The sequence below is a fragment of the Myotis daubentonii genome, chromosome 3 (genome assembly GCF_963259705.1).
Source record: "Myotis daubentonii chromosome 3, mMyoDau2.1, whole genome shotgun sequence".
Lineage (NCBI taxonomy): Eukaryota > Metazoa > Chordata > Mammalia > Chiroptera > Vespertilionidae > Myotis > Myotis daubentonii.
The window spans coordinates 157,829,724-157,973,902 of NC_081842.1; the positions used below are offsets into that span (position 1 = coordinate 157,829,724).

The 144,179-nt window shown below is 39.3% G+C and overlaps 1 pseudogene; it reads left to right on the forward strand.

Moving 5' to 3' along the window:
* Positions 1–49,588: 49,588 nt before the first annotated feature.
* LOC132229737 (probable G-protein coupled receptor 27) lies at positions 49,589–105,605 on the forward strand (annotated as a pseudogene).
* Positions 105,606–144,179: the final 38,574 nt, after the last annotated feature.

A 144,179-nucleotide genomic window follows, 5' to 3' on the forward strand; every position in this document is an offset into this window, starting at 1 on the left:
GGGGTACTGGCCTTCCTTCTCTTTTGAGTCTCTGTACCCACATCTCAGTGGGCTCTGTTTAAAATTTAGACTTAAATGTGAAATGAAGGACAGTATACTTTGGATCCCATGTATCCAGGATTACTACTCACTGACAAACAGTAGCCCTAGAAAATATTCCCTTCCCATTTATATTTTTAATGGAAATTAAGGAGTTATACTTTGAAAATTATTTTAACTATGTGATTTGAAAATGTCTAGAGACTATGCTACTAAATTTCAAAGATTAATAACAGTTACAGGCTGAATGTTTGTGTCTCCTGCCCAAAATTTATATGTTAAAACCTGATCCAAGGTATTTGGAAGTGAAAATTTGGGGAGGTGTTTAGGTCATGAAGCCCTCATTAGTGGATAAAGCTCTTATAAAAGAGACCCCCAAGGGCTCCCTCACACCTTTCCACCATGTGAGGATACAGCAAGAAGATGGCTGTCTATAAACTAGGAAGTCCATCCTCACCAGACACCAAAGCTGCTGGCACCTTACCTTGGCCTTCCTAGCCGACAGAGTTGTGAGAAATAAATCTGTTGTTTAATCCACCAAATCATGTAATTTCTGTTATAGCAGCCAGAAGGGGCTAAGACTATATTTAATGACATTTGCCATACATTGCAACATGGTTCTCAGAAAAGCAAAAGGTTTGTCTGGTTATTCAGATAACAAACCTCAAGGGAAGGTCTATCTTTGGTCTTGATATCCCAAAGAGTGATTATTGAGTTCAAGCACCTCAATTAACCTTTGGTCTACTCCAATAATATTCTCTTTTGTCACTATTATTTATTTTTATTGTCTTGCTACTTTAGTTCTAAAAACTTGACTAATGTGGCTATGTGGGTGTGGGGATGTGCATATGTATATAGGGGGTGATTTGTTTCATTATCATATTTTCCAAGTATTTTTCTATGCTTTCCTCTTTAACCATTCATTTTGAAAGTCACACATATTATTTTGCTTTCCCATTCCCCTATAAATGTAAATACATCTGAATTTTGCTCCAGAAATTTCTAAGTTAATCAGCATCTTCCTAATTAAGTTTAACATTTTTATGAATATTTACTTTCAATAACTACATTGTCCTTCAATTTTAATTCCAAACGCACAAATATTAAAAAATTACTTTTTTTCTTTTTTATTAAATTAATAATATTTCTTTAACTGAACAAATTTGGCCACTCATCAGAAGAAATTCTCTTCCACACTTTTTATTCCATAACAATAAGTAAAATTTGTTTGAATGTATTTATACTACTTGCAAAGCATTTTTCCCTTTCTTATATGTCCCTTAACAATAACACAATGTTGTCTTCTGTTACATACTTTAATCTTATAGCAAAATGAAAAATTAAATATGCTAAGCTCTAAAGACATTGAGAAGAAAATTATATATATATATATATATATATATATATATATATATATATATAGCCATTAACATGGGAGAACATATTTGTCAATCTTATCTCTGATAAGGGTTTAATCTCCAAATACAGGGAACTCATACAACTTAACAAAAGGAAGATAAACAATCCAATCAAAAAACGGGCAAAGGACTTAAATAGACCCTTCTCGAAAGAGGTGATACAGAAGGCCAAGAGACATATGAAAACATGCTCAAAGTCACTAATCATCAGAGAGATGCAAATCAAAATGACAATGCGGTACTATCTCACACCTGTCAGAATGCCTATCATCAACAGATCAACAAAGGACAAGTGCTGGTGAGGATGCAGAGAAAAAGAAACCCTTGTGCACTGCTGGTGGGAATGCAGACTGATGCAGCCACTGTGGAGAATAGTATGGAGTTTCCTCAAAAAACTAAAAATGGAACTCCCATTTGACCCAGTGATCCCACTTCTAGGAATATATCCCAAGAAACTAGAAACACCAATCAGAAAGGATATATGCACCCCTATGTTGATAGAAGCACAATTTACCATAGCTAAGATTTGGAAACAGCCTAAGTGCTCATCAGCAGATGAGTGGATTAAAAAACAGCGGTACATCTACACAATGGAATCCTATGCTGCTGTAAAAAGGAAGGAACTTCTACCATTTGCAACAGTGTGGATGGACCTGGAGAGCATTATGCTAAGTGAAATAAGTCAGTCAGAGAAAGATAAATATCACATGATCTCTCTCATTTGTGGAATATAATGAACAATGTAAACTGATAGACAAAAACAGATCCAGAGACAGAGAAGCATCGATCAAACTTTCAAACTTCAGAGGGAAGGAGGGTGGGGGGAAGGGGGAGAGATCAACCAAAGAACTTGGATGCATGCATATAAGCATAACCAATGGATATAGACACTAGGGGATGAGGGCACAAGCTGGGGGGTGGGGTGAAATGGAGGATAAGGACACATATGTAATACCTTAATCAATAAAGAATAAAATAAAATAAAAAGGAAGGAAAAAAACACATTAAATAAATAAATAAGAAAAGGCTGGTGTTGCTCAATTGGTTGAGCATCTTTCCATGCACTGAAAGGTTGGTGGTAGGATTTCCAGTCAGGGCACATAGGCAGGTTGACGGTTTGATCCCCATTGGAGTGCCTACAGGAGGCAACAGATCAATGTTTCTCTCTCACATCAATGTTTCTCTCTCCTCCCTTCCTAACTCTCTAAAATCAATGTAAAAATTTGATTTGGGACAGCCGGTCCAGGTTTCCAAGGTATTGTTAACACTCCATAAGCCAAATACAGCAATTTTTATCCCACTTCTAAGAAACAGGAAATTTTTTCCTGTGGTTCTGAATCATGCATGCCCTCTCTCAAAGAGGTCTAATGTTTTATCAAGAGCTTTTTGAACTGCAAGCCAGATGAGGGGCTTGCTTTTTTTTAGTTACTGGAAGTAAAATGTTGTTGATATAAACAACATAGAAGCACCTCAGACTATTGGATTAAAAACAAAACTGAATCCCTAAGTTTACACTAACAATGATGTGTCATAAATGTAGTAAAACATTTTAATGTTTATACTTTTGATTGCTTAAAATTAACATCATAAACACAAGTGTGTTTTTCCCCCTTAGTACTTAGAGCAGTGTGTGTGTGTGTGTGTGTGTGTGTGTGTGTGTGTGTGTGTGTGTATCTGAAGCTTTTATTTCCTTTCGATGATACATTGGTAGAGTATCTACTTTTTAAATACCAATATTTCTGAGAACTTTTTATGTAAGTCAGCATTGTATGTAAGTCCATGACTGAAGCTGTACTTGAATACACAATGCCACTGATTTCATGCAAAGTTAAATATGTTCATTTTTAAATCATAGAGAGTCTGGTAGTTCAGAATCATTAGCAATGGACTTCCTAATTCCCTTAAAATAGTTGAGATTGTGGAGGAAACAAAAATTGGTTGGACTTTAGTGAACTAAATAAATAAATCCCATCTGTATAGACTGACTTCCTGATGTCACAAGTCAATTTAGAAATTATGCACAAGAAAAATCGCTTTCTCGCACTGCACCAATGTATTTAGCTTAATCATGAGCATCAGTGGAGACAGAGATTGAAAAATAAATTGTTCACTGTCTCCAAGACAAACCCCAAATAGGAAACTTGATACTCTGCATAAACTCTATCCTGAAATATGCTTTTGAAAGGCCTGGTATAATTATATGTAGCATTATAAAGACTCTTGTGTTTATAAATATTTTCAAAAGCCTTTGAAATTGTTTGTAAATCCAAAGTTTACAAATGACTTATGAAATCCACAAATTTGCTAAATATGTTTCTGCATTTTTGTATTATGCTCTGTGATTTTTCTTTCTATGTGGTGTAAGTCAAAGAAAATGATATACAATATGGCTAGATGGAATTAAAATTTCCAAACAAAGAAGCATCTGTTTTTCTAATTTAGTTTTTGAATTATGTTGGTTTCACAATTGGTTATACTGAAAACAATGTGGTTCAAATGACAATGACATTGATTACAATTCTACTTTGCACTACGAGCAATTTTTATTCATGATTGTCAACTCTCTTAACTAGCAATAACTGAGCCTTTCACCATCTCTGTACCTTGGGTATTGTTTTACCCAATCTGAAGCATATTGAACTGTAACTTTGCAGTTGGCTGACACAGTTTTTATGAAGCCAAAGATGGGTAGAATTTTAAAGACTGGGTTGAAATAACTTATCTTTGGATGTGCATTTTAAAATTTTGAAATAAGCTAGTTCATCTTCCCAGTACTTTGAAATGATTCCTAGCTCAGGGACCATTGTCCAAGTGAAGTTTGCCTCACCATTAATTCCTGCTTTCTTTATGTTTCTATGCAGTGTGTTCCTACTTACTCTCTTATCCAGTGGAACAGGCTATATTATAAGTAGATAACAAGCCTTCTGAGTATTATCCTGCCACACTGGTCTTTGATTCATGGGATAGTTTCCATCAGTTGCTTTAGTCCAAAATTTCATTGTGCAGATCACCTAAACATTTATATCTACACATTAATTTCTTACAAATCTTTTTATGTTGATGCTGTGTCTAAATAGACTATGAGTCCTTCAGAGTAGGGAGAAATTTGCATTCCCTGTATCTTTACCCATTTGTTCATTCAGCAAATACTTATGAGTAATGACTATGTTTCAAAGCATATATAGTCAGGGCTGGCTCATAAGAACAACTGAACACAGCCTCCTGGTTAAAAATGCTTTTTGTTTCAACTGGTGGCCCAGTGCATGGATTCGTGCACATTGAAAGGAAATTAATTAGAAGAAATATTTTAATATCGCTATTCGCCCTTTTCTATAATAGAAGTATCAGAGATGAAAGAAAATTAGTAAGTAAAATGTATATGAAAATAATATATAAATTGATTAATAAATAATAACAACATGATATAACAACAAATACATGATACAAAAACATGATATAAAAACAACATTGATAAAAACAATGACTGATAAATTGATTAAACTTATTCTAATATCTCTCTGGATACCACATTAAGAGTAAAAACCCTCTCAGAGTGCTTGACTAATTTCCCTTGTGATGAAGTATTTACAACATTAGCTTTAATGCCACATGTTCTTCGAACTTGAAAGAAAGCAACATATAACTGACCATGTTCAAAAATGGGTTCAGGTAGGAATATTTCTACTCTGTCTAGAGTTTGTCCTTGTGATTTATTAATAGTCATTGCAAATAGTCATCATAAAACTGTCTTTGAATTAATTTAAATGGGAGGCCGGTATCAGACAGGGACAAATATCGTGCATGTGCTAGTCAATATTTATTTTTAAATCGCCAGTGCACATTATATGTACTGGCCGATAGGTTGGTTGGATGGTCGGATGGACTTATGGTTGGTCACTTAGCCTTTTATATATATAGATAAGGTGAAAAATATAAGAAAAACACTATTAGAGATTGAGTTGACCAGTGTGCTCTACTGAAATACTTTCATATTGTAAAAGGTGACTGTACTATCAGAGCATTTACACTGTATAATTACTGTAGTTACAACATATTTATTCCTGATGACTACTATTTTGTACTTTCTCTGTTAAGTGGCAATCTTCTTACTCTATGAACTAGACATGGGAAACTATGAATCATCTCCCAAAGGTTTTGCTTTTACTATGATGACTCCAGTGATTTTATTAGTTTTTAGTTGTATATTAACATACCACTTTTGCCTTATCCTATATAATAATAGCCTAACATGCTAAGTATCAGGTTGTCCAGTTGGCCTTTCAACCAATCAAAGTGTAATATGGTAATGATATGCTAAGGCCACTCAACCACTAGCTCTGATGTGCACTGACCACCAGGGGGCAGTTGACTGGCCGAACATTTGCTATGACCAGTATGTTAGCTTGCTGCTGAGATCCAACTGATCAGGACTGAATGGATTGAGCAAGATAGGCCGGGCATGCCCTGGGGCCCTCCCTCAGTCCATCTCTGGCTGGCCAACCTCCTGTGTCCCTCCCAGGCCCCAATCGTGCACCAGTGGGGTCCCTCGGCCTGGCCTGCACTCTCTTGCAATCCAGGACCCCTTGGGGGATGTTGGAAAGCCTATTTTGGCCCAACATGGAATGACCAGTCACTATGACACTCATTGACCACCATGGGGCAGACGCTCAATGTAGGAGCTTCCTCCTGGTGGTCAGTGCATTCCCACAGGGGGAGTGCTGCTCAGCCAGAAGCCGGGCTCGCGGCAGGCGAGTGCAGCAGCGGTGGCGAGAGCCTCTCCCACTTCCATGGAAGTACTAAGGACATCTGACTGACAGCTTAAGCCCGCTCCCTGTGGGCTCCCAGACTGCTAGAGGGTGCAGGTTGGGCTGAGGGGACTTCCCCCCACTCCCCAGAGTGCATGATTTTTGTGCACCGAGCCCCTAGTAAGTAACATAAATGTAATGCCCGTTTCTTAAAATGACAAGAACAAGATGTTATAATAAGGTTTTAAATGGAGATCATTTCTTGACAATGAAACCATGCTGGTTTTAATGTATGCTTTAACAAATTGTATTATGTAACTACAGCAAAAATAAGGTGTCAGCTAAACTGCTTAATTACTACCTGAGAAAGCAACAAATGGCCTATTACCTGGTTCCTTTTCATGCCATTTTGACATTACCCAGGCATGTAAGCCTTAGTAGAATGGCCTTATAATACAATGGATAAGCAATTCAATTCTGGAATCAGGCAAACTTGGGTATAAAACCTGCTCTTGCCTCTCATGAACTGTACAATGAGATAATTTTGTCCTATGTAAAACTCAGTTTTTCCATATTGGAAATGGAATAACAAAAAATAATATTTTCATGAGTTAATGCCTGGGATACTTAGGAGTCTAGTACAAAAGCAATTACTCAAAAAATGTTAGCTGGTGATAATATAATGAGTTTCAAATAAATCAAATTTGTGCAAAATGTATTGGAACAGATGAATCAAGTTATACAAGATCACAGATAAATTAATAAAATATTAACTGATTAGCAAACAACAGATACTTTTGGTGATTCTCAACCTAGTATTATTACTATACAGAGCTTCAGTCCATAGTGTTATTGAAGAGACCATGGAATCACTTAGTAACTATAAGAGATAGTCATCATATCATCATGACATCACTATGGCATAGGTTGTGTGGTATCCATTTTATAAGGGAGGAAACTGAGGGTAGGGATCAGAAAGTGATTTTTCAGGGTAAAACAAATGTGATAGGAGCAGGCTTTGACTCTATGAGCATTAACTTCCATATGTTGTATGCTTTCCAATAGCCTGCCATTCTAATTAGCATTTCTTAAATATAATTAGCAGTTACTTTTGTCAAAAGAGTCAAATCATCACTCCTGATCTAATAATTAAATGTGTATTGCTTGCTAAATACTATGCAACATGCTTTATTACATATTTTATAATATAACTAGAGGCCCAGTTCACGAATTTGTGCACAGGTGGGGTTGGCTGGCTCCATCCCTGATTGGGGCCTGATCGGGTCGGGCTGGTGGGGAAGGTGAGGGGGGCGGGGCTCCAGCAGTTGGCTGGCCAGCCCTACCCCCGATCAGGTCAGAGTGGGTGGGCCTATCAGGGGTGGGGCCGGCCAGGCGGAGGAGCCATGGATGGTTGGCCAGCTGGTTCTGCCCCTGATCAGGGTGGAGGTGGTCAATCGAGGCCACAGTGCTTGTCAAAGCAATCGGTTGTTCCAGTTGTTCTGGTGTTTGGTTGCTTGGCTTTTATAAACTAGTATATATATGCTTTAGTTATTAGCTATACTTGTTGGGCATCAATTCTGCTGCTAAACAACTTACCAGGGCCATTCCAAAGAAGATATATATATATATATATATATATATATATATATATATATATATATATATATATATATATATTCCTCACTCTAATGAGCTTACAATTTTGTAAAGGTAAGGAACAAATAATCAGAAATTTATACAGCGATGTAATGCATCACTAAAATGGATTTTTATCCTAGCACGCGATCTTAAAGGTAAAAAGACAAAGGTTTAGCAAATGTAAGAAACTGTCAGAGAATGATTAATATGTGGAATAGCCTGCTTTTAAACTCAAATTTTTCTACTGATCATTCTTTAAAAATGTTCATTATAGGATGCCGATAATCCTTAGCAGCAACAGGTTTTTGATGCTTGGATACCCAACCCCTTTGGGTAGCTGCATCTTGATTGGTGTGGTTATAGACTTGTCTGGCTCTGACCTTAGAAACTGTTTTATAACATACTAGAGGCCTGGTGCATGAAATTCGCGAACAGAGGGAGGGGTTCCCTCAGCCCAGCCTGCACCCTCTCCAATTGGGGTCCCCTTGGTGGATGTCCGACTGTCAGTTTAGGCCTGATCCTGCCTGCCTGCCTGATCGATCCTAACTGCCTCTGCCTGCCAGCCTGATCACCCCTAACTGCCCTTCCCTGCCAGCCTGGTTGCTCCCAACTGCCCTCCCCTGCAGGCCTGATCTTGCCCCCAACTGCCCTCCTCTGCTGGCCAATTTGGTTCTGATTGTTCGGTTTCTATGCTAGCATCAAAAGTTCTGCCTCCTAGGCAGCCACTGGTTCCCCACAGCACCCACATTTGGTTTTGATTGGCCGGTTCCTATGCCAGTCAGCATCTTCGGGTCTATCTCTGGTCCTGATCAGAGAGGTGGGGCTGAACAGCAGCCTCCCCGCTTCCCCGCCCCGCCCCTCCCCTCCAGGCAGGAGAGAAAGAAATGCCAGGCTGCTGGCGAAGCTCAGAAAGAAAGAGGAAGAGAAAGAAAGAGGCAAGTACTGATCAACAGCTGGCACTGAGGCTGTGGATCAGACCCTGCCTCTCTCTGGGTCTCAGCCCCCTGGGCAGTCAGTGCTGGGTCACCACGGCAACCAAGCACTGACTGAAGGACTTCCAGGTCAGTCAGTCTTGGGTAGTGATCCCTCGTTACAACCCTGGCCTTTTATATATTAGGATAATGATTGTAAAATATGGAAGATACTGTTGTTTGGATACTAACCACAATTTCCCACCTTTTCCTTTATTATAAATACCAAATTTGGATTTTTGGATTCTCCCTAACTCCAAAAAGTAAATCATAATTAGTTAAAAGAACCAGGGCAAACCCATTCTCCTTGACAGTATAAGCTTAGTCCTATCATACAGTTTTGGCAAGTGGATTGAGAAGAGACATCTGCTGGGAGCCATCTGGATAAAGTCCATTAAAGAGTTATACAGAAGGAAAGACTCCATTTTTATTTTATTTTTGGGAAAGACTCCATTTTATGCTCCTCTGCACTTTGCAGCTTTCTTGGGCCCATAAAATGCAAACCAACTTACTGAGAATGACAAATCATAGAGAGAAAGTTAGGTCATTGATTATGTCAATATATTACAGAATTATTGAATTCTTAAACTACTTGACCTCCAGACATCTCATTATGTGAAATAATGAATTTTTGTTTATCGTTTAAGTATGTTTGTGTTGGATTTATGAATTTTGTAGAAAAGAAATGTAAAAATATATATTTGTAGCATTCCTCACATAAGGTCTTTAAAATTTTTTTCCTTTTTATCTTGTTTGAATTTTTCTCATGTTCCTCCTCCCTTCTTTTTCTTTTTTAATCTTCACCTGAGTATATTTTTCCATTGATTTTAGAGAGAGTGGAAGAGAGAGGGAAAGACAGAGAGAAACATCAGTGTGAGAGAAACACATTGATTGGTTGCCTCCTGCACACACCCTGACCAAGGCCTGGGCCTGGAAGGAGCCTGCAACCAAAGAATACGCTCTTGACCAGAATCAAACCCTGTGCCCTTCATTCTGCAGACCAATGCTCTAGCCACTGAGCAAAACTGGCTAGGGCTCTCCTCCCTTCTAATATGCATTTTAATCACATGTACATATTACAGTCATATTGAAGGGCCTAAGATAAAGTTTAAATTTTCTGATTGGGCCCAACTTCGGATATCTGATGTTGATTTGTGAAAAAGGCTATGGTTATGAGGCACTTAAGAGACACTTGAAGATACTTATGGATTATGTGGCTTCAAAAACAGTATGTCTGATAATTGGCTCAAAGATGGTGCTGAAGAAAGAGCTATGGCTGAAGAGAAAAGGGAAGTAGCCAGCTTGAGATACAAATTATTGAAATTAAATCAAAAGATTGCAATGCTGCAAGAACCTGTATTGTAAAACTCATGCCAGGAAGACCCAACACACAAATGCCTGGATGGCACCTTTGGACCATTATCTGTGAGTGGTGGAGAGTGCTGCCCTTCATTGAAAGACCCACCTATGAGACCTCTTTCTGCTAAGCAGCTCAATCAAAGAGATGTGTCCAGAAGTGTGTTTGGTCCAGAATCTGGTGCAGTTCCCATAATAAACAGCAGCCCAAGAAGCTCTTCCCTTTCTAAAATGATGGGTGAGGGCAAGGTGAATAGGCTTCAGAAGGGCCCTCTCTTTCTCCCACGTGCACTCCCCCTTGGGAGACCCTATACCACTACCCATTTGATGTGAACCACCTGCTCAATTCTGCAGACTATGGCCATTTCCTCCACCATTTAGTCCTGGTTTATGGCCACCTCTCTCTTGAGCCAAGAGGATATGCCCCAGGCATTCCACCTGGAAAATGGGATGTGCCTTTAAATCCTCGAGAATTTGTACCAGGACACATATTTTAGAAGGTTAATATCTCTTGATCCTCAAAAACCATGTTTTTAAATGTCTAACCCAATTTTTGAATTAAAATAAACCTGGAATGCTTGACAAACTATATTTTACACTAAAATCATGTTTATTCATAATGCAATGGCATTTAATCTCTTTCATTGATTAAATTTGAAAATTTTAAGCAACAAAAAATAAATTCATAATGTGTCTGAATTTCTAAAAGTAGATTAGAAACAGGGCAATAAAACTATTTGCAATATATAGTTTTAGATTGCAAATAAATAGAAAAATGATTCTTGTTTACTAATTTTGTTGCAGGAATAAAAGGCATATGTAATAGTGTAAAAAAAAATCCAAGAGAAATGAGTATTTTGCTATGCAAATGTGCTAAGCTGTATTATTCTACTTTCAATCAAGGCATAGCAGTACTGCAGGGAAGCTTACAGAAAATAGATGTATTTGTTATCTTTTTTTTTTTTTTTTTGCTTGACTGTATAGTAGATATTTATATACAAAAAAGAGGGAGACAACATTAGCTTTGCCTACAGAGTGGCTACCACATGGAGATGGCAATTGGTGGACAGGTAACTGAACAGTTACAATTTACTGCCACAAGTGCTAAATGCAGAAGTGCCAAGCAGTACTTCCAGGGATGCCTAACTGTCTGAGAATTGATGGTGGAGGATTTCCAGTGGGTTAGAGAAAAGACATTCCACAGAGAAGGAAGCACTTCATCTGAATTTTAAAGAATATACCCAAGAGGCTATAAATAGTAGAGAGTAGTTAGAATGCATCCTTCATGTGGAAGGGTGGCAGGAAATTAAGCTGGAAAGGTAGGGAGAAACCAGATTGTAAACAGGGAAAAAATTGTGAGGAACTACATTAAGGTAGTGAGAAGTAACCTCGTCAGCTGATGAGGCTCAATGGTTGAGCATCAACTTACAAATCAGAAGGTCACTGATTTGATTCTGGTCAGGGCACATGCTCAGGTTGCAGGCTCTATCCTCAGTGTGAGACTGGTAGGAGGCAGCCAATCAATGATCCTCTCTCATTAATGATGTTTCTATCTCTATCTCTTCCTTCTTCTCTGAAATCAATAAAAGTATATTTAAAAAAAACATAGTGAGAAGTGAACAGTTGAATGAGTTAATTGGTAAGATGGCTATTTAACTTATTAAATGCGTCCTCTAAACTAGAATGATTTTTGAGTGAAAAGGAGCACAATTCATAATCATGATAGATAACAGGTATAAATGGGGACTGTTTGGGGTGAACTAGGTTACATGGGCAGCCTTGTCAAATTGGAATATATTCAAGAGCTCTTCGACAGAATTAATGTACATAATGGCCAATTTCTTCCGAAGGTGGTGAGTGAAGACAAAGAGCATGGGATCACCTTCAGGCTTTTGATGAAGGCAAGACTGATGGTAATTACTTTCAGTGTGGTAAGAAATATGGAAAAAGGATCAGGATTTCAGGGAAGGAAATACGTTGAGTTTGAGATACTTGTAGGAAATTTGCATAGTCATGTCTATAGGAACCTGAAATCAAGATTAGAAAATCAACAGAGAAATCTTCAGTTCTAAGATAAAAATTTGAAGAATTATTAAAATGAGATGGGATTTGAAGCTGTATGAGAGTTACTTTTGTCTTCTTATCTCACTATATAGACTGAGGAAAGATAACCAAAGAATTCTCATTAAAAAAAAAAGTGTCATAAAAAAACAGAGAAACCAATGGAGGAAACTGAAAAAAGTAACTAAAGGGACTGGAAGAAAATAAAGATAGTGTAATGGAAGAAAAGATGAGAGTTATTTCAGGAAGAATGCTTATGTGCTGATTATTTTATCTGAAAACAGATCTCCCTTATCTGTGAAAACCCCATCTCCTGTAGTCCCTGTCTCCTAACACATACCTCCCCACCTGCCCCACCTCCACGCTCTCCCCCCCCCCCCAACACACACACACTTTAGCACCAAGGTTGATTATTTGATGCCTGTTATTATGGCATATCTTTCTCGGGTAATGATGACTGATTCAAGGATAGTCACATTACTTAAATCTATTTCTCCCAGGTATTTTTATCTTGATTGAATTGGCATTTGGAGACATGCTGATATGAAGTGAAGCATTCCAATACCAGAGTTCAGAAGATACTGTCCATGAGATCCTGACTGAAATCTATGACTTAGCCCTAATTCCTGTACTTCATAAACCCTGGTTAGTATGTCTTTCCTTAGATTCTGTGAATCAAAATAAACTTTCCAAATGTTGTCTAGAATTAGTTTCTGTGGCTTGAAATGAAAGAACTCCAAATGATGCTCAAATTAGTAACCGGAGTATAGTGTTACATGTAATGTTATCTAACAAGTTGTTGGTTGAGTAGATGTGGGTGGAGGACAATTAAGTTCCTCTCCCAAAGACATTGGCAGACTCCTTAAAATACAGCAAAGCCTCCAATTAATCTACTATCTGTTGTTTTTTATGAACCAAACCATGTGTTAATGAAGTTGGGGTGTTACACACGATATAAAACATGTTGTCTTCAACATGGTTCTATGAAAAGACAATACTTTACCTGAGCTGTTTCATGGGGAAGTAAAGAAGTAAGGCTATTCAGCCTGCCAGAGGTCATTTCTGATTTTTGCTAGCAGTTAAATGCATGAGTTAGATTCTCTTCTCTTACTAAAATTAATGTGAAATTAAGCAGGAGCAATGAGGTGTGGTGGTAGATTAATTTGAAACAAATCAGACCCACAGAAGGTGAGGAGACAAATTGACACCCAGTCTTCTACCACACACCTCCTGATCTACATCTTCTGCTTGATAAATAAAAATTATTATTACTAATGTAAAATAAGAAATTAACTCCTGTATGGTAGTGGCAAGTGGGGATACTAGGTTAATAGTGCTATATAATTGCTGCCTTTTGCTTAGTATTTCCCCCCACCCCCTGAGGCAAATACAAGACATGACTTAGGTTCATAGATCTTGACTTATCAAAAATTCTGTTTGGTTACTAACTCAAACTAGTCACAGGTACAAACAACCCAGCAGTTATCTAAAATCATAAGGAAGTTGTATAACCAAGAGATCCCCAAACCTCAAAAGGGGGGCTCATTGTTTGCTTAAGGCCTATATGGTCTCCTGGTTTCCAAACCCCAGCCACCAGAAATTGATCTGCAAAAACAGAAAAGTCTCCCCCCAAAACATAGAACTTCTACATTTTGCCTCTTTTACATAGCAATAGAGGGTGATGGATTTGCCTCTTTTACATGGCAATCAATAGAGGTCTCCTGCCCTAACTGGTTTGGCTCAGTGGATGGAGCGTCGGCCTGCGGACTGAAGGGTCCCAGGTTCGATTCCGGTCAAGGGCATGTGCCTTGGTTGCGGGCACATCCCTAGTGGGAGGTGTGCAGGAGGCAGCTGATGGATGTTTCTCTCTCATTGATGTTTCTAACTCTCTGTCCCTCTCCCTTCCTCTCTGTAAAAAATCAATAAAATATATTAAAAAAAAATAGAGGTCTCCTGTGGAGCCAAACCACAGCTCCTTGGTCAATTGACCAAGGAGCTCATTCCTCTGCCATGCAGAGAGGCCTTGCTATCCTTGACTTTCATGGTATGCTCTATGTCCTCACCCACTTTCTCTAATACCATACATCACAATCTCTTTTGCATCTATGCCTTTGTGTATTACATTCTTTTCCTTCTTCACATCTCGTGTTCACTTTATTTCCCAAGACAATCCTATGCATTCTTCAAATCCCAGCATATGAATGAACCTAAAACCCAACTCGCCCTAATCCCCATCCCCTATCCGAATCTGATGTCCAACTCCATGCTCCTACTACAGCTAGTGCTTTTCTGTATTTCCATTAATTTTTTTTGCTACATGGTTTTTCTCTTCATTATGAAACTATGCATTGCTTTAAGTCAGAGTCGGTTTCATTGCCCTTTGTTTTTACAATGCTTAGCTTAGTCCAACATCTGCTTTCAAAATTACAAATATTATTAAGTGCCCAACAAATTCTCTTTGAATGCATAAAGAAATCAATCAGTATAGACTATTCACTCAAGAAGATCTGCTATGAAAGAATTTGCTGTGTAGATTAAGAACTCAATAATTAATGTGAGCATTAATTGAGTTCTTACCATGTCCCAGTTTCTATTTTATGGGCTTTCTATTTTATAACTTATTGAATCTTCAAAATAATCTTTTTTAAAGTAGCTACAAATTATTATCCCAGTTTACTGATGAAGAAATAAAAAATAGAGAAGGTAAATAATTTACCCTAAATTATACAATTAATGGTGTCAGAGAAGAATTTAGTCACAGATATTTTGCCTTGTTACTGACCTCTATTAACTATTACTTTATACCAGGGGTCCTCAAACTTTTTAAACAGGGGGCCAGTTCACTGTCCCTCAGACCGTTGGAGGGCCAGACTATAGTTTAAAAAAAACTATGAGCAAATTCCTATGCACACTGCACATATCTTATTTTTAAGTAAAAAAACAAAATGGGAACAAATACAATATTTGTATTTGCATGTGGCCTGCAGGCCGCAGTTTGAGGACCCCTGCTTTATACTATCCTTCTTGAACATGAAGAAACTAGGTGGAAAGGCCATTTGTTTGATTTCTTTTTTTTATTTAATGTTTACATGCTGCATCTACAAAAATCAAATGATCAGGATAAGTGAGTTTATCTGTTTATTTGTTTCTGTTTTTTTGGTGTTATCGAGACAGTGTATTTGTAATACCCCAGTGATTATCTGTATATATAAAGAGCCAGGGGCCATCACATCCGCAAAAACTGAATGGACGACTGAACAGGCTGAGTGGGGCGACCAGGCTGGCAGGGGGGTTAGTTAGGGACGACCAAATGCCTGAGCAGCAGGCTGTGTGGGGTGATCTGGCTGGCAGGGGGGTTAGTAAAGGATGACCAAACGACTGAGCAGCAGGCTGTGTGGGGCGACCAGGTGGCAGGGGGAGGGCAGTGAAGGGCGACCAAATGACCAAACAGCAGGCTGCGTGGGGCGACTAGGCCAGCAGGGGGGTTAGTGAGGGACGACCAAACCACTGAACAGCAGGCTGTGTGGGGCGAACAGGCCGGCAGAGGGGGGCAATGAGGGGTGACCAGGCCAGCAGGGGGAGCAGTTGGTGGTAACCAGGCCAGCAGGGGGGACACAGTAAGGGGCAATCAGGTTGGCAGAGGGGGGCAGTGAGGGGCTACCAGGCTAGCAGGGGAGCCAGTGAGTGGTGACCAGGCTGTCAGGGAGGGCAGTTGGGGGCAACCAGGCCTGCAGAGGGAGGCTGTTGTGGGCAACCAGGCTGGAGGGGAGAGGCAGTAAGGGGCAATCATGCTGGTGGCGGGGGGGGGCAGTTAGGGTGACCAGGCCAGCAGGTTGGCAGGCAGAGGTGGTTAGGGGAGATCAGGCAGGCTGGCAGGCAGGTGAGCAGTTAGGAGCCAGCGGTCCTGGATTGTGAGAGGGAAGTCCAACTGCCGGCCTATACCAGCAGTCGGACATCCCCTGAGGGGTCCCAGATTGGAGAGGGTGCAGGCTGGGCTGAGGGGACCCCTACCCCCATGCATGAATTTCGTGCACCGGGCCTCTAGTAGTCTATAAGACTAAACATGTCTTTTGTATTCTTTCTGACATATAAGAAAATGTCAAAATAAATCAGATTATAGGTCAGGCAAGTATTGTCATAACACTTGTAAAAAGTTAACTTATTTTGAACATGTCATAGAAATATTTCAAGTGGTCACATAGACACTTTTTCATGATTGTGCCACCAGTTGTTCTTTAGAATTAAGTAAACTTGGCTGTGTTAACTGGTTATCGGTTCTTTTGACTAAATTTTTTATTAATAATAGAAAACCCTGAGTTTATATATTTTAAAAGTAAACCAAATTAATTACTTCTTCATTAATTTGAATTTACTGACTGGATTAAACTGGCTAGTAAATTACTACCATTTACTTTCTGACTTTATAATCCTCCAAAACTTATTTTCTATACTTTATTTTTTGTTCATTTATGGTGTGTTTTTCTTATTGATTTATGTATTTTTCTCATTGATATATGTAGTATTCATTAATTTTGTGATCACTATTTTTATGAATTATTATTTAATATAATGTACATATTTAGGATTTCTTTTAATTACTATATGCTAAATGTTTTGACTATTATGATATTTAATGAGAAAGAGCCCCAGAGTTATGTTACTGAAGTTGCACCAATAATACGCCCAATAGTTTAAACATTGGCAAATAAATGAACAGCTGACTGAATTTTTCATTTTTATTATTAGTAATATCAGTTTCTAAGCCTCCATTTTAATATTTAGAATATAGGTGTTTAGAATGATTAAACATTTAAAATGAAAGATACTGAGCAATAGTGCACTTTTCTGATTTTTGTATTGCAAACATTCTGCTGAGTACAGAGATGAAATAAGTCTGGCCTCCAGTTTTCTGCTCTAATCATTGGCTTTATTCAAGTAAAATTCTATGCAATTAAAAAGCTGTCAGTTGTGAGATCCCATATAGCCAAGTCCTGTGGCTCTGATTTATTTGCTGTTCACTAAAGGGTGTGATTTTGCTCTCAAAAAGCTTTACACTTGGCAGAACATTTGAAAATCTCTAATTTTCAATCTATAGAAATGAGACTTTGAAATATACAAGACATAGGTGTTCTTGAATATTAAAGAGAATTAAGTTTGGTTACATAGCTATTAAAATTATATTCTAAATTTGGCAATAATTTAATTAGTCCCTTATAGAGAGAATTTAATAAAGTAAATGACAAAACTAAATACAGTATAATCTAACTAAAATATTACTTAACTTACCCCAAATTCATATTTGTTGTTCTTACATGTTATTTATCTTTATATGTTATATATATCCTGTCATTTCACAATTGAAATTTAAGACTTTAACCTGGTCTAATTTGAGGGCCAGGTATTTTTTACTAATTGCTCATTTTCAGTGTATACAGAGATATTTGAATCCAAATATTATATTGTCCTTATCATCTCATCTTTCAGTTAGATTCATGTTACAACAATCCAGTATGGCTGTTTGGAGGGGAATATTGGAAGAAACTGTTAATAAGGCTTATGAATACTCTCAAATGTTTTTCACTGGAATATTAATTTAATGTAACCTAACATAACAGTAATACACTGTGGAATATGAGTTTAGGCCACACAAAATAATACTTTATGTCCTAACAATACAAATAATTTTCACACAGAATTTATAAGCACATAGTATTTATGAACTTATCATAACAAAATATTTTCCTGCAATTATATTTAGAACCAAATAAATATAATCTCTAAAGCAAGAGAAATGCTCAAAGCATGTGCATTGCTGTGCCCAATATGCAGTTGGTGAACCGATAAATTACACAGTAATATTATAAATGTTTCTGGAAAGTTTGGGCTACATTTGTTAGTAACGAACATTTCAGAGATGATGACAATAAGCTTAATCACTTCAAATATATTTTTCTTAGCTAATCTGGCTGGCTGGGCAGGTACCTCCCTTGTCCTCACACCTTCATGAGCATTCCCAAAGGGGCACACTTGAAGGAAGCCAATGACCTTTTCTTATTCAGTAGAGTTGGTCTTCCTCTGAGCTTCATCCTCCCCATGCCAGAGACCACCACTAGTATAGTCCAAGGTCTTAGTAGCTCTCACCGAGATTATTGCAGTAGCTTTCTGAATGGTCACTTATTTCCAGTCTCATTTTTAATAGCCACTAGATTCATTTATTTAAAGCACTAACTAACCCAGCCCCCAAAACCCCATAATTTAAACTCTCCAGGAAGAGTTTGAACCTCATACATTGGTGGGAATTTAAAATAGAGTAGATATTTTGGAAAATGGTTTGGGAGTTTCTTCAAAAGCTAAATATAAATCTACCATTTGACCCAGGAAGTTTACCCTCAAGTATCTACCCAAGAGAAATGAAAACATATGTGTGATCAAAGACTTGGATGTGAATGTTTATAGTAACATTATTCAAAATAAACAAAAAATGGTAACAATCCAAATGTTTATCAATGATGAATAGATAAACAAATTATGGTATATCCATACCATGGAATACTATTTGACAATACAAAGGAATAAACTACCAACACATGTTACAACAAGGGTAAACCTAAAAAAACCTTATGTAAAATGAAAGAAGCCAAATGCAAATGACTACATATTGTTTGATTCCATTTATGTGAAGGATTCATAAATGGAAACTCTATAAATACAGCGAGAAGATTAGTGTTTTCCTGGGCCTGGGTGCAGGACTGGAGAGTGACTGCAAATGGGTATGAGGGGTATATTGGAATAATGAAAACATTCTAAAAGTAAAATTGTGTTGATAATTTTACAACTCTATAAATTTAATAAAAATCATTAAATAGTACAAGTGCATTTTAAACTATGTGAGTTATACCTTAATAAAACTATAAAAAAACAAAGGGAAAGCTTGTGTGGGGATAGAGGACATATGAAAATTTTCTGTATCTTCCCTTCAATTTTGTTCTAAACCTAAACTGCTCTTTAAAATAGTCTTAATTTAAATTACAAAAATAAAATAAAAAGGAATATGGTGAATTTTTTTAAAAATACAGTAAAATCAGAGATTCTTAGAGATAAATTAAAAATTGGAAAACTGCCTAAAAGAAACAAAATTCAGCAACAATAAGAGCAAACTCTTCAGAAGCTCCTGAACCCAAGATCCAGCTGGGTTCCTATATGTTGTTCACAGGATGCTCCCCACTTTTGTCTCTTGCCTACCTCACCATTCACATCTCATTGTCTGGTATCACTAAGTAAACTCTTGTAGTATTACTGGTAGTTCCTTGCACATTCTGGGCTGTTTCTTGAGTCTATGAATTTTCTCTTTAACCTGTACATGAAATGTTACTCCTATTATCCATCTATCCCAATTCCTTTACCAAGCATGCTTCTTACTTACCCTTTAAACTTCAGCTCATGCCATATCTCCAAAGAAACTTACCTTGCTCTTCATGTTATTCTGCCAACCATCAAACCACAGAATGAAGTTCTCTCACAAGTGCTTCCATAATACCTCCAAATATCCAACAATATGTTTGTCTAGCTGTTTATTTCTGCACTAGAGGCCCGGTGCACAAAATTCGTGCAATGGGGGGTGGGGTTCCCTCAGCCCAGCCTGCCCCTCTCACAGTCCGGGAGCCCTCAGTGGATGTCCTACTGACAGCCACAGTCTGGCAGCAGAGGCTCGGAGCAGGCGTCGTGTGTGTGTGTGTGTGTGTGTGTGTGTGTGTGTATCTGCTAGAGATTCAGAATCAGTATTTATGGAGCAGTCTCACCCAGCCTGATATGAATTATTTCTTCAACCTTTTTTTTTGGCAGCTGAATTCTAGAGAGATGACATAACGACATCTACATGAGAACACAGGTTAAAATCTTTCATTATGAACTCACATCCATTTCTGTTTTCGAAAATGTGAAATGGCAGTCTTTTGACCAAATCCATCACTTGCATACAGGATGGATCAAGTGTTTGTGTGTGTATTGTGACTGGTGACTCACAATGATGACAGATCACACTGCCTCACAGGCTGTCATTTCCGGACATGATTTACAGTTCACAGTAGAGACCACAAGGAGAGGTGGAGGGCCACTTGGGGACCACCTGGTATAGGTGAGGGATGGAGTATCATTTCAGCTGTTATGAGATCACCTCATCAGGAGGGTTTGAGAGCTAGTCGATAGGCAGTAGGTAAACAGATAAGCCAGGCAAACTAAATACCACCAAATGATGGATTTCAGTCCTGGGAGCACTGATACATCTAGGGGTCTCACAATGCTTCACTTAGTAATTCTGTAACTACGTAGGGGATTGTGGCATTACTAAATTCAGCTGTACAGTGAAACGAAGCCACAGACATGAACACTATTTCCTAGAGCAGTATTAGCAAGCGGATATTCAATACAGTATAAGTGATTTGCTAGTTTCAAGGCCATAGGGATCATCATTGAAAACAAAATGCATAGCAAGTGTTCTAGTACAAACTCTGAGGAGAAACATGTTATTTATTTATAACCATGAAAGAAAATATGATAAAAATCCCTTAGAAAAGGGTAGGAAGAGCAATGTGCAGGCCTGTGAATCACTGGTGTTGACTCACCGGTTGTTGAGCAGAATTCTACGCACCCCGCAGGGCTATCAGCTTTAGACTTGCAGAGAGGGCAGTGATGTCTTCCTAAAAGTGCATGGAACTTCCGAAAAAGGCAGAGGCTGTCTGGCTACACAATCAGCTACAGCTTTAGTGACAGCAGCATGGAAGTTTCATTGTCCTTGCTATGCTTTTAACTTTAAAATGTATTAAAGAATACAGAGGACAGTTAAGATGGTAGAGGAAAGACGTTTCTGCCCTGTTCTTTGAAACTGAACTTAAAACCAAATCACAGAAAAAAGAAGCAGAAAAGAAAACTTGGAGTCTGCAAAATGTTGTGAAATTTATCTGTAGGTGAAATGAGAAACGCAGCAAGAGGTGTGCCTTCATGTATGCAGGAGGCAGGCAGAATTATCCAAGGGTAAGTTGCACTTTCAGAAAGGTCAAGTTAGTGACCTCTTCGAACAGCAAGGGCTCAGTTGCTTTGTGGGATGTTGGGCCATCACTAACTCTGTTGGGCAGAAAAGACTGACAGGGAAGGTAGAGCTAAATGAAGAGAGAGAGAGAGAGAGAGAGAGAGAGAGAGAGAGAGAGAGAGAGAGAGAGAGAGCCTTCAGCCTGGTGGGTAGAAGAAAAAAGGTGGTAGCAAGCAATCTTTTAGTTAATTATTTGTTCCACAAAATTAATATAAACTCCAAATCACTACTCAAAAGCTGGTGGCATACTTTACTGTGAAATATGGAAAGTATATGTAACCCAGAAAAAAATCAAAACCCTAGGAGAGGCTTTCTTTGGGAGGTATTTCAAAACAAGGTATCTGAATTTAACCTCCTTGAATATACATCTGGCTACAGTGTTGCTCTTTTTTTAACATTATCCCCTAATGCATACCTGACCTTGGGGGAAAAAAATCAACAAGGATAAACAGAAAAGAAGCACATGAGAGCTGCATAAAAATTCTGAAATAGAAAAAAGGTAAGAACATGTCAAAAATATCCTGTCATTAAAGACATGAAAATTATGAGAAAGCTCTTCCATCACAATTCAAAAATTACTTTATATATATATAGTTTATGAAATATATAGTCAAGGTAATTCCAAGAAAATCTAAAAACAGGGAACATGCTTACCAAATGACAAGATTAAAACATACACATACAAGAGACATAGACATATAGCAAAAATAAAATAAAATAAAACAAATAAATAACATTAAACTATGCAAAGTATAACATAAAAATAAAATGCCAGAGCTAATTATTATATGAGTAAATATAGGTGGGATAAAGTCATTTATTAAAAGCAAAAGTCCCTCAACTATGATAAAAAAGTAATACAGATGTTATATATGTTGCCTAAAACTAAAATAAGGGGTGGATATAAAATAGAGGATAACAAATTCAAAGTAGAAACATGTAAGGGTTATTTTTTTTTAATTTATTTATTTATTTATTTTTTATTGCTTAAAGTATTACAAAGGGTATTACATATGTATCCATTTTATCCCCCCGCCCTAGACAGTCCCCTAGCCTCCCCTATCCCCCAGTGTCTTATGTCCATTGGTTATGCTTATATGCATGCATACAAGTCCTTTAGTTGATCTCTTACCCCCCTACCTCCTGCCCCCCAACCCTCCCTGGCCTTCCCGCTGCAGTTTGACAATCTGTTTGAGGCAGCTCTGCCTCTGTATCTATTATTGTTCAAAAGTTTATAATGGTCTCTATTGTCCATGAATGAGTGAGATCATTAGGGTTATTTTATTAAAATAATTCAAGGTATAATTTTAGGGAAAACACCTTAAATTATCAAATAAAATTCACTTAATAAGAAAAATATCAAAACCCACAATTAAGATTTCATAAACTATATGCCATACCATCAACATTCAAAAGTTTTAAAATTTGGCAAATATAAGCAGTAGGCAGAAATATGATGATAGGACATGCAATTAGTCTCTCTCAGCCCTTGATAGGTGTATTACACAAATGTTATATAATGTTTAAAGGAACTCAATAACATAATTAAAATAATTAATGTTGATAAACAACAAAATGTATACCTACAATTAGAATTCAACCTTTTCCCAATTTCCATTGAAAATGTATGGGTTGATCATGTTTCATGCCACAAATAAAACCTCAATAAATTTCACTAAGTAGGTATTATGCACACCACATTTTAAATCATAATAAAATAGTATCAGAAACCAGTTACAAAAATAAAAAACAAACCTCAAACCACATAAAAATTAAAATACATATGAAAGCAATACTTGGGTCGAGAAACCAAAATTTATGTTGCAGAATAAGTAGGAATATTAATTATAAAACTTCATAAGAGCTTATAAAATAGGTATAGTCCCAGTGCTTAAATTAGTAAAACATATTGCAATAAGTACTCATATTACTAAATTAACATGAGTAAATAAATGAGTTTTAATTTTAGTATAAGTACAATATACTAGTTCTGTGAAAGTACTTAATAAGTAGAAGGGATAAATAGATGAAGCTATATAGGTTATTGCCACAAAAATATAATAAAATGTACATAAGCTAAGAGCTGTGTCTTTGGTATGAAAACCTCATTTTAACAAAAAGTTATATATTAGATAAATTAATTATGAAAAAAAGGTGAAAGACAGGTAAAATACAAACTAATAATGGGTATATAATCACACATACAGAATTTTAAAATGGTACATTTCTAAACTCTCTATAAATAATTTTAAAAACCTGAATGAAATAAATGAACTTCTGAGAAAATATAAATTACTAAATCTGACAACAGAGGATTTAGAATATATAAGACTTATTATTCCCTGAAAGAGACCCAAACCAGACAGCCTCACAGGCAAATTTTAGAAAAGCATCAAAGAGAAGGAAAATTATCAGAGGAGCCAGTGGGGATAAGACTGACAGCAAGAGCAAGAAGGAGCAAGAAACAAAGAGAAGTTTCCAAATTTCTTCTCTGAAACCACCATAACCTTGATGCTAAGGCCTGGCAACCAAAGTGTGTGAGCGCACACACACACACACACACACACACACACACACACACACACACTAACAAATAGCACATAAGAATAATGCCTCAAAAATCCTAAAAAAAAATTGGCAAAGAGAATCCAAAAGCACTTTAGAAGAATCACACATTATGAAATACTTCTCCCTAAGAATGCAAAAAGATTCAATAATGGGAAATATTTATGTATAATTGAGGGATGATACCTGATTATTAGTAGTCTGTAGAGTCAGAAAATATTTATAATACAATCTATTCTCTATTAAAAGTTAATTTAAAAAACACACACTATAATGCATGGAAATTTTCTTAACACCCAGACATGTATACACACAAAAAAACACAAGCCAGCATCATCCTTACTGATGAAACACTAGACACATTCCCATTAAATTTAAGGTAAAGACAAAACCCAAGATCATGAAAAAACAGGTTAATAAGTACAAGTATTCAAATGCTATCTGATCATATCAACTTATGCAGAAGTATTTGACAAAATGAAACACCCATTCATAATAAAATCTCAACAAGTTAGGAATTGAAGTGAATTATCTTGACTTGATAAAGAGCATCTACAAAATTCTTACAACTATTATAATTAGTAGTAAAAGACTGAGTGCTTGCCCTTATGATTAGAAGAATTAGATAAGGTTACTCACTACCATCTTACTGCTCTTATTCAACATAGTACTGGAAGTTCTAACCAGTGCAATAAGGCAAGGAAAATAATCAAAAGGCACACAGACAGGAAAGTAAACTCTAAAACTATCCTTATTTGCATCATTATCTATGTGGAAAACCATAAGGAATCTATTTAAAAAATCTAAATATTTCTAGAACTAAAGTGAGTCCAGCAAGGCCTCAGGATACATGGCCAACGTACAAAAATTAATGCTATTTTTATATATTAACAATGCATTTATGTATGGAAAATTAAAAACATAATACTATTTACTCCAAATACCATAAGACCCCAAACATAATAAAATAATTATAAAATTAAGAAAACATACTATATCTCTATTAATAAAAGGGTATATGCTAATTAGACTGGACATCTTCTGGATGTCCTTCCGGACAAAGCCACAGTGGCGAGGGCCAAGGCAGAGGCGATTAGGGTTGATCAGGCTGGCAAGGGAGGGCAGTTAGGGGCGATCAGGCAGGTAGGGGAGTACAGCTAGGGGGCGATCAGGCTGGCAGAAGAGGGCAAGTAGGGGGTGATCAGCCTGGCAGGGGAGCAGTTAGGGATATCATACCAGCAGGCAGAGGAGGTTAGGGGTGACCAGACAGGCAGGCAGGCGAGTGGTTAAGAGCAAGCAGTCCCAGATTGTGAGAGGGATGTCTGACTGCAGGGATCGGGCCTAAACCAGCAGTCAGACATCCCCAAGGAATCTCAGATTGAAGAGGGTGCAGGGTGGGCTGAGGGACCCCTCACCCCTGTGTACAAATTTCATGCACTGGGCCTCTAGTACTAGTAATAAAAGCCTAATATGCAAATTGACCAAATGGTGGAACAACCACCAGAATGACCAATCACTATGATGCGTACTGACCACCAGGGGTCAGATGCTCAACACAGGAGCTGCCCCCTGGGGGTCAGTGCACTCCCACAGGTGAAACGCCGCTCACCCAGAAGCTGGGCTCACGGCTGGTGAGCACAGTGGCAGTGGCGGGAGCCTCTCTGGCCTCCATGGCAGAGGCAGCACTAAGGAGTAGCTTGCCGAGCTGTAAGGAGCAGTGAACAGGCAGGTGGTAAGGAGCAAGAAGTCCTGGACTATGAGAGGGCACATGCTGGGCTGAGGGACTGCCCCCTGCCCAGTGCACAAATTTCATGCACCAGGCCTCTAGTGTACAGAATAAGTATGCTGGAAAAAATAAAATGTTAATGAAAAAAATCTGAGGAGATAGGGAGATATAATGTGTGGAAGGAAGGGAAAACAGCATAATCCAGATATCATTTCTCCCCAAAATTATCTACAGGTTCGACTCAGAAAATCCCAGCAATGTTTTGTAAATGGTGACCAGATCATTCTAAAATTTGTATGGAAATGCAAAGAAACTAAAATAGCCAAAACTGTTTTGAAAAAGAATACCGTTAGAGAATTCAGTCTTAATGTGTAACTATGGTAATTAAGATGGTGTGCTATTGGCAGAGAGACAGATACATAGGTCAGCGGACTGAATAGATACCCACAATGGGAACATACAACTATACCCAACTGATTTGTGACAAAGTTGCAAAAATGATTAAATGGAAGGAGGATAACTTTCTAATGGAGCAATTGGGCCTCCATAGGCAAAAATTAAACCTAAACCTCACCCCTTATACAAAAATTAACTCAAAATGAATCAGAAACTTAAATGTATAACATAAAACCAATAAAACCTCCAATGCAGTGGATGTGGATATGGCTAAGTGGTTGAGTGTTGACCATGAACCAGGAGGTCACAGTTTGATCTAAGTCAGAACACATGCCTGGGTGGCAGGTTGGATCACCAATGGGAGGCGTGCAGGAGGCAGCTGAATGATGGTGATTCTCACTCCTTATTGATGTTCTTATGCTTCTCTTCCTCTCCCTTCCTCCCTCTGAAATCAATAAAAACATTTAAAAAATTTAACTTCCAGAAAGATTATAGAAGAAAAATTTTCAGCATTTATGGCTTGAAAAAGTGTTCTTAGATTTGAATCCAAAATCATGATTTATAAAGGAAAAATTAGATAAATTGAATCAAAATTGTAATTATTTGCTCTCTGAAAGTCCATGTGAAGAGTACGAAAAGACAGCTACACATTGAAAGAAAATATTTCACTATCACATATTCAATAGAGTAGTATTTAGAACATAAAAAAAAACCACTCAAAATGCCTCAAATAAAACAAATGAAAACATGCTCAAAAGTTATGAAGAAACTTTTACTGAAGAGGATATAGAAATGGCAATAAGCATATGAAAAGATGTTCAAGGTTGTTGGGTACTAGAGAGATGCAAATTAAAACCACAATGAGATATCACTAGAAACTTATTATGGAGCTAAAATAAAAATGTAACACCAAATGCTGGCAGGTATGCCAAGAAGTTGTACCAGGCATATGTTGCTGATAGGAATGAAAAATGGTGCAGCCACTCTGGAAAAGCATATGGTAGTTTCTTAGAACACTGAACATGTGCTTACCATATGACTCAGCAATTTGCACTGTTGAGCATTTATCCTAGAAAAAAAAATGGAGGATTATGTTTGGGAAAAACCTGGAAACAGATGCTCATATCAGCTTTATTTGTAATAGCTCCAAACTAAAAACAACCCGCATGTCCTTCAATGTTTAAAGAAAGCAACTTTCAAAGATCCATTCCATGGAATATTACTCAGCAATACAAAGGAATGAACTATTTAAACACACTTTAAAGGATTTCAAGAGAATTACACTGAGTGAGAAAAGAGGCATTCTTGAAAGTTTTCATACTTTATGGTTCCATTTATATAACATTTTGGAAATGGAGAACAGATTTGTGGTTTTCAGGGGTTAGAGAAGGGCAGAAGGAGAAAGATGGCTATTAATAAAAAAGGTTAGCAGGAGAATCCTTGAGATAGAACTGTATTGTACTGTGCCTTGTCTAGTTGTGTTCACACAAATCTACATGTGATAAGATTATACAGAACTAAACACACACAAACACACACACACACAGGTAAAACTGGTAAAATCGGAAAAAGGTTGATTAATTATATTAGTGTCAATTTCTTAGTTATTGTACTAAGTTATGGACTATTTTAATAAGTTATGGAAAATGTTATCAGTGTGCTAAGTTATGGAAAACGTTACCAGAATTTAGTTAATGTACTAAGTTATGGAAAGTGTTACCAGTGAGGAAAACTGGGTGAAGGACACATGGGACATCTCTGTATTTTTTATATAACTGAATATGATCCTATAATATTCTCAAAATAAAAAGTTTTAAAAAATGTCACCATGGTTAATAAAACCCAAAATAAAAATTGAAAGAAAAATAAACTGAAAAATAAAAACCTGATAAGACAAGTGACAATGGGCTCATCACTTCCAACATATGAATTTCTAAAACAGAAAATCAGGTTAAGATTATGGACAGATAATTCAGAGAAAGGAAGACACAAAACCCTTTTAAATATATGGGAATATACTCATAGTTGCTAATCAGAAGACCATTGCAAATCAAACTAGAATGAAATATATTTTTTGCTATTAGACTTGACAGTATCACAAAGTTTGATAATAAATGGCATTGGCAGGAGGTATGAGGATGAAAGCACTTCCTGCATTGTTAGTCAGAATATAAATGGAAATATCATTTTGAAGGCTATTTACATGTACTCAATTGTGCAAGATTAAAAATATGCATATATGGCCTGGCTGGCATGGCTCAGTGGTTGAGTGTTGACCTATGAACCAGAAGCTCATGGCTCAATTCCTGGTCAGGGGCACATGCTCAGGTTGAAGGCTTGATCCCCAGTGTGGGGTGTGCAAGAGGGAGCCAATCAATGATTCTTTCATCATTGATGATTCTATCTCTCTCTCCCTCTCCCTTCCTCTCTGAAATCAATATAAAGATATATTTAAAATGATATACATATATGGATATGGGTATATATGCATACCAGTATATGTGTAAATATATATTACACACACATACATATGCCTAAACATACACATGTACCTCTGGAGAGTTCACACGTTACTCAATGGTGGCTGTCTCCAGGAAGACGAGGGTCTCAGTTTGGACAGCTGCAAACATTCTCCTTTAAGCCCATTGTCTGGTTTATAATGGGTAATGTTTATGTCAGTTTTCATTATTGATGTGTCCCCTCAAAGCCTAATATTTGCTTAGTATATTACAGTGACTAAATGGAACTGTATTTCTATGTTATTCACCCCGGAGAATGTAAGTCAACATTTGCAACCATTAATTTCTTATATTTATAGAAAGTACTGTACTTTTCATGAAATGTTTGTAGTACATAATATCATTTGATCCTCAAATGTTTTTCAAATGATACAAATTATTTGTAAGTTTTATCTATGTGCATATTTCAATTCCATCCTACAATTAAGTCATTGGTACCTCTACAATTATTACATTCCTTGTATAAACTCTGTATTCCCATTGTATTGTTTTTCCTATTTGCCTGACAGTTATCTCTTCTATAAAGTGTTTTTCATGCTTATGGCCAGTTTTTCTCTTTACTCTAACACTTTCATGACCTACCATACTCTTTCATACCACATTAATAATTTATTATTCTTTTTTCTGCTTTCTTTTTATGTGCAAAACACTCATTTTTTACAAAAAAAGAAACTTAGCTAGTTCTCTTTGTGTCATTCAAGTATTCTTTTGAAATCTATTTGGAAACTGTATTTCAGTTTCTCCTTGCCATCCCCACATCCACTCATTTTCATAGAGCAACAATTTCTTCTCCAGCTCACGAATTATTGGCTCCGGCCAGCAGTTTGTCATAAAATATTCTACATGACATCTATGCTTTGTCCTAGCTCTTCTATTTCCTGCAGACTCTTAAAGATCTTTTTTTAATATCCTTATTCTCAAATCCATCAATTTCCATGTTATATGGAGAAAAGGCCTTTGCAATTACTCTGTGTAATACTATTCTGACTTTTTTTTTGACTTTTTTTTAAAGGACCTCATCCAATATTCCTCTCTGCTGCACTTAATGTGTTATTTTTTTAAAAAAAATAGCCTTTTCTGTTTTGCTCCATTTAATGTACTCCTTGCATGTCTGTTTCCATTTTCTGGACCTTTTGCCTTTCTCCTAATTCTTTAAAAACTTGGGTGCCCCACACCTCAAAAATATGATCACACTGTGTCCATTTCCAGGGCAATGTATTTATTGCTTTTGACCTGTTTTATTATGGACATTAACAACTTTATACTTTTATCTTTTTAATTTCTTACTTTTGACTTAGTTCCATTTAAAAGATCCCACAACAAAACCAAAAAGCTCTTTGATCATTTATGACTTCTTTTTAGATATCATCTTCATCTGACTGTTCATTTTTATTTCTTAGGCTCACTGTTCCAGTTATCCTGACCACTCCGGATAACTGACCACTTCTTCTCTCAGTTGTTCTTTGGGTTTTCAAGAGTTTGTTTATAGTGTACTCATTGTTTATTTTCTGTTTCTGTTGTCAACCTGTCTGTTAACAATGTAAAAATTTTCTCTTTTGAGCTGTAGCAGTTAGGATAGGTCTGGCTGCCTTACTGGCCATGGCACTGCATAACACACCACCTTGAAATGGAATGGCTTATAAAAATAAGCAATTATTTTTCTCAGTCATATGCCTGGAGGTCAGTGGGGACATTTCTGCTCTAGGCTGAGTGCTGGCTGGCCTTAGGGCCCAGCCTTGGGGATTGGCTTTGGGTCTGTTACACATTCCTCATTCTCCTTGCACTGGTGTTCATCATATTTTTCTCATGTTGAGGTACAAAGGCTTCTGTAAGCATGTTCAAGCCTCTGCTCATGTACTGGCCTCTTGCTTTCTACTGGCCAAGGCAAATCACCGGGATGCCCTGTTTCTTCTGCTTCACTGCCAAGCAGAGTGAAGAATTGAGAACGAGTATGCAATCTACCACAGCTTTATACAGTTTGGTCCTTGGACACCCTACATCTATGCACCCCTTCTTCCTCCTTAAGCAGAAAACCCTGATGTCTCCCCCGTAGTCACCATATCCTGCTCATAGTTCATCTCTCTGAATCATCTGCAGGCTGCTTCTTAGGGTCTTGATTGGGCTCTCCCTGGTTCTGTTAACTTTTATTACTATAAAGACATGAATAATCTCTCGGATGAACAACACTCATCAAGTCTTGCTGAGCAGAAATGCTGATGGCTCCCTGTTCTGGCTGTGGAACGAGCTCATTACTAGTAGTTTGTCCATCACGTAGCTCCAGGTTCTGCTTTTCAGCAAGAACTCCTTTGTCCATTTTATTGGTGGTTTCTGACTTTGACCTTTGGCAGTTTCCTCCTTCTCCATTAACTTGTGGCCACATCTGAGGTAGACATTCAGGAGCATGTCTTCCCTAAGAATCACACATCTAGAGCAAATCACCTCCTGTTAGTATGGGTTCAGGATCCAATAGGTTGTTTTTGGAGAGTAAATTACCCTAAAACATGAATTACTTTCAGCATAGTTGCTTTTTGGTCATTTCCGAGTGTGAGTAACCGCAGCCAGAGATCTTAGATAAAAGGAATTTTTAAGCTTGAGGACTCTGGTCTTTTATTTAGAGACCCCCGTGCTCTGCTCATCCAAAGAGCTCTCAGCTTGCTGTCTGCTACATTGAAGACATGATATAATGCACTATCTTTGCCAGCGGGCTCGCAACTTTTGTATGGTGAGGCACCGGTCACATTGATTGCTAACACTGGACTTTGCAGGCAGTTCTTTTAACTGCTTCAGTTTGGGGTATAAGCAGTTGGCTTTTTTAAATCTGGAAGTTTTCAAATTACCAGACTCTCAGTCAATTGAGATTTTAGGTTATAGGTAGGGTGCCTCTTAGCAAAGATTCATGTCTTTCTATCTCAACTCACGGACTGGCCAACTAGTTCCATCTTGAATTCATCATTCTTTTAGGATTTTGCTGACAACCCGTACCAACCTTCTGCACATATTGTACTGTTTCTCCTAATACTATATATAGCCGTTGTCAGCATATGGTTAGCCTTTCAATGTATGGGAGGTGATGATTTGACTAAATACTTCGTCAGAGTATAATCATGGTCCTGAGGTATTCAGCTTTCATTAGCACCTACCCAGCCCTGTCTCCAATCCAGTGCCACATTTTCATTTCCATTACTTGAAACATGTCACTTTCAGGTACTAAATCAGCTAGACTAAGTTTTTAATGCATATAAGTGGAAAAAGAAGTAACAGTGGACATGACGGGGGCTTAATCTCTCATGTAAAAGAGAAATTGATAATAAATCACCTAAGGCTGCTTTGGTGGCCCCAAGACGTTACCAGGGACTAGTCTATTTTCTTTCTGCTACTTTGTTTATAGAATGGGGCTTCCTTCTTTGAGGTCAACTCATAGTCTAAAATGGCTGCTATAAGGAAAAAAAGAGAATAAAATATGGACAAAGACGACAGTGTGGTGGTTGCCAAGGGGAGGGAAAGTCATGGGGTGAGATGGAGGAGAGTATAAGGGAGATAAAGTGGTGAAAGAAAGAGACTTGACTTGGGATGGTGAACACCCAATACAGTGGACATTTGATGTGTGGTGGAACTGTACACCCAAAACCTATATAATTTGTTAACCAGTCTTATTCCAATAAATTAAACAAAGAAAAATAAACAACCATGAAAATAAATAAATAAACAAAATAAGATGGTTGCTGTAGCTCTAGCAGAAAGAGATGGAGAGGGATAAAGGAGTATTTCTCCATCTTGAATAGCTACCTTTAAGAAACTTTCTCAGAAGACCATCATAAAATCATAAGCTTATATCATACTAGAGGCCCAATGCATGAAATTCATGCAAGAAATTCATGCAAGAAATGCCTTCCCCTGGCTGCCAGCATCAGCTTCCTTCTGGCACCTGGGACCCGGGCTTCCCTCTAGCCATCAGCAGGCACCCAGGACAAAGGTTTCCCTCTGGTCCTGGCTTTGTCCAGAAGGATATTCAGAATGATGTCGGGAATGACATCTGGTCTAATTAGCATATTGCCCTTTTATTATTATAGATTAGCAAAGACTTAGACACATAATCTCATCTTGCTACCAGGGATGATTGGAAGTATAGTATTCTATTTTTTTTTATCAAATGCAATTGAGATTTGGTTATTAAAGAAGAGGATCTTAGCTATTGCAATTTTGCAATTAATAGTCTGTACCAGAGATTTTGCCTTGAAACTTTTATTTTTACTTTCTTAAACATTTTCAGTTAAGCATTGACATCTTGAAAAGGCAGAAAATATTCCCTATATTTTTATCATCCTCGTATCATATTTGAAGTCATCCCTATTATAACACCAATTTACTCATCCACAATATATACATATGTCACATTTCCAAATTTTGTAAAATTAATTTCAGTCAGTACTCAAGTACAGGGATTTCCAACCCCTATGCCACAAGAATTTATAAAACATGCAATACCTGACTATTTAGTCAGTTCACTGACCTCTTTTCCCTTAGATTGTCAAATCAAAAAATGACAACAGCCAACACAACAATAGCCATCAGGTGCAAATGCCCTGTCTTGAACAAAAAATATATAGGTCATATAATAGAGTTGTAACTGATTGGTTAATTCTTGGTATTAGAAATCCTTATATATAAGCATAAGCACCTGACTTTTTAAAAAGTCACTTTGGAGCAAAAAGAGTAAGTAATCACTATTATTTTTAAGCCAATCAAAATTTACCTATTTTTTGTCATATTGCCAAAAATATAGTATATTTTTGGTTGTGCCCCATAATTTCAGTGATTAGTTTAAGTGTGCCATGAGAATTAAAAAAGCTGAAAATCACTACTCTAGTCTTATTTAAAAAGTCAGAATCTTTCTTTTCTATATAGCACAAAAGTAATTCTCTTAGGTAGATCTTGTCAACCTGACTGGTCTGTTTCCTTTTCTTTTAAATACATTCTAGACTGCTACTCCATTTATCTAAAAATATTTTTTTTAAAGATCGCCTAATGTAATCTTCTTTTATGCAGATGAGGACTCCGGGGCCTGGAATAAAAGCCCTGAACCAAATTCCTGTCTATACAAAGCAAATTGCCCTCTTGGTCCCTCTAAAATGGATCCCATTCATTTTATTTGTGATTAACATGTCCCGAATACCTTTGACATGCAGGAACCTATGAATTGGAGTGGAAGCATGCAGCACAAATAATGTGAAAACACATATTTTGCTCAAAACCCAGGAAGTTTCCTTTCAACTCCCAGCTCTCTTTCCTACTGTCATTTTCCTCTCCTGCTTCCTTCTATTGCCAGAACACAGCAGGTAGTAAGCAGCCATACTCATTGTGTTGAACCTGAGGCTCTGCTATGACTTTATCCGGAGCATCTCATTTGTAGCAGATAAACTTGCAGTGATTACTTGGTTGGGAGGGACAAGGGAATTTGGCTTGTGTGCATCACAGGGTGAAGTCAATACTTAACATGTAAACACTTAGAGATTATTCTTATGGTACTGTTGCTATTGCAATTTTTAAAAATTATTTATTGCTTAAAGCAGGGGTCCTCAAACTATGGCCCCACAGGCCACATGCGGCCAGCCGAAAACATTTATCCAGCCCGCCGGGTGTTTTTGCCGCCGCTGCCTGTTGTTTAGCAGCCGACTAGTTTTTTTTTAAACTATAGTCCGGCCCTCCAACCGTCTGAGGGACAGTGAACTGGCCCCCTGTTTAAAAAATTTGAGGACCCCTGGCTTAAACTATTACATATGGTATTGCATATGTCTCCTTTTTCCTCCACTGACCTCTCCCCAGACACCCCCACCCCTCCAGCATATGCCCTCCCACCCCCCTGCCCCGCCCCATGTCTGTGCCCATTGATTATGCTTATATGCATGCATGCAAGTCATTTGGTTGATCTCTTACCTACCCACCCACCCCGCTCTGCCTTCCCTCTGAAGTTTGAAGGCCTGTTCAATGCTTCTCTGTCTCTGGATCTATTTTTGTTCATCAGTTTATGTTGTTCATTATATTCCACAAATGAGTGAGATCATGTGATATTTATCTTTCTCTGACTGGCTTATTTTGCTTAGCATAATGCTCTCCATGTCCATCCATGCTGTTGTGAATGGTAAGAGTTCTTTCTTTTTTACAGCAGTGTAGTATTCCAATTTTGATTTTTTTTTTAAATAATAAATTCCACTTGAACTTCTTTACACCATACTTTCACCTCTTTATCCATCTCTTGGAGGGTATGCTTGGCCTTGAACCTCCCCTGCTGTGTTTACTTTCCTAATTCTTTCCCAAGCCCACACCACTCCCTCCCTATCCCTGATAGTAGCATTGAATTCCTTCCACAGTGTACTGTTGCTTTCCACAACAGAGATTATTATCAATATAGGGTGGGGCAAAATAGGTTTAGAGTTGTATGTATTATTACTTATTAATTATTGTATTATTTTCCATATAAAAAACTGTAAACCTACTTTGCCTAACCCTGTGTAGATCGTGATATGATGGCCAACACTCAACAAATAGAAGTTGTACTTATCTTTATTAAGTGATCTTCACAGAATTTTTGCATGGTAGTCAGAACTGGCATGGAATGAGCTAACCAAAGTACAGTGGGGCCTTGACTTACGAGTTTAATTCGTTTCGAGACCGAGCTCATTAAGGAGCTCGTTAAGGAGCCCATTAACTCAAATTACTCTATCAACTTAATGCAAAAAAATCGGCCGAGAGACAGCTGGTATCTCAAAAAACTCGTTAGTCAGGACACTCGTAAGTCAAGGCCCCACACTATAAGATATTGATATGGCTAGTCAAACACTATACAGCAAATTATTATTAGACCCAATGGAAAAATAGATTTGAAACCACCCTCATTGACTTATACTAAACAAATGACTTTATTCTTGCAAATTACTCTCAGTTCACAAAACTGTATTCCTCTTTAATTTTCAGTTAATATGAGACAGAATAAGAGGCAAGGAGTTTGCATCAAGATACAGTGTAATTTAACATTAAGCTCTATCAGTAACCATTATGTGAAATTGGCAAGTTAGTTGAACTCTTTAGAGCTCAGTTTAATTTGGGTGTGAATTGGGGAATATAATACCTACCTTATTAGGATGATGTGAGTAAAATCCACATCCAACTTGCCTGGTGCATGGTAAAAGTACCACAAAAGTTAGCTCTCCTGTTTAATGGCAGTTATTGGATACTAAACCAGTGGCATTTACTGAATACTATCCTTAAGGTTTTTATATGTGCCTTCATTTTATTCTTTTCCATCTGCATCCATAAAAATCTTATTATTTTTAAATTATTTTTTAAGAGTCTATAAATGGAAGTATATTCTTTCCCATTAAAAAGACATCAAGGAAATAGAAGATAAACCAGAAATTTGGATAAAAATATATATTTTAGCCCAGATTAAACCTATTTCTGGGCATTCCTGTTTCCTTGAACATCTGAAGTAAATAGATACACTTCCCAGTGGTAAAGAATTGATATGATTTTATTTTGAATAAGCTTTGGGGGAGGAAAGATATATTTTTTCAGGATTTTCTCATCTTATCTATATAAAACGGCAACTGATTTAGGCAAAAGCTCTTTAGGAGCTGGTCTTGTAAACTTAGCTCTAATAAGTTAAATGTCAATGGGATAAAAAATCCTTACTAAAGGAAAAATATACTTCATACCATTTTTATAAAATGTGCCCTGTTGCAGCTCTGAGAGGCTTTTTGATATAGTCGTGGATCCATTCACTTACTTTTCACACAGCACGAAATTCCAGGGAGAGGTTGGGTGAAATAGCCATAGTAATTCTCTCAGTATGTGATAGCCGTGAGGCACAAGGAAGTATATGTTGATTTTTCTCCTTCTCCTTCTCCTTCTTCTCCTTCTCCTTCTCCTTCTCCTTCTCCTTCTCCTTCTCCTTCTCCTTCTCCTTCTCCTTCTCCTTCTCCTTCTCCTTCTCCTTCTCCTTCTCCTTCTCCTTCTCCTCCTCCTCCTTCTCCTTCTCCTTCTCCTTCTCCTTCTCCTTCTCCTTCTCCTTCTCCTTCTCCTTCTCCTTCTCCTTCTCCTTCTCCTTCTCCTCCTTCTCCTTCTCCTTCTCCTTCTCCTTCTCTTTCTTTCTCCTTCTTCTAGATCCAGCCTGCACAAATCTGAGGAAGAATGGCTCCTGCTCATGACCTTTGGAGGTGATGAGAATTCAGGATCTACTTTTAACAAAGGGAGAACAATGGCCTAATTCCAATAAAATGATATTTTACTGGGAATACTGTAGGGTCATTTACTTAAATGTCAAAAAGTAACTGTACAGATACAGGATAGTTAAGATTTGTCTTAAAAGTAGAAAATACCAGGAGAAAATACTTTTTAAAAATTTTGTCACTGTTCCAGTTCCTTCTCGAACCCTCCCATTGTTTAGCACAGCTGCTGACCTCTTCGCTAACTTGACTTGCCATTTTGTCCTCCATTTAGCTGTCACCATTCCAACTCCCATCGCTTTCAACTTTCTTAGCTCCTGGAATACTTCCTGTGCTCACATTAGAGGTGGATCTTTATATATTATTTTCTCTTTCTGGAACTTTCTTCATCTTCCTTTTTGCATGGGTAAACTCTTCTTTATCCTTAGTCAGAGTCTCAGATTAAATGCCAGAGAACACTATCAGGCCTCCACACCCCACTGGACTATGTGCTTACTGCGTATACCCAACTTCAGCTACTAGCAGGTCCGGCTACAGCATTTGCAGGTCCCAGGGCCAAATGGAAATCCAGGGCCTTAGTTTAGCAGGATAAATCAATCTCCCCCTACTCATGGGCCACCATCTAGACACACGGTGGACAGCTAACCCAAACAAAAGTACCTCTGTCCCGGGACCCTCTGGAAGGATGGTAGATGTGAGGCACCTATCAAGCCTGCAGCTACACCTGCTATGGCACTGTTAGCTCAAGGCAGAGACTCCTGTTACTTACACACACACACACGCACACACACACACGCATACACACACACGCACACGCACGCTTCTCCTGCCTAAAGGACCCTGGGGATGCAACAACTATCAATTCAGTTCTTCTTTGGCTCACACACACAGGCACCCCCTGGAGGCAATGATGAACACAGGCCTTCTTAGGCCATTGAGCCCTGGGTACTACCCAGATGCAGGGTAGCACTGATTGGAGCACCAGGGAGCAAGAAGCAGCGAGCTAAGAGCCCGTCTGTGGAGGTGGCATGAGCTGACATAATCTTCATTGCCCCATTGAATTTTATTTACAAAGCACAAATGCAAGCATAAAGTGTTAAACATTTGAAGAGAGCCATTGGCAGGACTTTAAACTATAAGAGGTCGGCCCTCTTAAGCATATGACCTTGTGTGACTATACTGGCTGCATGCCTGTGAAGCTGGCTCTGTTTATAACTGATCCCACTTTATTTTTATTCTTATTAAATAGTACCCCCACTAAACTGCTGGCTGAATAAGAATAGGGACCATATCTATATTAAGTTTAATAAATATTTGTTAAATGAGTATATGAATGGATTAATAAAGTTCTTCCATTATTTGGCGAGTGTTTCTAATCTATGCAGAAGGTTCATGTAGCATCTTAAATCACTTGCTCTCCTCTTTGTTTATGCCAGTTACCTTTATGTCTGTCCCCCTTCAAGATGTCAATTCCCTTGTTCAGGTGTTCACAATTTTCTTCAGGACAACTGGAAAATACTTATAATTCCTTAGCCTGTTGGTGGCTGCTGCTCTAAAGGTTTCCTTAAACCAGCAGTCGCCAATCAGACCTCATGGACCACCAATTGGCGACCGCTCTACAGATATGATTATGCAACCTCTCTGCTTAGAAATTTTCTGGCCACCATTGTTTAAGGGCCAACATCCTGACCTCTTGTGATGACCAAAACTTTTCATAATACGGTCTAAAGGTGAACTAATCTCTTACTACTTCTGCTTTATATGGAAGCATACTTATGTTTTCAATTCCAGATGAAATAACTGATGACCTGGCACTTCTTATGTAAAATTTCGTAGATCCTACCATCAGCTTTGGAGAGTCATGTCTCCCCCTCCTTTGCACATCAAGAACCTTAGCATTGACTGAATAAATGATCAAGTTGAACTGTACCCTGTTTTACTCTAGAATTCCTATGATAAATATCAACTTTGGGGATGCTACTTGATAGTGGTAAGGATTTTTATGTACCAAGATCCATGATCTGTGTCAAATTTCAGGGAAACAAACAAACAAAAGGGATTGAATTGTCATGAACATACTCCCCAGAAGTGCATACTCTAATATAAAAAATAGATAAGTAATCATAAAATCAAATGCAATATTATAAGCACTAGACATAAGAAAAAAGGTATCTTTGACAGTTAATGTACTTCCAGAGTTAGAGAAAATCTTAATGATGAGGAGACTAGGAACTACACACTCTGGGTATTTTGGAAAGAATTAGTTTCTACAAAACAGACAAGACTATGAAGTAACTTGAAGGTCATTCAGTTGAACAGAAATATATTTGGCACATTTTTGGAGAACAGAAATTGAAAAATAAGTTAAAATTATAAAGAAGTGGAGGTCACGGTTCGATTACTGGTCAGGGCACATGCCTGGGCCATAGGCTTGATCCCCAGTGGGGGGAATGCAAGCGGAAGCCAACCAGTGATTCTCTCTCATCATTCATGTTGCTATCGTTCTCTCCCTCTCCCTTCCTCTCTGAAATCAATAAAAATATATTTAAAAGAAAAAGAAATCAAATGAAATAAATACTCTGGAATACTACACAACTAGATGAAATTATAAATGATATACCAGACAACTATTATTTTTGGTGTTACTTATCATTCCCCATTACTTCAATGACTGACTGAAACATATCTCTGCTCTTGTCCTGTTTATCTACTATCTTGGTTCTGTAAGTTCTCTTATTTAAATGTTCTAGCTCTTGATCCCATCCCAAGGTGGCAATGTAATGAACCGATCCTTTCTTTGTGACAATGGAGATATGGTCTCCACAGGTTGTTCTCAGTCATGATTCAATGCTCAATCATATAAATACAGATGTGTTATGCCTAAACTAGTCACAACTTCATATCTACTCCTAATTGAAGTTACATATATGTTTCAAAAGAGGAAATTTAGGAGATATGTTTCCCTTTGTTCTCTATAAAAACCCAATGTTCTTTGTGAAAATTTTTCTGGGTCTTCAATGACTATCACTTAAATGCTCTTTCTTCTTCTTCTTTTTTTGTTTGTTTGTTTTTGTTCTTTCCCCCCTCCCCATTTCTTTTCACCAATAGCTCCTCCACAACCGTCATTTACAGAATTTGGAATTAAAAGCTGTTTTGCTGCAACAAAATATTTTCTCAATAGGAGATTGTTGTTTAACTGTTTGAACACCAACACACATGAGTTACACTTTTATGTTTAATCTTATAAGTATATACCAGAAAAAAAATGAGCAAGTATTTGTATACAACCAATCTTTTGAAAAAATGATGACTTTGAATTTCTTTTCCTGTTCAAAGCTCATAATTTACTAGCTAAATAGTTTGTGAATATTTTTGTATTCATGCAGCAAAATGTACAATTTTAAAGGACTTTTGCATTTTTTTAAATAATGGAGTTTTTATGTCTACCGTCTGTGCTTGTATGCAGTAGCATAAGAAGTAGGTCAGTAATGAAGCTTTAGCTCCACCTATGATTAAAAATCTCATTAACCTGAGAAAATGCCTCTTCCCAGGAAATCACATCAGGGTCCTTCATTCCTTTTCTGTCTATTATGTATTTTAATATTATATAGCTTTAATGGAATTTATAAATCCATTGAAAAAGGAAATATACAGATATTTCTTAGCAATGAATCCAGTCATTGGCTTTGACTTTAGAGTACAAAAGAGGGGGGGGAATCTTCTATTTCAATTAAACTGGAAGAAAAGGAATGAAAATGGCACCAATTGCAAGGTCATTTCTCTTTTCTTTTCTGAAAGCATCTGGACATGCAGGAAAAGGCCCACTTCTCCCTCCAGGCGGCAGTGCTGTACACACCACGGTTTTTACTTTCATGCTTGGGGTCTATTCCAAGCACCATCCACTTATATTCCATTACAATTGATTGAATATTATACATCAAAAAGTGGAGAGAAAATGCTTAAGATTTTATGAATGGCAAGAGAAATGATTAGATCACACAAAAGCTTTGAATTCTGAAGCTTGGCTTCTATCTTGCCCTTACATAAGCATCTTTGATCTTCTCTTCACGCAGCTTTTTAGAAGACTTTTATGTGGTCTTATGATTGTTTTATTATTTTGAGAGAATTAGTCACATCAATTTTTTCTATTTTGATAGAAGTTAATTTCAAAAAAGTTTTCATTCTATTACAAGTCTGGGGATTTTGCAAACCAGATGGAATTAGTATTTACTCTTCTGTGTGTCACAAGGAATAAAGGTTGGAAGAGCTAGTGTCTAATCTTGGGTATTTCATAAAATAAAATTTTGACCTTTGGCAAATCATTCATCTGATCTGCTTAATTTTTTTTCCTCTTTTTGCAATGATCTTTGTTAAATTTTCCAAGATTAATGGAGCAAGTCAGTTTGGAAGAGAATTGAAACTACTTTACAAATGTAAGGCATCCTATATAATAAGAGGCTAATATGCAAACTGACCAAATGGCGGAACAACCAGTCACTATGATGCACACTGACCACCGGGGAGCAGACATTCAAGCCAGGAGCTGCCCCCTGGTAGTCAGTGAGCTCCCACATGGGGAGTGCCGCTCAGCCAAAAGCTGGGCTCACAGCTGGAGAGCACAGTGGCAGTGGCGGGAGCCTCTCCCACCTCTGGAAGCACTAAGAATGTCCAACTAAGGGCTTAGGCCCACTCCGGGCTGTCAGTCAGACATCCTCTGAGGTCTCTTGGACTGCGAGAGGGCACTGGCTGGGCTGAGGGACCTCCCCCCTTTGAGTACACAAATTTTGTGCACCAGGCCTCTAGTTATTAATATAAGTGTTATGGTTAAGTTTATAATAAACATTCTTTAATAAGCAAGAAGACACTGCACAAAGGACAGTCAGCCTCCTTTCAAATTGTATTGTTTTCCCATTTAATAATCACCCTCAGACTGTGCCTTCATGTGCAATGGCAGGTTGCTAAGGCTATACAAAGTTTTCCTGTGGGGAACCCCTTACATGTAATCTCTTAGAATAGAGACAGGAGTAGGAAACACTTGGCCATCTTGGTTTCTGCATGTGGGCCAACCATTGGAAAGTCTCCAAATGATAAATTTTACTTATGATGGTTCTACTACCACTGGTTTACTATTTGTCTGTTTGATAAATAATTGTTCAGCATTTTCTCTGTGACAAACGCCATTTTATACACTGGAAATGCAATAGCAAACAAGAGACCAGTACCTTCTTCTACTTTGAAAGGATAATAGAAACCAAGAGGCATTTTAAAAGCAAGTAAGGATTTCCCAGAAAGTCAGAAATAGGCTCTATTTGCAATGCAGAAGAATGTTGTTCCTGCGGCACCCCCGAGCTAAGTTTTTTTTTTTAAATATATTTTATTGATTTTTTTACACAGAGGAAGGGAGAGGGATAGAGAGTTAGAAACATCAGTGAGAGAGAAGCATCGATCAGCTGCCTCCTGCACACCCCCTACTGGGGATGTGCCTGCAACCAAGGTACATGCCCTTGACCGGAATCGAACCTGGGACTCTTCAGTCCCCAGGCTGATGGTCTATCCAGTGAGCCAAACCAGCCAGGGCCCAAGCTAAGTTTTTATTCCATTGCAGCTTTTCAGTATTCCTGACTTGAGTGATGCATTCAGTCTCCAAATATGGCACTCCTTGCACATCCATGTTGATCTCTCCTGTTTTGTCACTTATATTTTCTGGCTCTGATAGTGCATTTAAGGTAGGTTTTCCCTAAAGTATTTGCCATGAAAACAAGTACATTAAGGCTCTGACAAGTCTTAGAGGGTAGACCTCTCTTTAATTTCATTTAACAAAGGATTTCCCAAACTTACTTTGACTACATACTATGCTACACCCCACTACTTCCCTAATACTATGCCTTGGTACTTATCTGAGTATCAAATTCTAGGAACTGCTAATTAGGCAATCTTTAATACACCTGACAACGTCTTTTCTAATATTCTCTCTCAAAGGCTGGCTCTTAGTTAAAAGGTTGAAACAAGACCATTTTTTCCTCCCTGGGGAATCAATTTTCAAATTAATACATATAGAAAAATATAATCATTAGATTGTTTGAATTACTGAAACAATAAGAAATGGAACGAATATTTTTTCTTTTAAGATTGGCACATTTATTCAAAAAGAAATTGAAAATAGAATTAAACAGATCAGTGATCACTATCTATATATATAAAGGGCTAAATGACCGTCTGACCAGTAGCTATGACACACACTAACCACCAGGGGGCAGACGCTCAATGCAGAAGCTGCCAAGCTGCAGTGACTTGGCAGCGGTGGTTCTCGGTGATGCACCCTGAAACCAGAGAGAAGGGAGCCCAAATCTGGGGTGTGTCACCCGAGAACCGCCCTCTCACAATCTGGGACCCCTCGGGGGATGTCAGAGAGCCAGTTTTGGCCTGATTCCCATGGGCCAAGCCGAGGGACCCCACCTGCCAGAGGGACGCCGCTAACTCCGCAGACACCCTTCAAGCCGCGGCACCGCCCCAGGTATGGCCAGCTAGGGAGGGACCATGGGAAGTTGGCTCCAGGGCATGCCCAGCCCGTTTTGCCCAGTCCTGCCCCTCTGGCCACCTTCTAATAAATTTCCTTTCAATGTGCACAAATCCATGCACCAGGGTACTAGTATTACTATAATATGTGATAGTTTAAAAGAAAAAGTTTAATTGTATGAGATAGGTGCTAAAATGATAACAGCTATAGAATTAAAAAGCTAAGTAAATATAATAATATTTCTGAAATGTTGAAAATACCACCTTCAGATAAAATATCACTGTTTAACACATAAACTAAGCTCTTATGGGACATATGGATATGTGTTGAGGCATGGAATTTTAAATTTTATTTTACTTTTTTAAAAAATTTGAGAAATTATTGAAAATATAAGCATGTATATGTAAAATGTACAAAGTGATGATTTGATAGACAAATACTAGTACATTGTGAAATAATTACCAAGATCAAGATAATTAACACATCTTTCACCTCACATAGTTATCTCTCTCTTTTTGTGTGTGTGTTATGAATGCTTAAGATCTACTTTCAAGTATACAATACTGTATTATGAATTACTAGAGGCCTGATGCACGAAATTCATGCAAGAGTAGGCCTTCCTTCCCCGGCTGCCAGCACCGGCTTCCCTCTGGCACCCAGGACGCGGTCTTCCCTCCTCTGGCTGCCGGCAGGCACCTGGGACTCGGGCTCCACTCCGGCCCCCGCTTTGTCTGGAAGGATGTCCAGTCTAATTAGCATAGTACCCTTTTATTATTATAGATATAGTTAGTACGGTGTACATTAGATTATTGGAATTTATTATTATAACTGAAAATTTGTTCCCTTTGATCTAATCACTGATTATACCCCCCTTATCCCTCAATCCCTGGAAATCACCTTTTCATTCTTCATGTCTCTGATACTAGCTTTTAGTTTGTTTTTGTTCACACGCAGATGATATATAAAGTATTTGCCTTTCTTTTTCTCACTTAACATAATGTCCTCAACACCCATTCATTTTGTCACAAATATCAGGATTTCCTTCTTTCTCTTGGCTGAATAATACTCGTGTGTGTGTGTGTGTGTGTGTGTGTAATATATGTCACATTTTCTTTATCCATTTACCATGAAGAATATTTTTTTCATTCATCTATTCTTTTATCATTTGTTTTAATAAAATACTTGCAATTTTTAAAATTGAAATGCCAATTCAGTAATTTTTCTTAAGAGTATTGTGAAGAGATTTTATTCAAGTGTTTTCTGGCATGTGGTTCTGTTATGAAGCTGCTTGAAAGGATGTGATGATTTCTAAAGTCTGACTTCTCAATAGTAGATAAGGATGCCCTCTACCAGGATGGCATCTACATCTGTATTCATCCCTTCCTGTCCCTTAATTCTGCTCTTCCCCTAACTTCTGCCTTCCTTGGGCACTTTCCCTTTTCACTCAAGTTTCCCTTTTCACTCTGACATTCTCCATTCTCCCCGGGGGCAATCCAGCTTTCTATTGTTTCAAATGGTATCTATAAACATTTTATATATATATTAGAATTAAACAGATCAGTGATCACTATCTACGTATATATAAAAGGCTAAATGACCTTTTATATATGCAAAATGCTTTTCCTGAGCTCAAGGTCTAAATATCCACCTGGGCATGACCCTTCCATGTGCCACATCAACTTAGTCACAACATGTTGAAACTCAACCCTTCATCTTTTACCTCAACCCACCCTGATACCAAGCAGATAATATAGACCAGGCATTATTTATATGCATAACACTTCATCATTATAGACCTCTAGCCCAGCATCTACAGTCTTTTCTTCTTATCTATTCAATGACAATTTCCCCTTATTATATTCTAACCTCTCAAGAGCAGCCCTTTTTAAAAATACATTTATTATTATTTTTTATCCTTATGTATATATTTTATCCTCAGAGCATAGTATAAGGCCTGGCACATAGAAAGTTCTTGATGCCTGTTTGCATTGAGTGGATGAGACCAAGGAAAAAGATGAAACCAGGTGATGTGTTGCAGGGAGGGTATAGCACTGTGGTCTGGGGAGGTATATTATCCTGAGGAGATTCACCTCCAAATACTGGGTCAGTCCCAGGAGAAACCAACAGGATCTGTGTTGCAGATCCTATAGTGTAAGACTGAGTGAGAGTGAGGTTGGTAGCTCGTTACTGAACATAAGCTCGCTCAGAAGCTAGTCCTGCCTTAAACAAGAACAACAAAGCGGCAGCTTCGCTACAAAGCTGTAGCAAAAAGTGCCAGAGGGCTTTGGTTCTACTGGCCTTGGCTAAGAGTACGTGAACACTGTGTGGTGCCTTTTTCTCTTACCAGATGGGACTTCATAAAGAGTAGAAACCCTAGCACAGGCATTTTTGTGTTCATGGTCCTTAGCTTACTGCCTAGAGCATAGTGAACGCTCGGCAAATACTATAAGATAAATAAATGATCTAGTTACTAAAACTTTTTGAATCTCTACTTTCTGATATGTAACAGAGAGATAATAACTACTTTAATGATTATTTTAATGATTAAATTAAAAGATGTCACTTTCCTCATGTGTTTACTACTCTAAGACCAGGATTGTTTCCAAAGTTTGGAAAAAGACAAAAAGGAAGAAAAAAAGAATGCGCTTTTACATATTTATTTCAGGGCCTCTTCTCCCCAGCACTATGAGGGAGGTAGGCCATTTTTCCAAGCAAGTGACCAGCCCAATCAAATAGTTAAAAGTACCTGTGATGGGATTGAAAACGATAGCTTTTGAATCTGACTCATGAGCATTTTTCCCTGGAAGAGTAGGAAATAAATACATTTCCTCAGTGGTAGTGGGTGGGTGGTTCAGACATGAGAGTCAGAGAGGAAGTTAATGTTTGGTTTTATGTAAGATGTACTGCTATGATAATTGTGTGAAGAGGCTGTTATAACCATAGCCAATAATTTTAAAGAAACTAATTTTAATTAATACTTAACAAATGTCTTCTTCACAAATCACAAATTATCCTTAAATGTTCCTAAACTTACAAGAACTGCTCTGGGCTTTAAAACATATATATCTTTCTAATATTCAGTGGAAGGAAAGCTTGGCATTGGAAGTAGTTTCATTATGTAGCAATCCCTCTTCTCTTGGGGTCTATCTTGATGTCTAGCATATTTTTTTTCCAATTGAAGGAGCATCTTTATTCTATTTCTTTGTACATGAGTCTCATCCACTCATTCCTTCGTCTCATCCACTCAATGCAAACAGGCATCAAGAACTTTCTATGTGCCAGGCCTTATACTATGCTCTGAGGATAAAATATATACATAAAGATAAATAATAATGACAATATACCTGTCTTTTCTTCTCCATGTCAGACTTTCTCTCAGGTCTTTTAAGTTTTTCTCCTTGACTTTAATCTTCTACATTATCAGATTTGGCAGCAGCTTTGAATCCCCTGGGAGCAGAAAACCAACATATTTAAATGTTTACTGCAACTGGGGAAATTAGAGTTACATCCTCTCTCAAGGCTGACAGGGATGTCATATTCGAAATGTCTGATGGGAAGCTTAATGGGTTTTAATGCATTGCCTTTCTTCACTCAGGTCCAAAAGACTTACACCTACATGATGTCCTAGGTTAAATTGCATGATGGACTAGTCCTGCTAGCATAAGAAGTAGAGCCATATTTGATATTTTACAGTCTATGTGCTCATTCTGTCACACATGGGGTTTTTCCAAATAATTTTATGGTTAATAATTTAGTCATGCATTATGTGGACCCAGGAAAGAATCTCCTCCTAACTGATGCTTAGAGGAAAATTAGGTCTTTATGTGGTAAAAACTACTTCAAATGATGAAATATGAATAATGAAATATGAATGTCTTGGTAATTAAAATCTTAAATAACACATATCTCATTCTCCTAAAGTATAAATTTAGTAATGGATGATCTTAAGTTCCTTATAAATACTTCTTGTGGCATATGTTCTTTATTTTAATGTTATTTAAAAATAAAAATGGTTTTGGGGAGAGTTCATGTAAAATTATATTGAATATGCAATCAATAAGAAGTCATCAACAGTCACAAAAATATTGATGAATGCATGACATGATATAGTCATGGTTTCCACTATATTGAAAAGTGGGAGAAGATATTCTTATTGCTGGGTTTTAAGAGAAAATGACAAACTGAAAGTGCATAAAAGCAAAATAATTTTTTCATCATCTCCTTCAATTTATAGCCCCACAATAACTCGGGGTTTTGGATAATGACTAAAGCCCCAGCTGTGAGAGCCTGATGGTCAATTTAAAACCAGGCTCTTCCATTTAATGGCAGCATGACCTTGGACAAGTCACTTAGCCTTCTTGTGCCTTGATTTCCTTGTCAGTAATTTTGGCAGACTAGTAAGTACCTACTTCATATGCAGTTTGAAGGAGGCAACACATCATGAATGCTTATAATAGTGCTTAGCACATAGTAAGACCTATACAAGTGCTCCTTAGTATTGTCAGTGTTTCTATTGTTGTTATTATAATGGTCATTTGGATTATTGAAATAATGTTTTAGAATTAACTGATGACAAATAATGTTGAGAAATAACGAATATAGTCCAAATTTTATTTCTTGTTTATTTTTTTATTATCTTCACTTAAAAAAAATAAAACAAACAAAAAACTTTCATTATGATGTTGGGTAAGAGAGTGTTTATTATTCTCTTGTTCACAACTATTCTGGTTAAGGGAGAAACACTGTCACTCTCTGTCCATTCCCAGCTCTACTCCAGCTTGAACCGGTGGGAGATGAGGCTGACAGCCCACCAGTAGCCTTCTCCCCATTGCTGTATAGAGAGTGAAGTGTAAAATGAATGGATCCTCCTGCCTCTTTACAAAATCTGATCTTTTTTAAAAAAAAACCTGCCTGCTATTTTCTTCCTCCTGTTGTCTGTATATCTTAGACATTTCATCCGTTAAGGTGCTTTCTGCAATATAAATAAGTAAATAAATAAATAAATAAATAAATAAATAAATAAATAAACAAATAAATAAATAAATAATAAATAAATAAGTCAAACTTAAACTGGCTAAATCTACAGAGATACTTACTGCGTCCTAACTGGGAGTCTAAAGATGGTGTGATTCAGGGTTGGCCTCTGATGATGAGTTTCCTCTTCCCTTTAATTCCCTTGGCTCTGCCCTCCTTGGAATGCTGGCTTTACCCTAAGGTGGTAGCAGTTTCTAACCTCACATCTGCACACTGCAAAATCCAGAAGAAAAGTATTATCTCTTTCTAGGTTCCTCATTTACTAATCAGGAAACCTTTACCAGGATCCCCCAAAATTTCCACTTGCATTTGATAGGCCTGAATAAGGTAGCATGCTCTTGCTTTTAGCCTATCCCTATAGTGTAGATGTGAGAGCTTGAGGCAAGACCATTACCAGTTAGGCAAATGAGGATCTTCCATTGGAGCTGGACTCAACTCCAACTGCTGGACTGTGAGGACTGGGTACTAGAGAGTCCAGAACAGCATTCACCACAAACGTTTTGAATTCCTCCATCGCCTTGGCACTTTCAGGAACTTAAAACAGATCCCCATCTGGAGAGGGGAGACTTTTTCTATTCATGGTATTTCCTCCAAAGCATTCCCAGAGTCTCTCCCTAATTCTGATCTACCTTGATCTAAATTGAATGTACATCTTGGATTTAACAACCTGATTAAACTGATTTTGAACAGGATTGTTGGCATTATTTCAAAAGTTGTGTTTTATGTCCATCCTGAAACACTTAGTTTGATGTCCCAATATAGTAAAATATGCCCAAACCTAATTTTTCTGATTCCTGGGGTTTGATTTTCTGTGAATTGCTATATCTCCTTTATTTTCAGTTTAGTCCCCAGAGTTGCCCATATAACAGTTATTTCTTTTCTTTTCTACTTTCTCTCTCTGCTTTGATTTCCCCGTAGTCTCAAATTACTCTGTAATTTTTACCAGATATCTTAACTTAGCCTGTGACCTAATACTGGCTTATCATTCATACTCTGTATAGATTACCAGAGCTAGAACAACAGTTGGCCTATTCTTTTTTAGTGATTTTGGAGGTAGGATCTATAAAATTTTTTGCCAGGTAAATTGTTAAGCACTAGTTTATTAACTAAACATGTGTGATTATTAAAATACAAACTCACACATGACACAGAAACAAACAAAAAATCTAGATATGGACCCCACTTCTCATGTAGCTCACATTTCAGAAGCTAGTCCTGCCTTAAACAAGAACAACCGAACAACTGAACAACTGGTCACTATGACATGGGCTGACCTCCAGGGGGTGTGAGCGGAATATGGTGGGCATCAGCAACAGGCTCAGAGTGCAGAACATGGCGGGTGTCAGCCGCGGGAGGATAGTGGAACAGGTGAGCGGGGGCGCCAGACCAAGGCGGGGTGCCAGTCGCTGTTATCAGGGCGAGCCTCTGGTGGTTACTGAAAATTCTTTGCTCCTGCATGCCACAGTCCCACCTGGCGCTAGCACCCACTGCCGACACTGGCCCGCTAGCACCCGCTGCTGGTGCCAGGGCTGCTGCTTGCACCCACTGCCAGCGCCTGGTGCTGGCCTCGATCACTCAGCACCATCAGTGGGTGCAAGTGGCAGCTGCTGGCCCCTATCACCCCTGAGGGTTTCTCCACCTCCCTCTGCTCCCGAGGGGCCATGGGGAAAGCAGCCGCCATTTGCACCCACTGAGGGGACCAGCCACACTCACACCCACTGCTGGCACACTTCCCAATCGCTCTGTACCATCAGCGGGTGTGAGAAGGGCCAGCGCCCTCAGCATTTGTGAGTGGAGGCTGTGGGAGAGGGGCTGCCAGCAGACAGGGGATGGGGGGGCCACAATGGTAGGGGTCAGGTGGGGGTGCAAAGGATGGACTGAGACCCGCCCCTGTGCCCACCACAGCCACTTGGCTCACAGTTCCTTTCAAGGTGCACAAATTCATGCACTGGGACCCTAGTATTGTGATAATTTCTATAGAGGAAAAGAATGCAATAATGTGATGTAGACTAGATGGGCCTAGATGATAATCTAATTTAGATTGGATTGCCAGGAAAGGCCTTGCTGGAAAACTAACATTTGAAGAAGATACCTGAAGATGAGGAAAAACCTGGATGTGAATAGTTGAATTAAGACAATTGTAGGTGGAATAAATAGCATGTGTGAAGGTTAGAAAAAGGGTGTACTGGTGCTGAGTGTGAACCACAAAATAAAAATAGAGAAGTCAGCCCTGTCCAGTGTGGCTCAGATGGTTGGAGTGTCATCCATGACCAGAAAGCATGGGTTCCATTCCCAGTCAGGGAATGTACAGGAGGCAACCAATTGATGTCTCTCTCTCTCTCTCTCTCTCTCTCTCTCTCTCTCTCTCTCTCTCTTTCTAAGATCAATGAAAAACAAAATGAGGGCCAGATTGCACAGGAACTTGGAGGCAAGTTAAGGAGAGTGCATTTTAATCCATATGCAATAGGAAATCTCTAAAGGATTATAAATCAGACAAGGACATTCTCAGGGCTTAAAATTTAAAAGCTTATTTGAATGCTTTCTAGAAAACAAAATATAATGGGCTTAGAATAAAAGGGACAACTTTAAAATTGCTGTCATATTTCAGGTCAGAGAAGATAGTACACAGACTAGAGTGGTAACAGTGACAAATGAAAAAAAAATGAATTAATGATGTACATGGAGATGAAAGTGACCTACTATTGAAGCATTTCATATAGGGACTGAAGGAAAGTAGATCAAGAGAAATTCTACACTTATGATGTGCACAATTGTGGGGCAATGATTTTCCCAACATGAGAAAACCAAGTACGACAAAGGTGGTTAGGGTTGTTTGAGTTTGATTTTAGTCAAGTTAAATCCAAGCAGAGCTGTTAAGACATCAGTCCAATATAAAGTCTGGCGTTCAAAAAGAAGAATCTTAGCTAGAGCTAAAACTTTGAAATTGTAAACAAATAACTGGTATTTAAAGCCATGAAGCTGAATAAGATGAATTAGAGCTAAGAGTATCTACAGAAGAGATGAGAGGTTAGAGCTCTGGGAAATACACGCATTTACAGGTCAGGTAGTGGCAATTCACTGCGGAAAGAGAATGAGAAGGTGTCCTTAGGGGTGTGTGGAATCCAAGAGAGTGTAAAGTCATGGGAGCCCTGTCATATTTTATGAAAAAAATAGTGAATAGTCCTTTGAGACTTGAATGCCACTGACAAGTCTGGTCAAAGGAGAACTGAAGAATACTCTTCAGCCTGTTACGTGAAGTCATTTGTGATTTGCCAAAAACAGTTGTATCCGAGTAGTAAGGGAAGAGGCCAAATGGAGTTGGTCAGTGTTGACAGGTAAAAGAGACTTGCAGACAACGTTTGTATTTGTGGAAATCGGTCGTATTTTTTAAGAAAATGTTTAATAGTAATGTGATGAGAACCACGCTGAAGAAAGCATTTATTCACCCATACACTCCTACGATTCCTGTTCTAAATCCTTTTTTACATTAGAGACTCTCATCTCTCTGGTTGTCTCATATTTTCCCTCCAACAAAAAAGATATATATCATAATTGCCATATGGTGAGAAGAAGCAGACAGATAGAAAGATGTTTATAAAAACAAAATAAAACCCTAGAGAGACAATGTAAGCCAAAAGAAGAGGGGCAGATGGATAAGCTTACCCAGAAGAATTAGCCCTTAGCCTCTGCACAATCAATAAATGTTGGCTGGCTATTGACAAGAGAGGGGACAGGAGAGCAAGAGAAGCACATTGTGGGGATAGGCATTTCTTCATAACAGCTGCTGTTGCCACCACGGAACAGCTGTTCAGGTCCACAGCTCAGAACTTTCTGCTCCTCTTACAACTCTCCTCAGGGGCCCAAACCCACACCCTGATGCTGCAGTCTTAGAAGAAATGTCATATGTGATTTATATTGTATAGAGCCAGAAATTGTTAAATCACTGAGTAGGCCAGGAGCAAACTTTGCCTATGCAATGAATGAAAGAAGTTTGCATGACTCTTTCCACATCCTGGGCTTTGGTGATCCTCAAAGCTGAATGGTGATAGCCTTTCCAGCTATACTGAGAAAACCATGTTTTAGAGATTTAGAAGGGTAACATTCTCTCAGCTCCTCAGTGGGAATAGGGTTAGGATGCTGAAGATAATACTAGGTTTAGATTATTGTACCCTAATTCACGCATTCATGTCTATTACAAACTAGAGGCCTGGTGCCTGAAAATTTGTGTACTTGGGGAGTGGGGGACAGTGTCCCTCTGCCCAGCCTACGCCCTCTCGCAGTCCAAGACCCCTGGGGGGATGTCCACCTGTCAGCCTAGGCTTGCTCTCCCAGAGAGAAGCCGTCAGACATCCCTCTGGCAGCCCAGGAGCCCTCAGGGGATGTCCGACTGCTACTTGGGCCCACGGGGAGCAGGCCTAAGCTACAGTCAGATATTCTTAGTGCTACCGAGGAGGCGGGAGAGGCTTCCGCCACCACCACTGCATTCACAGCTGTCAGCCAGGCTTGTGGCTGAGCGGAGCTTCCCATGTGGGAGCGCCCTGACCATCAGGGGGCAGCTCCTACGTTGAGCATCTGCCCCCTGGTGGTCAGTGCATGTCATACCGACCAGTTTTTCCCAGCCATTCTGCTGTTAGGGTCAATTTGCACATTATCCTTTTATTATATAGGATAATGTCCTTGTGTATGCACAGTCTTAGAGTATCTTCCTAATGCTTTTCTGTGTCCCATATGAAGAAGCCCCTGTATTGCCTGTTTATATAGTTCATGTGATAAAAATTGTTCCTTTCATATTAAACAAATTCCCTGCATTTTAAAAATAAGAATATTAAATTATTAACTTCTTAGATATGTCCTGGATCAGGGCAAGAACATTTCCATAACTATAAAATCATATAGCTCAAAATCAAGTATCTCATCAACTGCATTAGCAAATATGGATATAGTGGGCTGCTTCTTTCTGGTTGTGAGAAAGAATGAGCCACAACTCAACTGTAAAATAGATATAATAATGATAACAATGACTGTCATTTGGGCAGGGTTCTCTGTTTCAATACCAGAGAAAAATAACCACGCTAAATATTTTAATTTTCATGCAATACCAAAATATCACCACCAATATTGGTATTTTGTAACAAACATGTTCAGAATTTATAACATTTTTAAAAGCAGTGGAAACAAATGTGTATTACACTTTCACACAACCATTCTGCCACATTAACCTGGCATTATTTGGTGGAAGAGAGGCAAAGGGAGATGGCCGCACATCAACTGCTTATAGGAGGTGAGTGAGAAAGAGAGGCTGGAAGAGGACCCGCTGAGCATACAGCCTTGTGCAGGGATGATTGGAAGACAGAGAAGGAGAAGGATGAGAACGTAGAGGAGATAGCCAAAAATCAGTGAACAAAACCACTGGTGAATGTCTGAAACCATAGTATTACACATGCAAAAGTACTTCCAGTTCAATTATGAAAAGCAGCACAGAGTATCAGAAGGGCAGTGTTATATTTAATAAAGAAGTCAAGAGAAATACTGACAAACATTGGCTTTTTGCTTCCCATTCTTCAAGATTTACAGAAGACCACCCAGAAAACTCCTTTTTTATTCACAGTCTATAATTACTAGGTTTCATCTTTACTTATTGCTTCTGACAAATAAAAACATATGTGAACGTGCTCTAGTCTCAGTATCAGTCTTTGGCACTAATTATTTAATTACCATGGCATAAAATCTATGTACACATTTATTCTATTCATTTCCTGCATTAAGTAAATCTTCCATGACCCAGGTTTATTTGGAAAGTGACAGTGGAGTGTAGGAAACTAATCCAAAACATTGAATGTTTCATCTGGGAGAATCGGACCATGCATAAAACAAAAGCTGAAAGAGATGGGATTAATTTTCTCTGTGTATATTTATTGATTACTATACTAAACACGACCAAAGCAAACATAAATAAGTGCCGTATTGCCATTAAGGAACTTACCCTTCAGTAAGGGGTAAGGAGGAGTGACTATCCTAAATAATTAAATCAAGTGTGACAGGTGTTAAGAAAAGGGTGAGAACAAGGTGCTATGGAAGCATTTCGAAGGGCTTTTATTCCAGACAAGAAGGGAGGAAGAAGGGAGAAGCCCCAGAAGGGGCAGAAGGAATGAGTCCCAAGCTGAGGCTTGGACAATACGGAAGTGTGTTAATATTCCAGGCAGAGAGCCATGAGCAATGGCCTGAAGTTGAAGGTTCAGAGAAGCATTAGTTGTTCATGTGTCAAGGTCAGGCATGTAATCTATATCAGGAGAAAGCAGTTAGGAGTGAATGGAAAGGAGAGGAACAGCTAAACCATTTAAAAGATGCTTTTGAGTTTGAACTTTGAAAAACCATGCAGAATCACTAGAAAAATTAAGAAGGGAGGGACATAAACATATTTGCACTCTAAAAAAATGTCTCTGACAATATTAAGGTTAATAGATCAGATGAAGTGAGGCCAGAGGAAATTGGGAGGCCATTACATACTATAACAAATAAATAAATGAAGTGAAACTAAGAAGTTAGAGTAAAAATAACTTGGTGTTGGGGGGAAGAAAGTAGACTCAGGCTTCTAGTATGCCAAGTGCTTGGAAGGTAGTTATTCCTTCAGCTAATACTTATTGATTCCTTTAATGAGTCAGAATTCACTCAGTGCCAACAATGTGCCAAGCACTATTCTGAGTGCTAGAGACAGAGCAATAATAATATGGACAAGGCCACTTTTCTCATGACCTTTAGCTCTAGTGGTAAGAATAAAATCAAATTTGAGGTCAGGGAGAAAATTGATGAGTTTCCTCTTGGACACAATAAATATGAAGTATGTAGAAGAACAGTCAGATAAGATGTAGTAGGAAGGTGAAGATTGTGGCTGGAGATATTGACATAGAGTAAACAGCATGTAAGTGGTTCTTAAAAAAGTGAGAGTGAACTTGAACACTTGGGAGAACCATTTGTTAGTTTTCCTGGCATATGCTTGGCTTTTAACAGAATCGCAAAGTAATTATAAACCAATGGTTTAGAATTAGAAGAGAAAATGAGTTTAAGGACAGGAATTTCAGCCATAAAATCAAAGAGATAAGTATAGAGGGAGGGAAGCCAAATAGGAAACTGAGGAAGGTAGCAAGAAAATTATTAGAGAAAATATAATTACTTCATCAACTAGTCCAATGAGCAAAGTCTCAAGAAGGAGAAAATTGATTGATAATTCCAAATGGTGCAGAAGTCAAGAAAGATAAAGAATGAAATAGCTGGATTTCATAGCAGAGACCACTATTGGCCTTGGCAACAACAGTTTTCATGGAGAGATGGACAAATGCTGCATCAGTGAGCTGAAGATAAATGGGAGCTAAGAAAATGGATAATTTATCTGCTTTAGACTAGGATAAGACATCAACCAAAGGACTTGTAAGCATGCATTTAAGTATAACCAATGGACACAGACAGTAGGGAGGTGAAGGCCTGTGCTGGGGGGTGGAAGTGGCCAAGAGAGGTCAATGGGGGGGAAAGGATACATATGTAATACTTTTAACAATAAAGAATTTAAATTAAAAAAGAAAAGAAATCTCAAGGGTACAATTTGAAGAGTGGGGAGAGAGCTAGATATGCAGGTTTGAAAAAAAGAAGCTCAGCCTAGTATGGGAGTTATACTCATGGATAAGAATGGGTGGCTGGAGGAATTTGATTTTGGCTGTGAAAAAAGATGACAGGGATGTGAAACATCTCAGGGTCTCTATTGACTCTTATGTGGTACACAGATGGAAGCTAGAAAACTCCTTGTAATTTCCTGCTTTCTTAATTGCCTTTCTTGACTCATTTCTAGGTTTGTTTTTATAAGTTTTATTCTTAATGTATGTTTTTAGTTTCAGGATTTATCATAATAAGGCAAACACATTTTTTTTAAATAAAAATCTGAAATCTAGTGAAAAATTTTTATTCTAGTTTTCTAAATAGGGATAGTGGTAGGTTTTAAAAATTAAATGTAGTGGCCTTTAACCAAAATCCAAACACTTTCAAGGTAGCTACTATACACTAAGGAACTAAAAGGAAAAGAAGTTCCTTCAAGTATTATATATATCAAAATACCTGACAGGTTTTTAAAGCCTCTTATTTTAAACAGCACAATTGGTTTTAATAATTGAATTGCTTTAAAAGTTTATGGGAATATGTTTTGTAGGCTTCCAGGTAATGGTTATGGTATGGACTGAAATCCAATTTATAATGACAAGCAGTATTGAAATAAAGAACAGTTGGCATGTGCTCTGGAAACTAAAGAAGGGTGCCTTTCTTATGGCCCATACTTCATCTACTAAGTGTATGCAGATGGGGTCAACTGAATGCTATAGTGAAGGTCTGACACATGATACCTTCCATTCTAAGGCACCTGATTCACCAAAAGTTAAGTGTAAAGTTTCTTACTCCTGATCCTATCAGTATACGCCACATGTTCATCTTTTGTATTTACTTAACCAGGAATATTTGTCCATACTTCTAGAGTGAATTTATATATATATATATACATATACATACACACACACACACACACACACACATATATAAATAAACTAGTGGCCCAGTGCATGAAATCCATGAACATGAAAAGGGAATTAATTAGAGGAAATATTTTAATATTGCTATTTGCCCTTTCTCTATAATAGAGGTGTCAGAGATGAAAGAAAATTAGTAAAATGTATATGAAAATCTTCCTCCTGTCAGAGTCTGGGGTGCAACACAGGACCCAGAGTCAAGTCCCCACCCACCCACGTGCACCTCGAAATCACATGAGACCCAGACCCGGCTGGCCCCACCCCATTGGGCTAGATCCAGACCTGGCCTGTCCCACCCTTGTCAAACCCCGCCAGGCAGGGGGCACAGCCTGAGGTCCCCTGGTCTGTCACCAGGGTGGGAGGCACAGCCTGAGGTCCCCTGTCAAGCCCCACGTGGGGGGGGGGGCGGGTGCAAAGCCTCAGGTCCCTGCTGATTGCTCGTTAAGGTTCTTTACAGGAACTCGGCCTCCTCTCTGGGTTCCACATCTTTGTGATGGAGTGATGGTCAATTTGCATATCCCCTCTTTATTATATAGGAGAATATATATATACCAATTAAAAGTCATTGTTAGTTCATATGGTTGGAATGAAGCTGACAGTATTTGTATTTAAAAAGACTGGATTTAATTGTGAATGAAAACCCAAGGTAACCGCTAAAACAAGGTTGAAATTTATTTTTCATGTAAATTAAAACTAAAAACAGACCAGAACTGGCAATGTCTTTTGGTGATACAGATCTAAGATCCACTATTTTTGTTGCTCTACTATCCTGTTCCTTTAAGCTCCCTTCCATGAAGTGGCAACATGCCACTTTTCACTCACTATTGATCAGATCCCAGCCACAAGTACACACCTAGCAAGGAAGGATGGGAAATGGTGCTATGATGCCAACAGAAATCCAGGGTAATGTCTTTATAAGAGACAAAAGGGGAAAAGGATTTTCAGTGAAACTAGCAAACTCTGCCACACCACTCTTAGTTCTAGAGTGGGCAGTCAGAACATTGCCTCCCCTTGGCTGCTATGATTTTTTCAGAGAGCGGTTCATGTCTAAAGACTGTGAACTACAAAGTGTATCAGAGATTGTAACAGAAATGGCAAATCTACTAAGATAGGCAGACACGACTCAATTCTGGGAAAACCATTTTTTCCCCGACTTATTGTGGATCAGTGTATGTCTGCAGCAGCTGGAGACTAGCATAAGAGGAAAGGCAAGGAATAAAACTGATCCAAGAGAGAGAGAGATTGAAGACTGGCCACATCCAAGCCTAGAACAGAGCATGCTTAAGCATTGACTAGCCCTGGGTATTTCAATTAAGTGAGTCAATAACTTTACATTGGACTTTTAATTCATAGGATGAAAAGCTTACTGATGAAAACAGGGGTCTGGAGGTAAGGAAAGTACTCAGGTAACATACCACTTGGATTTTATTTTACTATCATGGATCAGCTCCATTTAAAAGTGTAGTATAGGTTAATACACTTCCATTCACAAAAATAAAAGAATGAAAGAACAAGTAAGCCCACATCCAGGCACATTCTTGTAAAGTTTTAGAACAAGAAAAACTAAAGTATGTTAAATTCTTTTTCACAAAGAAATAATAATTATGCACAAAGAGATAAAAAATTAGACACATCAGAATTCTCACCAGTAACACTGAATGCTAGAAGATAACAGAGAAATGCCTACAGCATTGCAGGAAAATAAATTCTAGCCTTGAATTCTATACTCACAAAATGTATTAACCAAGTATGACAGAATTGGGATATTTAAAAATGATTAAGAGCCTAGAAACTTTACCTGTATTTTAAATATATATGTGTATTTAACAGCCAGCAACTGAAATCAGACATAACAGCTGTTCAAATGAAATGTTTCTCTCTCCCTTGTAAAATATATTTGTAGCCAGTAGCCATATCTATCTATATAAAGACCCAGGGTCCATAACGTCCAAACTGACTGAAGGCTCGAACGAAAGCCAGGCTGCATGCGCAGTAGGCTCGAGTGGGCATGGACTGGCAAGCGGGCTGAACTGCTGACCTCTCAGAGAGAGAGAGAGAGGCTCGGCTGCTGGCAAGACTCGGAGAGAGAAGCACTCTCGCCAGTAGCCTGGGGCGGCTACTGATCAGCCCCACCTCTCTGATCAGGCCCAGAAATAGGCCCAGAGATACAGATTGGCATAGAAACTGACCAATCAGAACCTAATCTGGGTGAACTGAGAGGAGCCAATTGCTGGCTAGAAGGCAGAGCTTTTGATGCTGACTGGCATAGAAACCGACCAATCAGAACCAAATCTGGGTGAAGTGCGAAGGCAGAACCTAAAGTGGGGGCTGAGAAGGGGTTTTAAGGGCAACAGCTGTTTGGTGTAAGGTGTAAGAAAGGGTTCAATTTTTTAATGACCGGTTTGGTAGTATAGTGCATATGGCTGGCTATCAGTCCAGATATAGGGATTCTGTGTTTTTGTCTGCTGCAAAAGGCCCCACCCCCCCATTTAAACAATCTTATTCTATATAATCTATCTATACTAATAAAAGGGTAAAATGCTAATTAGACTGGGTTAACTGGACATCTTCCGGATGTCCAACTTCTTCCGGACAAAGCCATGGTGGTTGGGGCCAAGGCAGAGGCAGTTAGGGGTGACCAGGCCGGCAGGGGAGGGCAGTTAGGGACAATCAGGCAGGCAGAGAGGTTAGGGGTGATCAGGCAGGTAGGCAGGTGAGCAGTTAGGAGCCAGTGGTCCCAGATTGGGAGAGGGATGCCCGACTGCCAGTTTAGGCCCGATCCCACCAGCAGTTGGACATCCCCCAAGAGGTCCCTGATTGGAGAGGGTGCAGGCTGGGCTGAGGGGATCGCCCCCCCTTTCGTGCACCGGGCCACTAGTTTGTACATAATATGTAACAATGTAATTATGTGATAATATGTAAGCAGTTCTATAACATGAACAAAAACACAGGGTCCCCTGTATCTTTTTTTTTTGTTTTCCTTAGTGTCTTAGTTTTGTTCTCAAGATTACCACAGGTTTTCAATGGCTGCCAGAGCTCCTCCCATCGCATCTGCATTTCAGTTAGAAGTAGTTTTTAACCCGTGGAGTACTTAACAGCTATTTTCACCAATCTAAGGAGTGTTTTCTGAAATTGCACCCAGAAATGTTTTCTTAAATCACTAGACCTGCATAGTTGCAAGATGAGATATTTGATCTGGGCACTTTGCAGCCTGGGGGAAAACATGGGACTCTGTTTCTAAGGAAGAAAATAACAGAGATTGAGGAGGCAGCTAGGTCCTTCACCATCTAATAAGCAACCTCCCAAATCTCATTTTATAAAGTTAGTTGAGTTTGTACTCTCACAAAATAAGAAATAAAAAGGCATACCGACAGGGAAATGGAGCAATGGAGGAAAAGCTCAGGATGACAATGGCCTATCAGGCTAACGACAACAGTTCTGGAGCACCGTAGGGGAATGGTGGGCTCCAGAGGGAGTCTCAGAAGATAAAAGATTACCTGCATGGTATTGTCTGATTAACAGAGTGGACTAACTTTGAGGCACAATAAAACTTGTTATTCAAGATAAAAGAAAAGTTAATATGAAATCTCCCCCGCAATTGCATCTAAACAATTAACTCAAGTAATTAATTGAATAAAAGAACATTCATCTTCTCTCAATGCGCCTAATATTCTCTTCTAAGTGTCTCAGAAATTATGATATTGTTGACAGAAGAAAAGGAATGTGATCTCAGCACTTATTAATAGTAATGTAATGTTTAAATGGTTTTCAACTTTAGTCAACCCGTGGATAAATTGGGTAAGTCTTACTTGTGGATACAGAACGAATTTAAGTATTAACAAAAAAAGCCAGTATAAACTTAAAATACTAGCACACAAACAATGGGAAGTGGAAGGGTAGAGGAATTGTGGAAGGAAATATAGAGACACAAATATTTCAAACACTAAATATAATGTAACTAGAGGCCCAATGCATGAAATTCATGCAAGAGTAGGCCTTCCTTCTCCCAGCTGCCAGTACCGGCTTCCCTCTGGCACCCGGGACCTGGGTTTCCCTCTGGCTGCAGGCCCCAGCTTCATCCAGAAGGTCATCCGGTCTAATTAGCATATTATGCTATTATTATTATAGATAGCAAATGAAAGAATCAAAATAAGCATTGAGAAGTGAATGAGGTTAAAAGTTTACTGAGCAAAACCATTTATTTTTAATTTTAGGAAATCAATCAATACTATTTGGAATGTTGAAATAAGAGACATAGGATGTATTATTTAGTTTTTGAAGATAATTGAAGGTAAAACAGTTTCTGGGAGTGAGACTATGGTTGTGAAGGGGTATGGGTAAGGCAGTATAGAAATCAAATAATAAGGTATAAGCTAACCTTATTATTTGATTTATTCACATGTTCATGCATTATTTTAATAACAATAAATATTACAACAATCAAAATAGCAATAAAGGAAAGCTTCAAGTTTTCTTGGCAGTTTTACAAAACACAAATATTAGTAGGGAAGCCAGTGCTTGTTATTAGTACAATATGGGCTTCTCTCTGACGCAGTGGGCACCAGGTAGCACTAAGCACTGATGCAGCATGAACCTACTCTACCCAAACAGGAACTGGATACCGAACTGTGACCTCTAGTGAAGTAGTTTTACTAAATACTGAAGGAAGGGAGCATAAAAAATGTTCTTCTGCTGTACCACACTCTACTGGGCCTCTTTCCTCTCAGATGGTTGCATAACTTAATTTTTTATGTAAATTTAGATCAACCAGCTCTTGTAGCATGTTTGAAAATTCTAACTATAACCAGGTTTTCAGTAGAGGGAGGCAAGAACATTTCATATTTAAGGATATATATGTATCTTAGATAAATATCACATGGAGCACATAAAAAGATTCATGATATAAGAAAATAGATAATAGCAACTATTATAAATAAACATACTGTGTTTTAGAAGAATTATGACAGTAAACAGTAAAGTGTACCCATTACTTACTGAGATACTAAATATACGAAAGGTTATATGATATATTAGCCAGGGTAGGCAAGGTATTACTGCAGTAACTAAACATTCAAATCCTCCATCACTTAAAATAGGAAGATGTTATTTCTTGTTTATACCATATCTAAAACGAGTTGACAGAAAGTTCTGTTCAAAGTTGTCTTCATTCCAGGACCCAGGATGATGAACAAGCCACTATCAGGAGGGTTGCTGATCACAGAGGCATAGAGATTATGGAGAAGATTATTGCAAATGTTGCATGACTCTTAAAGTCACGTAAGCATGTAAGTTTTACATTTGTCTTTCATTCACATTTCATGGGTCAAACCAAGTCGCATGGCCATGACTGATTTTAAGGTGAAAAGTACAACAAATTCTGTGACCTGACCCCCCCCATATTAATATGTGTGAATATCCTTAATGACTATCACATTTGGTAGTTGAAAAGCAATTTCAGAATTAAAATCACAAGTAGAAATTCACAAGTGAATTGATGATTTATAAAAAAAAAATCCAATGATCAATTAAAAAGACAAATAGTAATGATTCCCAAAGTGCAGAAGAAACATTTAAATACATAAAGAAAATAATAATGAATACAGTGGATATTGAAAACCAGAGACAGTAGATCCAATGAACCATGCAATATTTCTTATTAAAAAATAGAGGAAAAACAATAAAGAAGCTTTTCTGATCTAAGAAAGGCCCAAGTGTTCAGACTAAAATGCTCACTGAACAGTAGAAAAAGTTAATAAAAATATAAAAATGTCTAAATATATCCTGCTTTAATTTTTAAACCTCAAGAATAATGAAAGAACCTAGGTATTCAAAAATGATTTTTTTCTGAAAGTTAAACATAACCTACATAAAGAAAAGTGCATAAATTTCAATTGAAGAGATCAATAAATTATTCCTATGAGAATACAATTGTGTGACCACTACTCAGGCCAAGAAATGGAACATTCCCTGTACCATAATGATATTTCTATCCATTCTCCCCCGCAAAATATACACTATCCTAATTTCTAAATCTCTATCAGTTTTGCCTACTCCAATATTGAAATAAATGGAATCACATAATATGGGTTCTCATATTTGACATTCTTCTCTTATTATATCATTGAGATTCCAACATTTGCTTTGTTGCAATTATATCAGACTTCGATTCATTCTTGTGTATAATTCTATTGTGCGAATATACTAAAATTTGTATTTATTCTAAGTGCTGAAACAATTGATAAAATTGTTTCAAGTTGTTTACTATTTTTTATTTTCTTTATTGATTAAGGTATTACATATGTGTCCTTATCCCCCCCATTACCTCCTCCATCTCCCCCACTCATGCCCTCACCACCCTGGTGTCTGTGTCCATTGATTATGATGATATGCATGCATACAAGTCCTTTGATTGATCTCTCCCCCTATCCCCACCCTCCCCCACCTTCCCTCTAAGGTTTGATGGTCTGCTTGATGCTTCTCTGTCTCTGGATCTGTTTTTATTCATCAGTTAATGTTGTTCGTTATATTCTACAAATGAGTGAGATCATGTGATATTTGCCTTTCTCTTACTGACTGATTTTGCTTAGCATAATGCTCTCCAGGGCCATCCATGCTGTTGCAAATGGTAGAAGTTCCTTCCTTTTTACAGCAGCGTAGTATTCCATTTGGAAACAGCCTAAGTGCCCATCAAGTTGTTTACTCTTACAAATAATAATGGTATAAACATTCTCATACATATTCTTGCTGTATATGCTCATATTTCTATTGGGTGTGAAATTTAATACTCCTCTGTTACCTTTTTGGAAGCCACCTTTAAACATGGCTGCCAGGTATAAAATTCCAGTGCTCCTTCCTTCTCTTAGAATTCACATTCCCATCTCTTCTTTATTGTCTCCATACACTCAGTCCTCCTCTGTGTTCTACTCATTTACTGTATTGATTGTCTATAGTTTGCTCATTGAAATATAAGCTCTATTAAGGATAACATTTGTGTTTAGTTTGGTAATGGTTATTTTCTCAACCTAAAGAAGAGGTGCTCAAAAACTTTTGCTGAATAAATGTATTATGTTATATAGTTATGAGTAAGGCCCAATATCCCTTCATATGTCATTACACATTTGTATTTCCCTTCAGTACATAGACTATTTGTAGCTCACGCTACAAAATTCCTTCAGAATTTTACATATGAATTTTGAAAATTAAGAAAATTTGCTGTTTATCTGTTACTAGTATATGTATAACAAAATTGTTTTTCATTTTGCTGTTGGCCTTTTGCCTTCGTTTATGGTAAGTTTTTAATATGTTTCATTTTCATGTAGTCAATGTTAACTATTTCTTTTCTTTAAGGCTTTATGTCCAATTAAAAAAAGGCCTTTCTTATTTCAATATTATTATAAATAAATTCTCAGCGATTTCTTCATAGATCTTTTATGTTTACTTTAAATATTTCATCCATCAAAATGTATTTTGTTTTAAGGAATGAGGTGAGGACCCAATTTTCCTTTTACCTGACATGATTTATGGAATCATCACTGTCTTTCTCACCAATTTGTGATGACATCATTACTATAAAGTAAAGGCAATCCTGTTTGATTCTATTTTCCTTTTACTCTCCTTCATTGTTTTTGTCTATCTTAGCTCTAGTGCTGTTATGAACATTTATTAATCTCTGGTGCCAAAGTTTCAAAATTATTTTGTATTTGTAATATACTCTATTTTAAACTTGTATGACTTTCCACCCTTACTATTAATTTTTTTCTAGTTTTATCTATTCTTAGAAAATTTTCTAAGCTATCCTTACAGATTTATTGCTTAAAATGGATTTATATGGTATAACTTTGTTTAAATTCATACAGGCATACAAAAAAAAATCAAGGCCCAAATTGAAAACTACAATGAAAAATATATGCAAACAACCACAAAATGTTCTTGGTATGTTAATTAAGATTGTGTTAAATGTATAAATTAGTTTAGTGAGGCATTATATACCATGTGATTATATTTTTCTATCCCAAAGTATTTTTAACAATAAAGCATTTTTAATTAAGGTATGCACATTACTTTTAGATATAATGCTATTGTACACAATAGATTACAGTATAGTATAAATATAACTTTTATATGCACTGGGAAGCCAACAATTTTGTGTGACGCACCTTATTGTAATATTCACTTAATTGCCATGGTCTAGCCAAACCTGTAATATTGCCAAGGTATGCCTGTGGAGGAATAATTGAGGGCTATTAGGCCCTTTTGTTCCTTCTTTAGGGCCCTTCCCTGGCCCTTGTCCTGAGAAGGTGCCTCCAAACCAGAAGCCCAGACATGAAGTTACCTACCTGCTGTAGCCTTAAAGGCCCCTGGTCTAAAGTCTGGGACCTAAGTTCATCCCACCCAGAGCCTGGAATCAAGATTCCAGAGTCTAGCCAGTTCCAGAGCTGCGGTCCAGAGTTCAGATCTAGCCTGTTTGGAGCTGAATCTAGCAGCTCAGAGTTTACCCAGGATGGCTCCTTGAGGAGTTCTGTTGGCTCTAAGTAGACAGGCCCAGACTTGGGGTTCTTGAGGTGGTGCTAGGGCCTGGGTCCTCGAGACTCTCACACACTCGTTCACATTCTGTCTGCAAGCCATTGGTTTCTACATCACTTCGGTTAACCATATTTCTTTAACCATAGGAGATACATAACAAGTTCTCCAAGTGGTAAAATAACTTCAAAGTGGAGGATCACATGGCATTGAGGCCGAAGGTGGACATGGGACTCTCTTCAAGGTAACCTGCAGATTCAGTGCTTAATACTCCAACTGCTCACCTAAAATTGCGTGTTTTATTTCATATCTCGTTACACAACAAAAACTAACACTTAAGTTTTTACTACATATCAAACACTACTCTATGCGCTTCACCCATGTTAACTCATCTTTGTAATTGTCAAGGCAATTTTATCTTCACATTACTCCAGTTTTGCAGATTAGAAAATTTACTCAGAGGGTGGTTAAGTAAATTGCTGAAGGTCACACAGCCTGTAAGTGACGGTACCTTTTAGTCTGACTCGAGGGCTCACACTCTCAACAAATGTGCTATGACTATGATTACAAGTATAACTCTTATGATAAAGGTGTCATTTTAAATCAGGATAAAAAAGTTTTAGTTGAAAGAGTTAGGATAATTGAAATATTATTCAAGAAAATTTAATTTTGTTACTTTTTTCTTCATAGTATATGTCAAATGAACGAAAGCCTTGGATTTAAAATGTACATTCTTTAAAAGTAGAAAACATATTTTTTTTAAAAAAATTGAAACAGTATTTTCAATAGGGGAGATGGATTCTTATACATGAACTTACAAACTGAAAATGAACAATCTAGCAGATTTGACCACAACCACTTAGAAAATCCTATGACACAAAATATCACAAACAAATGAAAAGACAGACATAAAACAGAGAGAATTTTATCATAGATTAACAGAAAAACCAAATGCATGATACAGTAGGAAAATAGGAAGTAGCAACAAATACCTCACAGAGGCATCTGTATAAAGAGTCAGGGGCCATTGCAACCAAATGGACAACTGAACAAATGACCAAACAGGCTGAGTGGGGTGACAAGGCTGGTAGGGGGGTTAGTGAGGGACAACCAAATGACTGAGCAGCAGGCTGTTTGGGGTAACCAGTCTGGCAGGGGGGATAGTGAGGGATGACTGAACAGCAGGCTGCATGGGGTGACCAGGCCAGCAAGGGTGTTAACTAGGGACGACCAAATGACTGAACAGCAGGCTGTGGCAGGTGACCAGGCTGGCAGGGGGGCAGTGAAGGGCAACCAGGCCAGCAGTGGGGGCAGTTAGAGTAACCAGGTTGGCGGGGGGGGGGCAGTTGGGGGCAACCAGGCTGGCAGGCAGAGGCAGTTAGGGGTGATCAGGCTGGAAGGGGGCCCAGTAGGGGCAATCAGGCAGGAAGGCAGATGAGCAGTTAGGAGCCAGCGATCCCAGATTGTGAGAGGGATGTCCGGCAGTCAGACATCCTCCGAGGGGTCTGGATTGAAGAGGGTGCAGGCTGGGCTGAGGAGACCCCCTGCCCCGTGCACGAATTTTGTGCATCGGGCCTCTAGTATATAATATCAAAATCACCATACTAGTACATATATAAATTAAAACAACATTTTTTTTTTACCTCTCAAGTTAGTGATTCTATTTTTTAATGATAATTCCTAGTGTGGGTGTGGATATGAGAAATTTGATATATCTGCATTGCTGAGTTGGTGGGTGTATGATTGGTAAAACCTCTCTGGAGGACAATTTTGTAATAGATATTTTGCCTTAAAAATTCTTACTTTGTCTTGCAAACATTGTTACCTTTTACCCTAGCATTTCTACACTAAGAAAGTTATTCTAATGAAATATTCGCATGCCTGCACATTTATTTTGTAAGGATATTTGCTCGAGTAATTATAGCGATGTACAAATTGGCAGCAATCTAAATATGCCTTCTGAGAGGATGGCTATAGTGAGTTGGAACAATTAACTTTGTTACTTTATCCTCAAACACACAGTACTTCATTGTAGGATCTAAAGTTGCTTTCAGAAGTAGGGTCCCTACACTGCCAAGTCAAGGCTTGACTTGAGAGCATAGATGGGAGATCATTCAGGGTTTATAAAACCATTGAAGATGGACTCCTGGGTTCTGTCTGTGAATCTTATAGCCTTGCCATAATGTGACTCTATAATGGTACATCACATAACTACAACTCTGCCACACACTGATTTAGTTTGCATTACACTGGATAGAGTAAAACCTCTTTTTATGTCCAGCAGAACATCCCCATGATGGATTCCCTTCCCTTGAGAGAGCACTATCATCATCATCATCATCATCATCATCATCATCATCATCATCATCACCATCATCATCCAGATGATTTGTACTCTGTCAGTTTGTTTAAGCTTGGATCAAGTTTCCAGAACTCCCTTCTCTAAATAGTTCTGGGTTACAGTTGGTTAAAGGAGATACTTGCATAAGATTTGGAGGATGGAAATAAAGCAGCAGCCATTATCTTTTGAAGGCTGTTTTAGTCATATATAGTGATGAACAGATGTAGGGGTGATTCCTCTTTTTTTCTTTCCTCTGCTCCACTTTTAGCTCTTCTTACCAATTTCTGATTATATTGACCAAAAACTGCTCCAGGAAAATGCTGGTCTGAGGATCTACAGTGGTGAGACCTACATGGAAAAGGTATCTTCTTGTAGACTTCCTAAGAACTTTGCCTTAATAGTTTGGGGTTTCCAAATAAAATAGAAGACCCACATTTAAATTTGAATTTCAAATAAACAACAAATACTTTTTATATAAATATGTCCCCGATACTGCAAGAGCTAATCATAGCAAGGGAATATTGGTAAGTCTAATTGCCCATAATAGTCCTGAATAGGTTGAAGGATTCATCTTGACATTTTATCCTCAAACCCATAGTCCTTTACTGCAGGGGAATACTCATAAAAAATTATTTGTTGTTCATTTGAAATTTTGATTTAATTGGGCATCCTGCAGTTTTTACTTGCTGGATCTGACTCTTCTAGTTTTGGTGGATTGATATGCTTGGTTTTAGATTAACTATCTCCTGACCCCTTCTCCAAGCCTCTAGCTCCTTTTCCAAACATTAACTCCTCCAGCATCTTCTACAGTTGTGTAAGGTCTACTTCCTAGAATAAGTTGCATCCCCTACAATACTCACACTAACTCTGTTCCTCTGATTTTCAATTTTTGCTGTAGTAATAATGATAACAATAGCAAACAACAGTAAATTCTAAGGTTTGTTAAATAGAACTCTATGCCAAACCCTATATTAAGCACTTAGCAATACTCTGTATTGGTTACTGTTATTTACTCCCATTTAAATCTAATACATTTTAGAATTTAAGTAAGACATGCCATTTATATAACAATTTCCACCGATCTCAGATATTTCTATGCTCTTTTTTTCCCTCCTTATTTTTCCTTGAAGCAAATGTGAAGTGAGTTAAATTCTATGCTCTTTTTTTCCCTCCTTATTTTTCCTTGAAGCAAATGTGAAGTGAGTTAATTATTTCAGACATCTGTATCTGATAAGAAAAGAAACTGAGTCACCAAATGATTTAGAGGAACTTTAAAAGTCATATATTGAGTTAATGGAACACTTGGGAGTAGAATTTACCATCTCTGAGATTCCAAGCTGCTGTTTTGACTTTTGTGCTGAGCAACACTATATATCTTTAGAAGAGAGAAAAAAAATCAGTGTCCATTAAGTTTCTATATCCTGTGCAGAGACATTTATTCTTAGGTCAAAATGTCCAAGTGAAACTTACACCATACATTTTAATACTTATTTTTAATCCAATAAGTTTTCATGTTCCTTTGTGTTCTTATGAAATCAAATTTTAAATTCCTTATCAAGCATGTGTTTGAGCTCAACTTCTATGCATAAGCATAGTTTTCATGTAAGTGCTCCATAAGGCTTGAACAATGGGTTTCATATGTAAACAAAATTGTATATTTTAAATAATCTCTGGAATTTCTTGCTATTTTAGAAGCTCTTTCTTTAACTTGGAATTTAGACAAGAAACATTTAGAACAAAAACCAAATAAAAAAGCAAAGGCAAATATTTTAGGAAATGAGGTGAACTGATTGATATGAAAGATTTCAAAGAAAAGGTAATACCAACCACTTATCCTTAACAAGTCAAAGCCCTGGAAACATTCATGGAGAAAAACATGATTTCAATGTAATTCCAAGATTGCTATAAAACCTCTAAGCATGATAAAAGTATTTTTAATATGTTCTATTATTTATTTAATACAGAATTTCCAATACAGATGTTCACTTGCCTCTCCTTTTATTTTTGGGGGGATATTTGGCAAATGCAAGTCATTTTCTTCTAGAGGTCCAACTCCCATGTACCTCGTCTTACTGTCTACTTGTTACAAAATATTTATTTAGAGGAATAACTAGTGTTCTGGTGGTACCCTATCTGCTGTCCAGAATTTGGAATACTAGAAGAAAGAGGGAAAACTTGCCTAGGTCAGGAGGAATGATATGAAGTACCTAGTTTTAGTTTCATGAATTATTGTTTATTTTCATAGTATTCATAAGAACTTTTCTTAGCTTAAATTAGATGTAATAATTTAGAAAACTTACCTTCTAATTCTGATAGCAAGGCTATTTTACAAATTGCCCACAATATTCAAACAAAATAATCAATTACAACTACATAGTGTAGTGACTTGGAGCAAAACTTCTTGAAATATCTGTGGTGAAAGACAAGTGGTTTTTTCTGATCCATTGCAAATCAATATTTTGGAAAACACAGTAACAAAACTAGTGTAAAAATTGGTTGTTGAGGTAATATAGCTATAAAAGTTTTCAAATATTTATGCTTGATTTCTGCACTTTTCTTGTTACAAACATGCACCAGTTGATGGGACACCCTTTAAATGGCATTGCTTTAGAGTTAGACTATAGTCTTTGGTATTCATTAGTTTGGGTTTCAGTTCTGTCTCTGCTATATTCCACTTGCCTTGCAATCATGTCTAACTTACTTAAGTAAATATGAAAATAATAGAAGTACCTTCTTTAAAGTTTGCTGTGAGGATTTAATGAGATACAGTTGCCTCTTGAACAATGCAGAGCCTGGGACATAGGGGTGCTAAACCTCTGTGCAGTCAAAATCCATGCATAACTTTAGGCTCCCCAAAAACTTAGCCTTGCCAACAACATAGTTAACTCATATTTTGTATGTTACATGTGTTATATACTGTATTCTTACAATAAAGTAAGCTAGAGAAGAGGAACTGTGATTAGGAAAATTATAAGGAAAATACATTTACAGTATTTATTGAAAAAAATCTACATGTAAGTGGACCTGTGCAGTTCAAACTCATGCTGTTCAGGGGTCAATTGAACTATATGTGAAGCACTGGGAAGAATGTCTAGCACATACTTCAGAATCAATCAGGTTAAGTCATTGTAATTGTTGCATGCAGTTTTATAATATACAAAGTGCTTTTCCATACGTCATTACACTTATTTCTCACAAAATCTCTGTGTGGGTTGGTTACAGAAGTTATGATTATCCTCCATTGTACAGTTGAGAAAACCAAGGGTCAAGTGTTTAAATGGTTATTTAAGTGTTTAAATGGTTGCACAGCTGGTAAATGATAAAACCAGGAGTTAAATTTGACGTTAGTTCTCCCTTATTCCATCCTCCCCTTCAAGGCATGTCAAAAGCTATGCAAGTAGTTTTCTTCATACAGAACAAACTCTTCCTGCTGTTTCCTTGGTCTGAGCCTCTTGGTCTCACGGCATAGCTTGACAAAGAACAGGAGCATCTAGAAGTACTAGGATCTCCTGCTTTCTTCTCCTTTAGTAGACTTCTTTTATAGGAGAGGTTCTTGTTAACCCTGTACTTCCCTTTTCTTTTCACAGCTACTGAAGAACAAGCTGTGTACAATTTATGCTTTCAGCACAGAGTGCAATATATCTGGTTAATGTGATGGCGGCTATACTAGTATTTTAGATGTTGGAAACGTCAATCCAAAAGCAATTCCCAACACTAAGATGAGAGAAACAGCCATCTCTTTTCATGTGTTAGTGAATGGTCTGGCTTACCTTGCCTATTTGAATGTGTCTAGATGATATAAAGGTTTCTTTTTTCGAAGTTTGGATAGTTTTACTTTTACAAGTCCAAAGAAATGTCCACTTCTTCATGTGGTTAAATCATGCTTATGAATTCTCAGAGAATAAGGCGCATAAGAAATTCATATGGGACATTAAATGTTCTAGTAATTATGATCTCTATTTGGTTCAGAGTCAGAAGAAAAAGAAAAAGAAAAAGAACCAAACCCAAGATGTGTTAAAAGAATAAAATTTTCTTGTGTTAGTAAATTAAAAAGGGAGTTACAAAAAGCAAATACTGCAGATGCATTTTCTCCAATAATGCCTTCAGGGGAACTTACATTTAGAAAAGAAAACTATTCAATTATACAGCAGCACAAAATGAGCTTGGTGTAAACAAACCATTGTCCACTACTCTAAATTAGGTAATGAACTTCCCATTAGCTAATTTAAAAACTAAACGATAAAATGAGTTTCAAAACTGTGTCGAATAAAGAAACATGGGTGAAGGTAAACAGAAAGCATTCGGGAGTCTAAGTGCTAACCTGTGTATATCCAACCTCTAGGAATGAATCCTTTGGGATGAAACATTGTCTTCTGTCAAAGGTGTCAAATAAAATAACTCAGCCACACTTGCTTAGGAGCAGCACTGTGCTCTCAAAGTTCTGAGTTGAGGTCTGGGGTGCTATAGCAATTATGATAAAACTAGAGGCCCGGTGCACGAAATTCGTGCACTGGGTGTGTGTGTGGGGGGGGGGGGAGTGTCCCTCAGCCCAGCCTGCCCCCTCTCACATACTGGGAGCCCTCAGGCGTTGACACCCATCACCCTCCAATCGCAGGATTAGCCCCTTGCCCAGGCCTGATGCCTCTGACAGAGGCGTCAGGCCTGGGCAGGGGACCCTCATTTCCCCCCATCACTGGTTCTGCCCCCAGCCCAGGCCTGATGCCTCAGCCAGAGGCGTAGACCCCCATTACCCTCCGATTACCTGATCGGCCCCTTGCCCAGGCCTGACGCCTCCACCAGAGGTGTCAGGCTTGGACAGGGGACCCCCATCTCCCCCCGATCACTGGCTCTGGCCTCCGCCCAGGCCTGAGGCCTCTGGCCCAGGAATCATGCCTGGGCAGGGGACTCCCATCTCCCTCTGATCGCTTGCTCCACCCCCCGCCCAAGCCTGACGCCTCTGACCCAGGCTTCAGGCCTGGGCAAGGGGACCATCATATCCCCCCAACCCCCGGCTCAGCCCCCCACCCAGGCCTGATGCCTCGGCCAGAGGAGTTGACCCTCATCACCCTCCGATCACCAATCACCGGATCTGCCCCTTGACCAGGCCTGAGGCCTCCGGCAGAGGTGTCAGGCCTGGACAGGGGACCCCCAGCTCCCCGTGGTTGCAGGCTCCGCCCCTGCCCAGGCCTAACGCCTCTGGCTGAGGCGTCCGGCCTGGGCAGCGGGGACCTGCAGCTGCAGCGACCCCGCGATCGTGGGCTCCGCTTTAGGCCCAGGCAAGGGACCCCTAGCTCCCGGGACTGCCAGCTTCGACCGTGTCCAGCTCCCATCGCTGGCTCCACCCCACTTCCTGCTCTCACTGGCCAGGGTGGAAAAGGCACCTGATTCTTTGATCATGGCTGGGGGGCAGGGCAAAGGCTCCCCCCTGGATTTCCGATCACTGTCAGTGGCAGGGGGCTTCTTCCTGCTTTCCCTTTCGCCTCCCTGCATTGTGCCTACATATGCAAATTAACCGCCATCTTGTTGGCAGTTAACTGCCAATCTTAGTTGGCAGTTAACTGCCAATCCTAGTTGGCAGTTAATTTGCATATAGCCCTGATTAGCCAATGAAAAGGGTATCGTCGTACGCCAATTACCATTTTTCTCTTTTATTAGATAGGATGTAAGACTCCACTATGTCCTGGGCTTTTTGTTTATTGCACAGAAAGGACTTCACATTGGAAAAATACAGAGAATTCCAGGCATTTCACTGTCAGTGGCCCAAGAGCAAATGACCTTTGCTTGGAAAGTAAAGCCATCCCAGACCTAATAGGAAGAGTTTGAGAGCCGACTGCAGTAGACATGGCAGAAACTCTATTTTATTACAGGTGAAGGGAGATTACCATGGTGGACACAGTATTGCCGACAATCTGCTTAAATATTCTCTTTTTTATAGATTCTTCACAGGTGATCTAAAATTTTGGTGCCAGAATAAAAGCATGGACATATATGAGAAATAAGAATTCTAGTTAAAAAGAAGAAGTCCAAGATTAATTTGAGTTCCCTCAGAAGGAAACCCTGAGGCTATGATTTGAAAAATAGTTGCTTATTTGGCAGGTGATCTCAGAGAACATTGTTAGAAGAGGGAAGAAGTGAGGCAGGAAAGGGAAAGGAGAAAATAAAGGCTACATTTTCAAGCCAGTCGCCATTAGAGCAGACTGAAAAGTAATCTTAAATCGGATCGTTGGGGTGCCTACAGGGCAAGTACCTCAGAGTTAGCTAAACCCAAGAGCCGAAGAGCTAGGGAATTTGTACACAAAAATCTATCATTGGTTGGGAAGGGGAGGAGATTACATTATAAAAATAGTGATCAGACAGTACCTCCAGGTAACTGGATGGATGCCCATTAGGGTCTAAAAATGGTGAGGTCTCGGGAAATATAGTTGGGGTATCTGCTACAATTTGTGAAAACAGATTTCTTTTGTATTTTAAAGCAATTGGTGCCGTATCCTTAGGAATTTTCACACAGTTATACACACACATTTGTCTTAGGGATTATCTTTAGTTGCTTTTAAACATAAAAGAGTGATGGGCACAAAGGCAGAAAACTCCAGCAGACTGATGCAGAAGATGGTGAAGTGGAAAGAATAAATGTTTTGGAGTTAGATGGACCAAGATTTGAATCCTAACCTTATCAGCCAAGTGAATTTAAGCAAGCGATTTAATGTGCTTCATTTTCCTTTATTGGCAAAATGAGTAAATAATATGCATTTTGCAGAGTTGTCATAATATTGTTCAAGCTCCCAGTCAGATTCTTGGAATATAGTAGTATGTCGATGAGAATTAGTTGTGATCAGCAACATCTTAACCAGTACTATCACTACCACCACAATCAGTAGCAGTAACATCATCACCATCATCTACATCATCATCTTCATCATTCTTTCTTGCTCAACATGCTTGGATGTTTTTCTTTCGATATAATGGGAAGAAAATCAGAACAATATTCAATCTTTAAAAATATGTGAGAAGGTTTCAGGATTCCTCTGAAATGAAATGTTTCATACTTTCATTGCATTTGACATTAGTAGTACACTGCTTATATTAGGACACTTGGACAAGTACTAACAGGCACGAACAGCTTCAACGGAAAAGAATCATGTAAATACTTATTTTGAAAATATTTAAAGTAGTCATTACAGGAATTCTCCAAGTTACCACATATTTCATGACAATCTATTTTCTAAAATGAATTAATAGGATTAAGCCATTCAATTAAAATGACATTTAGTAGCATCTCTATACAACCAGGTGCACCATTATATGGCCCCAGACACAGATTTAACACAGTAATTTCTTTCCCTCTCTTCTGAAAATTATAGCAATAAAGAAAATACTAGTGATATAAAGTAACTATACCACCTGGTTATCACTGACTGAGTTTACATAATTGAAGAATTTGGATAATTTAGGCTCCCAAAGGCATAGCGACCTAAATATAATGTGAACTGAGGCTGCCTCTCTTTGTATGATAGCTCAGTGATTCAGATGTGAAAAACCCAGAAGTAGTTCTACCTTAACTGAACAATCCAATGAACCTGGTAATGATAACTCAACTCTTCCTTGTATTGATCTTATCCAGCTCCATGATTTTAAACTCCCAATATTTTCATTAGTCCTGTTTGGTTATTTTATATGTTTATCTTTACTTTTGAAAGTATTACAGCTATCTCATTTATTTTAATGTCTTCCCTCAACCCACCCTCTGCCTCAATATCTTTACTGGGATGATTAATAGGTATTTTAATACTATGTAAACTAAAACAGTGAAGTTTATTTCACCTATTCTATACCAATGTGCTCCTCCTCCAAGCAAACCTTTGTGAGTCATCTTTGATTCTTTACTTTTTCTCTCCCCTCATTGCCAGTCCATCAGTTCTAACGGTTTTGCCTCCAACATATTTTCTGACCCTATCTATTCTCACTGCTCCCATCAATTTCAAACCATCATCGTTTGTTGCCAGAGCTACTTCAAGATCTATTCATTGAACTTCTTTTTCCAAACTCTAAATCCATTTATCAACCAATCTAAAAAGGCATCTTAAAAAACACACCAAAAAACTTGAATCAGATCCTATTACTTTTATGCTTGTAAGTTTCCAGTAGTTTCAGAGCATACTTCAAAATGTTTTAAATGCTTAGCAAATGTATCTCACGTGATCTTTTGCCCCTTGGAACTCTTATTTTGAACACACTCCCTCTTACTTTCCAGGCATAGTAGCTTTGCCTTTCAGGGACATACCAAGTTTCTTCCTGACCATGGACTTGCCTTCTTGTCATCTGGTGGATTCTTTTTCACACATCTTTTTATGGTTAGCTCTTTATAACTCGGTTCTGAGCTCAAATATCATCCTTTCAAGGAGCTTGCTTTAGCAGCCCCATTTAATATCACCTCCATATCTTCTTCAGTCACTCTAGCTATAATAATTTTTTTCTTATATAATTCACAACTTTTGAAATAGTCTTATCTATTCCTCTCTCAATTTCCCACTGATCGGGGAGCTCTGAACTCAAACATTTTACTTCCAGCCCAATAAAATTGCTGCTTTCTGTTGGAGCTCTATCTCTTCGTGGGCCACAAAAACCAGCAGGGCCTTGAGAGAAAAAGATCAAAACTGTGTGTGAATCTCACCCAGAGTGCTTTGTTTTTTTAAGAGTAAGTTCTCTACTCTAGGTTTTCTAAGTTCTCTAGCTTTTATATAAAGATCTTAAAAAAAAAATAGCTCATGTGATTATGGAGGCTGAGTAGTCCCAAGATCTGCATCTGGCCAGTTGGAGACTTATGGGAGCTGATGGTGCAGTTTCAGTCCAAGTCCTAAGGCCTGTAGATCAAGAGAGACAGTCACATAAGTTCTAGTCTGAAAACCAGCAAGCTCAAGATCCAAGAAGAGCAGGTGGTTTAGTTTGAGTCTGAAGATAGCAAAAGACCGATGTCCCAGCTCAGGGAAGTTAGGCAGAAGGAATTCCCTCTTACTCAGTTTTTTGGTTCTATTCAGGTGTTCAGTTGATTGGATGAGGATAATTCACATTGCAGGGCTACTTGCTCTAGTCAGTCTGTCAATTCAAATGTTAATCTTATATAGAAACACTTTTACAGAAGCACCCACAATAATAATATTTGCCCAAATGTCTGGGCATCTGATAATTAACACATAAAATTAACTATCACATTCTGAGTAGGTTTGAATCCAGGGAAAGAAGAAAATTTTCTCAAATGCCTACTTTCTTATGTCACCTTTAAAAGGCTCAATATATTATTATGTGAAAAATTATGGGTGGATTTCAGCAGGGAAGGAGTATACAAACTTTTTGAGAGTCTTAAAGAGAGTGGGCTAGGTATTATGTTATTTGCTTATCCTATATAATAAAAGGCTAATATGAAAATCAACCAAAAGATGGAACAACAGTTTGCTATGATGCACACTGACTACCAGGGGGCAAATGATCAATGCAGGAACTGCCCCCTGGTGGTCAGTGTGCTCCCACAGTGGGAGCACTGCTAAGCTAGAAGCCGGGCTCATGGATGGCAAGCACAATGGTGGTCGCAGGAGCCTCTCCCGCCTCTGCTGCAGTCCGACACCCCCAGGGGCTCTCAGACTGCAAGAGGGCACAGGCCAGGTTGAGCCCCCCCGCCCCTCCATGGAGTGCATGAATTTTGGGCACTGGGCCTCTAGTATTTTATAATTTAAATATCATGAAAATGCAAATAATATTGACTTACATTTATAGAGAAATAAGAAGGTATGGTGGGTTTCAGATGTACTTTATTCAGAGCTGTGGTACTACAGCTCTATGACTCTCTTGGTTCTGTTATACAGAGTGTGTCAGCATTGTCCTCAAGGTAGTTTAATTTATAGGCTCACAATGGTTAAAGAAATTCCAGGCTTCATTTATACTATTATGAAGAGTAGACATTCGTTTCTCAGGATTCTTTTTTTAAAAATTATTATTATTCTTTTAAAAAATATATTTCTTGCCCTAGCTGGTTTGGTTCAGTGGATAGAGCATCGGCCTGCAGACTGAAAGATCCTGGTTTGATTCCAGTCAAGGTCACATGCCTGGTTGTGGGCTCTATCCCCAGTAGGTGGTGTGCAGAAGGCAGACATTCAATGACTCTCTCTCATCATTTATATTTCTATCTCTTTCTCCCTCTCCTTTCCTCTCTGAAATCAATAAAAATATATTAAAATTATAATAATAAAAATATATTAAATATATATGTATATCTTATTGATTTCAGAGTGGAAGGGAGAGGGAAAGAGAGGTAGAAACATCAATGATGAGAGAGGATCATTGACCATCCATCCTGCACGCCCCCTACCAGGGCTCGACCCCACAACCTGGAATGTGCCCTGACTGTGTGGGGGGCAGGGAGAATCCAGCCCTGACCTCCTGGTTCATAGGTCTATGCTCAACCACTGAGCAACACTGGCTGGGAGTTCATCAGAATTCTTCCATGAAGTCTTTATAAGTGTGCTAATTGAGTCTTCCTTAGTTAATTTTTTAAATAAGTGCATTTCATTTACTTATTTTAGTACCTAATACAATATTAACAAATGTTATCAGTTAGTTGCACTGTTTGTTTGTTTTCCCTTCTAGCCACTTCTACATTTCAAGTCACACTTGTTACCCCATTATCCCAAAACAGGTAATCTTTGATCTCCTCTGTCCTATACCTGACATTTTAGTGTAACTAAAATTTACCTATTTTCTGTGCCAGAAGTAATGTGTTGGGAATGGAGCCAATTGATGGTAATGGCGGTGATGATGATGACAATCACTCTCATTTGTTGAATGAATGCTAGCTTACCAAGGGCTTTCCTATATGTGATTTTATGTAACACCTATACAATTATGATAAAATTAATCTCTCAGTGAAATAGAAGGTACTTTGGAAACTGCTTGTTTACGGAAATTAAAATATTGCATTGTACCTCTATGATCAGATGTAGGCAATTTCTTATTCTGCATGTCTATAATAATAACCCTGCTTGAGAGTCCAGTGAACATTAGGATTCCAGACGCTATTCCAAAGGCCTGTGATTGCCTCACAATCAGCTCACTCTCTCAGTAAATGCTCTGGATTAAATTTTGTCCAAGAATATTATGGATTTTCCTGATTTCTATCTGAAAATCCCACCCTGAACTATCTTCCAAATTTAAAGTGAATTACAATTCAATCATTTGGTCTTAGGTAGAAGCTAGTATAAGCTCATACTTTTGGATATACAAATTTAAAAAATACCTTTATTTATCTCAGTTAAATAAAGCACATTCACATACTATTTTACTTGATCTTTACAACCCTGTCAGACAGGAGGAGGACGTGGAATAAATATTGGGTAACTACAGAGTATGTGCCAGACCCTAGACAATAAAAAAAAGAAATATAAATAACTTGATAACTCTCATATAGTCCTCATGCCAAATGTGTGTTGCATGACTTCTTTATATGGACTCCAGAGATTAGGAAGTTAAAGCTTAGAGATGTCAAGTGACTTGTCCAATGGCATGCAGCACAGTGAAGCTAGAATTCAACCTGGGTCTTCTGACTCAAACTCCTGTGGATTTTGCATTATCACAATTGCTGCCTCTGCCACTAATGATACACAGTAGAAATAAATTTTCTCAGCTTTTTCTTTTGGTTGGCATTTAAAATCGACTCAGAGAACAATTTAGTGTCTCGTGTGTGTGTGTGTGTGTGTGTGTGTGTGTGTGTGTGTGTGTAAAACCTGTCTCCATTTGCATGTGCTTCTATTTACAGATTCAGAGTCTAAACCACCAACGCTACAAGTATTCACTGGTGGGCCATTATGATGATGTTTGCTCTTTCTCAGCAATACCATACATGGGTGTAAGGTTTGATCGCTCTAAGTTACAGGAAAATATTTTTATAGGTATAGCAGGCACCCATGTCTTTGTAATTAAGCTTGCCTGAAATAAGACCAAATGCATCAACCTATTTATGCTTTGCATTGTGTAGCCTCTTTCCATCCTATTTTATTAACATAAAGGGTACCTTTAATTATGCAGAGCTACAAAATGTACTGTTGATATTCTATAAACATTACAATATCCCACTCTTGTGGGGAAGCACGGGAGTTGATTGGAATATCTTTACGAATTCTCTGAAAGGTCAGGGGCCTCTGAGGGGACCTTGCCAAAGACGGCAGCCTCTACCTTGACTTTCGCAAACAAGGATCCCCCTGGAGTGTGTTGTTAGAACCTCCATGTTTAGTCTTTAAAACCCCGACCTTGTAGAAGCAATACTTTCTCAAGGATACTTACCCTGCTGACTGTATCTAGAGGTTAATTTGAGTTCAAGCTGTTGTTACAATAAAAAGCCAAGGAGGCAGGCGAACAGGTCTGCTTTTACTACTGAAGTAAAAGAGTTCCTTAGCCTCTCTTTCACAGAAACCTGTGTCGGAGTCATCTGTTCATCTGTTGCCCAGGGTCTGCTGGTCAACCCCGACACACTCTAATGAAGCAAAAACAAAATGCACTCTCTTTTATTTTTTTAAAGATTTTTATAAAACAAATTCTGTGTTCTAAAGTAAAAGTAGTTGAGACATTATCCTCCTTGAGTTGTTAAAATGTATGACTATGGATATAGTCATTTACCTGATTGGGATTTCCCATCTCCATACCTTTTGTTCAAATGTTTCTGAACTGTAATAACATTTTTAAAAAATTATATGGAAAAAATTTATGATCAGTCTCTACTTGGTACACTTTTATTTTTTAGCCTATCTTATTCCATGTAGTTCACTGGTAGATTTATGAGAATATCTCAAAAGTGTTGACTTCCATGTTGAATTGATTTGGACCTCTAATATCTGTCTGTCAGGTTAAATTCTTAATGGACTTGAAGTAGGTAACTTTCAGGATAAGGTACACTTAATGACTTTTCAATCAGATTTGTATTGCTTTGTATGGCCAGTTGAGTTCAGTTTGAGAGAGAAAAAGCAAGGAAAAGAGAGACAGAGAAAAGGAGGCAGGGAGAAAGGAAGGGGCTAGCAAAGGAGGGAAGGAGAAAGAGAATGAGAATAATTGCCTAATTGTAGTTGTGTGGCCTTAACCTTGAGTCTATTTTAGATGAGTCACATGGGATTTATTACCATTAGAAAAAAATGTGGAAGTTTATGAAAAGTGAACCATAAAAATAATGACTGCTATTTTCCAAGCTTGAGGAAATTATACAAATCAAGAAATCAAGAGACTTTGTGCTGCTTCCCTCTTGCTTTATCTATAGCACTTCTAGCCAAAAGCCTTCCTTCCATATTAGGATCGACCATGAAAAATTAAAAATAGCTTTAGTAAAATGATTTCCAATATTATATAGCTCTGATAGTGAAAGATATATATGTCATTGGAACTATATTTATATTTTGAGCTTGGTTCAAAACTTTACTACAAGTGTATTTAGGAGCATTTTTTATGTCATTGCTCTAACAAAACCAGTGGTACTTAGGTGGTCTGATCTTTTATTCATTCCCTCACTCAACAAATGCATAATAGGGATTTCCCCCCCCCCCCCCTCTGGATGAAGAAGAAAACCAGACAGTCATGATCCCTGCATTTCTAAAGTTCATTATTAACTTGGGTAAAAAAAAAATTATAGAGAAACTAGAAAAAATAATTACAGATGCTGTGATTAACAGATGAGAAATTTAAAATAACTATTAAAAATATTTTAAAAACTACAGGAAAAATATATGTGATGGATGAGGAGAAAAGAAATTCTGAAGCATATGGGAAGTTAAAAAAAAAAAGAACCAAATGTAAATTATAGAAATGAAAACTACAATATGTGAAATAAAAGTAATTCATTCAAGGAGATTAAAAGTAGAATGGACACTGCAGAAAAAAAGGATTAATAAGCTTAAAAATGCATCAATAGGTAATCAACTGATACATAAATATTAGAAAGATATAAAATACATAATGAGCAGAATGTCAATTATTGATAAGTATATCAATCCATTTAACATACATGCAATTGGGGTCCCAAGTGGAGAGGAGAGAAATAATGGGGCAGAGAAAAATATATAAAGAAAAATAATGGCTGAAATTTTTCTAAATTTATTTTAAGGATTTAAAACATAGATACAGGAGATTTAAAAACAAAACAACAACAACAAAAAAAAACAGGAAGAAAAATGCAAAGAAAAACACACCTTTGCCCATTGTAGTAAAAGTGCTAAAAACCAGCAGTGTCCACTCAGTACTAAGAATGATATTAGCCAAATAAGAGGAGGAAGGAGCAAAATGTTACTGGGAATGCTTATTTGTTCAACTCAGATATAATTCTAATATTACTTCCCAAAAAAAACACGTTAAAAAAATTACACTAATAACTATCCTTACTAATAAAAGGCTAAGTAGTCCTCATGCCCTCATGCATGATGCCCTCACGCCATCACAAGATGGCTGAATGCACAGTGGAGGTGGGTTTCCCAAGGCTCCGCGCAGCTTCTGCCAGGCTTCCTGCAGCCCCACACACCTGCCACGGAGGTAGGACCCCCGGCTCCAGCCGACCTCTTTGGTGCAATCCATCCAGGAACCCTAGATGGGTGGGTGGGGCCTACCTCTTTGGGATAATCAATTGCGGGGCTCCCACACTGTGAGAGGGCACAGGTCAGGCTGGGGGACCCCCCCCATGAGTGTACAAATTTTGTGCACTAGGCTTTATATCCTGTACTAGAGGCCCGGTGCACAAAAATTTGTGCACTCAGAGGGGGGAGGGGAGGTCCCTCAGCCCGGCCTATGACCTCTCGCAGTCTGGGACCCCTCGGGAGATAACCACCTCCTAGCTTAGGCCTGCTCCCGGGTGGCAGAGGGCAGGCCCAATCCCTAGGTGCAGCCCCTGGTTGGGCTCAGAGCAGGGCTGAATGGGGAGTTGGGGCGCCATCCCCTGTCATGCACAGAGCAGGGTAGATCAGGAGGTTGAGATGCCACCATCAGTCACGCTCAGGGTAGGGCCAATTGGGGGGTTGGGGCACCGCCCCCTGTCACATTCAAGGCAGGGTTGATGGGGAGGTTGCAGTGTGACTCCCTGTCATGCACAGAGCACGGCCAATAAGGGGGTTGAGGCGCTGGCCCTTGTCACTCACAGAGCAGGGCCCATCCGGGGGTTGGGGGCTCCATACCCTGTCACGCACAGAGTAGGGTCGATCAGGGGGTTGGGGAACTCCCCCTTGTCACACTCAGGGCAAGGCCGAAGGTGAGGTTATGGGGGCGGGGGGTTGGGGCCCGTGGGGGCGGGGGGTTGGGGCACCGCACCCTGTCACACACAGAGCCCCAGGCTGATCAGGGGTTTGGGGAGCTCCACCCTATCAGGCACAGAGTAGGGCCGATCAGGGGGTTGGGGAGCCTTCCCCTGTCAGGAACAGAGCAGGGCCGATAGGGAGGTTGTGGCCCCGCCCCCTGTCATACACAGAGCCACAGGGCGATCAGGGGGTTTGGGCGCTGCCCACTGTCACACTGATCCCAGTGCCGGGAGGCCTCGCGGCTTCTCTGATCCCAGTGCTGGGAGGCATATTACCCTTTTACTATATAGGATAGAGACCTGGTGCACGGGTGGGGGCCGGCTGGTTTGCCCTGAAGGGTGTCCTGTATCAGGGTGGGGGTCCCCACTGGGGTGCCTGGCCAGTCTGGGTGAGGGGCTGTGGGCTGTTTTCAGGCTGGAGGGTGACTGAAGCTCCCAACTGCTCCTTTTTTTCTTTTTTCTTTTTTTCATTCTGGGCCAGCTTTAGCTCTGAGGCTTGGCTCCAGCTCTGAGGCCTCTGCTGCTGAAAGCAGGTGTATTGTTTGTTTGGGTTCTATAATCAAAACACTGTTTCAACTCCAGCTCTGAGATCCCGGCTGGCTGAAAGCAGGTTTCTGGGTTTTTGTTTAGCTTCTATATTTGTAACAATGTTTCAAACTGCAAGCTCAGAGGCCGGCAGTGGCAGGCGGGGAACATTGGAGTCCTCCGTCACTGAAGCAAGCAAGGCTCATGTTCGCTTCAAGCTGCCTGGCTGCTGGCCGCCATCTTGGCTGGCAGTTAATTTTCATATCGCCCTGATTAGCCAATGGGAAGGGTAGCGGACATATGGCTAATTACCATGTTTCTCTTTTATTAGATAGGATAATAAAGAGCTAATATGCAAATGGTCATCATGCCCTCGCAGCTCAGACACTCAAAATTGGGGAGAGAGGAATGGGAACCAGCCAGGCTGTGGCCCAGGAGACGGACAAGCCACCCATCCCATGGTCCTGGGAGCCAATGCCTGTAGCTGTGGCCCATGAGAGGGACAAGCCACCCACCCCGTGGTATCAGGTGCCTGCAGCTGCAGCTGGGCGGAGCTGCCCACCCACGGTCCCCTGCAGATGGGGCTGGCCCAGGTGAGGCCTGTCCAGGTCCTGGGTGCCTGCCGCTGTCCAGAGGGAAGGAAGACCAGGTCCCATGTGCCTGCGGCCCGCCAGAGGAGGGAATCCTGGGTCCCGGGTGTGGGGCGAGTCAGAGGTGGTTAGGGGTGATCAGGCCAGCAAGGGAGCAGTTAGGGGAGATCAGGCCGCTAGGGAAGCAGTTAGGGGAGATCAGGCAAGCAGGCAGAGGTGGTTAGGGGAGATTAAGAGGCAGGCAGGCAAGAGGTTAGGAGCTAGTGGTCCCGGATTGTGAGAGGTAGTTGGACATCCCCTGACGGGATCCTAATTGGAGAGGGTGTAGGCTGGGCTGAGAGACCCCCCCCCCCCCCCGCATGTATTTCATGCACTGGGCCTCTAATTATATATATATATATATATATATATATATATATATATATATATATATATATATATATTCTAAGGAAACTTATTTTATAACTTTTGATGGCTTTATAAAGGAAGCAGAGCCCTGACTGGCATGGCTCAGTTGGTTGGGTGTTGTCCTGTGCACTGAAGGATTGCAAGTTTGATACCCCATCAGGGCATATGCCAGGTAGGGCGTGTTCAGAAGGCAGCTGATTGATGTTTCACTCTTACATCAATGCTTCTCTCTTTCCTCTCTCTCTCTCTAAAAATCAATACAAACATTTTTTTTTTTTAAAGAAAACAAAATGCCTCTTCCCTCCTGGTTTTGACCATTTTCTCCAACCCCATTTTCTTAAAATGTTGCAAGTTATCTATATGTAACACATATCTAATTATGCTACTCTTATTCATAAAAAATCTTTAATAGTGCAGTACAAAGAGCATGAGCTCTGGGTTTAAATATACCCCTGTTTTAATCCTAGTCTTGCGATATGTAAGCAGGATAACCTTGTATGAGTTTTGTAACTTCTGTAAGCCTCAATTCCCTCAACTGCAAATGAGTAATAGTTCCAATCACAAAGCTTGACATGAAGAGTAAACTAGGTTCTTTATTCAAAGATGATGGATATGGGTGTTCAAAACTGTTACACTTCTTTCACCCTTCAACATTCCCTCCCCCACACGCTGCATTGTATAATTTAAACTATTGATCAATTCATGCTGGCATGTGGAGACCACATAATTTGGTTCTACTATTTCTGTAAACTAAAGTTATATCATTCCTCGCTCTCTTCTATTTAGCCAAAGTTCTAGCTTTTTTCTGCTATAGATACCACATCAGTTGTTTTGATGGTGACTTTGCCTATGCTATTGATTCTTCTAGGAATATTCTTCCTTATCTTACTAGAAGATAAATCACTCAAATTCTTTAAAATCAGACTTGGTCCTAAGGCTAAGCAAGTTTCCTCCTTCTTTCATTCTTCCACATCTGAGACATCTCTAGAACATACATTGTTTTATAATTTAGCTTGGTTTCAACACATAAATCATTAGCAACATTCTGAGTTCAGGAAAGTAGAGGCTGAGTGTTTCATATCATTGACTCTCAGAGTTTTCTATGATATTGACACATAACATGTGCCCAACAAATATTCTCCAGACACATGAATAAATGGATGAATGGATAATGTTGGAGAGGTATTGGACAAGTGAAGGGATCAACTTTAATTTCAGTACAAAAGAACTAATTTAAATCTGAGATTTGCACATTTCTAGCTGTGTGAGTCCCTCACCAAGGCACTTTATCTCTGTAGTATTTGTTTCCTCAAATGGAGAAAGGATATTTTCTTACTGCTTAAATTTTAGAATTAAATGACACTAGTTATTTGGAAGTAGTTTGTAAACTTTAAAATACTGTGTATGATTACATTATATTACTTCTTTTATTGAGGATTAATGAAACCAAATATTTGAAAGATAATTTAAAATGATTTTCCAAAGCAGGTAATGTCCATTATATAACCCAGCCATCATTTGTCATGATTCTTGTCATATAGCTAGAATATACATATAACATACTTTTTCCATAAATTCTACTCTTGGGATGATAAATAAGTGGACTAGGAATAGTCTTGAAAGGAAGATAGTTTTGATAGTTCTATGAAAACATCTTTAATAAAGTGAATAAAGGTTTTAGAGGGAAAAGGACAAAAAAACAAAAATGTTAAAGATGAGGCAAACTTGTTTTGTTTTGCTTTGCTTTGCTTTGTTTTCCTGGCAAAGACTTTGTTAGCACTGGTTTGCAAATATATTTCAGTTTGAATTATGTGCTAGACACACACACACACACACACACACACACACACACACACACACACACACACTTTCACATGCATTATTTGTTTATTTATTCTTAGGTAAAGAAAACTTTGGGTTACATATTCTTATTCTTATTTTTCTAAATCTCAGTCCTGCGTTCTCCTCTCTGAAATTAGAGAAATACCATCAATCTCATGGCACTTTGTGTGTATGAGACAAAATAATACATAAGAGTGCCTAGCACATGGTAAAGGCTGCAGCAAATATTTTGTTTTATTATTTCAGAAAAAAGAAACATTTTAAAATATTCAATCTACTTATGAAGTACAGTTTTCTCTGCATCAAGACTAAATGTAATCTCTCATTCTCAGTCATCTTTGTTGCTCTCACTGGGAACAAGAAATAAAACTTCAGGGAAAAAACAATTCCAAAGTTTCTGTATATAAGAAAGCAAGGCTTTGAAATTATCCCCCGGGACTCCAGAGATCTGAAATGAAAGTGGAATAAACAAAGAAAGCTCAGAAAGAATGAGAAACAAAGCTATGGAGAAAGGACAATAGTGACAGACCATGGAAATCAGAGGAAAAGAGAGACAGAATTTATGATTGAGGCACACCGAATAATTCTGGTTTTGTTTTTGCCCTGAGGCTACAGATAGTTTGTCCTAAAGGAATAATGGATGACTTTCCTTGCTCAAATAGTTAAGAATCATTTGGGTGACAGAGAAATAAATTATTAGTTGAAGTAGAGACTTCATGCCTTCCCAAGTAGGTTCTGGGTGTGCAATGCTTTCAGAGAAGTAATATGGTCACAGAAATGCTTCAATATGACTTTTTTTTAAATATTAAAACATCCTATTATAGGAAGATATCACATGTTTTTTTTTTAATTTCTTAGGTCTTTTTAAGGCAGGAGCAGTTACAAATGACCAAAAAACATACAATAAATTATTTTATTTTATTAGTTATCAAATAATACCAATTTAAATGCTTTTTAACTGATTTCCCACTTATCAGGATGACAAAGTTATAAAAAATGATAATGCCTGATGTTAGTGAAGAACAGGGAAAATTAGCACTTTTAAACGCTGTTGTTGAGAGTATGCATAGGAATCAAGGAAAGAAACATCAAAATCTGGATGGAGTGAGGTAGATTTGGCAATGTCTGTCCAGGCATATTCTATTTTAGGAATTTATCTTAAGGAAATACATTAACTCATAACTACACAATAAAACTATAAAGATGTATAAAAACAGTATTGCATGAGAATATCTAATGAATGGAGAAATGTTTATAATATAATTCCATGTTTAGAAAAGTTTCTTTATATTACACAGTACCTTTATGTACACCCATCCCATGTTAATATAACTCTGGATATAGATAGCAATGAACCAAATGATAGGGCTTATTTTTGAATGGTGGAATTACTGATGATTTTTCTTAATATTGCTGACTTCTTTCACTTGCTGAAGTTTTCTTCTGTAAAAATGAGTACCTTTTATAATCACAAAAGAACTGTATTTTTCATAATGGAAGTCTGTATCTTTTCTCTTTTAACCCAGCCTTTACATTCTACTTGTAAATAGGCTTTTATTGTTTTTATTTTAACACTAGAGGCTCAGTGCACGAAATTCGCCTGGCCTGCATTCTCTCACAGTCTGGAAGGCCTGGGGGGATGTCCGAGTTATGGCTTAGTGGGCCTAAGCCATTAGTCAGACATCCTTAGCATTGCCACAGAGGCAGGAGAGGCTCCCACCATTGCCACTGTGCTCGCCAGCCATGAGCCCAGCTTCTGCCTGTGGGAGCACACTGACCACCAGGGGGCAGATCCTGCATTGTCTGCCCCTGGTGGTCAGTGTGCATCATACTGATCAGTCATTCCACCATTCGGTCATTTGCATATTAGCCTTTTATTATATAGGATACGCTGTAGATGAGGCCCCCTAGAATCATAAGAAATGCAAAAAATTCACTGTTAACTCATTTTCAAATTGCCCCCACTTAAAATCACCCCCCCTCCCCCCCGCCATGGGGCATGTGCTACACCTTGGGAACCTCTGGGCTTGCACTTTTCCTCTCTGAGCTTCATTTCTGAATACATACGCTTATACCATGGGAATTGTAATCTCTTCTCTGCATACCTCACTGGGTTGTCGTGAGGAGGTTCTGAGCTAATAAACCAAGAAATGTTTCATCAAGTAAGTGATGTCTAAATGGGAAAGGATTGTTATTTTTAAGCTCACAAGTACCCTCACAGGTAACAGGTGCTGATTAAGGGAGAAGGGCATGATTGTTCACTGGGACTGTAGCTATGGAAGCTTTGCAGAGGGTTATGCAGGCCTCAGAGGGGTGGGCTCTGGCCAGCAGCCCTGTAGTGGTGGCTGTCCCTGGAGGTGCTGGCGGGGGGCAAGGCATTAGGGAGGCACTAGAGAGGTGGCGAGGCCGAAGGGGGAGTAACTGTCAAACCTTCCCACTTGGTGCCATTCTTTAAATTGTACGTGGCTGCTTTGCAGCTGTACCTATTCAGGGCAGGGCTCCAATTTCCTGGTAGGGGTGAGGGCCAGGCCAGGGTGGTGCCAGGCAGGCTGGGAGGGTGGGTTTAGCCGCACTCCCAGTGAGGTTTAGCACTCTTCCACTGCGGAGATGGCGCTGTTGCTGTAGGGGGTAAGGGTCTGACCCTGGGGGGCCCTCAGGCCTGCCTCTACCCAGGTCTGGAGTTGTAGGGAGGACAGGCCTGCCCAGCCCCAGCAGAGGGAGCCCAGCAGCAGCCCCGGGTGCCTCAGGCGTGCTGATGGGTGGTCGCCAGTGTGCTATTATTGTGGGCACCTCTGGCGGGGGTGGAGGGGGAAGAGATCAGAAGTCGGAGGTGCAGGATGCAGCTACCCCCAAAGCTAGATCTTCTCCCCATCCGGTCAGCCTTCCTGTCCCCCTGGGGTGTGGGGGCTTGGGTAGGGTGTCTGTCGTCCCCCCGGGAATGTGGGGGCTGAGGTAGGGTGTCCGTGCATAGGGATTAGAAGAGCTCCCCATAGCCACTTCTACTTCCTTCTTTGGTCCGAGCTCCTGTCAGGTACTCTCCTCAGACCCCCAGGAACTTGGCTCCAGCATCCTGCCCCTGCTGGTCTGTCAATATGCAAATTGGTTATTACTGGGATACCATAACAGACAATTAGCATATTACCTCTATATATATATAGACTAGAGGTCTGGTGCATGAAATTCATGCATGGGGGGTGGTTATCCCTCAGCCCAGCCTGCACCCTCTCCAATCTGGGACCCCTGTGGGATCAGGCCTAAACCGGCAGTCGGACATCCCTCTCACAATCCGGGACTGCTGGCTCCCAACCACTCACCTGCCTGCCTGCCTGATTGCCCCCTAACCACTCCCCTGCCAGCCTGATTGACGCCTAACTGCTCCCCTGCCAGCCCAATCACCCCCAACTGCCCTCTCCTGCTGGCCTGGTCACCCCTAATTGCCCTCCCCTGCTGGCCTGGTCACCCCTAACTGCCCTCCCTGATGACCTGATCGCCCATTACTGCCCTCCCCTGCTGGTCATCTTGTGGCTGTGGGGGTAGCCATCTGTGAGGACATGGCAGTCAATTAGCATATTCCCTCCTTATTGGCTGTAGATGCCACCATCTTTGAGGGTGTGACAGTCAATTAACATATTCCCTCCTTATTGGCTGTGGGCACCACCATCTTTGCAGCCTGCTGCTGAGTCGTTTGGTCATCCCTCACTAACCCCCCTGCTGGCCTGGTCACCCCACGCAGCCTGTTCAGTTGTCCGTTTGGTTGTGATGGTCACTTAAGCTTTTATATCTATACATGTTTCATCACTTCTGAAGATTTGAATCCCTATTTCACATTTGGAAACAGAGGGCTGCTGGTGATTTGGATGGGTTCAGAGCATCCCAAGTAAAATTTTTCCCATAAACAGAACCAAAGGCTTTTATTGGAATTATTCAAATAAGGATGTGATTGTTCATTGAAAAGAACAATGCTATCAATTCCTGAAGAAGTTGTTGGTTCCTGGAGCCTTTAATGGGGACCGTGGAAAGAAGCATAAAAAAGTGGAACAGGAGCCTGCAGCGTGTCAATGAAATGCCAAGGGATGCAAAGCGACAACATAATGAAATGTGACTTGTCTCTGCACTGACATGTCAGGCCTGCACAATTCAAAGCCCGGAGTTTGACTAAAACCTTGGCAAAGGCATGGTTCCAGTTAGTTACATGTAAGGGACCCTCAACATTTTTTTTTAATGTTTATTAACAAAATGTTCCCACTATGGGGAAATCTTCTTGTGACATATATTAACAGTGGGAAAGAATGGTTTGAATTGCAATTCCATAAATGAAACAGACCCCCTACCCCCGCTGCGAACTGCATTCCAATAAGGAAGCTTCAAAGTACAAGAAGACAACGTTATTTTTTGTCTTTTCAGTGCCTTCATTCAAATGTTCTTTCAGCTCGATAACTACATCTGTTTGCCATCCTATCTGTTTTACTTTTAGCACAAGAAATCTTGGAAGCTTTGCTTTTCTGATTATTTAACCTTACATCACACTGTTTTTAAACTGAACACTATTTTTTTCTTTATTGATTAAGGTATTTCAGATGTGTCCTTATCCCCCCCATTACTCCGCACTCCCCCCTCAACCATGCCCTCACTCCCCCAGTGTCTGTGACCATTGGTTAGGCTTATAAGCATGCATACAAGTCCTTTGGATGATCTCTCCCCCTTACTCCCACCCTCCCCTACCTTTCCTCTGAGGTTTGACGGTCTGATCAATGCCTCTGGATCTGTTTTTGTTCATCAGTTTATATTGTTCATTATATTCCACAAATGAGTGAGATCATATGGCTTATTTCACTTAGCATAATGCTTTCCAGTTCCATCCATGCTGTTGCAAATGGTAAGAATTCCTTCTTTTTTACCACAACATAGTATTCCATTGTGTAGATGTACATCAAAATAAAAAGCTTCTGTACAGCAAAAGAAACCATCAACAAAATAACAAGAAAGCCCACTGCATGGGAGAACATATTTGCCAATGTTATCACTGATAAAGGTTTAATCTCCAACATTTACAGGGAACTCATACAACTTAACAAAAGGAAGATAAACAATCCAATCAAAAAATGGGCAATGGGCCTAAATAGATACTTTTCAAAAGAGGACATAAGGAAGACCAAGAGACATATGAAAACATGCTCAAAGTCACTAATCATACCAGAGATGCAAATCAAAACAACAATGAGATATCATCTCACATCTGTCAGAATGGCTATCATCAACAAATCAACAAATGACAAGTGTTGATGAGGATGCGGAGAAAAAGGAACCCTCTTGCACTGCTGGTGGGAATGTAGACTGATGCAGCCTGTAGACTGTGGAGAACAATATGAAGTTTCCTCAAAAAAACTAAAAATGGAACTCCCATTTGACCCAGTGATCCCACTTCTAGAAATATATCCCAAGAAACTAGAAACACCAGTCAGAAAGGACATATGCACCCCTATGTTCATAGAGCCACAATTCACCATAGCTAATATTTGGAAACAGCCTAAGTGCCCATCAGCAGATGAGTGGATTAAACTAATGCTAATTTCAGCATTAGTCTCTAGGGTTTCTTTGGATTTTGCACTAACATAAAGAAAACACAACTATATGTGAAATTGATGCTATGCCTTCTGTTTTCATTTGCACACTCACATTAAGGCTTCATTTACAGTGGTTTTATAAGGAAATGACAGGACACTATCAAATGATAAATAGACACATTTGTCCCATTCTCCTTACTATCTACATTCATGGGAGTTCATTTCATTGTATCATTTCCCAAAATATAACACTTTACTGAAACTGTTAAAGTTTGTGACTTTTTCATTCACTTTCAGTTTTCTACAGACAATTTATACTATGGTCTCTGGTTCTTAAAGCAAATACTGCACATTTTCAAAAACCCCGTATGAGAATTGCCCGTGTTAAGTTTTTAGAAACATCTTTTCCACTTCTGATTCTTTTAATGTGGTCTTAAAAATATATATAACAGACCTAAAGGAGCATGTTTCTTAAGAGTACCCACATTAAATTCTCAGAAGTGAGTAGGTAATGCTATGCAGATGTTGTCATGGTAAATACCCATGATAACATACTTGAAATTGGCCAGAACTCAAGTTCAGATCTACCCCAGTCAGACTTAAATTACTGGCTGTTATTTTTCAAAACATTTTCCTTTATTTTAGACTTAATGAATAAACGTTTTCAGATCTGATACACTAATGCTTGAATTTTGTTGAAACCACAATTTTCTTTTGTTCCACACCCACCACCAATGGTATGAAGACAGACCTAAGAGGTTGCACTTCTCCCGAGGTCTCCCTTTAGTACATGGACATGGTTTAGGTTATTTTCCTCAGTTTCAAGTTGGTCTGCTAGAGAGATCTCATAAAAGTAGTCTGTAACTGTTTCCTTAAAGAGAAGGTACTTTCTCTTTAAATGATTTTGCACCCAGTTATTTATTGGAAACAATAGAATCGAATACTAACTAAATGAAGAGTTGCATATAATTCAGGATAGTCCTTCTCTTGTTCAGAAAAACATATTTTAAAAAATTACTTGACAGGGAAGCTAGTGAGGTTTTATCTTCCTGAATCTATTATAGATGAAATGGAGTCCCTAGATTTGTGCTGTGTCCTTTACTAATGCTATTAGGTAAAAGGCAGTGAAAAAGAATCTCATGATGTCTATTGCTTAGAAAGTATTTCCAGCTTAAAACTCATATTTGGAGTTATCAGCTAAAAGGTCCTCTGAAGATCTTAAAGGCAGATAATAGTAGTCCCAGAAGAATAAAAGCAGAAGGCTAGTGTCCACGTTCTAAAGTTATCTGTTGGATTGACAATCTCAAAACTGGATTCGTTCCTTAGCTTGCCATTACACAGAAGATAGACTAAACAGCCTTGTTCAGCGTTCTTACAGACTTGGGTCCTTGATACAACCTCTTACTTGGCAATGACCTCAGTTGTTTTGACTCTTAAATGGGATTCATATTTCCCCATACATTGCAAGACATATAGTAGATTTACTGCCTTGAATTACTTGCTGTTTTATATAGCCTATGAAATCCTATCTAATAAAAGACAAAAGGGTAATTGACCATACCTTTGCTACGCTTCCCATTGGCTAATCAGGGGGATATGCAAATTAACCTCCAATGAAGATGGCGGCCGGCAGCCACGCAGCTGAAGTGAGCAGGAGGCTTGCTTGCTCCACTGATGGAGGAAGCCAAGGTTCCCCGCCTGCCACGGCCCGGCTCTGAGCTTCGAAAGCAACAAAGTTTCAATTATAGAGCCTAAACAAACCCCAGATATCTGCTTTCAGCATGCTGTGGCCTCAGAGCTGGAGCTAGCAAGAGCCAGCTCTCAGCTCCAGTGACGGCAACAAAGTTTCAATTATAGAAGGTAAATAAGTCCCAGAAATACATAAATAAATAAATAAATAAATAAATAAATAAATAAAGGAGAGGCTGGGAGCTTCAGTCACCCGCCAGCCTGAAAACGGCCCTCAGCCCCTCACCCAGACTGGCCAGGGACCCCAGTGGGGACCCCCACCCTGAAGGGGGTGGGACCAGCTGCAAACAGCCATCAGCCCCTCACCCAGGCTGGCCAGGCACCCAAGCGGGACCCTTACCCTGATCCGGGACACCCTTCAGGGCAAAATAGCCGGCCCCCACCTGTGCACCAGGCCTCTATCCTATATAGTAAAAGGGTAATATGTAAACTGACCCTAACAGCAGAAAGACTGGGAATGACTGGTCACTATGACACACACTAACCACCAGGGGGCAGATGCTCAATGCAGGAGCTGCCCTCTGGTGGTCAGTGCGCTCCCACATGGGGGAGCTCTGCTCAGCCGCAAGCCAGGCTGATGGCTGACAGTACAGCGGTGGTGGTGGGAGCCTCTCCCGCATCCTCATCAGTACTAAAGATGACCGACTGCAGCTTAGGTCTGCTCACTGCTGGCAAGTGGACATTCCCCCGAGGACTGCCAGGCTGCCAGAGGGATGTCTGATTGCCAGCTTAGGCCCAATCCCCTGGGGAGCAGGCCTAAGCCAGCAGGTGGCCATCCCCCAAGGGGTCCCAGACTGCGAGAGGGCACAGGCTGGGCTGAGGGATTCTTTCCCCCCTGAGTGCACAAATTTTTGTGCACCGGGCCTCTAGTATAATATAATAGGATAGGAATAGCTAATAGAATATGTAACATCATTTCTTCTTAGACTATGATATAGTACTGAGCACATAGTAGGTACCTAGCAAAACCTTGCTATTATTGATGATGTTCTATAGCTTACTTTTACAGTGATTTCAGACAGCAGTGTTAGAGCTGACATGCATTAACCTGACTTATCTAAAATGAATGCTTTATTTTGCCTTTAGTGATAGCATGCTGTTAACAGCATGCTCTGTTACCTAATATAATATGTGAAGTTTAATCACCAAATGTAGCTACTTTAGAATAGACCAAGAAGAATGACCTGACTAATGGGGCTTATTCCCAAAGCAGACACTATACCTTCAACAAATTCTAAAATATAAAACATGAGTTTACATGAGCAACAAGAATCAGAATATACGTCCTCATTCTGTTATTCATTTTGTTCAATCACCTGTGAAAATAGCCTCAATGGGTGATTGTTTATGACAAAACACATTATAATATGTTTGTGTCCTTCAACTCATGTAGCAGTAAGTCACTTTGTCTTGGGCAATCACTGCTTGTGAAAGGAGCTGAAATATTTCCTTTCACATAAATGCAAAAGTCCTTCCAAAGAATCCCCTGTGGGAATGTGCATAATAATATCAGGACATGGGCTAGCTTGAAGTCACAAATGTTGACAGTTCCTGCCTTTGGGGACAAAGAGACAGCGGAGACTTCCTGACAAACGCTTTACTTGACTTACTCCCTCCTTATCTGTTCACAAAACAAGTGTCACCCAAGGGATTGCAAAGTCAATGGCGATTTCCCTATTTAAATACTCTAGGTATTAGGCTGAGCTCCAAGATGGGAAGAACAAGTCATCTACTAATTCTTCATGACCTGGCAGGCCCAAAGCAACTCAGCCTTATAGTTACAAGTAGCAGACAGCACAAAGGCATTGTTATTTTTTACACAAAATAAAACTGATGTATTTAGAAAATACCAAGCAACCAAGATTACTAAATCAACCCAGGAAGAAGACATTTCTAGAGGTATGCTAATTAGTGATAATTTTAGAGTATGTTTTAGGAACTTGCTTGGTTTGGTTTGGTTTTCTATAGAAAAACAAAAACAAACATGGTAAAGTAGAATGCCTGACTCAAGAGACTCCTCTCATTAACAAACTTGGTGGCCCACACATCCAGAATAGTCTATGTCTTTCTCCTGGTCCATTGCTAGTAAAGATGCATGCTTGACTGAAGAAACATATATAAGGATGGGAAATTGTGTTGTTGACAGAAAGCCAACAAATATCATGGTTTTGTTCAAGAACCAAATTTAACTGAGCAAATTTGGAGATGCAGTTGCCTTTATTGAGCAGTTTATGAATCAGGCAGCAACCCATCTACCAATTATGCTTGGAGGGCTTGTACAGAATGGAAAGTTTTTCGTTTGTTTGTTTTTTTAATACGAAGATGGGTGGGGTAAGAGAGCTAGAAGCAAAAGAAAAGAGGATTATTTTTAGGCCAGGACATCTTCCTCTGGGGGTGGGGAGGGAGGAGAATGACAAGGGTTTTTATCATGCAGATTGCCTCTTCTTTCTCAGGAATAAGGGATGATAGAGAGGGCCATGTGACAGATGGCCTCATTGTGTTGACCAGAAAATTACAGACAGATTAAGATTATATTTCTGAAAGAGGTTGAAATAGCAATTAGGTCAGGTACTAAATCTAGATTTGTTAACATGGGCTTTAGCACAAGTGACACCATTTGGGGCCAGTAGTTTTATCTTGAACAGTTTCTTTGATTGTCTGCAATTGCACAAGCTTTTAAACATTGCGGGGATAAAAACTCTTCTTTTTAATGAAACTCATCCATTCTGTAAAACTTATATTGTACAAATTTCCCTGAGAAAAATTAGATGGAAGTATGGTAACTTACACTTCCTCCCCAAGTATATTGGGAACTGCACCAGATTTAGAAACCAAGGAAATACTTACCATATGTTGGGGGGAGGGATTAAATGAAATTGGATGGGTTTTTTTTCATATGTAAATATACTTTGCTTGAGTTCATGAAAAAACATGGAAGAGCCAGTACATTTGTACATTTCATTTAAAATACATTTTTGTTTTACAGAAACCTGCCCTTAAACTTGTACTGAGCAGCTGTATACATTTTCACATTTTACATAATACAAGACCAATGTGTATAAAAATCCCTCTATAAGAATGAACACCTGAAACATAGCACAGATGTGACTGGCCTTCTAATACCTGTTACTCATTAGAATCAAACAATTAATGATTTCAGATATTTTGTTTTTTGAAAAGACAGGTGTAATGCAAAATCAAAGCACTCTAGGCAGAAGATTGCTATATTCCCACCATTTCTTTGATTTTTGCCCATGTGGGGCCCCCTGCAGAGGTAAAGGTCTTGCTAATATGAATGCCCACATAGCTAATTTACAGAACCTTGGTGTGGAACTCCCTAATTCAAGAATCCCAAGGAAATGCTGGCTTCCCTGGTGAAAAAGTCATAAAATGACTGTTTAGTTAAATGAGTTAATCTCCAGCTCTTTAAAAGTATCTATGGGATTCTGATTGTGAAGACGATGCCTTCTTAAAGGTAGTGGCTCTTTTGCAAAACAAAAATTATCTAGTTTTGAATTCTGTGCCTAATAGTTCCAGAGCATTACACTTTTAATTACCTTTATTTAAATAACAAGCAGTTTTATTTGTTAAAGGCACAGCTTCTCAAGTGCTTTCCCATTTCTAAACCTTTCATTATTCCAATGAATTGGCTGCAGAGATATAGCATGGATGAAAATATTTCAATCTGTATACTCCTTACTAATGGTTAAACACACTGCCCATTTGATGCCTAGCTTGACACTCAGATAAGACATTATCTGACTTCATTACCACTAAGCTCACCTATTTTATCAGATGAGTTGAGCTTCAGTAATTCAGACAATAATTAGATGAAGAGAAAAATAGCCCCCAGCAATTAAGAAGCATATTTAAAGCACTTTAGACCAAATGTACCCCTTGCAGGATTTTTTTATTCATTCTCTTAGAGCATTTTCCAGACTCAGTCTTATAATTGAAAGAAAATTTAATCCTACATTTAAGCATATAATCATTTGGCAAACTAGGTACTGGAACTCCTCATTATTGAAGTGGGTTAGCCCAGAATTTGTGAATTAATGATTTCAGACCCTATTTAAAATCTTGTAGACTTAGCATACCTCACAAAGTCTCTATTTTCATTCTTAGCAAATCACTGGAATACTAATTCTTGGCATGTCACATTTTTCTTCCAAAAGCTCAAAGGGTTATAAGAAGTTGAGCAAAAGAGAGTGAAAACTGTATTGTAAGGAAAAGAGAATATATTCCTGCTTCCTATTCAACAATTAGATATTATAGACACAAATCCATAGATAACAAGCAGGCTTCTTGACCATAAACTAATCAAGTAAATTCTAAAGCAGCAAGGATAAGAGTGCACAAAATTAGGTGCTTTTACTTAAGATGGTATTTTTTTAAATAATGACAAAAATTATTTTATTCTTTAAAGTACTTTTCTATATTTTTTGTTGCAAAGTGAATAAAAATAATAGTTGTGGTAACATATTTGCATAGTAATTTGCATTTTAAAAATATTTTTGCATGCTTTATCTCATTACAATTTTCTAATAAATTCTTAAGTTATTATGTTTTGCTTAATTGATGTTTAAATTAATTGATGTTTTGTGTATTTAGTGATAAAAATCCAAGGAAAATTATTATCCTGGGGGAGGGGGGGAGAGAATCTATTGACTCATGAAACAAACAAAAATACTTGTTTCAAGCATTTGAATTTAAGAATTCAAAACAAAGTCCTTTCTCTTTCTTTAACTCTGTTCCCCTCCACTTATCTTCTCTCTCTAAATGGCTCACTTCAAGCAGTGATCAGATGTCCACTGGAAAACTAATATTGACTTTTTATCTTTGCTCACAATCTCAGAATAAAATGTGTTTCTTCCTGGTTAGCTCCAACAAGTGTGCTAAGAGGAGATTAATTAGTCTAGCCTGTTTCATATGCCTATTCCTATACCAATTGCTGGTGCCAATCATTGATTGGCCAGGCCAAGTCAGGTACCTAGCTTAACATAATTAGATCACCTTGAACTAAAGAGTTTTCTGTGCAGCAGGCAATGCAGAGGGGGCAGGCTTTGGCTCTCCTTTTTTAAGGGCTCCAATGCTGGTATGTTTATATCCACTACTGATATTTTATGATTTTTTATTACAGATAATGGATCTGAAAGCAAAAAAAAAAAAAAAAAAAAAAAAAAAAAAAAAAAAAAAAATCAGGTCCCTTGATTTGTGTTTACAGTAAAATCAGATCTAATAATTTAAAACTGTGAGTTACATTCTTAAAAGAGCACACAATTGCCTCATTTTACCAATGAAAAAACTAAGGCCTTTTAATTAAAGGTGAAGTTTAAAAGTTATGGAGCCAAAGCAAGACCATAGGTTTTTTTGGTGTACAGCTCTTTCTGTCATTTGAGACTGTTAATTATGTTTCTCTTTTTGAGAAGTAGTAATCCACAATTATATATGTGCTGGCTCCATATTTGTCAGAATATGTTATTAGATAGCAGTATAGTGTCTACCATTATTGTGACAAGTATAGTTTAATACTTTATAAAGAATAAAAAACTGGCCCAAAAGTATGAGATTGCTTTTTCCTAAGCTGATGTTTTGAGTACAAATAATTTTTTTTTCATGATCAGTTATTGAAAAGTAAGAGTCATAAAACACTTCTGCACAGCAAAAGAAACAATCAACAAAACAACAAGAAAGCTACTGCATGGGAGAACATATTTGCCAATGTTATCTCTGATAAGGGTTTAATCTCCAACATTTATAGGGAACTCATACAACTTAACAAAAGGAGGATAAACAATCCAATCAAAAAACGGACAAAGGACATAAATAAACAGCTTTCGAAAGAGGACATACAGAAGGCCCAGAAACATATGAAAACATGCTCAAAGTCACTAATCATCTGAGAGATGCAAATCAAAACAACAATGAGGTACCATCTCACACCTGTCAGAATGGCTATCCTCAACAAATCAACAAAGGACAAGTGCTGGAGAGTATGCGGAGAAAAAGGAACCCTCATGCATTGCTGGTGGGAATGCAGACTGGTGCAGCCACTGGGGAAAACAGTGTGGAGTTTTCTCATAAAATTAAAATGGAACTTCCATTTGACCCAGAAACACCAATCAGAAAAGATATATGCACCCCTATGTTCATAGCATCACAATTTACAATAGCTAAGATTTGGAAACAGCCTAAGTGCCCATCAGCAGATGAGTGGACTAGAAAACTGTGGCACATCTACACAATGGAATACTATGCTGCAGTTAAAAAGGAGGAATTCTTACCATTGCAACTGCATGGATGGAACTGGAGAGCATTATGTTAAGCGAAATAAGCCAGTCAGAGAAAGATAAATACCACAGGATCTCACTCATTTGTGGAATATAATGAACAACATAAACTGATGAACAAAAACAGAACCAATGGACACAGACTGGGGTGGGGGGGTGAGGGCATGTGCTGGGTGTTGGGGCAGCCAGGGAGAGGGCAATGGGGGGAAAAGGAGACTTATGTAATACATTGAACAATAAAGAGCTCAAAAATTTTTTTTTTAAAGGCAACCAAAAAAATGAAAGTATAAAATAAAGAAAGAATAGTAAGACCCATAAGTGAATTACCAGTAACAGTCTTAACTGTTTGTTTGTTTGTTGTTTGTTTGCTTTGAAATATTTGATATCTACAACAGAAGTGAATTACATTGGAAGAGAAATTGAAGCATTTTTGTTTTGCAGCAGAAAGCATCTAATAGCAAGTATCTATTGACATTGTGAGATTTTTTTTCCAGAGTTCTTCTTTCTCTGGACCAAGCACTAATGCTGAAATCCTGCTATCCACCAGGAATCTGTCTATAACAAGAAGGCACTTAACACAAGAACTATGCCCTCTCCTGTGATTTACAGCTTAATGCTTGTTCTCTATTTCTGACCGGAAGATCATTCTGCTCCTAAAACCATTCATTTGTACCTGTCTTTTGTCCCAGATCATGGCCTTACGCATGTGTAAAGGCCCTGCTGTTTGCTATTTGACAAAGGCTGGCTAGAACCTAAGCTCCATTCAGAGTTCAGAGCTGTAATGATTCAAAAAGAAGCTTCTGGCCATAGTTGGGAGTACTATTTTGTAGGTGCAGTATCCTAAGTATATCTCCTTGATAACTAAGTCGAATTTCTGACAAAGTGGAAAAGATAAGGACAACTGTTTAATGTGAAAAAATTTTATTTTTGTAGCTGGAAGAGGAATTCTGGTGGGAGATTATCTGTTTGTTGGGAAAACTCATGGGTGTGTCTTTGGGAACAGAAAGGTAAGAGAGGTAAGAGAAGACATGGAATGTTGTGTATAACTATTTATACAGGGGAGAATTCATGTTCCTTTTCTGTGATTCCCCCAAATAATCTAGGAAATTGGCATTATAGAATGCTCTGTGATTTTTAAAAAAATGTTTTTGATGATTTTTAGAGAGGGATAGAGAGATAGAAACATCTTTGAAAGAGAAACCCCTGGGGATCAAGGCCAAAACTGGGGCCTGTGCCCTGACTGGGAATCCAACCAGTGGCCTCTTGTCTGATGAGTCAACACTCAACCACTGAGCAACACCAGCCAGGCACTCTGTGAAGTTGTGTGTGTGTGTGTGTGTGTGTGTGTGTGTGTGTGTGTGTGTGACTGCTGTACACAGAGAGGTGGATGGGCTGTGATTGATAATGGCACCTGCAGAATCAGGAAGAAGAATATAGGAACAAAATTTTGGAGGAAGTAAACACCAAGAAAACTGCAGAAATGTTTGGCGAAGACCTAGGATTCTCACAGGTGACAGAGCTGGAACTCTTACCAGGTGTAGCCAGCTCTCTGAGGAGAAGATTCTATCTTTCCTACTTCATAATTCCCTGACTGTCCAAAGGGCCTACTTTTTTGGCACAAGTGTTATTTTGGTCCATTTGCTTACTGTCTGAACACCTGCATCCTTCCACCCCACAAGGTACTAGCCTTATTGGAAAGTAAATGTGTAAAGTTCTTGAATCTGTTGCACTCTCTCACAAGTAACAAAATCAGAAACAAAGACATTCAAAGAATAGGTCATTTGCTAGCTCCAAAAAGAGGAAATCAGGTGGGCAGGTTCTGTGTTGGTTGATCGAGACACTCAGTTGCCTTCTCACTAGCTTCATCCTGACTCTCATTTCTCTAAGACTTAAGACAGATGCCAAAAGAAATAGGGGCTACATGTTTCTTCATTTACAACCAGGAGGTGGGGAGGAGGGGGTAGAAAGGCTTTTCTATTCACTCTAAAGGGCAAGAAAGAAAGAATGTTTTTAAGGGCCTCTCATAAACCTCACTGCATGGCTTATTGGCGAGAATTGGTCATGTACTTTACTAAAGCAATCTCTAGTAAGTAAGTTGGGATAACTAAGGCCAATTAAACTCATCTCTGGGTCAGGGTTCAATTTCCTCAATTGTAGTTTTGCTATTTGAGGGGAACATTAATACAGTCACACTGTGTGAACTACTGTATATTATGCTAGAGCACAGAGAAAACTGTGGTATTCACTGATTTCTACCTAAGAAATTTCCAAATATCTATGGGACAAGGATTTCAATTGATAATATAGATAAGGAAAGCTGATCATAAACCTGATTATGTTTTTCATTCCAAATACTCTAAAAAGTCCTACACACAGTGAATAGGACTGTAAAAAGTTATTCTGAAATATTGTTACATATACTTTATGAATTAATATTTTTTGATTCTATGAAGATATTTTTTTTGGTATGTCAGATTACTTTATTTCTTTGTACCTTGATAAAATAAAGGGCTTTTCTGAATTGTTCACTCATAAAAATGACAGAGCTCAAACTTGAAACCTTGACATAAACAAGGAAATTAGGAATGGCCTTGCACTTCGTACAGAACAGTGATCTTTAATGTAAAGGGAAATCAAGATGAACATTTCCCCCCTCCCTCATTCAGATTGGCTCTGCTTTTGTAAGAGAAGCATCAGGAAGGATTATGTAAATTATGCTGATTATTTTCACAGACCAAAGAGGGCATCTACACAAAGAAAGTGCTGGGTAATGGTTTGATCTCCAACAGAGAGCACCTTCTCTGATGGCTGTTGGCCGCACCCACAAGTCAGGGGTTTGTTTATTTTTTAATTGCTCCACAGTTGTGAGAAGTCGAGTTCTAGTGAGCTGGCATTGCTAGTTTTAATTTATGCAGGACTACGTACATTGCTTTTCTCCTGCAGTTCTCAGAGAATTTTATGGGCTATTATTGAGTGACTAAAATGGGTGCAGATTTTGCAAGCCTCTGCCAGAAGATGTTTATTACTGTCATCATTCTTGGGAAAATCATGTTCCAGCAGGATCAGGCGGTGTGCAAACCGTGGCACATGTGTGAATCGGCCATTTCACACTGCTTTCACAATATTGTCACCAATAATAAAACCAAGGAAGGACCGTAGGGAGGGCGATAAGCTACATAATATTTTGGTCATGAAGCTTTGATATGTGATCTTTGTTAGACCCAGAGATTCAAAGTGCACTTTGTTTTGTAAAACTTCTCACCCAGGTCTGAGGCAGTAGCATTATTTTAAAGGTCCCTAGACCTGAAAGAAGAAATAGACATATCCACAATTATAGTTGCAGAATTCAATACTCTTATTTCAATAATTGATAACATAAGTAGACCCCAAAAAAAGAAAAGAAAAGAAATCAGTAAAGATATACTTGGCTTGAAAAGTACTGTCAACCAAACCTATTGCAACTAATAGGTCTATATAACATACTTTATCAAAGAACAGGAGAACACACATTCTCTTTAGTTAACATAGAACATTCTTTAAGTAGATCATAGACTTCAAAAAAAGTCAAGGAACTTAAATAGATTTAAATAATACAAAACCTGTCCTGAATACATTAGAAATAATAAAAAAAATAATTAGAAAATAAAAAAAATAAAAATGTGTAGGATACAGATAAAACTTAATATTTCCTTAGAGAAATATGTGTTGCTTAAAATGAGTACATTAGAAATGAAAAAATATCTAAAATTAATGCAAACATAGTCAAAACAATGATAAAAAAGAAAAGGGCTTACATGCCCTGGATGGGTAGCTCAGTTGGTTAGAGCATCATTGGATATGCCAAGGTTGCAGATTCCATATACGGTCAGGGCAAAATCAAGATCAACCAATGAGCTGGCCTGTGTGGCTCGGTGTTTGAGCATAAACCTATGAACCAGAAGGTCATGGTTTAATCCCCAGTCAGGGCACATGCCCGAGTTGTGGGCTCAATTGTCAGTGGGGGGCGTGCAGGAGGCAATCCATCAATAATTTTCTTTCATCATTCATGTTCCTGTCTCTCTCTTTCTCTTCTTTCCTCTCTGAAATCAATAAAAAATATATTTTAAAAAAAATAATCAACCAATGAATACATAAATAAGTGGAACAACAAATGGATGTCTCTCTATCTCTCTCTCCCCTCCCCTTTCCTCTCTCTCTAAAATCAATATATATTTTAAAGGATTACACTGCCTGATTCAATACTTACTGCTTCCACAAAGCTGCTTCCACTCGGCCTTCCTGCTGCTCCCTCAGGTGAGCGTCACCTGCTACCTGGCCTGCTGCATCACTGCTTCTATACCAAGGGCCTGGCCGGCTGGCCCTGTGCCCTCCCCATGCTGCTGTGCACCCCATGGGCCCAGGCGCTGGCCCTGGCCTCGGCCTTCTGGTCTTCTCTCTGGGGCAGCCCTAATGACGATGAGGATGCGCCTTGTGCCTTGGCTCACCGGAGCGCTCAGCTTCTTGCTGCTGCTGTTGCTAGCCACGGTGGTGGGCACCATGCACCTCTCTCCCTCCACCTGGTCTTCTTCATCCACGACCTCTGCAAGATGAGGCTGGTGCACCGCGTGCCCGAGGTCAGCCAGGACGGGACTTCCCGCCGCCAGCTGGATGGCTGGCTTCGGACTTAGCCCCACAGTATCCTCGCTCCTGGGCATCTGGCCGCCTGATCGTGCTCGAGGAGCTAAAGACGGAGAAGAGGCTGTGTAAGACGATTTCTATGTCATCCTTCTGCTCTTCTTGCTGCGCTGGAGGCTCTACGTGGCGGCTAGTTGCTTGCGGGTGTTGGTGAGGCGCAGCACTGACCCCCAGGCCTACCTGATGGCCTCCATGTGGCTGACCTTTGCCAGGTGCTTCCTTTTCGACGCGGAGCTGAGGGACTGCTTACGGGCCCAGCTCCCACACTGCGCCCAGGTCACGCTCCTCTGTGACTTGAAAGGCCACAGCCAGGTACACCCTAATCCAGCCTTTCCCTTTAGCTTGGACACTGACGTCATTTTCCCCCTCTACCACCTTTAAATTGTTTAAACTGCCTTCTAAATGACCCAAAGGGGTTCCGCCAGTGTGGCTCAGTGGTTGGGCATCCACTCATAACCAGGAGGTCAGGGTTCAATTCCTGGTCAGGGCACATGCCCAGGCTTCAGGCTAAATCCCCAATAGGTTTATGCAGGAGGCAGCCAATCAATGATTCTCATCATTGATGTTTTTCTCTCTTCCTCTCCCTTCCTCTCTCTGAAATCAATAAAAATATATTTTTAAAAAAATGACCCAAAGTGGATTAGCATTTTTTGGGGGGAGGGAGAGGTTTCCATTTCCAGACCCACCCCAGCTCTGTTCATGTCCTCCTAAATATATTTTCATTCTGAAAACAGGCCCTCATGTTTTTATACTGGTCCTGATGTCTTTTATTCCATGTCATTACTCTTGAAAATAAAGGCTAAACTCATTTTCTTTGTGTAACTTTTCCTAAAGACAATGGCCAGTTTTCTACAGAAGCTATTTTTGACAACTGCAAGTGGCATTACATTTGCAGTGAAGGAGAGGAAGCTGGAGGACTTCACAAGTTCGATTTCTTGAGGGTCTTCTGTTGGAAGCAGGAGAAAGGAGGGAGGGGGTTGTCTTGCGTTCCCTCTGAATTGCCAGTCGTGGGGTGGGTCAGTTGTGCTGCTCTGGTTCTTTGAAAGTGTTGAAATTTTTATTCAGTTTTGAGATTGAATTTAAAGAGCAGCAATGGAAATGACTAACAAGGCAGTTGTTTTTAAAGCAGTAACAAGTAAGATTCGTTTCCTATGTTACCTCATGCTACTAGAAAATACAGGTCAGTGACAACTGCTCTCTGCATTCTGCCAATCTTGACTGGAAACATTTCTGTAAAACTGTAACTTTTTAAAAGTTAAAAGGTATTTTGGTTGATAGGTAACAGTGTTGAGAAAACACAGCATTGCTTTTTTTTGTATATACTGATTGGCTCTGAGAAGCTGAGTTCTAAATCAAAATTGTTTAGCTATTTTTGCCAATACAAATTAAAATAATTTTATGGAATCAGCTTGTACTTTGAGGAGTCCAGTTTTATTGTGGCTTATGAAACTAATTTCCACTTTGAAAATTGTTCTTTTTTTCTTGGTATAAATGAATAGTATATCATGATACTCTACTTCCAGGAGACAAAGTGTTTACTAGGTTAAGCTGTGCTGTTTCAGTGATGGTTATTTTAAATCAAAATGAGAACTATAATTTTAAATAATATTTCTTTGTTAAACACATTGTAATGTTACATTGAAAGATTAAATTCTGCAAATACTATATAATTTTTGTTTATAATACTACATTTTTAGTAATGTACCTTCTATTTTGAAAACATATACTTGTATTTCTCTTTGCATTATGCAAATATATAGTATTTTCACTCTGGAAAAAAATAATATAGTATTGGTGTAAGGAGAAACATATTGATCAATGGAACTGAATAGAGAGTACAAGAAATAGACAAATGCACAAATAATCAGTAAAATTAAAAAAAAAATTATTTAAAAAAGTGAATAAATATTGCAGTTATTTAATGGAAAGAAGAATGTTTTCAAATCTTAAAAATTTCTCCCAAAGGGGAAAACTTGATATTGAAGACAGATATCCCTATAGAAAAAAATGAACTATAACCCTTATCTCATATCATAAACAACAAAAAATGAACTCAGAAACCTAAATTTTAAACTTTAAAATTTCCAGAAGAAAAAATAAGGTACAATTTCTGTAACTTTATTTAGGCAAATGTTGCTTAGATAGAATTTAAAAAGAACTGATAAATTTGACTTTACCCAAACTAGCACTTCTGTTCTATGAAGATCTCCATACAAAATTTAAAAGGCAGCCCAAAGATTAAGTGAATATATTTGCATTACATATATCTGACAAAGGGTTAATATTCAGAATATAAAAATCACTTTTACAACTCAAAAAGAAAATTATAATCCATGTTTTTAAAATGTGGCCAAGAGATTTGAACAAATATTTCACCAAAATAGATATAAATGGTCAATAAACACAAGAAAAATAGTCAATACTATTAGGCCTCAAGGAAATGAAAAGTAAAACCATGAGATATTACATCTGCTGGAATGCCTAACATTAATAATACTGAAAATACCAGATTTGACAAAGATATAGAGCAACTGGAAGTTTTAGACATTACTGGTAGAAATATAAAATTGAATAACAACTTTGGCAATCAGTTTGGCAATTTCTTAACATACAACTCAGTAATTATACTCCTAAGTATTTAGCTAAGTGTTATGAAATGCCTTGTACATGAATGCTCATAGAAGCTTTATTTTCAATGGGAAAAAAAAAACAAAACTCTACATAATCAAAGTAAGTGGAAAAACAAAGTATAATATACCCATATAATAAAATTATGTTCAGGAATTAAAAAAAAAAAGAATGTACTATGGTAGCCCAAGTACATGGGTGAATGTAAGAAGCATCAGAAGCTAAAGAAGTTGTGCACTGTTTGATTTTTATATACAAAAAATTCTAGATCAGGCAAAATTAATCTATAGTAACAAAGCCTATCAGTGATGTGTGGAGTTAGTAAGAGAGATTGAATGACAGCAAAGGGGTGCAAAGGAAATTTGGGGGTTATGGAAATATTCTGTATCTTGATTGTGATGTTTATACCAGTATAGTCAAAGTCTAAGTAAATTATTCAAAAATTATATCTCCAAAACCTAATCAAAGAATCATATACCACTTAAATTAATACAAAAAGAACTTTGTGATTGAGGCTAGACATTTCTCTCTATAGTTCTTCATCTCATCTGTGTTATATGAAAAAGAGTTGAACTAGAAAAACTTTAGGACCCATCCCATTATGCATTTCTAAGGAAAATCTAGGTAGGGGAGGGTGAGGGTAAGGGGGAGAGATCAACCAAAGGACTTGTATGCATGCAAATAAGCATAACCAATGGACACAGACACGGGGGGGGGAGGTTTGAGGGGATGAGGGGGGGCAATGGGCGATAAGGACACATATGTAATACACTAATCAATAAAGAAGAAAATTTTCTCCAAAAGGATAAAACTTGATATCCATAAGATGTTCTTGGATACAGGCAAACCAGGATAAATATTGGAATTCTCACATTTATTGATTAGCTGGGAGGAAATTAAACCTCTCATTGTTATATTTTTTGCATCAATAAAATTAGGATAAACATCTACTAGTATACTTTACAGACAGGTTGTGGAAAACCAAATGATTCCAAACCTTATGAATATCTTGACCCACACTCACAGCTGAATAGATGTGAATTGTCCTCGCCTTTCGCCAGAGAAGATTTCAAGACTCAAACCTAAAAATGAAGTGAAATAGAATTCTTCCAGAGATCAAATATGCATCGTTATCAACTGAATCCTCCAGAGAGAACATTTGAGTTTCTCTAAAAGATCCCGTCTTCTACTAACTGCCTTTGCAGATGCTCTGAGCACAGCACCTGTCATGCTGTTGAGGGTGAGAAGACAAGCATTAAGGAATGGCACAACCGTGGGAATAAGATAGGCCGTCCTCGGGGAGCCTTCACTCTGCGCTGGTTTCTCAAGCTGAATACCCTTAGACAGCTGAAACACATGAATCTTTTCTTGCTCTCTGACTCAACTGAAAGACTCCCAAGTGAGCTATAAACATTATTTAGTGCACTTTCTTGGGTATCTCCCATGTATACTTGAATGTGGGGCAGTTCAGGAAATTGACATTTTAAAAAATCCTTCTTTGATTTTTCTTTCTAAATTAAAAAAAAATATATATATATATATATATATATATATATATATATATATATATATATATATATATATATATATCCCTAACTACTTGTGTCTGTTGAAGCCCTGACGCCACAGGTAGAATGATTTAGTGTGTTGAGCACCTGTATTACTCAGCCTTGTAGGAAGCAAAAGGTTACATTTCCGTAAACCTACAATAATATTTGCTTTATGGGGTAAAAGACTTAAGGTTTTACCAGATCACAGGGTGGCAAAAAAGTTTGAATGAAAATACAATGACATAGTAAACTAGATCAGAAAAATGTAGATACGTTTAAGCTCAACCACCACCTACAGACATAGAACATTTCACAACCTATGTATCAACCAACCACAGCCAATGGGGTAGTTTAAATAACTCCTATAAGGCCAATTTAAAAGGGTAAATAGGAGATAAGCTTTTATTAATGCTTCCCTTCATCACAAAAGCAATTTCCCACTGTCGTTTGAGCTTTTTACGATGGCCCACTACCAGCACAAGCCACTGTAGTTTACCTCTGACTGTGCACCAAGCAGAAAAGAAAACAAATCAAATAATTAAAATGATTTAAAAAATGTTCCATTTCAAAATGACTCAATTCTTTACAATATTTATAAGAGCCCCCCCCCCTTTTTTTCCCAAAGAGGGCAAAATGTAAAGAAGAAACAGAACAATGGCTTCTTCTTCTCAAAATGAGCCAGGGCACCCTAGATATTTTCTTTTCTAAGAATGGTACAGGGTCTGCTGATCTGGCACTCAACCAGCTGTTGCCTATCTTCATCTTTCCAACTCTAGATAATGTCTCTAGTTATAATCCCATGTCCCAGAGATTTTAGGACCACAATATTCTTTGACTGATTAAAAAATTCATACTGGCTGATCATGCTGAGAAGCGACAATTATCCACATTCAGGCAGAAGAGGGCTCTGACAGAAATAGGGTTAAATTTTTCCCCCCTGCGCCAATAGCTTCCACACCTGTCAACCATCAAGGTCAGGCTTGCCAGGAACCTAGGAGTGAATGGGCATGGGCGCAGCTGTAGCAAATTAGTGTATCCTGAGGAGGTCCAGCATAAAAGATGTGAACTCTTGCCTATGTCTCTACGGGGTTTTGACTGATCCAAAAACTATGTTGCTATGGGGAATTAAGAGTGGTAGGTGCCTCGGAGACTTCTACCACCGCTTTCCTTAATAACATGTCATATGTAAAATTGTGTGTGTGTGTGTGTGTGTGTTTTTGTGTATATCTACATTTTTCATAAGGACCTTTGGGATTATAGTAGGGCAGTAACATTTATTTATAATTTTTTAAACCACAAAAGAGGATTTAGAAAAGAATATAATGATGGATATGATCTTCCAGCTATCTCCACCACCAGCATAGAAACCACATGATTATTGGTGAACCAATATTTAATGATTTTCATCAATGCCCTTTCTCAAAAGTGCGTATGTTTCACAATACAACAATCATATTATGTGGATGTTTTCAAGAAAGTTACTAAAAATGAATTACTTGGAAAAATGATACTTGGCTCCATTGTGACAAAACCTCGATATCTGTAAATGCCAAATTCCTTGTTATCTGAACTCTAAATTCTGACTTGGGTTTGTTTGCTTTATTTTTTTTATGTGAAAAATATCTGAGTAATTATGTCATAATGGAGCCTCTGGCATTCTCGCAGGAGTATAAAATGTTCTAGGCCTTTGAGCCCTGCCCATTTTCAGCTTTGTGTATAACATAAAAGGAGTGGAATTGTAGGAAGGGTAAAAAGGTTGTACAGTGGGAAAGAAATAAAAGAGGAAGGGAATATAGAGAGATGCTTAAATAGTACTTTATTCATTCAATTGGACTCATTCAATTTCTCTAGTAGAAAGTGAGGCCAATATTTCAAGCAATAATAGAATAAAAACATGGCAGAATGCTGTGCATTCTCTTTGCATTGAGCAGGAACTAAAGGAAAGTGGGGGCAAAGGAATACAACTTAGTGATTCCACAAAGCCAGCACATATTTGCTGTAGAGGACAAATTAAGCAAGTACGTCTAATTGCTTGTGAAAGTTAAACCCAGTGACTATAGTTTAATCACAATCTACCACCAAATCCTACATTAGTATATTTTTTTAAAAAGTACAACCCTAAAGAATAAAATAAAATGACATTTTGGCTGAGCAAAAGTCCTAGAATCCTACAGGGTCACAATTTAATGTTTCACATCCTATAAGCATCATTAATAGCAAAGACATAATGAAATCAATTTTGAAAGAGATTGTCTCCCAGGGCTCTCTATTTAGATGTGAAGTTTTTGAAGGGGAAGAGGGCAATTAATGGAGTAAGCATCAGATTTGGCCCAGCACCGTCACTCAAAGCAGATTAAAAAACAAAATAAACTGTTTAAATTGCTCTTTAAAAATTTAGGGAACTTGCAGAGGTAATTGATTTAGAGACTTCTCAATTTATCAAAATACCCCAAGCATCTTAAGAAAAAGAGTTGCTTTAATTACAGTGGCTATTATTGGACATTGCAGAACCTGTTTCTTTAGGGCCCTACCCTGCAGATCTCATTCTGCAATGGAGATGGCTGGCCGGGACCTAAAGGACTCCGCAAGACAAAACTAACCTGCAGAATAGAATCCATGCCCTCCCTTTTTGCCCTTTCCATCTACACTGACCCATGATTGCCCCTCATCTCTGCCCTCAACTTTTCTTGAAGAATGGAGGATGTGCTACAGAAATATGGGACAAATCTCTTCTTCACCAAGACTGCCAACACAGGTCTTAGCACATGCACACTGCTATATTGTGTGATATTTTCAGTCATCTCAGGAGGTTCATCAGGGGAGCAAGTTATTTCACAAGTGCTTGTGGGAAGGCAGTGAGTTGGAAGGATTTTTTTTCCATTATTACCAGTTGAGTTCAATATAAACCACTGGCCTACATATGCTTTACTTATATTATTTTTTTCCTTGGAGAGCATTCCTCATTTTAGTACTATGAAACCATATTGAATGGAGAAAATAGATATCCAAATTGGAATTTTGATTTCAGAAATTATTTAATTCCTAAATTGTTTAAAGGTAAGAATTGTTCATACTAATCTTATTTGGTTGCTTACTAATGATCCTAAACAAATAACCAAAGGATATTTGTGATCATCTTCTACAAAACAAAACAGATGTTGACATATGTCAACAATTTAATTATATAAAGATTATCATGCTGCAACATAACGGAAGTGTAGATGTGGTCACTCTCTTTCTAGAAGTCATCTTAAATGTAATATTTCTCCTTCTGGTTGTAGGTATAAAGTCCATAGCAATAAATCAGGCTCTTGTTGCTCTGCTCAGTGCTGGCATTAGTTAGAATTTTGGTTTTAAGTAAGAGGCTAGTGATTTGTAGTGTAAGATCCGTGGCTAAACTTGACATATGTTGAACTCATATATGGGAAAAAAATTAACATTTTTTTTATCAACAACTATTTTCATATTTTTCTCAAGCTTAGATTCTCTTTAATGGTAACAAGAGTAGCTAGGATGAATGGGATTTAAAATATGTAATTTAAAGGTAACATGTCTTTCATTTTAAAATCCTTTGGTGTTAGTTCTGCCCATTTTTCTTTCTCCTAGCCAAGATGCTACCTGGACATAGCACGAGGCATCAGAGAAGTCTTAAATTTGAGTAGTGGCCTTTCGTAGGATGTCCCTGCCCCATTGGTATTGTTCATCACGCCAACATCTACTTTTGGTATCTGTGACTGACAAGTTATGTTGTTTCATTTTATTTTCTCCACACAGTCATTGCCTAGATGGCCCTTTCCTTCCACAAACAGACTCTAATGCTGTGATGATATGGCCTGGCCATAGCCTTTCCTGCCACCACTGCTCTGCTGATTCTCAGCCATAATGTTAATTTACCCCCATTAGCCCCCTTAAGAACTCTTCCTTAATGAACCAATGATCCCTCTGTTTTCCACTCGGGGAGCACATGATGATGTTGAAACATTTCCCTCATTGGGGTGAGAGTAGGGTCAGATGTATTCTGTGGCTATTTAGCTGCTGTGACAACTTGGCTGCCTGGGTCCAGTGTTGGTGTGGGACATCCAGCCAAGTGGCCTCCTGCTTACATACAGCAGGTGGTGGGATCCCAGGCTCCATTTCTTTTATCTTATCACCACCTCCTTCCACACATACACACACGTACCTCTGGTTTTCCTATCATTACCCAATCTTCATCTTGAGACTTATTCTAAAATGAAGGACATTGGGGTAGAAAAGAGTATTAAAGACACAGGCATCTGAATTTTGCTTCTCTCTCTCTCTCTCTCTCTCTCTCTCTCTCTCTCTCTCCATTTTAAAGATTCAGATATGTTCTCTCTGTAATATCCCACGATTGCTTTCTTTCTATCTATATCCTACATAGTAAAACAATAGCTTTTGGTCTACAAAATTAGTTTTGAATATGTAAGAAAAACTGGAGTTTATGAATTATTTTGTATTTTATTTAAGCCTAGATTTCAAAATTACTGTTTTATTGGTACACCAAATAAATTTACCATAAATACTTAACGCCGTCATACCATTTTATATTAGAACTAGAGGCCAGTGCACGGATTCATGCACGGGTGGGGTCCTTCAGCCTGGCCTGTGCCTTCTCCCAATCGGGGACCCCTCAGGGGATGTCAGACTGCCAGGTTTCGGCTGGATTCCTGCAGGCCAGCCCTGCGGGGATCCATCCAAAACCCAGCAGTCCAACATCCCCCTGAGGGATGTAGCAGTGCCGAATTGGCAGGCGGCCAAAGAGGAGCCCCAGCTAGGGCCCGGTGCAGCTCTGCTGCTGCTCATCCCTGCCCCGCTGTGCCTGCCGCTGCCACCACTCAGTAGCACTGCTGCAGAGGCAGGAGAGGCTCCTGCCACTGTAGCTGTGCTCGCCAGCCCTGAGCCCAGCTTCTGGCTGAGCAGTGCTCCCACTATGGGAGCGCACTGACCACCAGGGCAGCTCCTGCGCTGAGTGTCTGCCCCTTGATGGTCAGTGCGTGTCAAAGCAACCAGTCTACCAGTCGTTCCAGTTGCTTGGTCATAATGGTCGCTTAGGCTTATATATATATAGATTTCCCCTGAATCATCAAACTACTTTGATTTATTGGATGGGAATTCAAGGAGATTATAATGTAAAGTAAATAAAAAGGAAATAATTTGACCTTTAAAAAATAATACATCCATTTTCTAGCTAACAAATAATGAATGATCAAATATAAGGATTCTGCACTATTCTCACAAGGAAAGGAGAAGTTGCATGTGAGCCTAGTATTGCCTGGCAGCAGGGCTCAGCATACTATGAGAAACTACATCTACATTTTCTTACTCTCCATGTCTGTTTATGGCTTTTATCTGCTTATGTCTTCTATCAGTTTTTATTTTAGTCTTCTCTACATCCTATAAAATGAAAAATATGAGAGCTGTGTTAAGCTCTCTAGGTTTTACATCTCTTCTTTAGGAATCCAGCTTTAACTGGGGCTGGAGCACCATTGCCCTTTTTCAATTTACTAAACAAAAAAACTGTGATCCTGAGCCCATCTTTCATTTATCCTTTGGTTGAGGGTACAAACTGGTATGGCTTAAGCATGGATTCATTTTTCATCCGCATCAAGATTGGGAGTGAGACTTATTTGCCATTTCTTTTTTTCTTAAAGGAAAGAGAGTAACGCACAGATCTATAAATGTCCAATATAGTATTCCTCCTAGCATTTCTACTAACTTATAATTTCTATTTGCTTAAGAAATAAATCTAACACTTACTTGAAGAGTTATTAAGTATACATGATGGAATATTATTTTCTGTAGAATTTACCTTTTTAAACTTGAGGGCTTTAAACTTTTTATTCTCATTTTTTCCTAAAATTTCTTAAGATAATGTCTCAAGACATTTTCATGAAATAAAATTTTAAAAAAGCCCTTTAGAGTTATTAATTTTTTTCCAGTTAAAGGTCAGTTTCCAGGATTTCTTTTTTATTTCTCTCTGTTCTCCAAGATTTTGAAATTTTTCATAATCAGTGACTTATCCAGTATATTTTTTCTCAGTGGACAGCATTTTAACTAATCAGTCCACCTTGCATCTGTCTGGTGTCATTTTGAGGTCTTTAACCTATATCTTATTTACAATATTATATATGTACATATTAGTTTAACTTGTTGACATGATGAATGAAAGTAGGTTCCTAAAATCCAACCATCTTATTATCCAGTCACCTCACAATATTTAATAAAATATCTAAATAAAATAAATGTATCCTGTAATTAATAATTATATTTAATGTTTAAACTATGTTATTTTTGCCCTAAAAAATGTTCTCTGAATCAGTGCTGGATTCTAACAATGAAGGAGTATGATACCTTTTTAAACATAACAAAACCAAAAACATCCTTGCACTCTAGTTACAAACCTGTTATGGGTGGTGCCTATTTTAAAAATACTGGTAGATTATAATTCTTAATTAGGATCTAATTTTATTTTGGATTATGCATTAACATTCAAAAATTAACTTGAGGTTTTCTTCGGTATCAATGTTATCTACTTTTGAATATGTTGGCATCAGTGTTCACATGATTTCATAAAAGATGTTGCAAACTTATTTTCTTAGTTCTCTGAAATAGAATTTAGGTAGAAAATAGAATTAGCAATACTGATTTGTTGAGGTTTTGAAATAATTTGACCTTAATCCTTCTTTACCTTCACTTTGAAGGATTCTTTTTGTCTATTTTCCTATTTCTTCTACAAGAATTTAATTTTTATTTAGGTTTTAATGTATTCTTAATTTTTGACAATCAATTTTTTTCTAGAAAAATAGATACTTAATTTAAACTGTCATATTTATATAGAGTTTCACAAATTTTCTCATTTAAAAATGCCTTTAGTTTTTAGTTTGATAAAATTATAATAAAAAATAGAATAATGATACTTATTGATGTAAAAAATATTAAAGACTCTATATGCAAATATAATTCAATGATTAATGAAAGCATAAACTTTCACAGGATAAAAAAATTTGGTTCAATAAATTCTTATGGACTTATTTTAAAGTTTAGTTTTTTACTTACTAGTTGTCAAGTCTGAGGCAATTTATTTAACTTTTCTGAGATTTACCTTTAAAAAAAATTGAGGAAAGAATGCTGACCTTAAAATATTTTGACAAAATCATTGAAATAATCAGTAGAATTGACTAGTATAGTGATACCACAGAGTTAATTAAAATAAAAATTTTATTTTCATTTAAGAAAGTTTTTATCACTAGATAGGGCTTATGTTATAAATCTAAGGATGAATCAATATTTTGAGTTTAAATAAAATTAAGTAAGGAAAGTCACGTGATGTTCACAATGAATGATTACATCAATGCCAACACATACTAACAAAAAAGCATAAATATTACAAAGATCAGCATTAAATTTCTTTAACAATATGTCTCTAAAAGGTTCGTGATACAAAATTAAGTTACATAATTTTAAATTATTAGATAATAATTAGATAAAATTTAATCATGTGTAATTGAATGCAGCAATTAAATCAAATTATTTAATTATATTGAAATTAATTATAACAAAATTTAATTGAATGATAATAATCATTCTTTCTATCACTTTTTTTGCAATGATCATTTTCTCTGAGGTTTGATTCTGAGTTAAATCAGAACCTCAAGTTCTCTATTCCATCCAAAAGACTTTTTTTAAAATGCCATTTTTTAGAAGAGAAAAGAAAGTCTGGTCAGAACTTAAAAAAAAAGTCCTATTATTCTGTTCCATTGCTATTCTCATAGCTGCATGTATGGCTGCTAAAACCTAAAAAAATTAAGATTTTCAATTCAAGCTCCAGTTTTTTTTTTTTAATGCCCCAACTTAACTACAGTATGACAAAAAGCCACCCAGCTGAAATAGTGCAATTGTCTAACGCAATAACCAGGTTGTGGTAGTACATGTGGTGATAGACAAAGACCAATAGCATTGCTTATAAAATAGTAATACATCATATTTCAAGTTCTGGGAGTTTTGCATTATATCCAATCAAAGAAGTTGGACTGACTGTTTCATACGTTTTTTCATGATATACATATCTCTTATAAATTTTCACAGACATACATGTAAACACACAGACACACATACACACGTATATATGTACTATTTTATTAAGTTCACATTCATGTTGCTGTAGTGACTAGACAAATGCCAGCTTCATACTGTCACTTGGACTCTACTATTGATGCCAGATGCTTTGGCCAGTCTCTGCACTCCTACATGGTAAATTGTCCTTGGCAGGGTATGGGTGATACATTTACCTCACCTACTGACTGACCTCAATCAGAGCTATTTCATTACATCAGACATGTTTCAATAATGTTTATCTCTGAAGGAAGGAGTGTGGATTTTAGAATCTTTGGTTCCAGAGCAAGCTGGATCATTAATTAATTTTGTTCACATTTCCAAGATAATTTTTGGCAACATATCATACATATCAACATATTTATATGTGAACTAAAGGCCCGGTGCATGAATTTGTGCACCGGTGGGGTCTCTCGGCCAGCCGGGGGGGGGGGGGGACCATGACGGGTTGGCCCCAGCAGCAAGCTAGCCACCAGCTGATTCCATGAGGAATTGGGCTCCTTTCTCCCTCCCGTCTGGGTCTAGGGCAGCCATGGGCAAACTACGGCCCGCGGGCCGGATCCGGCCAGTTTGAAATGAATAAAACTAAAAAAAAAAAAAAAAGACCGTACCCTTTTATGTAATGATGTTTACTTTGAATTTATATTAGTTTACACAAACACTCCATCCATGCTTTTGTTCCGGCCCTCCGTTCTAGTTTAAGAACCCATTGTGGCCCTCGAGTCAAAAAGTTTGCCACCCCTGGTCTAGGGTGTGGGTGAACCAGATTTGGGGCTGTCAGGGCCCCAGCAGCAAGGTCTGGATCAGTGCGCATCATAGCTATTGAACTGTCGTCTGGTTGTTCTACTCACTCAGTCTCAACAGTTGCTTGGGCTTTTATATATATAGATAAGTGAGAAAGTTACCAAACATCCAGATATAAAATACTTTTTTTTCTTTTTTAAAAAAAATATATTTTATTGATTTTTTTACAGAGAAGAAGGGAGAGAGATAGAGAGTTAGAAACATCGATGAGAGAGAAACATCAATCAGCTGCCTCCTGCACATATCCTACTGGGAAGGTGCCCGCAACCCAGGTACATGCCCTTGACCGGAATCGAACCTGGGACCCTTCAGTCCACAGGCTGACACTCTATCCACTGAGTCAAACCGGTTTCGGCGAGATATAAAATACTTTTACTGGCCCAATCAAAATGATTTGATTCCCATTAAATTTCCATTCTGATTATTTAACCTAAACAAAGAAACATTTGTGGCTAGTTGCCTCTAATGCTTAATATTTAAGTGGAATTTTCCCCTCACTAGTACATATATAAATATACTAGGGGCCCGGTGCACGAAATTCGTGCACTGGGTGTGTGGGGGGGGGGGGGAGTGTCCCTCAGCCCAGCCTGCCCCCTCTCACATACTGGGAGCCCTCAGGCGTTGACCCCCATCACCCTCCAATTGCAGGATCGGCCCCTTGCCCAGGCCTGATGCCTCTGACAGAGGCATCAGGCCTGGGCAGGGGACCCTCATTTCCCCCCATCACTGGTTCTGCCCCCAGCCCTCTCCAATTGCTGGCTCTGCCCCTTGCCCAGGCCTGATGCCTCAGCCAGAGGCGTAGACCCCCATCACCCTCTGATCACCTGATCGGCCCCTTGCCCAGGCCTGACGCCTCCGACAGAGGTGTCAGGCTTGGACAGGGGACCCCCATCTCCCCCTGATCACTGGCTCTGGCCCTTGCCCAGGCCTGAGGCCTCTGGCCCAGGAATCATGCCTGGGCAGGGGACCCCCATCTCCCTCTGATCGCTTGCTCCACCCCCTGCCCAAGCCTGACACCTCTGACCCAGGCTTCAGGCCTGGGCAAGGGGACCATCATATCCCCCCAATCCCTGGCTCAGCCCCCCACCCAGGCCTGATGCCTCGGCCAGAGGAGTTGACCCTCATCACCCTCCGATCACCAATCACCGGATCGGCCCCTTGACCAGGCCTGAGGCCTCCGGCAGAGGTGTCAGGCCTGGGCAGGGGACCCCCAGCTCCCCGCGGTTGCAGGCTCCGCCCCTGCCCAGGCCTAACGCCTCTGGCCTAGGCGTCCGGCCCGGGCAGCAGGGACCCGCAGCTGCAGCGGCCCCGCGATCGTGGGCTTCGCTTTAGGCCCAGGCAAGGGACCCCTAGCTCCCGGGACTGCCAGCTTCGACCGTGCCCAGCTCCCATCGCTGGCTCCACCCCTACTTCCTGCTATCACTGGCCAGGGCGGCAAAGGCGCCTGATTCTCCGATCATGGCTGGGGGGCAGGGCAAAGGTGGCCCCAGGGCCGCCTTTGCCCTGCCCCCCAGCTCTTAGCTCCCCCCTGGGTTTCCGATCACTGTCAGTGGCAGGGGGCTTCTTCCTGCTTTCCCTTTCACCTCCCTGCATTGTGCCTACATATGCAAATTAACCGCCATCTTGTTGGCAGTTAACTGCCAATCTTAGTTGGCAGTTAATTTGCATATAGCCCTGATTAGCCAATGAAAAGGGTATCGTCGTACGCCAATTACCATTTTTCTCTTTTATTAGTGTAGATTCACTTAGAAACACACACACGCAGACACACACACACACACACACACACATGAACACTGATTTGTTTAAATTACATCTTAATGTACTACAAGTCCATGGGGACAATTTTGTACAATACTGCATTCGACATCTAACACAGTTTCTAGTGCACTGCATATATTCAGTAAGTGTTCGTTAAATTAATAAACTAAATATGTATATGATAAATGATATCCAAAATACTCTACATAATAATTCATAATAATTCAGCACTCACATAAAATTTTATAACACAGCCTTGCCCATTCATTGACATATTATCTACGTTTGCTTTCTCACTACAGTGGTAGATTTGAGCTCCTGCAACAGACAGTAGAGCCTTCAAAGCCTAATAAATCTGTTATCCAGTCCCTCACAGAAAATTTTTGCTAACCTAATTCCTAAAGGCCTAATCCTTACATTTATATAAATAAACATATTAAATGAATATATTCATTAAATATATTGAAGACTATTTTGTACTCTGCACAGTGCAACACCAGAAACAACTAAAAATAAATGAAAGAAGAATGTAGAGCAAGACAAAGTTATGAGAATACATGACTGTTTGAAAGAAAAACAAAAATTAAGTATAAAATTGTTAGAATTTTTAAAAAGTTTTATGATGATGATCAAATTAATTAATTCATTTGAAATATAGTTTTTTAATGCATCCTCTTCACCAGACATTATACTCAGTAGCACAGTTGTGCATGTTTTTAAAGTTTATAAAATAGATCACAGTTTGTCTTTTCCTCTTCTTTCCATTATGTTCCTTAGCCTAGACTACTGCAACTGCTCTTTGGTTTGCTCTGATTTTGTCCTTTTCCAGAGTATACATCATGCTACTAATCTGGTCATCTCCCTGCCTTTTGGCATAGAGTTCACCATACTCATTGAGCTTTACAAAGCACTTCATGATACAGCCTCAGTCCAAGACCCTCTGGAGGTCTCTGGTCCAGTGGTGAGAGCCATGGGCTCTGGAGTCACCCTGTTTGAGTTTGAATCTTGATTCTACCTCTAACATATTGTGAGAACTTGAATAAATTACTTGTCTCTTCTATGCCTTTGTTTCCTCATCTATATAAGGGGAATAGTTATTATAGCTATGTAATAGGTTGATGAAAAGTAAATAAGACAAGTTATGAAAAGTTAAGAGAAAAGTGCTTGGAGCATAGTGGGCACACAGTAAATTAGGCTATGATCACCTATTTAATTTGGGGTCAATCCAGTTAAAATTCACCACCCCAAGTTTGCTTCTGCAATACTGAGTAAACCATATTGTATGAATCTAATGGCCCTGCCTTCGCAATGCTCTGACATCCCCACTTCTGTCCTGCTGTGGTGTGGCTATATCCTATGCCTACTTTATGTCCCTGTTAAGAATTATGAAGGATCTGAGATTTTACTATATTTCAGGTTAGCCTACCACAGTTTCATGCAAGCTAATCAATGACATGATATTCCTGGGTTAGGGACAAAGAGCTTTATTATTCATGGTAATAGCTGGAGCAGAGTTTCTATATTTGCCCTGGATCTCTGAGCCCATCTCCCTCAGGGTGATGCCAGGAGAGTCAGGTGACACTTGAACATGCAGTGGGTGGCCTTACAGAAGAGCAAGCCTGAGCTTAGAGAAGCCAGCTTTTATAATGGGCAGTGAGCACATCTGCCTTTTGCTGCCAAAGAGACACTATCTTTTCCAAGATTGTATGCACACCTGCCCTTTGCTTTGGATAGAAACATTCTATCTTCCAAGGCTATCCACTGTATAAACACTGGTGAAAAGACAGTTGAGAACAAAAGCAGCCAGTGCCTCTGCTAGCAAGAGGTTTAAAAAAGCAAGAGTGCCATAGACACAATGGTATCCTAACAGTTTCAAGTAGGATTCTTCCATTCTGTTCTTCAAGACAGGCTATCAACCCATCTAGACTAAAAGCTTCTTGAAGACAGAGTCTCTGTATTTCTCACCACTTATTCCAATGCCTAGCATTGTTCCTTGCACTCACAGTAGGCACTCAAAAAAGGTTTTTAATAAATTAGAGAGTCTAGTCTAAGTGACGTTATTTTATTCCTACCATTACTACAATAACCAGTTCAAGAATAAAATAAAAAAATACGTCTCATTCACATAAATATGTCAGCATTGTGCATACTTCATGAAAATTGTGCACAGAGTATATTAAGAATTATACAAAATAATTTGACTGAAATAAAGATTTTGATATAAACAACTACGTGCATAAAGATGGGAGCAGCACAGACTTTGAATTACAATGAGAAAGCATGGCTTTTATTTGCATCTTTGCAACTTAATAAGCTCATGCTCTTAGAAAAGAGTGAAAGTCTTCATGTTTATGCATTTACTCAACAATGACTTACTGATATCCTAATGGGTGCCAAGTCCTTTTTATTAGTAATTATCTCTATTAAAGAACTCCCATTATTAAGAGTGTCTCCTCACATCAAACCTGTAACTGATACGATAAAAGCAATTGCTATTTCTAAGCTCAATGACCATATAGGAAAAGTATATGTATCTTTATAATAGTATACTTATACATAATAATATATATTATATATTGTACATTATAAACTATAATATATATAGCATATATTCCTATAACTAAATATCATTCCACTCTTATAAAAAAGAAAAATTTTACAATATAAAATTCTGTGTTTTTTTCAAAGCTAATCAAAGCAGGTAGTTAGAAAACTCAAGAATAGTATAAGTTTGAATTATTTCAATAAAGGTTATACTATTTTCCCCCACTGTGAATACAGCCTCCTAAAAAATGTGACTAATAATTTTTTACCACGCAACTAAATGATAAAGTTCAGTATTGGTGTAGTAAATAACGAGACCTCTGGACAAGACAGTCTCATTATCACTCCCAATAAAATAGCATTTTAGTATTCTGCAAGACTGCTATTGCTGTCAAGGATGGCTGGGTGGTGTTTACAAATAGTTAACCAGCCTTCCGCACAGCTGTTCAAAATTGAGGGCTCATGAACACTTATACAAGCAGAGTGGTATCTGATAAGCACAGATGAGCAGGAAGAGCAGTGGTACACCAAATGCATAACAAATAAGAATTTTAATTTATAGCATCATGAAAACAATATGAAATGAAGAGAGAGGACAGAGGCCTTGGATGACTAGAATTAGAGATTTAACTCAGATCAACAGTGCCTGTCAGACTTAATGAAGATTGTTTATAAACACAAATTTGGCATATTTTTGAGCTGGATGTAAGAAACAACTACTCAAGTTCTATTCTAGATGTATGGCTAATGGTTTAATTTAATCATTGCTTTGACAATGGGGCATCTAGGCCCTGAGGCATTTAGATACTTGCATAGTTAAAGTTTCTCTGAGATATTCCTCATGCCATGTTTTAAATGTTTAATATTCTCCTAAGATTTTATTACTTAATTATTATTTGCGTGTAAAATACACAGACCAAAATCATTAGGTAATAGTATTTTTCTCTTTAATCTATTTTAAAAGGAAGCAAGTGGTCAACTCCCAAATATTATTTTGTGATTTTAGAATTATATCCAATCTTCTCACTTCAGAGGAAGCTTATATAGAGAGAAGGTAAAAGTCTTACCCAAACACCTCAATATGGTAAGTGACAGCTCAGCTCTCCTGCACCTAGTCTGGAGTTATACCTCCATTCATCACTTTTTGAGAGTGAGGTCATCCTATAAGTAAGAATCTATATGTAAGATTCTAGGTAATCAAATGAATCAATGGACATGGCAGAAACATACCCAGCTTTGAAATGCTGCTTCTGAAAAGCAATGGACCTTGACCTTTCAGAACTCCTATTTCCTTTTCATACTCTCATTTTTAATGACAGTGACACATTATTTGAGGAAGATTTAGCTGAATGAGGTAGGACACTAGACTCTCATCTTGGTCTTTGTTTTCAGACATGTAATTTAGAATTTAAATCTCTGCCTATTAAGTAAATTTAGATTTGCTTCAAAATAAAAAATTGTAGTTTTCATTTCTTTTCCTGGTTTAATGCATATTATTTAGTGACTTACAGTATCTATACTAATAAAAGGGTAATATGCTAATTAGACCAGGAGACCTTCCGGATGTCCTTCCAGACAAAGCCATGGTGGTGGGGCCAAGGCAGAGGTGGTTAGGGGTGATCTGGCCAGGAGGGCTGGCCAGTTGGGGGCAAGCAGGCCGGCAGGGGAGGGGGTCAGTTGAGGGTGAGCAGGCCAGCAGGGAGGGCAGTTGGAGGTGAGCAGGCCAGCAGGCAGAGTGGTTAGGGGTGATCAGGCAGGCAGGCAGGTGAGCAGTTAGGAGCCAGCAGTCCCGGATTGTGAGAGGGATGTCTGACTGCCAGTTTAGGCCCAATCCCACAGGGGTTGGACATCCTCCAAAGGGTCCCAGATTGGAGTGGATGCAGGCTGGGCTGAGGGTCACCACCACCCCCAGGCACAAATTTCATGCACCGGGCCACTTGTCTATATATATAAAAGCCTAAGCAACCTTTACGACTGAATGACCAGAATGACTGGTCGACCAGTCGCTATGATGTGCACTGACCACCAGGGGGCAGATGCTCAATGCAGGAGCTGCCTCCTGGTGGTCAGTGCACTCCCACAGCAGGAGCGCTGCTCAGCCAGAAACTGGTTCAGGGCTGGCAAGCGCAGCTATGGCAGTGGGAGCCTCTCTTGCTCCTCGGCAGCACTACTGAGCAGCAGCAGCAGTGGTGGTGGTAGGCGCAGCGCGGCTGGGATGAGCAGCATTGGAGCTGTGCCTGACCCCAGCTGGGCCTCCTCCCCGCCTGCCTGCAACTTCAGTACTGCTATATCCCCCAAGGAGTTCCAGACTGTGAGAGGGTGCAGGCTAGGCTGAGGGACCCCACCTGTGTACAAATCTGTGCACCGGGCCTCTAGTAGTGATATAAAATCATAATTTGTGGGAGTTTCAAGTAAGCATATTGTTATTAAATATTAGCTTTATTTAGAAGGATTTTTTTATCATTTACTGCACTTATTACTCTAATTCCACTGGTGATAAATGATAAGAATTAACAGGATATCTTTATTATTAATTTTCATTATCCATAAAAAATTCAGTGAACCTCTCTCTGATCCCAGGTAAGTCTTAAAAGCATTTAAACTACAATATCATTATTCTGTATTATTTTTATAGTATACTAGAGGCCCAGTGCATGAAATTCGTGCACTAGTATGGTCCCTAGTGGCTGCCAGCTGCTGGCCGGGTATTACCTCCCTTCCCCAGGCAGCCTGCCACCACCACTGCTGTCCGAGGCCTCCCTTTCTTCCCCCAGCAGCCCCACCCGCTGTTCAGACTCCCATACAACTCCTGGTTGAGGGGACAATTTGTATACTACACTTTTATTATATAGGATACTGATTGCAAAGTTAACTCTAACCTCTTCAATGCACTCAATTTGTATAGTACCATCCAACTGTGTCCCTCTTTAATACCTTATATACTGCCACTATTTTAATACTATAAGAGCCTGGTATCATAAAGATACTACTTGACTTCATTCTTCCTATAGAACAAAGTCAAAATTCATTCATAAGAAATCTTTTAAGAATGTTCATGCTTTTACTTCTAATTTTATAGTTATTGCTGTTCTCCAGCATATACATTCTGTTCCTTATAGGCAAATTGCTTTACTAACTCCTTACTAAGTTCATTTGGATTAAATAATTCATTTGAATTAAAAGCTTCAATATTGTTAAGATGTCAAATATTTTCAACTTGATCTTTAGATCCAAACCATCCTATTCATATTCCAGCAAGATATTAACAAGCTGATACTAAAATTTATTTGAAAATCAAAAGTCCTAGAATAGCCTACACAATAATGAAGAACAAAGTTGAGGAACTATTATGACCCAATTTCAAGTTTGGCTATTAAGTTACAATAATTAGGACAATGTGCAAGAATGTGAAAGAATACCCACATAGGGAGCTCAGAAATAGATTCACACAAAGATAACTGAATTTTGACAAAGCTGCAAAGGCAAATCAATGTAGAGAGAACCATATTTTCAGTATGTGTATATGGAACAATTTGTCATACATATAAGAAGAGGAAAAAGAAAGAGGAGGAGGAGGAGGAGGAGGAGGAGGAGGAGGAGGAGGAGGAGGGGAAGGAGGAGGAAGAAGAAGAGGAGGAGGAGGAGAAGAATCTAAACAGAGATTTTACATCTTCCCATAAATGAATGCTAAATTAATCATAGACCGAAATGTAAAACTTAAGAAGAAAACAGGAGAAAATCTATGTCATCTAGGTTTTGGTTATGAGTTTTTAGATACTCATTACCAAAGCATGATTCATGGAAGGGAGGGGGGGCGGGTGTTAGAAATGGCCATTATTTTCTTAAAAATGTTATTAAGAGAATGTAAATTCAAGCCATAGAATTGGAAAAATATTTGAAATTTGTATTTAATAAAAGACTTTTATCCAAAATATTCAAAGAACTCTTAAAAATCTGCCATAAGAAAACTAACCACCAGTTTAGAAATGAGCAAAAGGTCTAAACATACAATTCACCAAAGAAAACATCCAGATGGACAATAAGCATATAAAAAGAGAGTCAACTTAATTTGGCATTAGAAGGACAGGGTGGAATATACAGTATGAAGCATAGATGATTTTATGGTGGTGAAACATGCTGCAATGATGAATACAAAACATAAAACATTTGTCAAAACTCACAGAACTATATTGATTAAAACATACAACTTAACTCAGTGTATGTGTGTGTGTGTGTATATATATATAGTTGAATGGTCCAAGATGGAATGTGTACTGACAAAAAATATAAATGTATACAAATGATTAAAATAACCTCACTGAATGGGGTGGGAGGATAAAAATTGCTAACCTAAGTAATTTTAGAAATAAGTCCAGCCTGTAAGCCTGAAGTCAAAAGAAAATATAATCTAGTTGATGAATGAAATTGTTTCATGCAGGAGTTTTGGTTAACAATTCTAAAACCACTATACATGTATACTGGAACTTAAAGTAAGTGATGAGGAATAATGGGAGATAAATTTCTCACTGTTGGAATGAAAGGTTACAAATAAGCAAAGGGAAATTTTTGGAATGATTTATGTGGTAATGAATTAGAATAGGAGAGAGCAGTACAAACATATACTTAACTTGATATGGATACAAATAGTTACATATGGAAATATATATTGACAAGTGTATATGCATGAGTTAGTATGCACACATATATTTCCTAGCTCTGTCAGATGAGAGAATCTGGAAACAACAACAGCTCATTAATAGCAAGCATACGAAGTACCCAGATCTTGATTTCTAATACCATTCTCAATAAAAGAAACCAGATATTCTTGGAGAAAGGGCTTATTTTAGGACTGGGGCAGAAAATACACAAAAATCATGTGTAGTGTCATATAGTGCCTGATAATAAGAAAATGCTAAAACACATAGACACACACACACACACACACAAACATACATTAATGGGGCCATAAAAGTCAACTAAATGAGCTCCCAATGATCAAAACTGAAAGAAAAAAGTATCAAAAGAAAGTAATGCTGGATTATAATCAAAGCATAAAATAAATGTCCATGAGTACTGTTTTGTGTTCCCAAAATTCATATGTTGAAACCTTCACCCCAATGTAATAGTATTTAGAGATGGAACACTGAAGGGTTAGATAAGGTCCTGAGGGTGGGGCCCTAGTAGATGAAATTGGTGTCCTCATAATATGAGACTCCAGAGAGCTCTGTCTCTCTCCCTGTGTGTACACAGAGAGGTCATGAGAGACACAGTGAGACGGTGGCCACCTTGAATAAGTATATACTAATTAAAATAAATGCTTGAAAAAATAAATGGAAATATAGACAAATTTCCCTTGCATAAGAATTATAAATACTTTATGGAAATCCTCCTTGAAGTGGAGCATAATTTTCTACTCCTTAAAAATAGACTCTGTATATTGACTTTCTTATAGCCGCTAGGGGAATACAGTTCATTTACATAAAAACCTAAAACATACTACCTCAGCCAGGTGTTCAAGACTAACATCAATAGTTCTTATTGATGGTATGTACTCTTGATACCATGTGATGTGAACGACAATTTACATCTTAGTTCTTCCTCCAAAAAACCCAAACCTCAGACTAATCATTAAAAAATAATCAGAGGAATCCTAATTGAGAGACATTCTACCAAATATCTGAACAGTACTCCTCAAAACTGTCAAAATCTTAAAAAATAAGTGAAGTCTAAGAAACTGTCACAGACAAAAGAGCCTAAGAAAAAATGACAACTAAATGTAATTTGATAACCTGGTGGAATCCTAGAACAGTAAAAGGACATTAGGTGAAAACTATGGAAATCTGAATAAAATATGGTCTTTAATTAATAATAATGCATTAATATTGGTTCACTAATTGTGGTAAATAAACTATGCTAATGTAAGCTATTAATAATGTAAATCTACAAGTACTCTAAAGTTAAAAGTTTGCTTAAAAATAATTGCCTACTATGGGAAATAGAATTGGCCAGTTTACTAACAAGGATAAATGACATAACTTATTTTCATTTCTACCAGTAAAATTTAACATTAGGATATTTTAATGACAGAGACCAGTTAAAAGTCAGCTTCATGGCACAGACACGAGGGAGTGGGAGGAGCTAAAACCTGTTGTCAAAGCTCAAAACTGGTTAATGTGGCCCCTAATAAATCCCATAAGTTGGATAAAATATCCCAGGGAAAAGAGACTCAGAGTGAGACATTTTCATGGAATCTTGCCAAATTTAAAATCTTGCCAGGTAAATCTAGCGAGAAATGCATCTTGGCAGTGGTTGGGGGGGAGTGGATTATGTCCATAGACACTGGAAACTGACTGAAATTAAATAGATGAAAATCTTGTCATTTTTTAAGAGCATTGCACCAGCACTCTAAGTTAAATAAACTTAATTGTATTTGAGATTTTAAATTCCTGTTGTGTACTAGCATTTCCAGTTAGTAAATATATCTAGTCAAATTTGGATTTCAGATAAACAACAAATAATTTTTTAGTATAGCAATGTCCTCCACAATATTTGGGACATGCTTATGCTAAAATACTTGTGATTTATCAAAATTCAAGTCAATTTTTTTGATATTTAACTGGTAAACCCATTTGGAGAGCAAACCTTCTAGAGGCAGAAAACAGAATGAAAAAACATTCTGAGCCCCCAGGAAGGGCATATTTTTTAACATCTTCTTCAGATATTTCCATGAAGAAAAATTTAAAAAGAATGTTTCCCACAGAAGCAAAACCCTAGAGCTATCACAAATAAGGGGCGGAGGAGCTACTCTCAGAAAACAACATCCCATCAAGAAATGTATGGTCTCACCATTTTCAGGTGCTCTGCAGCAGTAGCCTTGTGAGGTGTTAGGCCTTCACCTCACTGAGGCAGGTTTGGCCATGTGACTGACTTAGGCCAGTGTCATGCTAATGAAAGTAACTTGTGACATTGCCCAGAAGCAACTTATTCGTCATCACATGGTTCTGCCTTTCCCTTTGCAACCAGATCAGCAATGTCCCTTCAAGGAGCTTGTTCTGTGGCCTGGATTTCATAATGAAGAAAACCCGTGGAGCAGACCAACAGTTACCTACAGCTAACATGTAATGTAATCAAGAAATCACTATTTCAGGGGTGCCAGGGGAGGAAACAAGTCAATAGACTTTGCCTTTAGTGTTGTTTAACATCATGTTTTCATTCATTCATTCATTCATTCATTCATTCATTTATTCCAGTCACACTACACTTTATTACAGCAATAATAGAAGTTTACAATGTAATCCAAATTAAATAGTTTGCACAAGGTCATACAGTAAGACACAATGTGGTTTTAGTTGTTTGTCTCTTAGTATGGGCTTATTGCTGTTCAAGACATTGGGAAGAATAAGTAAGCAAAACAACTTCTGACTTCAAAAAACTAATTGCTTAACAAGGAATATATGTTTTATGTATGTATGTGCACATACGTACATGTGTGTGCACACATGCACACAGACACACTGCATGTTGCTGGAATCTCTGACCTTGAAATCCTTCCCACCATCAGTTTATTACCCCTGCCTCCCACTCCCTCAGGCCACTGCCTTGCAGTCGCCCTTTCCAGCAGGCCTTGGACGCCTCTCCTTTCACACTTAAGGCCCATCAGCGTATTCTCTCTTCTCCAAGAGAAACTCTGCCACCTGTTTTATAGCACGTGTTTGTCATTTCTAATACAAAATAATGGGTTATAAGTTTATAAATATAACTTGGGCCCGATATACTAAGGTTTTTGCCAAGATGGATAAATTTATCCAATAAAAACAAAACAAAAAATAAAGTGTTTTAATCAAATCACTTGGGTTGTAAAGAATAAACATCCATTTAACAGATTCCAACAAAAATAAGCATGGGAAGTTTTTAAAAGGATTTGGAAGAAGTGAATGTGGACTCATGAGAAATAACATCTTAAAATAGCTACATTAGGCTCACATCTTTCTGATCCAAAAAGCTTCTTGTTTCTTGGCATTAGTTCCAATTTTCCCTGCTCACCCTTTGTTTATTCATAGCTTTGGAGGTGGCTTCAATTTATGAATTGGCCAAAAATTTTGTATAACTTGTTCAATCCAGAGCCCTTTGCTCTCTGAACACAGTTTCCATTTCTTATTTCAGATTATTGAGGAGGAATCTGATTGAATATTGACTGGATCTTCTTGGATGAGATGTCTACTCCACTCTAATTACCTAGAACCATTGAGGTGGGATTACCTGGCATGTTGGATATTTCTTCTAAGGGTTTGAAAAAAATAAGTTATGAAAAAATTAGATATGGCAGGCAGATTAAACTGACATGTCCAACACAAAGACATAGCCTCCAAAAGCAACACACACACACACACACACACACACACAGGCACATGTCAGGAGTCTTGACAGCAATAGAGGCACTTACTACTTTTGCTTTGATCTAAATTGTTGATAATTTTAAAATCTTAATTTCTGAGTGAATTATAGGGACAGTTTTCTTTGAGTTTATCTATTTTTTTGTATAGTAAGGATAAAGTAATCAGTTTACTTTTTGTTGTTTAATTGAGTTAATAATATTAGCTGAAAATAAAATCCTATTAGCTAATTTAAGGTAATATCTACACTTAACTTTCTTATTAAGACTGATTAAATAATAGCAAATTTTGTCATAGGCCTCTTATTTTCTGAATTTCAATATAAAATATTACCAATGAATACAAAAATACATTGAAAAGAATTTTCATTTATTAAGAAAACCTCAAATATTTAATGAATACATTTAAATTAATGGTAAACATAAAAAATAAAAATTAAATTCATAACATTTTAAGAGATATTTTGTGAATGAATAAGATGCACCTAAAAATATAAATTTTATAATTATTTTAACCATAGCTCCTATTTTAAAAAGATTATACATATATATATATACACACACACACACACACACACACAATAGAGGCCCAATTCATAAAATTTGTGCAAGAGTAGGCCTTCCTTCCCCCAGCTGCCTGCACCGGCTTCCCTCTGGCACTTGGGACCCAGGCTTCCCTCCGGCCACGGTCAGGCACCCGGGACTCGGGTTTCCCTTGTAGCCTGGACTTGGTCCTGAACATTGTCCGGTCTAAATAGCATATTATGCTTTTATTATATATATGCTAGAGTCCCAGTGCATGAATTCATACATGGGTGGGGTCTATCCGGCCCACCCTGATGGGGGCTAATTGGGCTGGGCAGGCTGGGAGGAGGGACTGTGGGAGGTTGGCTGGCTGGCCCCACCCCTGGTTGAACTCCCAGTTGAATTCCCAGTCAAAATCCCAGTCAAGGGGATAATTTGCATATTAGCCTTTTATTATATAGGATATGACTAGAGGCCCACTGCATGTATTTGTGCAACAGTGGGGTCCCTTCAGCCTTGGCCTGCGCTCCCTCGCAAACCGGGACCCCTCAGGGTATGTCAGATTGCCGGTTTCTGCCCTGGCCTGCAGAGATCAGGCAGAAACCTGCAGTCCCCAAGGAACATAATAATGCAGGAAGCAGCAGGGGGAAGGGGAGGAGCCTGATCCTGGGCCAGGCACTGCAACGCTCCTGCTCATCCTGGTCCTGCTGCACCTGCTGCCATTGCTGCTTGGCAGTTCTGCCGCAGAGGTGGGAGAGACTAAGCACTGTTGTAGCTGCACTCACCAGCCATGAGCCTGGCATCTGGTCTGGCGCCTGTTGGTCAGCTAAGCATCAGTTCCCACTGTGGGAATGCACTGACCACCAGGGGACAGCTCCTGTGTTGGGTGTCTGCCCCCTGGTGGTCAGTGCATGTCATAGTGACCAGTCAAAGGGTTGACCGGTTGAACTGTCAACTAGTCACTTAGGATTTTATATATATATAGTTAGGCACTTTTACATTTCTGTTATCTATTTTGTTGAACATATTATGTACATAAAACATAATGAGAAAATGTAGGTCATGCATTAAACATACTGCCTGGCAAATAATAAGAACTCAACAAATATCTTTTCTTATTATGATCATCATAAATATCTTAATTTAATCTTTAGGCTGCTCTCAATAAGCAGCAACACAAGAAGCCAATTCAAAGTAATATATATGTTTTGCATTGTTTCAATATTGGTTACCAAAATATTAATTTTTTAAAAAATTATAGTTTCTAAAAGATTCTATTAGTAATCTTACAAGTAAGTTCAATTTTTAACATATTTATCTTACATATAATATGCACCCAATTCCAAAAAATTTCCTTAGGTTTGACACAGTCAATTTTCCTATGTTCTCTATTTATTTTTCTTTATGTGTACAAACATAATGAAGCATTTTGGAAAAATCAGTATTTTGGAAAACATTAAGCTTGAGAAGTTTAATAACAGATACAAAGATCATAACTGACAATTTATTACCAAAGATTTATTACTATAGAACCATATATTTTGATCACTTTCTGGTTCTGCTTGATGAGAAATATTTTCTATTTTCTATTTGTGACTGAATTTTATATAAACAAACTAGAAGGCAGGTGCACAAAATTTTGTGCACTCTGGGGGTCCCTCACCCGTGCCTATACCCTGTTGCAGTGTGGGACCCCTCAGATGATGTCCACCCCAGGGGGACCCTCACCCCATGGAGGTTTGACCAGCCTGGGTGAGGGGCTGAAGGGTGTTTTCAGGCTGGCCACACCCCCTTTAGGGTGGGGGGGTCCCCACTGGGGTGCCTGGCCAGTCTGGGTGAGGGGCTGAGGGCCGTTTTCAGGCTGGCTAAGCACCTGGCGACATAAGTTCCCAGCCTCTCCATTTTTTTTTTTTTTAAATTCTGGGATGTATTTCCCTTCTATAATTGAAACTTTGTTGCCTTTAGTAGAGGCCTGCAGAAAGCTTGGCTTCCTCCATTGCAGGGGCAACCCACTCCTGCTCCCTCCAGCTCCGTGGCCACGGCCGGCTAAAAGCAGGTATCTGGGGCTTGTTTAACTTCTATAATTGAAACTTTGTTGCTTTCAGTGGAGCTCAGAGCTGGGCCGCGGCAGGCAGGGAAGCTTGGCTTCCTCCATCACTGGAGAAAGCAAGCCTCCTTCTCGCTCCAGCTCTGTGGCTGCTGGCTGCCATCTTGGTTGGGTTAATTTGCATATAGTTGCTCTGATTGGCTGGTGTGAGTGGCATAAGGCATAGCAAAAGTATGGTCAATTTGCATGTTTTTCTTTTATTAGTATAGGACTAGAAGCCTGGTGCACAAAAATTTGTGCACTTGGGGGGAGGGGGGGTACCTCAGCCCGGCCTGTGCCCTCTCACAGTCTGGGACCCCTCAGGAGATAACGACCTGCTGGCTTAGGCCTGCTCCCGGGTGGCAGAGGGCAGGCCCAATCCCTAGGTGCAGCCCCTGGTCGGGCTCAGAGCAGGGCCGATTGGGGAATTGGGGCGCTGCCCCCTGTAATGCACAGAGCAGGGCGGATTGGGAGGTTGTGATGCCACCCTCAGTCATGCTCAGGGTAGGGCCGATTGGGGGGTTGGGGCACCGCCCTCTGTCACACTCAAGGCAGGGTCGATGGGAAGGTTGCGGCGCCACCCCCTGTCATGCACAGAGCAGGGCCGATCAGGGGTTTGGAGAGCTCCCCCCTGTCATGCACAGAGCAGAGACAATCAGGGGGTTGGGGAGCTCCCCCCTGTCACGCACAAAGCAGGGCTGATCAGGTGTTGGGGCGCCACCCTCTATCACCCACAGAGCAGGGCCAATCAGGGGGTTGGGGCGCCGCCACTGGCACACTCAGGGCAGGGCAGATGGGGAGGTTATGGCTTTACCCCGTCACACACAGAGCAGGGCTCGTGGGGTGTGGGGGTTGGGGCGCCACATCCTGTCACACACAGAGCTGCAGGGCGATCAGGAGGTTGGGGAGCTCCCCCCTATCAGGAACAGAGCAGGGCCGATCAGGGGATTGGGGCACCTTCCCCTATCAAGAACAGAGCAGGGCCAATAGGGAGGTTGTGGCCCCGCCCCCTGTCACACAGAGAGCCACAGGGCGATCAGGGGGTTTGGGCGCTGCCCCCCCTCATGCTGATCCCAGTGCCGGGAGACCTCGTAGCTCCGCTGATCCCGGTGCTGGGAGGCATATTACCCTTTTACTATATAGGATAGAGGCCTGGTGCACGTGTGGTGGCAGGCTGGTTTGCCCTGAAGGGTGTCCTGGATCAGGGTGGGGGTCCCCACTGGGGTGCCTGGCCAGCCTAAGTGAGGGGATGATGGCTGTTTGCAGCTGGTCACACACCCTTCAGTGTGGGGGACCTCACTGGGGTGCCTGGCCAGTCTGGGTGAGGGGCTGAGGGCTGTTTTCAGGCTGGGACTGAAGCTCCCAACTGCTCCTTTTTTTCTTTTTTTTTTTTTTTTATTCTGAACCAGCTTTAGCTCTGAGGCTCCAGCTCTCAGGCCTCCACTCCTGAAATCAGGTATCTGGTTTGTTTAGGTTCTACAATCGAAACTCTATCAACTCCAGGTCTGAGATCCGAGCTAGCTGAAAGCTGGTTTCTGGGGTTTTGTTTAGCTTCTATTTTTGTAACTATGTTTCAAACTGCCAGCTCAGAGGCCTGCAGTGTCAGGCGGGGAACGTTGGAGTCCTCCGTCACTGAAACAAGCAAGCCTCATGTTAGTTTCAAGCTGCCTGGCTGCCGGCCGCCATCTTGGCTGGCAGTTAATTTGCATATCGCCCTGATTAGCCAATGGGAAGGGTAGTGGTTGTACGCCAATTACCATGTTTCTCTTTTATTAGATAGGATATGCTTTTCCTATGGGTAGTTTGATGACATTCAAATTATCTTGATTTTTTCTCAATAATCTGGTCTTATCAATGATACATATACATACACTATTCCAATTTATCAGGAAACATACAAACCTGGAAAGAAGAACCATTTGAGAAATCATATCAAAGTGAAATGCAGTGACATATAAATAAGATATCTGCATCTCCTGAAGAAAAAAAAACTTATAAAAATGAACTTTACTAAGTTATAAAACAGTCAGAATTTTTCTTATCACAACTAAAAATAACCATTCCAAATTTATTTAAAAATGTCAAAGATCCAACCTGTAAAAGTAAAAATTGGGGAAGAATATCTTTTTGTAACCATCTTGAGCTAAACAATTTTCTATCCTATAGAATTAAAAGGCTAATATGCAAATCGACCAAAAGGCAAAACGAGTGGTTGCTATGATGCGCACTGACCACCAGGCGGCAGATGTTCAATGCAGGAGTTGCCCCCTGGTGGTCAGTGCACCAGAAGCCAGGCTCATGGCTGGTGAGTGCAGCTGCAGTGGCGGGAGCCTCTCCCATTGGGAGTGGGCCTAAGCCATCAGTATGACATTTCCCGAGGGCTCCCAGACTGTGAGAGGGTGCAGGCTAGGCTGACGGGCCACTGCCCCTACCTGAATTTCATACACCAGGCCTCTAGTCCTATCTAATAAAAGAGAAACATGGTAATTAGCTGTACCTCCGCTACCCTTCCCATTGGCTAATCAAGGCGATATGCAAATTAACTGCCAGCCAAGATGGCGGCCAGCAGCCAGGCAGCTTGAAGCGAACATGAGACTTGCTTGCTTCAGTGACAGAGGACTCCAATGTTCCCTGCCTGCCTTGCCGGCCTCTGAGCTTGCAGTTTGAAACATTGTTACAAATATAGAAGCTAAACAAAACCCCAGAAACCTGCTTTCAGCCAGCCGGGATCTCAGAGCTGGAGTTGAAAGAGTGTTTCGATTATAGAATCCAAACAAACCAGATACCTGCTTTCAGCAGCCAAGGCCTCAGAGCTGGAGCCAAGCCTCAGAGCTAAAGTTGGCCCAGAATTAAAAAAAGAAAAAAGAAAAAAAGGAGCGGTTGGGAGATTCAGTCACCCACCAGCCTAAAAACAGCCCTCAGCCCCTCACCCATACTCGCCAGGCACCCCAGTGGGGACCCCAACCCTTAAGGGGGTGTGACCAGCTGCAAACAGCCATCATCCTCTCATCCAGGCTGGCCAAGCATCCCATTGGGGACCAACACCCTGATCTAGGACACCCTTCAGGGCAAACCAGCCAGCCCCCACATGTGCACCAGGCCTCTATCCTATATAGTAAAAGGGTAATATGCCTCCCAGCACCGGGATCAGTGGAGCCGCGAGGCCTCCCAGCACCAGGATCAGCGTGACAGGGGGCAGCACCTAAACCCACTGATCACCCTGCGGCTCTGTGTGTGATGGGGGTGGGGCCACAACCTCTCTATCCACTCTGCTCTGTTCATGACAGGGGAAGGTGCCCCAACCCCCTGATCAGCCCTGCTCTGTGCCTGATGGGGGGAGCTCCCCAACCTCCTGATCACCCTGCGGCTCTTTGTGTGACAGGGTGTGGCGCCCCAACTCCCCCTTCCCACGGGCCCTGCTCTGTGTGTGACGAGGTAGAGCCATAACTTCCCCATTGGCCCTGCCCTGAGTTTGATAGGGTGTGGCACCCCAACCCCCTAATCCGCCCTGCTCTGTGTGTGACAGGGTGCAGTGCCCCAACTCCCCTATCGGCCCTACTCTGTGTGTGACAGGGTTCAGAGCCCCAAACCCCCTGATTGGCCCTGCTCTGTGCGTGACAGGGGGCAATGCCCCAACCCCCTAATTGGCCCTGCTCTGTGCATGACAGGGGGTGGCGCTGCAACCCCCAAGTCGGCCCTACCCTGAGCGTTACTGAGGGTGGCATTGCAACCTCCTGATCCGCCCTGCTCTGTGCATGACCGGGGATGGCGCCCCAACTCCCCAATCAGCCCTGCTCTGAGCCCAACCAGGGGCTGCACCTAAGGATTGGGCCTGCCCTCAGCCACCCGGGAGCAGGCCTAATCCAGCAGGTTGTTATCTCCCGAGGGGTCCCAGACTGCGAGAGGGCGCAAGCCTGGCTGAGGAACCTCCCCGCCCCCCTGAGTGCACAAATTTTTGTGCACTGGGCCTCTAGTAGATATATAAAGAGCCAGGGGCCATCACAACCAAACAGACGACTGAACCGATGACTGAATAGGCTGAGTGGGCAACAAGGCCGACAGGGGAGTCAGTGAGAGATGAACAAATGACTGAGCAGCAGGCTGTTTGGGGCAACCAGGCCAGCAGGGGGGTCAGTGAGGGACGACCAAATGACTAAACACCAGGCGGCTTGAGGTGACCAGGCTGGTGGGGGGGCAGTTGGAGGTGACCAGATTGGCAAGGGGATGCAGTTGGAGGTGACCAGGCCGGCAGGGGGGGGCAGTTAGGGGCAATCAAGTCAGCAGGTAGAGGTGGTTAGGGGTGATCAGACTGGCAGGAGGGCCAGTTTGGGGTGATGAGGCAGGCAGGCAGGTGAGCAGTTAGGACCCAGTGGTCCTAGATTTTGAGAGGAATGTCCCCAGGATCGGGCCTAAACCAGCAGTCAGACATCCCCTGAGGGGTCCCAGATTGGAGAGGGTGCAGGCTCGGCTGAGGGGACCTCTCCATGCATGAATTTGTGCACTGGGCCTCGAGTCTTATCTAATAAAAGAGAAACATCCAAATTGACCATACCTCTGCTAAACCCACAAGCCACACTCACAAGCCACGCCCACCAGCCAATCAGGAGAAAATATGCAAATTAACCCAACTAAGATGGCGGTGGCCTTGGAGCTGGATTGTGACCCCGGCAATAGAAGAAGCCAAGCTTCCCACCTGCCCTGCTGGCCCTTAGCTCCGCTCAAGGCTACAAAGTTTCAATTATAGAAGATAAATAAATCCCAGATTCCTTCTTCCAGCCTCAGTGGCCTCCACTCAAGGCAGGGCTGAAAGCCTCGGTTGCCAGGGGCAACCCAGGCTTCCAGGACTTGGGCTCCACTCAGGCTACAAAGTTTCAATTTTAGAAGTTAAATAAATCCTAGATACCTGCTTCTAACCCTTGGCCGTGGCTAGCCTGAAAATGGCCATCAGCCCCTCACCGAGGCTGGCCACACCCCCATGGGGTGAGGGTCCCCACTGGGGGGCTTGGCCAGCCTGCAAACAGCCATCAGCCCCTCACCCAGGCTGGCCAGGCACCCCAGTAGGGCCCCCCACCCTGAAGGAGCTGTGGCCAGCCTGCAAACAGCTGTCAGACCCTCATCCAGGCAGACCAGGCACCCAAGTGGGACCCCCACCCTAATCCATAACACCCTTCAGGGAAAACCAACCAGCCCCCACCCATGCACTAGGCCTCTATCGTATATAGTATAAAGGTAATATGCAAACTGACCCTAACAGCAGAAAGACTGGGAATGACTGGTCATTATGACATCCACTGACCACAAGGGGGCAGATGCTCAATGTAGGAACTGCCCCCTGCTGGTCAGTGCGCTCCCACAGCGGGAGCTCTGCTCAGCCACAAGCCAGACTGCCAGCTGCCAGCACAGTGGTGGTGGTGGGAACCTCTCCCGCCTCCTCATCAGCGCTAAGGATGTCCAACTGCACCTTAGGCCTGCTCCCCGCTGGCAAGCGGACATCCCCTGAGGGCTCCTGGGTTGCCAGAGGTATGTCTGGTGCCAGCTTAGGCCCAATTCCCTGGGGAGTGGGCTTAAGCAAGCAGATGAACATCCCCCGAGGGATCCCAGACTGCGAGAAGGCACAGGTCAGGCTGAGGGACCCACCCCCCCCCCCGCCCCCCGAGTGCACACATTTTTGTGCACAGGCCTCTAGTCTATATAATAAAAGCCTAAGTGACCGTTATGGCAGAACAACTGGAATGACCAGTACTATGATGCACACTGACCATCAGGGGCAGATGCTCACTGCAGAAGCTTCCCCATGGTGGTCAGTGTGCTCACACAGGGGGAGTGGATGCTCAGCCAGAAGCCAGGCTCATGGCTGGCAAGTGCAGAGGTGGTGGCGGGAGCCTCTCTGGCCTCCACGGCAGTGCTAAGGTGCTGCGAGTCGAGCGGTCAGGAGCCTTCCACTAAGTAGCAGTGAATCAAGTGGTAAGGAGTGAACAGGTGGGCGGTAAGGAGCGAGGGATCCCGGATTGTGAGAGAGATGTCCGACTCCTGGCTTAGGGGGGTTTGGGCTAAGGTAGCAGGCAAACATCTCCCTGGACTGTGAGAGGGCGCAGGCGGGGCTGATGGACCATCCCCCCAGTGCACAAATTATGTGCACCAGGCCTCTAGTAAGCTTATAATGGCAAATTTCTGGCAAAGGATAACATGATATATCAACAACTACATTTCAATCAGAGAATTGGTCTTCAAGAATGCTGGAATGCCAGAGGATGATGTTCAAAGTAAATGTAATGAGGATTATCTAAGAGAAAGAAGTCAGATTGTATATTGATTATCAACACTAAACATGTAAATATCTATATAATGATAGAGGGCACAATTCACCTTTAAATCAATAATTTAAAATTAATGCTAGGCAATTAGAATTAATAGACTTAATTTTAATTTCTGCAGAAATTTAAAGCAATTCAAAGAAATTATCTTTCAGAGGTGGGAGCCACACAAAAGACTAAACCTCAGTCAAACAAATCCATTCAAGGGAAACAGTATTCAAAACCACTCGTAATTGCATAACTTCTTCATTTGTTTAAGTCATCAACTCTTTCATTATTTTAACACAGGTGTTAAAAGGAATTCTCAATTACTGTCAAACTACCAGATCAAAAGGCTAGAGATAGAATGATAAAGTTTCTGAGAAACTTGGAAATACTGATTCTTTTATGAAGAAAAATTCTTGAGGACTTTGTTTTTTATTTTCTTTCTTATGAATCACTAAGATTTTCATTGAAATTTATATCATGTCAAAAGTAAAAAAAAACAAAATGGCACAGTATATTTTTGCACATCATAACTTTCATGGATTAAACATCTATCTTTCTTGCTAAAGGAAGGGAAGAAAATAGACACTACCTTCATAATTCTTAACTTTTTCTTCATGAGATTGTATTGAAAAGACTATAGAGAAGTCTGTAGAGATGGATGATAATATGAAAGGATAAGGGCTTCAAATATTTTGATTTATGATAAAAGTAATCATTTAGTCAAGTTTCACCACCCAATTCTTGGTAAACAAAGTATTTTCAGGCATAGCTCTAATAAATTTTAGTTGAAAGAGTCTTCCTTGATTTGCTAAGTTTTCCATCTTGTTCCAAATGACTGAAAACCATACAAAGAACTAATTCTCTTTCTTAGTCACAGATCTGGAGAAAAAGTATAATAGAAAGTATTTGGAGCTGGATGTTGGTATGTGTGACTAGTATATACTAGAGGCCTGATGCACAAAATGCATGCAAGGGGCTCGGCCCTCACAACCCCAGCTGCCTTGGCCCTCACAGCCCTGGCTTTGTCCAGAAGGTTGTCTGGAAGGTCATTTGGCTATCTGGTCTAATTAGCATATTACTCTTTTTTTAATTAGGTGTGTAAATAACACTATTTAAATGAAAAGAATATTCCATCAGCCAATTGGTTTGAATTATTTAAATACATTACACCCCCTGGCTTGTGTACTCAGTGGTTGAGCATCAACCCATGAACCAAGAGGTGACCAGATTGATTCCTGGTCAGTGCACATGGCCAGGTTGCAGGCTTGATCCCAAGTATGGGGCGTGCAGGAGACAGCCAATTGTTTCTATCTTTCTTTCCCTCTCCCTTCTTCTCTAAAATATAATATATATTTATTTAAAATATAAAATATATATTTAAATACATTACACTGTGTCAGCCTCTTGGTAATTATACCAATTAGATTAGAGAATGATTTATCAGGGTCCAATTAAGTGAATTTTACATTTCCTGGGACTTTAAAAAAAAGTTTAATTTAGACAAACCAAACAACTTCTATGTTTATGGGTACTTTAGTTGACTCTTGATCTTGCAACATGACAATGTAATCAAGTGTTTCTTACTCCATATATTAGAAATATAGCTAGCTAGGGACATACTTTATTTATTCAGTTTGCTCTGCTATTTGAATTTTAAACTAAAAAACTTTAACCAAAATATTGGCTTGGAATCGGGCTTTTAATTTTGTCAAAAAACTAATTTTAGTGAACATTTTCCATTTAGCAGATACAAGAATTTAAAGGTTAATTAATTTAATGATTCTTGGGTTAGTAGACATGTAATTATAGTTTATTAGAAATGTATGATTTTTTTTCTAGTGACACATTTTTTAGAAAATTAGGAACATTGAGTTAAGAATTAACTGATATTTAATAATAGTGGAAATTCAAATTCTTTTAATAAAAGTATTGCTAAAATCATTTTAGTCATAAAAGTCTCTGACACTGTTTTTTAGATTATAAAATTGAAAATAATGAGAGAATGTTTCTAAAATGGTTTTCTAATATCAATAAAACGGGGGGGTGTTAATTAAACAACTATTTTAATTAGCTTATGAAGAGAAGGATAAGAAATTCTACCTATCTACTCTATGAGTGACTCTATCTAGTCAACCATTCAACATTGTGCAAAGATGCTGTAGAGTACATAGCTTTTAACAACACATCTTCCCATTTATTTTTGTTTAACTGACATTTACAGCATTATAATTATACTAGGGGCCCGGTGCACGAAATTCATGCACTGGGTGTGTGTGTGGGGGGGAGTGTCCCTCAGCCCAGCCTGCCCCCTCTCACATACTGGGAGCCCTCAGGCGTTGACCCCCATCACCCTCCAATCGCAGGATCGGCCCCTTGCCCAGGCCTGACGCCTCTGGCTGAGGCGTCCGGCCCAGGCAGCGGGGACCCGCAGCTGCAGCGGCCCCACGATCGTGGGCTTCGCTTTAGGCCCAGGCAAGGGACCCCTAGCTCCTGGGACTGCCAGCTTCGACCGTGCCCAGCTCCCATCTCTGGCTCCACCCCTACTTCCTGCTATCACTGGCCAGGGCGGAAAAGGCACCTGATTCTCCGATCATGGCTGGGGGGCAGGGCAAAGGCGGCCCTGGGGCCGCCTTTGCCCTGCCCCCCAGCCCTTAGCTCCCCCCTGGGTTTCCGATCACTGTCAGTGGCAGGGGGCTTCTTCCTGCTTTCCCTTTCGCCTCCCTGCATTGTGCCTACATATGCAAATTAACCGCCATCTTGTTGGCAGTTAACTGCCAATCTTAGTTGGCAGTTAATTTGCATATAGCCCTGATTAGCCAATGAAAAGGGTAGCTCGTACACCAATTACCATTTTTCTCTTTTATTAGTGTTGATAGTAATAAAAATAAGAACCATGAACAGTTCTGAGACAGAACAATTTTGCTGAAAATTTTTCAAGTCATTCTCCCATGGCAAGAATCTATACACACGAATGTTTTCACTGAGTCGCTTGAAATGTTGAAGTTGGTCAAAGTAATTTCTCAGATTGTTTTAAGTAAAAATGTGCCTGATAAGTAGTTGCTTGAGTGATTGCTTTATACTCCAAACTAGAGGCCCGGTACACTAAATTCATGTACAGGAGTGGGGGGCGGGTGGCCCTCAGCCCGACCTGCACCCTCTCTCAATCCGGGACCCTTCAGGGGATGTCCGACTGCCAGTTTAGGCCTGATTGGGCCTAAACTGGCAGCCAAACATCCCTCTCACAATCCAGGACTACTGGCTCTTAACCGCTGGCCTCCTGATCACCCCTAACAACTCGCCTGCCTGCCTGATCACCCCTGCTTGCCTGCCTGCCTGATCACCCCTAACTGCTCGCCTGCCTGGCTGATCGCCCCTAACCACCTCTGCCTTGGCCCCCGCCACCAAGGCTTTGCCTGGAAGGATATCCGGGATGATGTCCAGAAGGTCATTCTTCTGTCCGGTCTAATTAGCATATTATGCTTTTATTATTATAGATATCAGTTTTTACAATTACGCAAATTAACACTAATTAATGTAATGGTTTTACTGAGCGTACAATATATTGCCAAAATGTATTCTGATAGTGTAGAGGAGTTTTAGGCATTTGTCCAATCCAATAAAGTAATACTCACAGTTTTGAAAGAAGTGAGAAAAATAATTGAAATCTTACCCAGCCAGTGTTGCTCATAAACCAGGAGGTCAAGTTTCCATTCCTGGTCAGGACACATGCCCAGGTTTCAGGCTCAATCCCCAGTAGGGGGCATGCAGGAGGTAACCAATCAATGATGCTCTCTCATCATTGATGTTTCTATCTTTCCTTCCCCGTTCTCTCTCTGAAATCAATAAAAACATATTTTTTTAAAAAAATAATTGAAATCTTGATTGAATTAGAAGAGAAATACATGTTGAGTAGATATGAGAGGTGATCTTTGACTAGATGAGTGGTACCCTAATTGAAAACATATGTTTTATGAATTGAGTTGGAAGAGCTTAACATGCATCATATTAACTGATGAAATATTAAAAAAATAACTGTAGTACAAGAACCAAAATAATCAAATAAGTAATTTCAGATCTGGAAGTTAAGCAGCCAATTAATCAATTCTAAATTGTATACAGGCAAATTAGTTTGTTTGCAACAGTTAGAATGAACCTATTATGTTTAATTACAGTCCTTATAAACATTTCTTCCTGTAACTGTTTATTTTTATGAGCTATACTCCCAAGAATACCCTTAGAAATCAATATACTCAATATCCAAAGGAGAAAAGACTTGCTAGTTTTTACTTATTTATTTAATTTTTTAAAAATATATTTTATTGATTTTTTTTTTTTTACAGAAAGGAGGGGAGAGGGATAGAGAGTTAGAAACATCGATGAGAGAGAAACATTGATCAGCTGCCTCCTGCACACTCTCTACTGGGGATGTGCCTGCAACCAAGGTACATGCCCTTGACCAGAATCGAACCTGAGACCCTTCAGTCCTCAGGCCAACACTCTATCCACTGAGCCAAACCGGTTAGGACAAGACTTGTTAGTTTTTAATCAATTTAATGCAGTTTAACATATACTTGAGGATCTCCTATGTACAAAATATTGTCCTAAAGACTTGAGAAAGTATAAATATGAGCATGAAGTACTTCTTACTCACAGCAGTTTAAAACCCAATAATTTGGATAGAAAAAGTTCACATGTGAATGAATTATATTATGGAATAAGATGAGTAGTGCCAAACAACAAAATTTTGAAAAATGGTGAGTAAAGAGCATATGGGCCAGACTTGTTGATGTG